The 103,885-nt window shown below is 41.5% G+C and overlaps 2 protein-coding genes across 3 annotated transcripts; one reads left to right on the plus strand and one right to left on the minus strand.

The window, feature by feature from the left end:
* Positions 1-21,431: 21,431 nt before the first annotated feature.
* LNX2 (ligand of numb-protein X 2) lies at positions 21,432-79,646 on the minus strand. 2 transcript variants are annotated; one of them, XM_064645424.1, is made up of 10 exons: positions 79,393-79,646; positions 46,216-46,740; positions 38,780-39,018; positions 37,530-37,729; positions 33,586-33,957; positions 31,931-32,077; positions 30,538-30,715; positions 28,595-28,826; positions 26,664-26,822; positions 21,432-23,811 (listed from the first exon to the last, which is right to left on the minus strand). In XM_064645424.1, the coding sequence occupies exons 2-10, from the start codon at positions 46,614-46,616 to the stop codon at positions 23,676-23,678; spliced, it is 2,064 nt and encodes a 687-aa protein (XP_064501494.1). In that variant the 5' UTR covers positions 46,617-46,740; positions 79,393-79,646; the 3' UTR covers positions 21,432-23,675. The 2 variants fall into 2 exon arrangements, with proteins under 2 accessions (XP_064501494.1, XP_064501495.1); XM_064645425.1 differs by lacking the exon at positions 79,393-79,646 and adding an exon at positions 53,890-54,236.
* A 329-nt stretch (positions 79,647-79,975) lies between these two features.
* POLR1D (RNA polymerase I and III subunit D) lies at positions 79,976-97,995 on the plus strand. Its single transcript, XM_064645428.1, has 3 exons — positions 79,976-80,214; positions 88,333-88,407; positions 96,610-97,995. Exons 1-3 carry the CDS (start codon positions 80,189-80,191, stop codon positions 96,893-96,895), a joined length of 387 nt encoding a protein of 128 aa, XP_064501498.1. The 5' UTR covers positions 79,976-80,188; the 3' UTR covers positions 96,896-97,995.
* The last annotated feature ends 5,890 nt before the right edge of the window (positions 97,996-103,885 follow it).

Genomic DNA, 103,885 nt, shown 5'->3' on the forward strand with positions numbered 1-103,885 from the left:
TGTCTGGGGAAAGTGGTTAATTTGTAATATGCTTCATAATACTATGTTGGGTTTTGGTAGTGGGGGGCTACAGGTGTGGTCTGTGAGAAGCTGCTAGGAGCTTTCCCTATGTCTGACAGAGACAATGCCAGCTGGCTCCAAGACGAACCTGCTGCTGGCCAAGGCCGAGCCCATCAGCGATGATGGCATCACCTCTGGGATAACAGACTTAAGAAAGGGGAAAGAAGTTATTGGGCAGAAGTGAATTGCAGTCAGAAAAGAGGAGAGTGAGAATATGTGAGAGGAGCAGCTCTGAAGACACCAAGGCCAGTGAAGAAGGAGCAGTAGAAGGTGCTCTAGGTGCCACAGCAAAGACTCTGCTGCAGCCCGTGGTGAAGATGATGGTGGAGCAGATATCCACCTGCAGCCCACCCACGCCAGAGCAGGCGGATGGCCAAAAGAAAGCTGTGACCCTGTGGGGACCCTGTGCTGGAGCAGGTTCCTGGTAGGACTAGTGACCCCGCAGGGGACCCATGCAGGAGCAGTTTCTGTTTCTGAAGGACTGAACCTTGTGGAAGGACCCACGCTGGAGCAGTTCCTGAAGAGCTGCAGTCTGTGAAAGGACTTAGAGAAGTTCACAGAGGACTGTCTCCTGAGAGAGGGATCCCACACTGGAGGAGTGGAAGAGTGTGAAGAGTTCTCCTGAGAAAAAAGCAGTAGCAGAGACTCATTTGTGCCTTTATGTATCTCATATCTTGTGGCAATTGTCAAATTTAAGTATTTTCTGTTCCTTTTAAAACCTGTTTTTTGAGAAACAGCAAATAGCTTTTCTCTTTTGTTTTCTCAATGTTATTAGTAATTTAACATATCAGTCTTCATTCTTTTTGTAAACTTCAGTATCCTCATATCTGTGGTCACTTCCCATAAAAGCAATTCCATACCTTTAATATCCTTATGTCATTGATTGTCAGTTCTAGCACATGCTTTTAAGGTAGTGGGACCAGAACTAATACCGTATTCAAGGTCTGAGTACATCCATGCTATGGCATAATGGTGTTTTCTAATTTTCTCTGTTTGTTTCCTAATAACTCCTGACATCATATTTACCTGCTTGACCACTACTGAGTAATGACCTGTTATTTCAGAGAGCTATTCAAAGATCTCTTCCCTGGTGATAATACCTAATTTAGAGCCCATCACTGAACATCCATAGTTAGGGTTGTTTTCCCTCATGCACATTACTTAGCATTTTTTCAGTGCTGGATTTCAGCTTCTGTTTTGTCCTCAAAGTCACTGCACAGCATAAAATCCATCTGCAGCTCTTCATACCCAGTTGTCATTGTTGCTCCCTGACAATTTTGCAACATCAGCAAACTTTGTAACCTCACTATTCACTCCTTGTCCAAATCACTTATGAAAATGTTGGCCAGCACAGGTCCCAGTGGTTATCTGCTTCATTGTGAAAAACTGTCTTATCTTTTTCACCTTTTGTTTCATGTCTTTCAACCACTTTAGATTAGTCATTAATCTTCATAGGAGGAACTTTCATGATAGCCCCATTTCTGTAAGAGTCTTCATGAGGGACCTGAGTGGGAGATTTCTGGGGGAAAAAAAAAGAAAAAAAAAGTAACAGCACAAAGTTCCTTGTGCACAGAGGAAAAAGCACTTATGAAGGTGGGTGAAGCAAAGCTCCTACTGACCTCATTGTACCTGGAGGTAAGATGCAAGCAAGTGGGAAATTAAATATCTAAGGCAACTCTTTGGATGAAAAGACTGGATGTTCTCCCAGGCAGCCAGAGAATCTCAGTCCTGGCAGAGCTGTAGAGTCTCCTGGCTGGAGAAGGCACTAAGATTTATGTTTGAAATCATACTTTTCAGTAGTCAGTGCAAGGTCCACAGCAATTGCAACTCTGAATGTTTTATTTGTCAAGTTCTCCTGTAACTGTCCTGACCAAATACAGCATTGGTCTAACCTTCTGTGGTGGTCCCCATGTGCAGCTCCAATCATATCTTTGAGCAGCACCTGTATACAAATTTGTTTCATTTTAGATAGCAAATTATCTTTCTCCCAGACAAATCTGGTATTAATTGCCATTTATTACCACAAATCATTGCAATTAGAGATGGTTTGCTACTAATGGGCTGTAAAAAAGTGAATCACTGTTTAATTCAAGCTGCCATTTCATGATTTAGTCATGACTTGCTTGTGTCCTTCAGGCCAGTGGCAAAGGTGATTTACAAACTGCTGTCTGGAGAGTGCAGTGAGCTCCCTAGGTGGAAACAGGGCCGTGGGGTGCAGTTCATCACCCTGGTACACCTGGTAATGGCGGGATTATTATTAAGGGATTTATTTCTCAACTGAAAGGGCACAGCAGTGTGAGCAGATAGGTCCACTGAAGAAAGAGCATCAGCTCTTCTCTGATTCTCTGTGGGCTGCAGGGGCATAGCTGCCTCAACATGGTCTGCACCACAGGCTGCAGGGAAATCTCAGCTCTGGCACCTGGAGTACCTCTTGCCCCTCTTTCTTCACTGACCGTGGTGTCTGCAGAATTGTTTCTCCCACATATACTCACTCCTCTCTTCTCTGGCCACAGTTATTTCTGCACAATAATGTATTTTCTTTTTTAAATATGGTATTACTGTCATGTTTGATGGGCTCAGCCTTAGCCAGCAGCAGGTCCCTCTTGGAGCTGGAAAGATTTATTTATTTATTAAGCCTTATTTATTATATTAATTTATTTATTAAGCATTTTTATTTATAGGACTTGATTTTGGGGATAAAATTCATGGACCACAATATCACAAAACAATTGATATTTCATGTTAATCTCTTCAGTCCTCATCACAGAGGAAAGTGTGACAATGTACATCACATACTTTCTTTGTTTTTATCATACCAATCTTAAAAGAAATCCAAACTCCTTTAAGGAGCCTTACATCATTAGCCATTCAGCAGATTCACTAGCTAGGCTTAAAAGGGCATGTGTGTGGGCGGGGTGGGTGTGTGTGTGCCGAAAAATGTGGTTATTGTTGTGAAGTCTTTTGTGGACCCACACATCCCACTTTGGTCCTAACTTACAGTGCTCAGTGGTGTCACTCTATGAAGCAGTCTCAGCAGCCACTGTAAATTGCATTTCTCTTGTTCCAGCTACATGCTGTGTCATACCACCCACTGAATTATATGAAAACTTACATCTGTGCTGGGAGTCACGACTGAAAGACTGATCTGGTTTAAAAATAAATATTTTGCAGACTTTTTTTAGAGGTGAGGCCAAAAGCCCTAACTTGATCCACAATGTGGCTGCAAAATGTTTGCTCCAGAGCCACGATGTAAAAGAGTATCAGGTGGGCAAAGGAGCATGCTGCAGGAGTGAGGGGGCAGAGATGCATTGCTGCTCACCACAAAGCTGCAGCCTCACGTGGAGACAGTTCTTCATCAGCCACTGCTCTCTTCTCCTTTCCCTGCCCTTTCTTTCCCACCCACCATGCTACCACCTGTGCTCTACTGGCACGATCAGTTTCATGACTGTTGAGGCAAACAGCTGAAAAATGACTTTGCAAAAATTTGTCACCAAAGTAAGTACAATGGTCCTGGTCACCCTGTGTTGCACACCCTGTGTGGCACAATTGGTTGGCAGACTAGAAGGAGAAGCAAATGCTGAAGATGGATTTGGGAGGAAATGTGGATTGACTGTCTTGTTAGTTGGCAATGTGGAAATGCGCAGAATACAAATACATTTGAAATGGAATCGGAGGCTGTGCTTTCCATGTCCCCAAGGTCCTACCACATGTCTCACGTGCAGAAACCAGGATCCCCCATGCAGCAGTGCCCCACTGTCATTCTGATAACGCCCATGCAGGGGCAGACATTCATGATCAGCAGTGGCATTGACGTTCAGTGGTGGGATAGATGACGCTGTCAGGCTCCAGCAGTATATCCCAGTACCATTCCAGTGTCACCAAGGTGTTGCAGAAGTGTCTCTGGTGGCTCTGAACAGACAGCTTGCTTTGTCTCCTGACTAACCAAGCACCTAATGGTGGAGATAGCTCCACAGAGCAGAGACCAGAGACGTCTCCTGAGAGGAATGCCTGTTCCTGAGGCTGCTGTAGCCTGAGGGCCTGATTTGTTTGATATCAGGAATGTTTGGACTCTTATACTGCCAGGCTATCAGTGTGCCCCTGTTACTACTCAGGAGCCCAAGCACACAGACAGAGCATCAGGGGCTGCCCCTGATACCTGAGAGTCTTCATGCACATGTAATTGTGTCCCTCATATAGACTCCATAGCTGTTGTGCAATAAAATGCTTAGTTCAAATACCACAGTGGCACACTGATGTGTTCATGTTAATGCCTTTCCCTCTGGTCTCCAGCTAAAAGCCATTTCCAGGATATGAGACACAAGACTATGTTGCTCAGCAGGTTTCCCTGTCAGCTTTCTGTGTGTGCATGCCCTTCCTCTCCCTCACTGTGGCCAAAATAAGTCAATGCTCCAGCCCTCCCCATATACGACAGATAAGCTGTGGAGGTTGACAGCCTGTGGGCGCCTCTGAGTCCTCTGTCTTGGTAAGGTGACTGTACCCTGCATGTATGCCCTTCGGGCTCTACAGGGGTAGGGACAAGCAGATCCCCCTGCACTCCTGAAGCAGGCAGGTCAAGGTCTCCTCTGGCATGGCAGGAGCTCTTTGTCTCCCCACATGCAGGTTAATCAGAAATCTGGATCTCTAGACAACTTTTGTGCCAGTTCCTTTCCTTAACTTGCTGAAGCAAGTCATATAATCCCCACATCACCCCACAGGTTGTGTGTTTCGTCCCCTAGACCTCTCTCAGGCCAAGAACACCCAGATGGAGAAGACATGATCCTTCTGAGAGCATCCCTATCCCTAAGGGCATCAGAGCCCCAGTGGCATCTAATGTGGGTGAATGCTGGGACCTTCTGGGCATGGCTTGGCCATCAAAGGCACAGAAGCTCCTCATTGTAACAGGGCACTGGAGGGAGGCTTAGACAGCCCATTGCTGCCTGTGCACACAGGGTGTTAAGGGAAAGGCAACTCCCTGTCATCCACCTGGCAGGAAATACTCTCCGTGGCAAGGCCCCTCCAAGGTCACCTACTCACACAGGGGCAGCAAATGTGAGCTGCAGCCACTGGACCCACCTCTGCAGCCTTCTCAGGAGGCTTCACTGGAGAAAGCAAGAAGCACTGCTGGGATTAAAAAGCTCCATCAATGCAGGGACAGTAGTTACTGTCAGGTAATCTGTTCTGGGGAGCAACTGTGTTCCCTAGGTGTAATTTTCAGTTGCTACTGTGGAAGGGAACACATTTTTCTCCATTCTAGAATGGAATGGTGGTGGATTTCTCCTGGGGGAAGGAGAGATGCTTAAAGACAATTAAGGAGACTACAGTTTTTCCTTTAGTACAGCCTGACACACCCTGTACTGTGGATCTTTCTCCTCCAAAAGAGGCTGAATCCCTGCAACCAGTCTGGAGAAAGATGTAGTAAGCAGCTATTAGCATCATGTCTGCAGGTTGCTGAGCACTGCAGTGAGCTAGTTGTCAGCTCTGCACCAGGTTCCTGCCACCTGTGCTCTTTGAGTGGAAAAGTCCTTGAAAATCCATCTGTTTCTTAAAACAGAGAGCACTGATGAAATTCACCTGACTAACTATGTAACAGGATCAGTTTGGTGCTGTTTTGTTTGCTAGTACATTAATGTATTGTCTCTGTGCTCACAAACTTCCATTTTCAGTTAACTGCACATTGATGGCTTTGGATTTTAATTTGCTGCTGCTTAAAGTACTGTGCTAGCCCACACCTTGGAGTGGCTTGTGCCAGGCTGCCTGCAGACTTGGAACACTGTCTCATTGCCTTGATCTTAGCATGCTTACATCAGGGCTTCATGATTTTGCTGTAAGCAGGGGGAAAGGAAAAATTCATGTGGGAGTGGGAGGAGGAGATTTCTTCACCACTACCCAGATTGTACTTCTGGTGTGTAGAGGGAAAACTTAAACTCTGAAAAGGTCAGAACAACATAAACCAACTACCACATGGTTTTCTGGGTTATTCAGGCTGGATCTGTTGCAAAGCATCAGCTTGATGGACAGAAAATCTGATAATTTTCTGTGCTGTACGCCATGGCAGAGGGACTCGCCAAGTGAGCTGGGACTTTTTGGGTATTGCATAAGCAAGGGCAGGAGGGAAGGGCCAGCCATGGTGATGCTGCTGCCTTATGTCTCCTGCTAAAGCATGAAGAAATGGGGAGAAGCTCTGTTCTATCTTTCTCTGTATCCTCATCAGGGCACCTGCAGCTTTTCCATTGTCTGTCTGTGTCTCTTTCCTTAACACACATACACAGATTAAAAGCAGTTTTGGCAAGAACCAGGTTGAAGGATCTAAAAAGCACATTCATTTCCCTACTTGTGCCTCTTCTTGCAGACAAAGTGTTAATTTTTATTACTATTGCATAAAGAAAATGCTAAACAGCATCCATTGAGGGAAGAGCAGAAGCCAGGCACCTGGCAGTACAGCCGAGGTGCTAGACATGGGGCTGGTTGCCTGTCGAGCATCTGACAGTTTCTGGCTGGGTCTGCTTTTCTGCACCGAGGGCGAGCACAGTGTCCGTGGCTGCCAAAGCTGGACCTGACCCCCAGCTGTCTTCATCACAGACAAAGAAGGGTGTGGGTATCTGTGGGGTTTCATCTGCCTATAGTGGAACAAGGAGAGCTGGTATTCAAGGATGTAACTGGGTCCTGTGATAAATCTCTCCTTCCTGCCTCCACCACAATCCTTTGCATGCAGAGGACCACACAAAAAATCCTGTTTTCTTGAAATTTTCCATAGTGTATTTTATTTACAGTTAAAGTCTGGAAAAATCAGCAAATGTGCTACAGTTGTGGCATTTAAGCATTTTTTCCATCATGGTCCCTTTTGCTATGTATCTTAGGTGCGTGCCCAGGTGAGTTCCCTGCTGACCTATCTCTGCAGCCTGCAGATTCTTCTCATAAATTTGCAGTATTTAAGGGCAGGACAGTACCTCAGATCACCTGGGCTGACTGCCTGTCTATCACAGGCTATTACATTTCATTTGCTTGCCTCTGTCTGGAGCCCAATTACCTGTGTGGGAATACAGGCATCTGGCCTTGAGCTGGCAAGAGGTTTTGCCTTTGGCACTAGAGTTAATGGTTAAGCACCCTGCCTGGTGGAGGTCTGCACTCCGCTATCAGGCTGAATTTGTGTGGCTGCAGCTTCATTCCTCAGATTTTGCTATGACTATATCACACAGTTCCTTTGCAACCCCTATTTTCTCTCTGAACAAAAGTTCATACAAATTGTAGCAAGGTCAGCAATCACTACCCTTTATAAGCTCTTCAGGTTTTTCACAGCAGTGTTTTTTCCAAGTCTTGAAATATTTAGTTGGGTTTTTTTTCTATAACTTCTTAAATATAGAACAGCTTCCAAAATTGCAGAGGCGAGGAGTGGATACAGTGTTAGGGTGACTAATGTGCACAGTTAAAATACCCCTTTCAGCCCCATTTGGGCACGCAAGGACCGCAAGAGCCCTGTAGGCACACAAGGGACATGTTTTTCTGCTTTTTCCCTGAATTCCTCATCCCTCCTTGGACACAGTTCCACAGTTCTGCTCCCTTCCCTACTGCCCTGAATCTGGCTCTGGGCTTCAAAAGCCTTTTCTTTGTAGGGCTCAGCAGACTGAGAAGACTAGCTTACAGTGCATGGCTGTCCTGTGCCTTTCACCTGTTCCTGGTCCACCTGGAAAAGTGCTGCTCTCCTGGTCACCAAGGAGACTGCCAGACCCTGATGTCCCCTGCTGAAGCCACCCCATCCTGCACACCCTGACTGAGAGCCTCAGTGCTGCTGACAGCTGCTGGCTGAGGGGACAGCAGCTGGATCATCACCCATTTCAGCTGTTGAATTTTAATTCCTTTTAGGATCTTTTTGAGGCGGCACAATGCAAGTATCTGCCCAGGTAATGAAAAATGCAGGGCAAAGCACAAGGGCCAAAGACAGTAACAAAACAGAAACCAAAGTGAAGGTCCCAAGGGTTTAGGCATCCGTCTGAGTGACTGAGCTCACTGGTCCCCTGCTGTGTGCTGGCTGCTTCTGAGAGAGGTTTAGGCAGTTTTTAAGCACTTTTTTTAAGCACTCACTTAGGCATTTACTGTAAAAAAAGCATTAAAAAACATCCTGGTGTGAGAGTTCACAGAACCTTTGCCTTTGCATGCCCACATAACCTGAGCATCTCCAGCCTTCAGAAGCAGCTGTGAGCAGGGTGGATGGTTTAGCCTACCCTAAAATTGGTGGATGCATAGTTCATCACAGGGACATTGAGTCAAATTTGCACTGATACAGGTAGATGCAGCTCCTGTTAAATTCAGAGCAAAACCAGTCATATAAACCAAAGCTGGATTTCTGCTGGAGTCTCTTTATTCGGTAATAAATTCTAAAATGGATTGATTGTCAGATTTAGTATTCTCTCATAAATGTCTAATTAATGAAAAAGAAAACCTCTGCTTCAAAAAATCCCTGATGGATAGTACTAATATAATGTCATAAATGCAATGAACATTGTGATAATGCTTTTATAGAATGACTTTCATTATTATCAGTACAGAACTGATAACAGCCAAACCAAGATATCGCTGTCTCATGGTGGTGTTGCCAGATGCAGGACAGGGAATGGCCAGGAGGAAGAGGAGCTGGGACAGCAGCTGAGTTTGGTGCCTCCCTCACCTGTTCCTCACCTGGAGATGACCTTGTGGCCCTGGGAACAGAGAACCCTGTCCTCACACTCTTGGGAGTTCACTGACACAGCTTGCCCCCCTGCAGAGCGTTCCCTTGTAGCAGGGAACTGAGCACAGGGATTGTGGCTTCCAACACAGCAATTTGGGGAGACTCCAGCTCAACCTCTTGCTGAGATTGAGCCATGGAGGAGGCTCCTGGGCCAACCTGCATGTCCCCAAGCAGGTATGCAGGCAGAGCTTTGCTTTGCTGTTCCCCTGGCATCACACAAATGAGCTCTCCCTGCATCTCACATTGACCCCACACCCTAGCCATACAGGGCCTTTAAAGTTGGAGATGATTCCCTGGAAATTATGTCCAAATATGCAAATTATTTCATTATGTTGCTGGCATGAAATGCCACACACAGAGCAGATAAAAGCTTGGCAGCTACAGAAATGGGGAAAGTGAAAAGGAGTTCAAAGAGGGATGCTAAGTTCCCTCATACTCTTCTTTCCCTCTGTGTGAGCAAGCTGTGGGGGTGAAAAAGCCACAAGGCTGTCCAGGAAAAGTATGACATCTCCACCTAGCTTTCCATGACTACCTCCATTGTGCTTGGTTAATGCAGCTGAACATCGGTGCTTTGGCTGGAATGTATTCACCTATCAAGTCACATCTGTGCTGTGTTTGCAGTACATGTGTATTCTTCCCAGCCTCTTCTGGTAAATTGTGAGTTGCAGAGAGAAGGAGGCACGATGAGCTTCTGTTTTCTTTATCCTCCAAAACCAAAAGGCAAGACTAGCAGTAAGAAAATATATTCTTTTTGCATAATTTTTTGTCTAGCACAGTGGTGCTGAAGATGTAGAGGGATGGGACAGTACATGTGAGACACCCGGAGACACAACGTTGAGGAAATTTTGAAAGAATACACATAAATCTTCCCACGCCATGTATTTTTTCTGGCTGTGCCTGGTGTAACACTGGCTGTTGGTTAGCTGGATGCACTGGTCCAAGCCTGGAGGCTGCCAGCACTGACCTGGCATTGCTCTTCCCTGAGCTCCTCAGCCGACCCGGGAGCTGCCTGCTCCAACATCCTAACCCCAGCTGGCTTCTGTTGGCCACAGCCAGCCTCATGCTTGGAGCCACAGCAATTAGATCATTTAATAACCATCTCAATTCGGGCTGTTTTGTGTAAAGCATTTTACCTGGCTTTATTTCTCGCATTGCTTTGTATTCCTTCAAACTCCAACCTCGCAAATCGATGCGGTGCCGCTATTGTTGCCTCTAAAATGTTTACTCCTGGCTCTCTTTAGGATCTAAAAGGCTAAAAACTGCATCATAATTGTCCAATTAGTCCTAATGCTGCGTAGTGTTGACTGTTTAGTTACCATATATTGTGTACAGAACTAATTGTGGTGAAAGTAAATGAATGTGAAGGAAACAAACAAGCTACTAGAAAATAATTACTTGGAGTGTTTCTTTTTAGTACCTGTACAGCACATTTCATTATAGTCAACAGCTTCTAAAGCTGCTTGAAATAGCGGTATTTGTCATTTTCATAGAAACTTGATAATGACATTAATTTATCTTAATGGTCTGTTCTATTGTTATAAATAGTAAAATTAGCTTAAATTGTCTTGCTTTTGCTGGTTTTGGATGGCTCCAAAGGGCCCCACAACAGCAGATGAGTAGATAATTTGGTGTGCTTGACAGATTTCCAATAATTTGTTATGTGGAACATGAGGTAATGCTAGTACCATTAATGTTCATTTTCCTCTAAATTCATTACTGCCCTTTTCCCTTTTATCTTTTTTAATGTCTGGGCCATTTTTCTATATTTCAAGTGGAGCTACAAAGCCTATTCATATTCAGCTATAGTAGCTATTAACATTCTGCACATAGAGAACATCATGTAGAAAAACAACTCTTTATGAAATGATGAGGCTGGTGGCTATTTATGCTGCAAAGTAGGCAAAATGGGTTGTTTGCTGGTATTAGGGATTGGCTGTAATTAAGTCAAATGTAATTTTAAAGAAATTTAAATGTTTTCATTTTTATAGCCAAGGTAAAACACAATTCAGGGAAATTCTAAGATGGTGTAAATGCACTAATAAAAACTATTTTCCCTGTTTTCTACCACTCCTGATTAAACTTCACTGAGGATTTTATGCATGGCTAGTTATTTGCACAATATTTTCTCCCCAATTTAAACCTAATTAGTCTTGCAAAAGTATTAACGGTTTCATGTGGGTTTGCTGATATGGCAATGATCTGAACAAACAGGAGAGCTTTCCATCAGGGAAGAATTATTTTGCCTCTGCTCCTTTTCTTTCTTTTTACTTTTGTATCTAAACAACATCAGTATACTCTTTCCCTCCAGGTGCAGAACCACGGAAGGGGAGAAAGGGGATGAGGTTTCAGTGTCCATATCTCACCAGTGTCTACATAGTGTACATGAAAATGTACAGAAGGACCAAGACATGAGGCTGGATGCCATGGGGTGACTATGGAGGGATGCCTGGCACCAAGGCCACGTCCGTCCCTATCGTGTGGCAGAGGAGCAGGGGCAGGCCAGGAGGAGAGTCTCTGCTCTGGGAGAGGATGATGCCCTGGTGCTGCTTTGTTGCTGAATGGTGGTGGTGATGATCCCCTGTCCAGCCAGGTGGGAAGAGGATGACTCTTTCTGCTGGGAAGTGCTTGGTGAGCTGTAGATCTTGGCAGGCTTCCACAAAAGCATATTTTTTTAATGAAATTTCAAACACAAAGGGCTCCTGAGTGATGAAATTATTTTCAAAAATCTCAGTTGTCCTTCAGGGAAAGCTTATTTGAGAACATTCTTAATTTCTGTATTACTTTTACATTACTTTTAGATTTCACTGAATCACAAAGGGTTTGAGGTGTGAAGGGATCTCTGGAGGTCATTTAATCCAGCAGGGCCACCTCAAGCCTGTTCTCTAAAACCATGTCCAGCCAGCTTTTGAATATCTTCAAGGTGGGAGTTGATATTTCTTCAATTTAGGTGTATCAGGCAACATGTGGCTCTGAGAAACCGTGAATTATCATGATAGTCAAACCAATGCATTATTTTAAACTTTAAAATCGGCCACTGCTTATGCCTGATATAACTGTCTACTATTTAAGTCTACATCCCAGCATTGCTGCTTGGTTGTGATGGTGTGATGATGGGACCCCCTCAGCCAGGTTTAGGGCTCAGGTAACCACCTCATCAGTCAGAGGCCATGAAAGCCTCCAGGCTTTGGCCTGGAGCTCCAGCCAAGCTCCAACCAAGATCTTGTTTGGGCAAACACCTAAGTATGTGGAGGGATCATCTTCCCAGCCTCCCTGCTGCTCATGGAGGCATGATTAGAGGGGATGATCAGCCCCTGGATGGGTGAAGTTGGCTGACATGGGCCCTCCCCACAACTGCCAACGACCTGACTGTGCATTTTACCTCCATGAAACTGAGGACCCCAAAGTTGGGTGCCCTAACAGCAGTTGGCATCACTGCCTGGCTCCCTGCAGCTGACAACAGCAGCCAGTAGGGATGCAGCCATTTGTAGGGGGTGGCTCATTCTTGAGATACCCGATGTTACCCTGAAAGAGCTCATGTCTCCCTGACAGCACCCAAACCACAAGCTTTGACCTGGGTTTTGTTTGAGATGCACGATTTCCAGCCCAGGAACACCATACAGGAGGTGGCTTAAGGTAATCACTCTCACAGCACGGACCTCTCTGAGTACCCCACTCCTTAGGACTACCTTGGGCAACCCATTTTCATTTTACCATGTGTGGTTAGCATCGTCTGATGTTGCCTGCATCCCATGAGGGGAAATTAAATGTTCTTTGTTGCTTAAATTTTGTTGACTGCTCTCAAAGCAGCCTCTGTCAGGGGCTTTACATCTGACTGATTTGGAAAACTCCTCCTCCTGTCTATGGTAGGATTTATCTCCCCGACTTTTAGACACAATTGTGCGAAAGTTGGTACATCAGCTGCTCATCCCCGCTCCCCTTCAAGACAGGGGAAAAGAAAAGCTATGCCCACAGTGTGAATCATCTGATTTATTTTAGACAACTACATTAGGATGAGATGAACAGCAGCAATTTCTCTCCATTAAGGAAAAAGGAAGCCCAAGCTCCATGATATAAACATTAGGTATCAACATGACAGATACCTGTGCCTGGGCAGAGCGCCTCTATCCTCATGCCTCACTTCCAGACCGCTGGTGGGAGAGGTGCCTGTCTGGTGAAATTCTACTCCATCCTGAAGGTCCTGTGTAGGCCAAAGATTGCACAGCTGCAGCCATGTTTTACTTCAAGGTATGCAAGTGCAATGTAATTAGACAATAACGAGTCTTTCCAGACTTCCAAAGCTTACGTTTCTTTCCAAGTTTGGGCTGAAGCTTACCTGCAGTCTCCCCAGAGGTCTATTTTGCTCTTTCTGTTTTGTATATCTGAGTTCTAATTTATTTTTTTTAAAGATGTTCTTGTCTTATTTTTAAATTTTGGGGATGTTGCTGTGGCTGCTGAATTTTAAGAAAATCCTTTTTGTCTGTTGCTGCTTCTGCACTGAGAAATGTATTGACTTGGCTGAGCATTTTTAATTAAAATACCTGATACTGAAATCTTCCAAAGACTCATGGTGTGACAGTCAGACACACCTGGCTGAAGCTGGAATCCGCACGTTTTATCTGTCATTTGCAAGTGCCTGTCACAACATGCCAGGTTTCCTCCTTGCTCCCTGCTTAGCTTTTATCTATTTGACAATGAAGAAACACAATAAACAAAGGGAAAATTTGCATCACAAACATGTATCTCTTCGCTCAGCCTTCCACCCTCCAGATAAAGTTTGTAAGTTTTCCATTTTGATTGGTAAACAAACGCTGTCAAATACTGTGAATGGGAGACAGTGGGAGAGTAACAAAGCTTCTGAAGGGTACGGCTCACAGAACATTTACCCTAAACTGAGGAAGACATCCATCTCGCTGTTCATGTGTAAAGTAACAACCGAAGGATGAGCTGTGAGCCTCAGATCTTATTCACTCTGGTTGACTTTACCTGGAGTCCCTGAGAGGAAGCTGAGGTCAGTGTCTGAGAAGAGCCTGCCACCCTGGGGCAGCTGATGGCCCCCACAAGGCCACCAACATTGGGCAGCGTCATGACGATGAGGCCAATTGTCAGAGTGGCTCTGAGTGGGAGACTGGCAGCACTGGCACTAAAACCTCTCTTTCTAGCACATATATATAAAGGTTGATTTACTTTGGAGTTCTGCACAGAGGAGTTTTTTTAGGGAGCGTCTTTTTTTGGTAATTATATCAAAAAAACAGGCATTTGAGTGCTCCAGCCATGATCACCAGCAATAACTGAGGAGCTGTAGCTTCTTGTGCCAGCAGAGCACAAATTAAGGCACAGCCATTAGAGACCTTCTGTTGATAATCCATGTGCAGCATAGTCACGTGGCCCATGAGACCATAACACACACACACACACACATATGAAGAATTGGATGTAGTTATCTATTTGGTAATAGAATTAACCAATCACAGCCACAAAAGAAGGATTTTCTAAAAGCAGACAAATACCTCAGACTTCATTAGATTGGGGCAAGTTTTCCTCTGTCTCATGGAAGGCAGGATTGCAGCAGCAGCCAGCTGCCAAAAGATGCTTCTGCGGTGCCTCTCAATTGACTCCACTCCTGATGAAAAATCTTTCCTCCCGCCTTCCATGCCAACAGAAATAATGTGACACAGACGTAAAATCAAGTCAGTGTAGACAGAAGCACTGCAGCTGGATGCCTTCAAAGCCTGCCCTGGGGTAGAAGCACCTGTCCTGGCTCTACTTGCAGCAGCGGTTCTGGCCCAGGGTGGTGGGGTCAGACCTTCCTGGGTCTTGGTCTTTTGGGAAAGGTAGACTATACAAATAGTGAGGGGAAGGTGAATCAGGAGAGAAGGAAGAACAGGGTAACTGAGTGTGAGTGGTTTTTTTAACCTAGCTAAGGCTGATTTACAGCTGCATAAGGAAGCAGAGCTTCCTTGAGGAGCTGTAAGTCTGGAAGGAGAACAACTGAAATTCAGTCTTGCCCATTGGGACATCCAAAAGCTGCATATAGGTAGTTTTAGTTAGTTATATGTGTAATTATAATATGTGGGTAATACATAATATATAGGTCATAAAGTTATATATCTATAAAACATGCTAGAAAATTACCTACAGTTTCATGTCCTGAGGTTTTGATTGATTACACACCCTCTTTCCTGACCACATCCAAACTGGCAGGGAAGCAGGATGTTGCCAAAACTTGTCCTTGTGCAAGCACTGCTGTTACAAGTAGCTCTGGGCCCAGGTCACGGGTTTTGGGTTGTTGCTGGAAATCGGTGCCTCTCATCCTCCTGGAGGGTACCTGAGGAGGCAGCTCAGTACACGTTTGTGTACAGGGCCAGTGACTGAGGGAATATTTTCCTGTGACTGTGTGAGTCCCAGGAGACTCAGTTGATGAAAAATATTTCTCTGTGATTGATGTCTCAGTGGATTTCTGGCAAATACTTTGGGGGACAGAGAGGGGGAAAAAAAAGAGCAAATCTTTCATTCAAGAAGCTCCTTGCAAAATACAGTTTCTTTAGATTGCAGTTCAGGTTGCTCTGGACAGCTGAGAAATATGCCCTGAAAATGCAACTATTTTTGATGTCAGGGAAGGTAATAAAACTCGCATAGATGATGCTATAATCCAGGGGATAGGCAGTAAAACTGGCAATACTGACAGATGAGCAGCCCTCGGCAAGATGCAGTGTGTGGGACTGAGGACCAACCCCACACCCTGTGGGGACAAGCCTGAAGAAAGGACATCTTGAGCAGGAGTGGGAATGCTCAGGGCTCTTCTTGCCTTGCTAAAGGAGCCAGGAGCAGGGAGCCAGCCCCAGTGTCAATTGCAGGGAATTGCTTGTGGCACTCAATACCCTTTCTGCTGCAGCATCACGGCACCAAAGTGATGGGACACAAACGGATGGGAGATAAAAAGGACATTTCAGTGTCCCACTGAAATGGTGTCTGCAGAGGAGTAAGAGACAGGGTCACAGGTTTCAAAAACCACTGTGCCCAGTACCAGAAAGCAGCGGCTGCACTATGACCTACGGTTATCACCCCTTCGGTGTCCAGCCCTGCAACGGCCAGTGATGCTGACGGGGGGCCAAAGATGTTGAAAGGTTTCTTGGGTGAACTGTGGCACTGCAGGAGTGGGCAGGGCTGGTGGCATGTGGGTGATGATATCGAAGAGAGACAAGGTGGCCTTATGGTACATCTGCTACATGGGAAAAATGGTCTGAATCTGCTCTGGACCTCCAGTATCCCCGGTGCAGAGGAGCAATGGGACTGGCTTCACCAGGGGAGGTGCAGAGTTGGATCCTGGTCCATCTTCTGTGCAGTTCATATGAAAAAGGTACCTGGGAAAAAGGGACCACTTGTTTTTCCACCCATGTGGAAAGTGATACACTAGATGCACCTCTACTCTGCCGGCAAGAAGCTATGAAAGGAAGCTGATGCAGCAGAAGAGGTGTGAGCTATTTTGCCCCTGCCTATTAGGGCAAGTTAACTAGGATATAGTGTGGGGCTGGCTCCTCTCTCGCTGAGATCAGTTGCAACCCATCAGCAGCACTCAAAAATTTGCTATCGGAGCTTAACTGAGCTGAGTTGGAGTAACTAAAATTCAACAAGTCTCAGAATATTTCATGTTCTGCCCTGCATGAACTCACACAAATCTATTTTTCAATGTTTATGGTAAACCCCCCTCATGCAGCTCAGGCCAGGCTGGTGCTCCTTTCTGCTTTATTAATTCCTTGACTTGTTTTTCTTTTTCCAGAGTTCTCTGCAGGTCATTCTTTCCCAGCGCACCAAGGGATGGAAGAACACATTGAAATAATTATTGATAAACAGTTACATCTCGAAGCTACATAGAGCCATTATTTCACAAAGATGTGAACACAAAATAATTTTGCATTGTGTGAATTATTTTCCTATTTGAAACACAGAATCTCTCTCAAATAGCTTTAAAACCCTTATTGTAGTGGAGCATCCAGTTTGTTCCATTAACTACTCACAGAGTCAACTGGAGAACCACTGTTATTAATTTGAATGGAAAGCTAAAATGCAGTTCATTTTCTGTAATTGCAGGCCCATCACCTAAAGACCCAGGAAAAGCTTTTAATCCAAGGCATTTTTAGAAGGGTATGATTACATCGCGTATCTTCATAAGGTGCATAATTACCAGGGCACCAATCACAAAGAAACACAAAGAGCCAAACTTCTCAGGCTGTTAAAGTGAGGTCCCCTCCCGCCAACCTGGGGCCACCAGCGTGAGGGGTGCTGGGGTGGGCACCAGAGGTGGGGGACCTTTCCAAGACCCAGTCATGATGTTTCCCCTGCAGTGGGGAGCAGAAAACCCAGCAGATGTCCCAGTGCCATGCTGCACATCCAGCACCATCAGTGCCAGCAGTGATGGAAAGCCCAAAATACCCCTTATGCCTCCCCATGCACTACCTGTCAGAGTATGATGCAGAGAGACCCTGAGGCTGGAGGAGGCATTAGTAGGCTGGAAAATGCATTGGAAAAAACAGCACTTACATGGTTGTATGGGAGCAGCTAAGCACTGCAGCAGGACAGTGGACAGGAAACATGCAAAAAGGTTGAAAAAATGATGGAAAGTTTGGGAAGAAAAATCTGAGGATAAATGCTATTTAGTTGAAGGATGAGAAAGACTCCATGAGATGTAAAATATTTAGCTGAAAAAATTTCACTCCAAGGTGAAAACAATACACAGGTTGGTGTGATTTTCATCCTGGGATGAAAATAGGATGAAATTACTGCAGCTGGACAGCTGACCCAGGATCCTTGGACCAGCTCCCCAGAATAGGATGAGGGCTGGAACAGTGTGGTGGCTCCTGGCCTGTCCTGACTGCCCTCATGGATGTCACCCCAAGCCAAGCTGCCAGCCACAGTCACACTGCAGCCAGAAGGGACTCTGTGGTTTAAATTCGAGGTCTTTGCTACCTTCACTCTACTCAATCAAAACAAACCACATTGCATCTTCAGCATGTCTGTGGGAAGAGGCAACTCCAGCTGGAGGAAAGAAGAAAGGAAAACCTTCAGTTTTGAATTACTGCTTGGCTGTTCCACTCAAGGAGGGACAGCCATGATCATTTGCTACAATTCAAAGCCATGGCAGCCTGGAGGCATCCCAGCAGGACTTGCAGCTGCAGTGTAAGACCACTGATTCCAAGCAGAGTCCTTCGTAGTTGCAAACCTGACTCACAGAGGAAACTCGGATCTATAGAAACATATAGATGCCAGAAAATCAACCCACTTAAATCTAGCATTTGAAATGCATTAACATACCCTTTCTTTCGGCTCTTGGCTTCAGTCCTCTCCGGCTTTAAGCACCAATGGATGCTGAGCCATGACTGCAGCAGTGGAGTGGCGAGAGAGCTGATGCTCTTTCTTTCCAGGGTTGTTTCACCAGTAAAGAGGAACCGTCTCTTGCTGCATCCCACAACAAGGGACACACTAACTGATTGCAAAAAGAGTTAAGTGTACTTAGCACCCGTGTAGATGAGGACTAAGGTGGGTAATAGAGGTGGCAGAAATAGCTGCTTGGGAAGCAATTTAATTAATAAAAATGTAAGAAACAAAAAGGTCAAGCCTTGCCTCTGCTGTGCTGCATTTAATCTGCACATGTACATAGGACTTCAGCCTCCCGGGTGTTGTTTTTTTTTAGCTGGCACATTTCCCCAAACACGATAACATTTCTTAACTTTAGTGGATGACATTTTGTAATATGTTTAAGGATCTGTAATATTTTATGCTTACAGCTTTTTGTGATTGTTGTTCCAATATGGCACTGATGCCAGTATTAAAGTTTAATATGATTAGAAAGCTCAACTGTATAACCAAGGGGTTATACTCTTTATCTATTCTAATCTGATTAAAAGGTTTCTCTTCAGTAGCTTTCCACAATCACTTTATAGCAAGACCTGGGAGCAAAGCCACCAGCACTTTGGTTTGTCCCAGACTGAATGAAATACCAAATGGGTTCCTTAATTGAGTACTTCATTCCTTACCATACAAAGCTGTGCCCAAACTGCAAACCCAGCTCATTTGGCTTTAGTGGAGCTGCTCATTGAGAAAGGGCTTGTGGAACCAGTCAGATGGCCAGGCCTGCCCTAAAGCTGCTTAAGGTTCAATATCTGCCCGTTTAGGGGCAGAAAAAAAAGCATTTTGGGTCTTGCTGCCTGGTGGTTTTGCACTGTCATACACTGGGAGTAAAACAGAGCTGCTAGAGATACTCCCTTCATAGCAGAGATTATTCTGTGTGCTATGGATCCATAGTGTTAGCAAACCTAGCTCCAAGACCAGAGTTAGAGAGAGTTCCCGATGTGTTTACATCAACCCTTGCATTTGCATCTTAAAAAGAAAGGGGTGGTTGTTCTACAGACCAGCTCCTCGCAAGACCCCCAAGAGTGAGTCACCACTGGGACCACTGATTCCCATGTAGCCAAAGCTACTATTCCCCACTGTGGCAGGTTGCTGTGGGATGCAAAGTGGTCTCAGTACCATTATCTCTTCTCTCTAAACCTGAGCCATGGTCTCTACAGGGTCTCTATAGCTGCTTGCTGCAGCTAAGACATGGTAGGAAAGGTCTGTGCGGGGAATTGAGGCTACTACTACTCAGGAAGGAGAGTGAAGAGGGGCAGCCCCTCTTAGATATGATATTTGTCCCCAAGAGTCACAGAAGAGACTTGTGGCCTTTCATTTCTTTCCCATTTCCTCCATGTCCTGTGATGGGAGCAGTTGGCTCTCATCTGTCCTTTGGCAAAACAAACTTGGCATTCCCTACTGAGAAGCATGCTGTTTCTGCTTGGCTGTGCTTGCAACCCACGGACTCCTCCAGCCAGCCTTTACCAGCATAGCTTAACAACAAAAACAACCCCCAAACCCAAACACATTTCTTCTCCTTCTAAAACAGCTTCAGGCACAGTGAATGCCACAGCCAATGCAGAGCAGGCTGCCTTTAACCGGACTCTTGGGCCAATTTGATTTCTGAGTTGTCTGAAGTTTTCTGCATGACTCTACAGGAGTTCATCACCATTGTGTCAACTGCAATGCGTCACTGACATAGGTGTTGCATCCATACTGCACTGCTAACATTCATGAGACCTGTTTGTTGCCGTATCACATAGCTAGAAGGACAACACCAACATTTAGTCAAGATTAAGCTTTCTTACTCATATAATGTTATTTGAATTGTCCCAAAACTATGAAGCCTAAAGCCTTCTCCATCCGCTGGGCAATAAGTCATCTAAGGATTGTTCTTCACCAGCTGGACAGATTTATGTCAGGTATGACAAGGTCACTTCTGTCTCTCTTTTTCCTATGTGTCAAGAGAGAACCACTTTTTAGGTGAGTAAGCTCGCCCAAAAGTTGCCTGAGACAATTGTGATAATGATGTTCACTGATCTTCCTTGGTGTTATAACATCTTGGGCCATGTGGCATCAGGCATATGTGGCCTTAACTCCATTTCTGCTGCCACCAGTCCTGCCCAGCTTGGCATACACATACTTTTAACTCGGCATGATCCTACCTTAGTTTGTTAATGAATTTTTATGATCCATTAAAATTGCCTCAGAAGTAAATGGTCAAGTTTCTTAACTAAAAGGAATTTGCCTTGCTTCTGTCACACTGTATCTGAGAACCAGGCTTAGATTTTGATTATACCCACCCCAAATCTATTAGGGAATTTGCAAATATATGAATTCTTAATTCTTCTGTGATGTTGATTTCCCCCCTCAGTTGCTCCTGACTCTAAACAGAAAGTTTAGAGTGGCAAATGAAGTACCTTCAAATTTCACTTCACTGGCATGCTGTGAAGCAGAATAAACCATTTTACATTCCTAACTGAGATCCCTAGGGTCGTTTGGGAAAGTTGTTCCTCCCATGAAGATCCAGCACACAGGTGACTAAGTCCACCACCTTACACAAAGCTCTGTGCACCTCCAGGTGCAAAAATGAACTCATTCATCTGTCCATAAAGCAAACCTCTGATGGTCTGGCTCTTACCTTACAGAAGTACAAGACCTCATAGCCTACTGGCAGACATGGCTGGTTTCTTCTGCATTTCTGTACATAGGCACAGTTTTGTGTTAAAGCAACTCAACTATTCATAACCCACTAACTACTGCAAGGAGTAAGAATAAAGACTCTAGGCAACTTTACTGCAATTCATTAAGAAATTGCTTTTAGACTTGTTCTAGCATTGCAGACATCTAAAGATAGAGCATACTTGCCTGCAGGAGATAGAAACTGATAACCAGGAGGCTCAAGTTTTCACTGTAAAACTGATGTTTCCAGCAGGACTATCTCCTTGCATCAAATCTCTGCTGTGAAAACATCCTCAAGCTGATCAGTACCAGCTGCCACTGAGGGGGAAAGAGGAAATGCTACTTGTGGCAAAGTACCATAAGGCACAGATCTTACCTCCACCTTAGAAACACTTCTCAGCACTGAGTTCTAGTTAAACAGCTGGTATATTGCCCTGGCAGGATGAGCATGCCCTCAGACCCTTTTGGTACATTCATTAACTGTAATCTATGATAAATCATGGCAGAAAAAAATAACCTTCAAACTGAGTCTGCATTGAGCTACCCGTATCTTTTGCAAAGAGTGAGACAATACTTCGAGTTATTACAATGTGTAGAATGAACTTTTATTTTCATTCATCCTTCATTAATACCATACAATTAGATAGCAGTATCTGGAAAAAAAATAAACTTGAAATAATTTAAAACAGAAGGCACAGAAAACCAAACCCAACTATCAGCTACAAGAGAAAGGGGAAAAATGTTTCAGGAAGCGAATTTATTCTGAAACGTTTTATCGCTAAATATTCTGATCAAAAGCTACAGCACACAGAAACAAAACTGCACAGTATAAGCTAACCCATGCTTTTGTTACATATAACATATAAAAGGAAAAAAAAATCTAAAAATATCTTTGCAGAATTTTGAATGAAAAGTGTAATTTTTAAAATAAAAAATATTAAATCTAATACATATGTCAAAAACTTCCCTAAAGTCTACACTAAGATGTACTTTACAAAAAAGTCTGCATTAAGGGCAAAGCATACAGTTAAACACCATCTGAGGATAGGAGAAAACTTGTTCTCAAATTAGTTAGAGTATCAAATAAATTTGGTGTTTGTTTCAGAAACAAGGATTCTCACTACAGTAATATACTGGAGAGGACATTCTTTTGTATTTTAGTATTATGAAATGAAACCGATAGTATACATTACAGAGAGGAATAAACCCACTTCACTTACATGAGCTTTTTACTTTACTTTTTTTTTCTTTTTCTTTTTTTGCAAAAGAGTAACTTCATTTCTTTTGAAAACAAAGCTACTGGAATTAATGACATGCGATAATATGCCCCAATATTATACCAGCTAAGTCTGAAAATAAAGTTCATGCTTCACAATTGAAATATGCTGTGACTCTCAAATACATTCTCTGGTAATTAATAATACAATACAGAGGTCATTCAGAAAATCAGTTCCGGTTGGGAACCTGGTTTATAAATGAAGCTCTTTTGCAAATACTGAGAACACTGACAACGCACAGGGTTAGCTCCAGGTCAGCACACTTTTCTGTGCTCCACCCGTCTTTTCTTACACAAATGTGTGCTTAGCCTGCAAATATCATGGAAAGGCAAAGTCTAGAAGTTACAGGTTTGTTTGTAAAAATACTAAATACAATCCAAGACAAATAGTGTTACCGACAACTTAATAGCAGGTGCTCTCTAAAAGGGAAAAAAAAATATCCTGAAATGCAAAAGAGATCGTTTCAGCATTTGATATCAAGGCATTTGCACATTTGTCAGCAGATGACAGAGTAAGAGTGAACTTTGCAGTTGGACTTGAAATCAAAAAGTCTTCCTTCTAGCCTGCCCACCTGTAAACCATAACATATGGTTTCTTAATAGCTTGCTTTTTTCCCTGGAAATAATTCTCTCATTTAGAAAGTACAAGTCAAAGTATTGTTTCCACACTTGAATAAAGACAGCTGTCAACTACAATAGAAATGGTAAAAATGATCTTCATAAAAATGTTCATCAAAATTCTCTGACATAGCAAAACATTCACTTGTGAAGTAAAGTCTAATACTGCAAGCCATTTACTCAAAGGCGACCTTGGGCACGTGTATTCTTGCCAGCATTGCAATGGTAATTACTTCCATATTTCTTGTCATTATAGGGTACAAACTCTGTAATATATTAAAGTTTCCTAACAAAGAGTCCAATTATTGCACTTTATAAAAATTCCAGTAATATCAGGCTTTTGTCCTACTTTTCTATGAACACTGATGACCTGCAAAAAAAATCTGGGGGACCAAGTAATTTCTGATGAGTAAGATGGAATACTTGAATCAGTCTGAAATATGGAATCAAAATTGGAAAGGCTTACAAAATGAAGAGATGTACCTTTGGAAACAGGTTTTGATTCATAGCAGCAGATAAATGTGTCATTCTGGAACTGACACATGTTCTCTTTGTAGGGAAGAGCGGTCACATGAATATTACATTTATATATCATATATAAGTTGAGGACTGTGCAGAGAAAGCCAAAGAACTGCTAAGTTCTTCTGCTGACTCTACAAGCCTGATGAGAAAAACTCAATGACAACCATAGTGGAGTGGGAGTTCCTCTGTGAGCTTTGTACATTTGCATTTGTGTCAGCAACAGACACAGCAAACAGAAAAGGCTGGAAAAATATACAGAGTAAGTCTGAGAGGCCTGTAAAAAAGGAAAATACAGCAGTTTTGGCCCTGCTTATAACCAGCTGTATTAATAGGGGAAAAAAAGATAAGAGGAAATTTTTGTGCCAGCTATCTAGAAGATGCTGCTTTGAACAGAAGTGATTCACACATCTATATGAGGCTTCCAGGCCAGCAAATCACAGTCAAAGTCACTTTGTTCCTCTGCTCCTTCAGCATGGGAACGAGTGCAGAATGGCTCATTCCAACCGTGGATAGTCCATTTACAGCAACAATCATATCACCACACCTAAAAAAACACAAGAAGAAAAAGAAAAAATGACATTATGCTCTGCTGTAATTAGCACACACCAACAAACAGCACTGGACTGCTGGGGTTTGCTTCAGGCTGGAATGGTAGCTAAAAAAACCCAAAGGGGTTCAAATTTTAAGTCTGTCCTACTACTGATAGATATATCTGCTTATTGCAGGAGTGTTGTACTAAATGACCTTTAAAAGGTCCCTTCCAACTTTGAAAATATTCTAGGATTCTATGAAACTCATCTGGGAAATTCCCAAACTGCTAAAATTCAATTCTAATACAAAGATAGTTCTGTATTAAGAACAGACCTAGAGGGAAACGTGAAAAGAGCGAGTTGGAAAGACCTAATGGAGTCAGGAGAAGATGAGGTAGCACGTGCATGACAGAAGCATTTCTGTTTGTTTGTGTGGATTATAGCACATTTACACCAAACATGCCTTTACTGTAGGAGGTGTAAGTAAAGATACTTATGGTTACCAACCAACTACATTCCAACCGAGAACCTTGTTTTCAGTGGCTTATGATTTTGTCAAATATAACTGTTTGGCTTGAAATCTCCCTCAGCAGATGGTTCAACTGAGAAGTTGGAGCATCTCTGTGTTTTGAAGCAGGGAAGAAAAATTTTGGAAGGTGCTGCTTGCTGGCCCTGAGAAAATTGACCTCAAAGGGTTAAGTTTTGTTTTTTTCAGACACTCAAGAGAAACTTCAAAAAGGCACCTAAGTCCTTCCAATGTTGAGCTTGTTCTATCTCCAGACATCTCTTCTTTGTGACTTGAGCGTGGTGTTTGGCATTCCCCAGAGCAGTTGAACATGACCTGGGAGATCAAACGGGACTTTTCCTGAAACTGATCTTCCCAGTTATTGGAGGCACCGAAATGGGTGGCAAAAAGATGCTTTCCTGAACTCTCCCAGTGCCCTCCACCTGGCTAGAGCAGAGGAAGAGGATGCAGTGTGACCAGTCAAATGTGCGTTCAGAAGTCCTTCTCTGTCAGAACCAAGGAACCACATCACCCAAACCACGATGCTACGGTTCACTGAGTGGCATCTCACTCACCCAGCCTTTCTGCTGAAGTCATTTCACCTTCTATAAAATCACACTAGACAGATCATGTAAGCAGAAAACTGTCTAAACTATTCAGCTGTAAAGTTATTTACTACCTTCCCTTCTAGCCTAACAAAACATTTAGATAACTTAAACAAAGCAGAACAGCTTTAAAGAGACCTGCCCCACAATAACTCAAGATGCAGATTCTAAGGAGCTCTCCCTTACTAATGGCCCATTTTTAAGTCCATATTCTCAGCGAGACAGTACATTTGAACCAAGGGTACTATATCACAATATCACATGAGCATCTTTTCCATTCTTTACAAGGGGTTAAATGTGACCATGCCGACTCTTCCCCCCCTTCTTAGGAATGATGCTTGAATTTCCATTTGTGTGAAGACTTCTAGTTATATTAAGTCCTCAACCTGAAATTATTTGAGTTGAACTGAGATCTTTACTTTAATCCAAACTGTTCCACAGTTGGAAAAAAAAAAAAGTAATTTTGTGTTCAGCCAAGTTATTTTTTCATTTATTTATTTAGTCATTGAACTGAAAAATCAATTACTGTCAAGGCTCTAAGCGTAAGCACATTTTTTCCTAAGTTACTTTGTAAGCAAATCTACATGTAAAAATCATGCCATGAAACTTCAAGTTGCATATTCTTGACTGCCACCTTCACAAAATCAAGTTTATGAACAAGAGAAACTTAAATAGGAATTTTAAGTCCTAGTTCTGAACTAATCCTACATGAGGCTAAGATCTGTATCTGGATACTAGACCTGGGGGCTGCATCCAAACATAATGTGTAAGTAAAATCATATAATTTTTAAGGTTAGAAGGGACCTCAGGAGGTCTGCAGTCCACCTTCTGCTGCAAGCAAGGTCAGCTGTAAGATCTCGCCAGGACTCTCAGAGCTTTACCCAGGTACGTCTCAGAAACCTCTAAGGGCAGAGACCACACAACTTATGCCACTACCTGACTATCCCCAGGGGAAGTAGTTTCTCCTTACAGTCTCAGCCTTATTTGTTCAGTTTGTGCCTGCTGTCTCTCATCCTCTTGCCCTGCATCACTGAAAAGCCCGGCCTCTGTCTCCTTGATAATCTCCTTCTATGTACTGGAAGAGGCTGTTGGCTGCCCCTGAAGCCCTCTCCTTGTGGGGCAAGTGCTCCAGCTCCTACCACCTCAGGGGCCTCTGCCGAACTTGCTTCATTTATCAGTGACTTTCCTGCCAACTAATGACTCTCAGGGCACTGCCATGGGGACTTGATTCCTTAACAGTCTTCTCAGAGATATTTTTCATCTACTTTCTTGCCCTTACACTAGAGCAGCAGCACCCATCTTCAGTACCAGGGTTTCCAGCAGTGGCTTCAGAAAGTCATATGAAAGGACAAAAGATTTTTCCCTACTTTACAGAGGTAAGTTCTCATTTCTAGCTGTTCTCTAGGAAGATAAAAGCTAGCTAGTTCTGCACATATACATTGCATTTCTCTTGGCCTAAAGAAGAAATCTACAGGGAGATGGAGACAGCAGGTGACATCAGCACCACAGCTGGGGAGGAGCACAGGAGAGGCAGAGATGTCAGCACAACCATCCTCTCTGACAGATATCCCTTCCCTGTTAATTCCCTGCATCACACTCATCAGGGAGGCAAAGCACTACAGGGCTGCACGATCCCCCAGCACAAGTCCTACAGTGTATTTCCTTAAACAATTAGTTGCACCAGCATGTAACTATTTAAAAGTGGTTTGTTGCTGTTATTACTATTAGTATTTCTACCACTATTATATTAGCTTACTTTAATCTTCCATCAAAGTACGCAGGAGTCCCAAGAACAATGGTTTTAATGAAGAAAGGCTGGTTTGTGTGGTTCTCCTCATAGCCACCGACGATGCTGAAGCCCCAGCTCCCTAAATTGCTCCGCCGCAGTACTACATCATGGCAGCTATGTAGGCAGCTGTGGAATGGAAGCACAGGATAGCAAGAGAAAAAGCCATGTATAATTTTACAGTAGGCACAACATCTGCTGTCTCACCATTACCACTGTGTTAAGTGTGCAAGAGAAGGGGAGGGATGGTGATTAGACTTCTGTTCCCAGAGTAATTTTGCAGTATTCAAACCAATTACCAGAAAAACCCACAATCTTGAGACAGGAAAGTGTTTTAAAAGAAATAATGCAGTGCTAGAACAATTACTTAAACACAGTTAACTCTGTAAACTGACAGTAATAGAACAGCATTTTAGAGCTTTTGCAGGTGGCAACAATGTGGGTGGAAAATTGATACCTGATGTGTTTAGTTCTAGAGTCAAAAATGCAGAGTGTTTTTCTTCCACCTCCAGTCAGTTTAGGCTTTTTCTACTTTAAGTAAAAATTAAAATTCCATACACAATCTTTTTTACCTCTGAACTGATGCATCACCAGTAATGAAAATATACACGACTAATCATTTTATTACACAGAACGTAAATAATTCAGATCACGCTTTACTAACTGTCCTGCTATATGGTATCTTCTCTAGTGAAAATTAATTCTTGCCAATGAAGTTGACAATGGCCGTAACTAAAAAAAAGAACCAAAAAACCCCTCAAAACACAGACATTAACTTTTGAGTAAAAAGAGGCCAAGTTCCTTACTATTTTTAAGAACGGCAGCACAATGCATAACATAACTTTAGGAGCCATACAGGGGCATCTGTGGTATAGAAGAAATAATCCACTGCTGAAGCATAGAAAGGAGTACTTTTACCAGAACTGAGAGTCATTTATCGAGATTAGGTAGCTTATTTATACTTGAATAAAAGAGAAATTAATTGACAGTTAAACTAAGAAAAAGTGAAATCTCTGGAGGACCAATGCATAGTTAGTTCTGTCATCTTTGGCTGCATTCTGCTACCAATCTGTCTGGTTGTTGTTTTGGTTTTACGCTTAAAGTACAGACCTGGTAACTCTATCAGAGAGAAAGGAATTAACCTGCATGCCCTGACTGAAGTTAATAACACTATCTGCTGTAGCAGAAGCTCTTCTTGATAGCAAGCAATGTCAGAATGAGTTTATAGCTGCAGCCACATGAGAGTGAAAAACGAAGAGTACAAATGAAACATGATGTCCATCAGATTACAGATTACTCGAGGGGAGGGAGCTCACTGCAAACCTTGAAGAGTTTTTGTGTTTGGAAGAGATGGTAGTGGATTCTTGAAAAAAAAAAAATAAAAAAAGGGGATTTATAACTATAGGTTCATCTGTGTGTCTATAGTTACATGGCTACAGTCTTGACAAGGGATGTGTCAAGAGTGTCAGAACGGCCAAAACCTAATCCAATATCCTGAAGTTAAATACTTGGCCTCATAAATTCAGGTAGCAGATTAGCAAAGAGACACATGGGTATATACTTTGTATTTTTATTAATGATTACTCTGGTTTTAGGTATTTTACAGAAAGTTATTATATGATTAAAGAATATAAACGATGAATTGTGTTCAATGAGAAGATTCCACATGGGTAGTCACTATGATTTGTGAAGGGACGAACCCAGTCTATTCACCTTTGAGTTTCCCAAAGAAACATTGCTCCTGCTCACAGTCTGCTTTGTAAGCACATTGCCAATGAAATATAGTCAGGCAGGCAGAAATAATGGCAGATGTGTTGCAACTAATAAGGTCTCTGCTTCGTTATCTCTCTTGGACTTAGCTTAAAACAGCTAACTAATTACTCTACTGATTCATTCCATACCTTGGAAGTCCCAGCCACATGACCCACGATGGTGACCAGCTAGCATCATATTCATTTTCACTGATGGTACTCAGTTGTTCTTCATTAGCCTGGGGCTGTTCTTCTACAATCTGGACTTCCAGGGCTTTCAGGGCAACTATGGAAGAGGCAGCACTAGCTTTCAGCATGGCCACGGCCTCGCTGTGACTCAGGTTAGTCAGATCGATGCCGTTGATGTTCAGCAGCACATCACCTGTTCAAAGGCACAAGTGAGACCACATCAGTCTGACAGTCCTTCCTACTGACAGCACCTCCCACGCCACAGTTTCATTTCATACTGTGTTTTTTGGACCTGAGACAGTCTGAACTAACAGACTGGGAATGTGAACAGCTCTGAAGCCTTACACTGAGAGTTTGAAACATTAACATATTGAACTATTAAGCTGGATTGGTATAATTTATTTCCCCCTAACACATCAAATACTGTGGTTTTTATTGTATATTGCCCTGAAAATTTGAAATAGAAATTACCTAAGCATTTCACCAGCTCGGCTGCAACTGCTACTGCAGATGCCATGACAATTGTTTCCAGTAGTGGATCTTATGTTCACTCTAACCTTAAAAGTGAAGGAAGAATGCTGGAAGGAGCAATACAGACACCTCAAAGTAACCTATTTTTGTAGATAAGCAGGGTTCCACAGAGTGTTTTAAGTTATCCGTTTTCTAACTTGTTACTTGGGAGAAGAAAATGGAATTCAAAATCTACTGGAAAGTTTGGTATAAAACCCAGTTAATTCCAAGAAACAAACTGAGCATCTCTACAAAGATAATATGGAAAGAGTCAAAGCCACTAAAAAACCTGCCAAAATTAAAATTTAACTTCATAATATTTTTTAAAAGTCTCAGGATGAAAACAAGAATGTTACTAACTATTGAAGCAGCAACAGTTTCCTTTTTTTACACAATGTCTCACCAATGAAAGTCAGAAAAAACAAAGCAAAAGTGTGAACACCTGGATCACATTTGGAATGAGATTCAGTTTTTAAAAGTTTTTTCCTCCCAGTAGCTGCTGTGGCTACTTTAATGTTACACAATGAAAGAACAATAGTACTTCTTCTATCAAGTGTGTTTTTCATCATAGTACAGAAAAAGAAAGCATACCTGCTGGTGTGTGGGTGTAAATCTCCCTCTCTCGGGAGCATATAAGGATGCTCCCACACTGTTCTTTTTAAATGTACAATCTGTGAAATTTTTTTCCTAAATTTCTTTCCTAAAACATTCTGTAATTCTGTGGACTGTGAATCGCAGATATATTACAGGCAGTCTTTGTTTCACATACAATACGTTTTAATCATCAAATGCTTTGCTATCAGTCACGCAGGACTGCTGAGTCTAACCTCCACCTCCTTGTTCCCTTCTGCAAAGCCAAGGAATAAGGGCAGGTGCTGCAACACTCCTGAAGACCAGCAAACCCAAGAGAAAGCATGTGGGAACCAGGATCAACACTGATGTGGCTTCTAAGGTAAACTTAGCATGGGTAAACTGTGGCCTGTCATCAGAGCATCTCTGCTGTTCAGATATTATACTGGGGAGCAGAGATTTCTTGGACAGAGATGTGGTCCCGCCCACTATATTAAACACAAAACCAGGATGTGTGTGCTACAGAGCAAAGCATCCCACCAGACCAGTAATCAGGGAATTACTGCCAGCTTTAAAGAATTTAACCAGACATTTCCTGGTCTTATCTGCTTCCCCTGCTATCACACTCTAAACATCCCCTTCCCAGAAAAGGTGGAAGTGCGATACTAAATACTGTATTTCTATTACTGAATCATGAAGAAAAGCATCCATAAGCATTTCCCTACATCTGTGGAAAGACTTTTTGACACCACCTGACTCCACAGAATGTAGTCATCAGAAAGCAAGGAGAGGTCACCCATGGCACCAGGGAAGTCAAACCCCACCTCGTTTAATCCTGCCGTCTCTTGCCAAACATCCGTGAGGCTGCACACTTGTCACAAAGATGGGCAGTTCGCCACTTTTGCTGCCTCTGCCTCCTGCCACTGTCATTCCCAGAGATTCATGTGGCTCTTTTTTCACAGTAATGTGCTTTTCTTGGCACGTAACACACTGGGAGAGATCCTGTTTGATAAGGATAAATAGCATTGTTAAAACTAAGGAAAAAACCCAACCAAACAAAACCCAAACTCCAGAACAAAACACAACTAAATACACCCCAGAACTACACTTTAGCACTTTAACAGAACAGTTTAAAAGGACTAAGTAGTGGAAATCAGCTTTAGCTGAATTTCCTCCAGATCAGACTACCTCTCCCTAAAAAACCCCCAAACTAAAATAAAACCCAACAAAACCCCCATGCATGTAGATACTTAAGTATAGATGGAAAGTTTATAAAGGCCTATCTTGAACATCTCAGTCTAGTTTTAATTAACATCCTACACTGGAACAGGCTCAATTTTAGGACGACACTAGAAATTTCATACGGTCAAAAGACTGCAGACAAACCAGAAACAAATCTTTTCGTGTCATGGTGAACATCAGTATGATGTTCCCAGAACTGTCCAGAACTACAAAGAAGCTCCTAAGAAATGAGCACACATGTGTTTTCATGATGACAGTAAGAGACCCTTTAAAGCCCTTATACATCATGTTTTCTTTTGCAGGTGGTATGCAGACTCTCCAGAGCACAAACAAAGGCCAATTGATGCTAATCAACTTCTTAACAGTGAGAAGTTGTATTTTTCTAACTACAAGAACATCTCAAGCAGAGGCTTTATTCCTGCAGGTCTTCCAGATAATTTGACATTAGCTTCATGACAGTCTCCTCATTTTGCCTTTCTCTTCCTGCTTGAGACAATGCAGAACTCAGCGTCTTGCAGCCAGGACTGTTGACTCACGGAGGAGATGACACATTCCTCCATCATGCTCTTTATAAGCTGGATCGTGGACACCACACCTCCTGTCCCTTCCTGGTTGAAGCTAGCACAGTGGCAACAAAAACGTAACATTCTTGAATGACAGTTCTTCCATGCAAGAATAACACATGAATCACTGTCTTAGACAAGGAAGGTCTAACAACTACAGCTGTATGAGCTCATAGAACTTGCTTCTTTCACTGCAGTCCACAAATCCCAAAACATACTGAAAAGCTGTTGTGTGTCTTTTGTTCCCAATCCAGACACGATGCAGAACCTGAATACTTGGAAGTCATCACAATTTTTTTTCATTAGGTAAAAAAGAAGATATAATCCTTTCTTCTAGTTTTGCCTTGCTACACACTTGGACCATCACATGAGTAAAATGGTATTTATACCTCCCAGAAGGAGAAACACCAACCTTATGTGAGTTAGGTCTGCTGTGAAACAGCTGCTGGGACTGGTGTTGGTGTGAGTTGCTGTTGTGAGTTCCGGTGTCTCGGATAATACTCACTGTCTGTGACTTCAGGGGTCTAGAGATGATCAAATTCACTCTCTCCCCACTAGCCTGTTGAATACATAAGACAAAGTCATCAAGTTTGATAGGATATTGATTATTAGAGAGGGAGGAAAACATGAAAAAATGTGAAACAAGACAACAGCAGAACTTATTTTCCAGTTCCTGCTTAGACTGCACTGTTCCCTACTTGCTTCTTTTTGCAATTCTCCCCAAAATGGAGGGGATATTAACACTCTTCCTTCACCTCTGATGTTACATCTACATCAAGTGGAAATCCCTTGTCAAAAGGACCATTTCTCAGTTCGTGTTACAAAGCTTCAAACCTTAAAATTCACCCCATTCCATTTGCATTCTTCATGAACTTCAGCAACACATAGCAATAAATGGAAGAAATGCCTGTGTGATGGCTCCAGATCTGCAGATTTTGGTCAAAAGCTCTGAACACCTCTGGTACTTCCCAAAGACACGTCCAAAAGAAAGACATTATACATGAGCAGACCATCAAATTCTGGAGTTTGGGGAATATCAGGAGACTCAGTTACCAGATGTTAAATAAAACATCAACTCTTTCTATTGCTGCAAAACCACACCTTAATAGATAAAAGTTACCCAATGTTAAATTTCAATCACTCTATATAAAAATTGGGAACTGAAATTACAATTCCCAAGATCATTGTTATTTTCCTTTCACTGCAAGGAAAGTTCTTAAAATTATTCCTGAAACAAATATTTACTACTCATTTGTATCAGAGTTCTCTGTGTGGTGCTGGGTTAGGCAAAGATGACTGCACTACACTGTAAGAGCCTACTACTGGTATATTCCAACTTTCCTAAAAACAGAGCAATTTTCACCAACATCCCATCAGCAGGAAGTAGCAAAGTGCTGCAGCTGTTTCCTTACAGACTGGGAGAAAGGCATAGAGTAAAGGTTTTCCTGTGGGAACAGGGAAGGGTCATATGTCACACTGCATCAAGCTTTGGATAACAGTCGTGTCCAGAGCAGAGCCAGACATGGGGAATAAACCCTTCTGAACACTCAAAAAATGAGTTTTACCACGCAGAACTCATGGAAGACCTGTATTAGACTTCCCAGCTGCCACCTGTTGACAGCAAGAAGTCTGACAATTACTTTCCTGTTTCAACTCAATTCCATGCACAGACAAATCAATACAAAATAAAGCCCACTTTTACAGAGCTTACTGGCAGATTAAAATACAATACATACATTAATAGAATAAAAATAATCCTCTTTTTTTTTTTTCTACTAAGCAATAGGCTACAATAAGCTACTCTGCTCGCTCACATGAGCCATTTTCTAACCTTCAGGCTGCATGCCAGGGAAGACTAACACACTTTTCACTTCTGAGGAGGTGATGTTCATCTGTTAGTTGCGAAAGCAGATCCTGTTCTGCACTATTATTTCCAGAACACAGATCACTGCAATTTGTACTGCCACAGGCTTTTAGGCATTACATGACTGATTTTGTCTGGGACAGACTCTACCCCAGGCTTTGCCCAAGAAATAAAGTTGAGCTCAGGTAGGGAATGCAAATTACCTGTATAACCTGAGCAGCAAGCTCTGGTGTCCCATGCTTCAAGTCATGTCCATTAATTGCAAGAACGCGGTCGTTGCTGCAGAGCCTGCCATCCTGAGCAGCCAACCCCCCTTCCAAAAGGTCGAGAATAAAAACTCCTGGCTCATCTGTTCTGCGCACGAGCTTAATGCCGAGCTGCTCGCTGGAGTCACGCTTGTGCAGCGTCACTTGGAAGCTGTCCTCCCGCAGGGAGCTGGGGGTGTCCCCGTGGTTGTGTGTGCGGCTGCCGAAGCGCCTCTCCCTCAGCACTGTGAGGTGCAGCACTGAGCAAGGCTGGGAAAGCACAGCTCGAGCATGGTTGTGAGACACGTTGCTGATGTCAAAGCTGTTGACCTGCAAAACAACAACAACAACAAAAATATATCAGAATGATATTGTTCCTGGTTATGGAAATAAAGTCCTTTCCTTTCCGAAGTAAATTCACTCACTGCAAAACCAGCCTTAGAGCAACCTACATATCTGACCCTACTAGACTTCCTCTCTTGTCCTTCCATCATCTCCTGCAAACTCATATTGGCTGCTCAATTTAAAAATTTATTTTTAGGTTGGAAAAGACCCTTAACATCATGAAGTCCAACCGTTAACCCAGCACTGCCAAGTCCACCACTAAACCATGTTCCCAAGTGCCACATCTACAAGTCTTTTAAACACCTCCAGGGATGGCGACTCCACCACCTCACTGGGCAGCCCGTTCCAGTACTTAACAACCCCTTTGTGAAGAAAGTTTTCCTATCTAATCTAAACTTGGTACACCTTTAGGCTTTTTCCCACAAAAGTGACAACATCTTTCTTGCAATGAACACCCTCTCCCATCACAGGCCAGGGGTTTTGTTCTCCTTGTTTCCTATACTTATCTTCCTTAGATCTTTAACACTGTTTGTTCTCCAGGCCAAGAACTTTGGCTTTCAGTGTCAAGCCCAGCATCACTTAAAACTGTAAAATAATAGCTATAAAAAGAATACATAAAAATCTCTGAAGCAAGCTTGTGTCTTACAATAAGCAGTACCTCCACAACATGAAAAAAACCCCCAACAAACCTCAGAATCCAGAAAAATGAAATTCGTTTATTAGAATTGTAGAAAAAGGTGGTTGTCCTAATTCTCAAGTCTTAGCGTGAACTTTGGTGATTTTCCACAGACTTTACCTAGGTCAGAGTTTAAGACTTCTAAGCTGTATCCCTCAAAATCCACTTGTAAATGAAAAATGAACTAAACTTTCCTGCCTTACAACTAAGAATTGTGTTTGTTATACGGCCCACTGATACAAAGATCAGTAATCTTCAGTCATTTCTTGCAGAATAAGGTAAGAACTGACAGTGCAATGAGATGTGGCAGAAAACAGAAACACCACAAAAAATCAGCACAAGAGCTGTGTTTGCCTTATCCTGTAAAAAGGGATTCAAAGTCAACACTAAAGCTTCACCCTCAGAACATACTATTGTGCCGTAGTGGAGGAACCCCTGCCCCGCAATTTCATCAGACAAACTAACATCAAATGATCTACACTGATCTGCCTTACCTATGCCTTCTAATGCTCCCCATTGCAACCTCAGTAAAAATATAAACTTGCAGCTTCTCACCATCTAATAGCAATATTAAAGCTTAAAATGTCTGAAGAGAAAGGACCTAGAAATCTATGTACAACAGCTGCCACATTTACATCACACATCTGAGCTGAGGGGCTCCGAGAGGTCTGTGCCAAACCATTTGGCCGTGGTAGTTTCAGAATGGTGAAGGGGCACTGTACCCTCACTGAGCCACCCCCAGCACAAAGCCCAGCACAAAGCCACTGCTGCCAGCGGCACCATGAGCTCAGATACCAAACCATGGTCACGTCCTGCTCTGCTACTGCCCTGAGATAGGCTGTAACCCTGGGCAAAGGAAAGAGGGGCATAGCTAGGAGAATTAACATTTAGAGCTGCCCCCCACAAAAACCACTATGGCTCATCCATCAGAGCACTTAAATTAAGTCCAGTTTTATTTTTAGCTGTCTCTAGTTAAAGTAAATACATAAAATACGGAAGCATTCAAAGGGCACAAAGAATACATGCAATAAAATGTAATTCTTCTTTCTACAAGGCAGTTCACAATTTCAGAATAAAACAGCCTTAGCATTTCTTGGGGAAAGAGATTCTCATTAGGACATGCTTTACGTGAATTACAGTCACAGTCAGCATAAAAAAGAGACAATTTGTAGAGCACTTTGAAAATGTTAGGCACCTATCTGTACCTTGCAGACAACATAAGCTTTTATGTAGCTGTTACAAAATGCTGTTCCCACAGATCTTAAAAGGGTAATACTTCTCATTTGACCGGGCAAGAAAATGCTGAGTTTCACCTCATAGTCCTTTCTGGCTTTCTTTTAGACCTTTACTGCTCATAAAAGTCCCTAAAGACATTTTCAGAAATATCAAACCAAAGTATGCATGGTGGGCTGCATCTAACTGTACCCAACTACAGACGCCAGAGAATGAGTCTGGTCATTTTAATATAACAGCTCAGCACACGCACAGGTAAATTCAAAGAAATAAAGGTATTGTAACTTCCAAAAAGTTCGGCTTTTAACCTCTGTACCTCTCCCTTCGAAACCCCCCTAGCATCTGACAGCCCCACTGCCAGCAAGTTGATAGGGAAGACTCACTGCAGTTTGTAAATTCCCATTTACAGTCAATGTACTGCCATTTACGGCCTTGGAAACTGTAATTGACACCTACCCAAACAGCAGGAATTTCCAAAGCTTCACTGGAGCTCAAACTCTCTATTCTGTCAACCTAGTGGAGCCCTTAGTATCAAAATAAATGAGGCAGCATTCAATCAGTGTCTGCAATTACTTGTTGAAAAGACAACATTTTGGAAACCTCTTGGGTTGTTTTCTTGGCCAGACACTATGCTAACACTCCAGGAGAGGAAAAAGGCATGTTTCTCAAAAGGGACTTTATTTTCTGAAGTGCAAACCGATTTCATTCCAAGCATAACTACCGTATTTAAGCTACTTCTATCAGCTTGATTTCAAAACAGTGAAATAAAGAAGGCTGATACTACTTTTGTACTGATCTTAGGCTGCCAGATCAAAAGCAATCATTTTTACTGAAGTACTTTTGATTGACAGTAATATATTTGTTCCAGGTGGAATGATTAAAAATACAAAAAAGCTGGAGGACTGTCCTGTTTATGCAGCACTCAGTTACCGCCATTCTTAAGTGTCCTATAAACAATCCCTTCCCCTAACATAAAACTTAAAACGTCAAAATTAAAAGAATTTGATCTTTTTATACTGTCTGTGGTAGTTACTTAAAACCATAACAAAAATACACAATCAAAACCAACTTATATTTTAATTTTACTTTTTTTTGAAAATACTTAGTGTACCTTGCTTCAAACCATGCCATTGAAGACTATCACTGACTCTTTCATACATATTGAAAGATGCAGGTCAACTGCCTAGGCTTTTGGAAGATAACAGTGAAGCTAGATTAAAATAGCAGTTTAGATGAAGCCAGCCTTACATTCCACAAATTGCTTTTTATATACAACAAGTTACGCCAACTTGTTAGCCAGAAATAACTTTGGGTTCCTTCAAAATGCATGCATAAAGTTGAGACAAGGACCAAGTCCCACAGCATTTAAAAACAGAAAAATAAACTTGTATTTTAAGCATTGATAAGAGATGCTAAGGAGGAAAAAATTCCAGGGACTGGCCCGAGAAACAACATAAAGCATGATAGCCAAAACTACTAAAACAACAGGCTTTGCTCTGAATATTAATTTGCCTTCCAACTGATAATTGCAATGCTAACACTGACACAACATAGTCTGACAAGGAAAATCTCCCATCTCATTTTAACAGCAGTTCTGCAAGGAGTGAATGGAAAGCAAGCAGATAGAATACACAATTAGGTTCCATACTTGAAGTATTTGGTCTCCAGCAAGAAGTCTTCCATCTCTGGCAATGATCCCATCTCGATAAACCTCCTGAATGACAATGTTGATCAAAGGTGTTTCATTGCCACCCACTATGCTAATTCCTAATTCGATGTAAGGATTGGACCGATGAATTTCAATAGTAGTGATCTCTCCTTCAGGCAAGGCAGGTGGCTGTTGATTTGCTGCCAATTATTTTAAAAAAGAAAGATGATTAATATCCTTTCTACTTATTCATTTTCAATAAAACAAATCACCAAAGGATAATGTAAGAGAGGCCACAAAGCAGTGGTTTAACAACAAACTAAAGCGCAAATAGATTAGTTCCACTACTTGATGAAACTCCTAGCTGGTTAGAAACAGCTCTCTAATGACTTAGCAGCATCCATGCTTCCTGAAATGGGGTCATTTGGATTGTAAAAGGATACCTGAATCCTTTGGATCCTGTTCCTTATAATAAATTTTATACATTGGGTTGCCTGCAGATTTGCATTTGGTGACGACGATAAAAATGTATTTTAGGGGTTACCTCACAGTAAGCTCTTTGTCAGCTGGTTTCACAATTGCACTAGGAGCTGCTACTGAGTTACCAGGGGAAGGGAAGAAGCCCATTTCTGAAGCAAACATGGAGACAACTAAAGAAGGAAAAGTGGAATGCCAAAGGATGGCAAATACAGAGGAGAAAGACAGGGACAGGACCACCTTCCTCTGTGGTAAGGCTCAGCACTTCCTCTCTAAAATTCCAGATGCTAGAGGCGTTACTGCTCATTCAGTACAGATGGATGCAGGAGTAACTCAGCTGCCTTTTTGCTTGAGCAGGACAGCACTCCATGTGCAGGAAGGTTGCTGATCCAGTTGGGGGCAAGGAGGAAGAGGGAAACACAAACCTCATCTTAGAAAACAACTTCTGTAATTTTACAGAAATTACACTCCTTCCATCTCACTGTGAGGCCAGTCCTACTAGTAGCTTAACATGAACTACTGCACCATGACCATGACATGATACATACCACCATGGTATCTGACACACATCAAGATATTTCTTTCCTTCCTATGACTTTATCCCAGTTGTAAACTTACACTTAACCAAAACCCAGTAACATTTCTCCAGAAATTGCAAAAGAAAAGAGCCGAAGATGAAGATGCACATTCACAGTTGATAAGTGACAAGCTCTGACACCACAAATGTTTCCACATCTGATAAAAGAGGCTTGAGAAGATAAGTGATGACATACTGTCTGCTACTGTGTTCTCCTCAAAAGGTGGATTGTCGATGCCGGACTCGTCTGTCCATGTGGGAAGGGCAGGCGAGGTAAAGCTCTGCTCAGCTGGCACTATTCCCTGATCTGCATCTGGAGATAAACTGCTGGGCTGCTCCATCCCACCGACACCACTCTCGCCCTCTGCTTCTGCTTGCAGCTTGCTCGTTTTCCTTCTCTCCAGAGCAACCCTTCGATGAGAAGCCCCAGGACACCTGTGAAGACAAGGTTTATACCATACTTCAAGGCTGCAGCCATGTTTGTAGCACAAAATCCCTGAGTACTCCACTGAACAGAATTAGCCTTCTTCAAAGCCACAGCTTTAAACTCATCATAAAAATAAATATTAAACACATTGAATTTTAAGGCCAAAATATGTTTTAGTGGACAGAACCCCAAGATAATACTGCCTTTTCCCCCAAATGTCTACTACTTTTGGCCATGAACTAAATGTGCTGTAACACCTTCTGAATGTGGACTTCATTTGTTATCATTGAATGGTTTGGGTTGGAAAGGGCGTTAAAGATCATCTAGTTCCACCCCTCTGCCATGGGCAGGGATACCTTGCACTAGAAGGTGGATTCTGTACATTTCAGTTTCTGGAAGATAACCTTGCTGAAAAGACTAAACAAGACTGGCAAAAAAAGCCACATAAGAGAAGCCCCTTTCAAAAACAGGTCTGGAGACCCACTGAAGCAATCTTTTTTCACCTTAGTAAGCATCACATTTTCCTGGGGTTGAGGGAGGAACGAGATGAAAATTTTACCCATATTGCACTAATTGTTAAAATACTAAAAAAAAAAATTACGCTTGTCTAGGAGTTTGTATGAGAAGTTCAACAAAAGTAACAGTTCTGCTCATCATCTCTTGGACCAGTAGAAGGTGTTTCATTCCCCTTCTATCTCCTGTTTTCTCTGACTTCACACAGGAGGTAAAATTTTTTGCTTTTCCTTATGTGCAATCCTCCCTCAGCATTTGATACTTTTCACTATAAACTCATTTTTGTGAATTTCCATTCTTCTTAATGCAATATTTATTTTTGCTTATGTTTAAGAAAGAAGGGCTACAATGTTGCAAATTCATGGAAAGCCTTCATTTATGGAATAGTCTTGCGTTTATGTGTAGATAATTAGATGTGGACACCAATCTTACATCTGCCTCTGTGACAGTTTTGCCAGTGTCTGATATATCACTTCTTACAGTATTTGATGTCCTTAAAGCTCCTGCTTCTGAAGCTGCTGACCACCTAAAAACACTCACATTGTAGCAGCGTCAGAAAAAAAGGAAACACGTTCTTGAAAGGACTCACTGTTTGGGAACTTGACAGATTGTTATAACAAAAGAAGCAATTATTTATTTTTGCAATGGGAGAAGAAATGAGTTAACAGAGTTAAAGGTAGCAGAAGTCTAACTTGCTAAACCAGAATATTTTGAGAATCACAATTCTGTTCTGATACTCTGTGAAGGGGATTTGATAATATATGGTTAGAATGTTTCAACATGAGGGATTTTGAAGATAACCTAATAACAAAGTTTTTAGGTCCAAATAATGTTGATAGACACCTTAGCTTTTGTGACCCCCAGTCATATTATACATACATAAAGTGATATATATATAGAGAGAGATACATAAAAATCATTAAATCATTTATATATATATATATAGTCATGATATGCACAAAATGATAGAATAGTTTGGTTTGGAAGGGACCTCAAAGATCACCTAGTTCAAAACCTCCTGCCATGGGCAGGGACACCGACACCTTCCACTAGACCAGGTTGCTCAGGGCCCCATCCAGCCTGGCTTTGAACACTTCCAGGGATGGGGAATCCACAGTTTTTCTCGGCAACCTGTTCCGAGAAAGTGCCTCACCACCCTCACAGTAAAGATTTTTTTTCCTATTATCTAAAATAAATCTACTCTCAGTTTAAAGTTATTCCTCCTTGACCTATCACTACATGCCATTGCAAAAAACCCCTCTCCAGTTTTCTTGTAGCCCTGGTAGGTATTGGAAGGTGCTATAAAGTTTTCCTGGAGCTTTTTGTTCCCCATGTTTTGAAGAATAGCAAAAGGTAACCCAAATATGCTCTGAAATATGCATAAAAACATACATTAGAGACAGTTCACATAATAACATGACGCATTTCAGAAAAAATTTCTTAGGGCTTTCCCCAGAGCAACTGCTGGTCATCTTGTTCTTCAAAGTGAAGGAAAGTGCAAGCATAAAAGATGAAAATTATTTGAAAGGTTATGCTTTGTGAAAAATTTTCTCTGATTTTAATGATTAAACACAACCCTACTTCTTGATTTTGCCCAAGCAATATTTACTGCATAAAACCATTGATATAGTGGTGATCAGCTAAGAAATCTGTTCCGTGGCCAGAGCCACGTAAAACTCAGCAGGAAATTTCTCACATTGACCATTTCACAATGCAAACCTCAAAACCAGAATCCCAAAAAAACAAGAAAAGGAGAGATGTAAATGCTTCCTTCAAAATTTCTAAAATACTTCAACTTGATGGCTTAGCCTCATGCTCCCTCAAATCTTAACTCTGGCAATAGGAAAAAAAAAAAAAAAAGGAACAATCTCCACCATCACTCACTTCTGCAGCAACACAGCAAGAGATAAATGCTCTTGCAGAGGAAATCTCTTGTCTACTGGGAGCTCTGACAGACATATTTCTCCCACACTGTTCCATAAGAATTTAGCACAAAGGCACCCCAAGCTGCACATCCTTGCTGTCCCTAAACTTCTCTGCTATATTTTTCAGCAAAGAGGGGAATGAACTATTCAAAACTGACGCTGTCAGAGGACCGCGCTTCAATCCCGCTGAGCCTAGACAGCAGTGTCCAGTGTTATAGACTGCTTCAGCAAACCACATACTCCTTTAGGTATCTTCTACCAAACCACTGTGCTGTAGGCTCTGATTGAGCCAGCTCACAAGGCCTCAGGAAACCAAAGGGCCTGGTGGAGATGGCAAAGCACACCTTCCAATTTTATTTTTTTTAAACTGTATCAAACCAGGACAGCACAAAACTCAGCCCTGGAAGTGTCCTATTTCTGTCAAAGCCTTCTAAACCACAGCCAGATCCTCCTCTACCCTCCTTCACAGAACACATTCTCCCATTTTTACCTGGCAGATGATGAAAGTCATCACACAAAATATAAATAGATTTGAGGTTTATTTTATTAATTGTCATTTCAAAGGGTAATATCAAGAAACGTAAAGAGCCTTCTGAGCACACCTACTCAGTTCAGTGGAATCCCTTTTGTGCAGTACTGTATGGGGCAAAAAAGAGGAAAACCCCTCCAGATTCTTCCCCAAATTAACCACTAATTGTAACAAACTATGACTTTCAACCTGGTATAGTGCAACTGCATTGCCAAGAAAGTAGTTGTCCAGTGGAGACATAGATTCACAGGATGCCAGTTCTTAGGTCTTTAAACACCATATGCCTCCTACCAAGCAGCAAAGCCCAGTATTCGTATTCAATCACATCTATAAGGAGATTTTTGACTTCCACTTGCAACTTAAAAAAGATTTTTATTAGCAGTAGGAATGTATTATTCACAAACAGCAGAACCATACAGCAGTTGTAACAGTTAACAAGCACCAATAAACCTCTAAAGGTGCACACCGTTACCAATACTGCTATTGTCAAATATCTGGGATAAAGAACATTTTGGACTAAATCTTGTAAAAAGTTATGTACACAGATGAGCACCTTGTGATCAAAACAAGCTTTGAAGATTGTATGGGTACAGGAATCCATTCTCATAAAACAAATTGCATAAGTAAGGGCTGAATTGAGACTGAAACATGTCTTACAGGAACTGCATTTCATATCTACCTACAACGCCAGAATATCTTAGCTAGAAGCAAGAAAGGCAGGAATGTTTTCTAAAACTTGTAAAAATTATTTCTTTCATGAATCAAGATGCTCAAGAGTAAGATTTCAACTCAAACTATTCTATGATACTAAAACAACTAGCTAAAGCTGGCTATTTAGAAACCTGAAGGGCAGTTCTCGGTATGTAAAACAAGCTTCTGCTTATATTCATCGACTTCTTCCTCTCCCCCCTTCAACATCAGTTCTGCATGGTGACGAAGCATAGCTTTTATCTTCCATTTCTCTTAATTCATATCAGACAGAACCTACGTCCTGAGGACCTCGCTGCCACCGTCCGAGCTTCACTCGGCCCTGGCAGATGAACCTTAGGATTAAAGGGTGGGCTCAGTTCAGCACACACTGTGTCTCACCTAAAAAAAAATCCACTGTGCAGGCTCGAAAGGTAATGACCTTTCCCAAATCTTCGTTCGCGAAGACTGGCCATACTATATCAGACAGAGAAGAAAAATGGTCTTTTTTGGTTTGTTTGTTTGTTTGTGGTTTTTGGTTGGTTTTTTTGTTTGTTTGGGGTTTTTGTTGTTCTGGTTTTTTTGTATTTTTTTTTTTTTTTGGCAGCCAAATCTGCTGTATTTCTCATTTAAAAGCTGACTTCTTGGAACACTAGCAGCAATCCCTCTTTGCTGATAAAAAGAGCTTTCATACAAAATTGAGATGTAGTTTACAGGGTATTTCTGTGAAATAACAGTAGGAGCTTGAAAAACATATTTGCTCACTGACTACTTACTATAAAGAAAGAATTCATTGTAACTTATGCCATCACCTTCTGCCCAGTCTAGAGGTTTGATAAAAGCAAACACACTAAATAACCTCAAACCAGTTGCACTAAATCATTTTCCAAGCAGGATGCGTATTTAAGCAAAGACTGCAGAGAAGCAACACAAATGCTTTTGCTATTGCTCATAAAACTTTGCTAGCAAAGTGACCTTAAGCAGTAATTCTGGTGGCAAGATTTACAACTGCAATTCAAAGTAAAACCTGGTGCTGCTCTGGAAAGTTAAGCGTCTGGGTCTTGGTTTGTCTTTTGCCAGAGGGAAAACAACAAAAAAAAATAAAGGGAAAAAAAAAAAAAGAAAACAAGGCACTAGGAGTTAACTAGGTTTGTGAATCAGAGAAGACTCAGAAAAATCAAAAAAGACTGGTTTTGTTGCATACTTTTCTCTCCCACCCAAGGACGTGAGAAGCTGACATGGAGTTAAGTGGCTTCAGACCAGACAAGAACCACAATTTACCTTTAATATTTAGGAAATTAAATTGGCACCTACTTTACTAAACATTAACAAATTTTCTGTACCAAGTGACTGTAAAAAATTGTACAATATTACTTCTGGGTTTTTTCTTTAAAATCAGATTATGTGTATTGTGTTTAACTTTGAAAACTACAGTTTGCAAATGAATGTAATGAAACTCAGAGTTTGAGAAATCAAGAATATTTTTTTTTGCAATGAGGTATCATGGAGTGCAATTAGTGACTGTGAAGTTTGTGTCTCATGCCTCTCATCTCCTTGTTGGAGCATCTTGCAGTAACCTTACACTCTGAGGCACCTAGTGGATATGATAACATTTTCTTCCAGCTTTTATGCTCAAATGGAGCCGATTAAAACAACACTGGAAAACCCGAGTGTGAAGGTTTTTAGGCACTGAAAAGTAACAAACCATACTACATTTCTTAGAAAAACAAACCAGTTCATGTAAAAGCTTGTTCAGACTGGTTTATATTAATCTATGCTGACAACTACAATAATACTGGATTTTATATTTCTTTCCTAAATGTAATGATCAGTAGTGGAATTTTACTGGATTCACTAATCCATACAGAATCAAATTCAAACTACGCAGTTGTTGCCATCGTTTATGGTAGCAATGATAATTTACAGGTGTTCAGATGTTTGCAAATAAACTTAATTGAAAACTGTAAATCACCATATACTCAAAATGCGTATCGGCATCCCAAGACAACAGAAGGAATTGAAAATGAGCAGCCTCCTGCAACTGAAAGCTTTTTTCCAGCCGACAAACAGGAAAAGCTAGTGATTCAGCTCACTCAGATTTCATAATAACTTTTTGCATTAAGTAAATGAATATTTCATGTATACCTAAAGATGGCACACACACTGTTCCATGTACAAAAAAATTACGTGACTCTGTTGTAAACAAACCTAATATCATTCAAAGAGATGTCAACCAAGGAAAAAGGACTGAAGAGGTGAGGGATACGACACTGGGAAACCAGAAGATGAATCAAATATTTAGCAGTAGTCTTGCTAGCATTTTGCCTTTTATTAAAATCAAATCGGTTTAATATTAGGGTTATAAATGAAACGAACAATTAGGCCTTCTCACCACTCGCAAGTAATCACATAGATCAGAAATTACTTGCCAGAAGGAAACAAGCAGGAGCCTAAGCTGACATGCAAACTTCAGGGAGAAATAAAAACAGAAAAAAACGCAGAGGGAAAGGCTCTTCATTAGCCCCCATACCTCCCTGACATGGCACTGCACTACCACAACCAACAAAACCCAGGCAGCTCCAAGGCTCATCACAGTCTAGAGCTGCTCAGTGTTCTGTATGTCCAGGGTCCTCCCAGGCTCTGAATCCCCAGAAGCCTTCAGGATGTGGGGAAGCAGGAAGACAGCATGCTGGAAATACGAATGTGAACAAACTGTTTCCAAGGCAGGTGGTGGCTGTCCTCTTTCCCTTCTCTGTGGAGCACTTGCCTGCACACACACTCACACTGCACCTGACTCTTGATCTCCCTCTGTAACGTCACCCTTCACCTAAAGATGGTCTCCAAATGGACAAAGACCAAGACTTGGAAAGAAGTTCATGGGGTAGGCCCATGCACCTCCCAGATGAACCTTTCTGCCTGGGTGGTCACCAGTGTTGCTGGACCAGACTGAGGGCAAGCAGAGGAGGCCCATCAGTCGTGAGAGGTACCCTGTCCACCTGCCTATCTCAAAGCAGAATCAATTCTGACATAACAATTCCTGATAAAGGTTAGTTTAACATGTTCATAAATGTTCTGAAAGTGGGAAATGCACAATCACCACATAAACAATCTGTGCCAGTGCTAGACCATTATAAAGCTTTTCTCCCTAAAACCTGAACTAAATCTTCTTTGTTCCTATTGCATTATTTCTGTCCTCTTTGCAGACAGACTTCGCACATCTCTAATTTTTCCCCTCCCTCAGTCTTTTTCCCCTACCATAATCAACCCTCATTTATTATTTTTTTTTGACAAATAATTTTTTTCAGACTTCTAATGAATCATGTCATTCCCCCTATGGCTGTATCCAAGCAGTCTTCACTATTTTCTGGTGTGATATACTACCAGTGCTCTAGCTGTACATAGTCACAGACTGACCATTTCCTAGGGTCTTCTACAGGGAATTTAAAAGCCATCACTAACTCTCTCACCCTCCTGCCACCAATTTCTACTGCTATACAAACTGGCATAGTAGGGTGTAAGAAACATGCAATGCAAGCACTGGCACCGCTCACCTGTTTTTAAGATGTGCCGCCAGGTCACATCGCTGCATGACTTCCTGACACGCAGAAGAGAAGGGGCACAAAACAAATAGCTTGTCTAACAGTTTATGAACAAGGATGCTGGATTTTTTGCAGAGTTTAAAATGGAGTCTTTTTCGATCCAGCGGGCAGAAATCCTTCTCCTGCAGAAAGTTCCTTAGGCACTTGTAGCAGAAAGTGTGTCCACAGGGAGTGTCCAATGGCTGCAACAAGGGCTGAAGGCAAATGTGACAGACCAAGTCATCGTCCACTTCGTTTTGGTAGTTGTAGAGATGGTTCTCCCTTGTCCAGTGTTGCTGGCCACACTCAAAGCACAGAGGGTTCAAGGAGGCATTCTGCTCCACTGCTGCCATGTCATCACCTGTAGTCCCCATTTTACAGCTAAGAAGACTGATGGATCCTCCTCCTCTTCCTCCTCATAGGAGGAGGATGCTCATGTAAAGCTCATAGGGAAGCTTCTTCCAGGGTGACTTATGCTCTTCAATCAAATGTCATTTTCTGTAACAAATAAAAAAATAAATTATTCATTTTGCACTAAATATGAAAATTCTTTTCAAAACATTTGTCTCTGGGTTTATTATAACACAACAGTTAGATAGATTAAGGGAATATTCCTGTTTTCTCTAAGTTTATCATAGAAGAGAGCAAACAAAAAAAGTACAAGTATGATTCCTTTTACAACACAAACATTTAATGTCTCCGTAACAGCTGCTGCACTGCACAGTTTTCACCTGCAAGATGACCAGTTTGTGACAGCAAGGACACCGCATTATGCAATGTCACACTACAAGCGTATAATTAGCATCTGGCACAAAAATACCCTACTGTGGAATAATAGTTATATGACCAAGTAATTAAATGTGTTCTTTAATATGAGATTATTATTTTAATCTGGTTCTACTCTCTTTTTAGGATTTTGACTATACAGAATATTACATTATTAGTAAAGTTCTAAGTAAGAGTGCATTAAAAATAATGGCAAACAGCTTACCCTGTTCCTTCCATTAGTAATATTGCATATATGTCACCACTTATTTTCAAGTTCTCTCTGTGGGTTGCTACGCAGTAAGGACAGATTCTATCCAATATGACCCACCTGATTTAGTAGAGAGGCCAGTAATACAAATATGGAATAAACTAATCATATGAAGCTGTTGGTTTCAAACAACTTAATCCTGTTTTTCTTTTTATCTAACAAAGTTACAGCAGACTCAATGTGACAATAAAGGACTGTAGGGACTTATTTTCTAAACTTTTTATGTTATTAAACTTTGCCCCTCTAGCTGCCTGGTCGGGAAATTGTGCAGCCGTCAGTCTGCAATTTCCAACACTAAATCCTTATCCCTCCCAACCTTATTTACCTTTCTCTCCCTTACGGAATCACACTGCTTGGCACTCAAAACAGGATGATTTAGAACATAAAACAAATTTTCTCACAGTCTTAAGAGACCTCTGTATTTGTTAGTTTTGGTAAATGTTCGCAGTGGTGGTGGGGGAAGCAAATTTGAGCAATGCTTACTTTGTGACTAAATTCTTAATTGCAATTCAGCAGGCAACACTCATGACAGACACTTACTGTATTCTAGCAGAGTAGCAGCAACCATACGGAGAAATGAAAACTAGTAGTCTAGGTACCAGCTCATCACCTTTATTTTTAGCTGCTGAAATGTAGTACTAAATATATATTCTGAAATTCATGTGCAATACATGCGTTTCACTATGTCTTACTGTTTAAGAGATTCCCTGTTTTGGTTTTTGCCCCTTAACCTCACACAGCCAAGCACAAGACTTAGAGCACATTTTACAAGGATTATTATATCCTTTGACGCAAAAAGGATTAAATAGTAATTTGTAATCCAGGCTTCTATTCTGCTGTGGAAATTGATGCTCATCGTTGCCCTGTCTCGTAGTAGATAATGTGCACCTTCTGGAAAGGATTTCACGAGAGAAGAGCATAACAGTTCTTTCTTGCTGGAGATCAAGAATGCAAAATGAGACCCCAAAAGAGATTAGTCAAAAAACAGTCTTAAACGTATTATGTAAGAGCTCAAAGATTGGAGAGCAGATAAGGAGAGCAGCGCACGGGGTCCACGTGCTCAAACTGCAGCTCTGCATTTGTGCTGCTGGATTAATGCAAAAGGGATGAGAACCATCTAATGGCTGTTCTTTATGTAATGCAAAATAAACCAGATAAATGCTCTAGAAAAACACTGCATTGATTTGCAACTTTACCAAATTATTTTGCTACTCAGGGCACCAGGAAAGGAACACGTGGTACGTGCCACAATTGTACTTGGGGTTACCTGCAACACCAACAGGCGGGCAGGGGAAAGGGACACGTAGACAGGTAGCAAAAGCCATTTCATGAGTGCATTGTCCAAATGGTAGACTCACTTCTACCATTGACTACGACCAGGATTCTTCCTCCTTCTCCAAGTAACCCAGGTCCCAAGAGAGGACCAAGTCTGACAGCAGCAGGGCTACAGAAAAACCCAAGGACCATTCTGTGTACTGCTATTATGGAGCTCCAGTTATGGACTCCTGACAGTGAACATCCTGAATTCACCTTCTTGAAGGCTTCTAGCACTTCTATCCTTTGAAGTCTATGTAACTCACACAGCAGTCTGTGACAGAACTCCAGGCAACGTCATACAGTAAATATACTCATGAGATACTTTGAGATGTGTGACTTGCTGTGGTCAAAGATACTTGTGGCCCCTCTTTTAGAAGGTTGTAATTAAATCATTGCATGTGTTAAAAACTCTTTTTAATAGCTTACTATAAATTTTGAACAAAAGGTAAAATCAGAAAAGTTATTGAGCAATTGGGTATTCACTGCCATATTAAAAATTATCACAAAGAGTCTTCTCTCCTAGGAAACGTATACCCAGAGACAGGCTCTGTTCACTGAAGTCACAAGAGCTTGTCCTGAGTGAAACACAGGCAGTCACTCTATGGCCCACCACTGCAGCAGGTGAGCAGACACACCTGTTCCTACGACTGACACATCCCAGTTTTGGAATGCTGTGCTTTGCTGCAGAGGTGCCACTCCAGGCCAGGGGTAGGCTGTTCCTGCTGACAGCTGACATTGCCTCTAGTCAGTCCTTGGTGCTGCCAGTGTCCTGTTAGCTTAAACTATTAAAAAATGCCATATGAAGTAACCCCACCACCTTTTCTGCAGCTGACGTCATCACCCTTCCACAACCATTCTGCCAGCAGAGTTGTGGAAGAAACAGATAGTGGATTACAACATGAAGATTCAAAAGGAAAAAAAAAAATCCCACTGCCACCACCCAAAAAACCCCCTAACCAACAATAAAAAACCAAACAAAAAACCAGACAAAAAAATAAAATACCCCTCAAAAATAAAAAAATAACGACAAAAAAATAATAATAGAAAAATCGAGATTTCTGTACTTTCACACTTCTGTCTGCTTTTTTCACTGCCGCGCTGTACTTGGGGCAAGCCCATTCCATCACTGAGGAATCACTCCCCAGGACTTGTATCGTTCATATACTGTGGTGCCTAATTATCAATTGCTCCCAGTGCAAAATATCAGCTTATTTTCAAAGTCCACAAACACAATATTTGTAGTCTGAGCAACAGCTGGGATGGCAGGCAAGGTCTAAATTTCACTGATGTAAAGCACTATACCCCTGAAATCCACAGTATTAGAGCATTGCCATTTATAATACCCTACTTCAACCCTCTTTCTGCATCCCTTATACTATTTGCTATATCTGTTATCACAGCAGATCACCAGCATCACAGGATGATAACAGCTCAGGAAAAGCTGCAAACAGGAAAAATAGCCAGAATTATAAAAAATATGAAGTGGGTAAAAGAGCCAGCTAGGCCCGTTATTCAAGTCGTATAATTCCCTAGAAAATAATTCTCCCAGGACTTTGTTAAACCAGTCAAATAGTGCAGGTGCTGCCCTGCTTTCAGTTTTAAATCACAATCCATTTGGAAACCAGGTAAGACTGGACATCTGACTGTGCAAATTTTTATTTTAGTTTTTTAAGTGGAGTGCACATGAGAACGATTTTTAGGCTGCAAAAGACAGCCTTATCCTTAGGCCTCCTCTAGTTCTGACTTATTGATTCAACTAACATTCTCTGGAGAAGCCTGACACATTTTTACAAAAGCATAAGATGTCAGGCTTTATACCTACATCAGATTTCACAATGTTTATTCCTTCTATCTGAATAGGCACTATTAAAAAAACCCCAAACAAACCACAAGCAAACTGGAATTGTAACAATAACTTGGCCTTTTTACTATGGTTGTCTTTACGTAAGTCACAAATAATTAACACTAGTTCCAGTTTGAAGTTAATGGAAATATGTATTTTGCAATTAATGCTCTCAGGATTTAAGTAATCTATTTCTAAATTATCTCAATAAAATCCTAGAGATTTAGAGCCCATTAACTGACTGGTCAAAATTTTACAAAAAAATCCGGAGTATTCTCCAGAAGCAAACAACTATATAGAACAACTGTCTTACCAACTAACCTCTTCAAAAATTACCTTCACTATACCACAATTTCTTATTTTGTTTGCAATCCCCTATGCAATTTTCTCAACCAAAAGCAAAGGTCAAAAGAGCACCCTTAGATGAATGACACCTCTGTTCCTTTGCTGGACTCTGGTGTCCCAAAATGGCTGGGATGCAAATCTCAGTTCTGTGCCTAACAACTTTCTACATCAGAATGGACATATTCACACCGAGATCTATCTCCCCATTGAATCAATGGTTAATTTCTACCGTGTAGTTTAAACCAACTGCAAGTGAAAAACCGTCCACCCGTATTTCCACTTGATTAAAGGCCACCAGGTACTGGCTGCTGCTTCTTCTCCTCCCAGAAGGCTCAAAATTTTGCTGCCTCCTGGCAGCACAGAAACGCCTCAGTATATCCCTTCCTTATCCCTCTGCATTGTGGAAAGGGAGGGTATGGAAAAAACTCTGACAGCTATGGTGAAGACTTCATGTGACCCTGAATTCAGGCAGCCCTTTCCTGGTCAGTCAGATTTGACCTTGCAAGGCAACACATAACACAAACTGATCAGTAACACTGAACAACAGTACGGTCATCAACCTGGATTTCAGGCTTAATTTTAAAATGTCACAAGATTTCCAAAGTCTGTTCTCCATGGTCAATGGCACCTGAGTACCTATGCTAGCTAGGAAGGGTCCTATGATACCCAAACTCCTGTGCTTATTCAAATGCCAGGGTTGTGAACAGCATGTCTGAGCAGTCAAGGCTGGATCAACACAAGCCCCAGGAAAGGGAAACTAGACAGTGGTTAAATCCATTCCTTAAAACCACATCATAACATTAATTAAACATTAGTTCTTAGTTCCCAGTCCAGTAGTCTTCATAGGAATTACAGTATCAGGCTGATGATTCCTAACTGTTCTCAAAGCAGACCCTAGCTTGAGTGGAAGAATAAAAAATAGAAGAAACTAATAAAAAACATAATGGGAATAAACAGCTAGCGAACAGCACTAGAAGGGAAAAGTGTTATTCCCCTTCTTCCCATAAGCGTGACCCAGCTCATTAGATACAATCTCTGCTTTAATATTAAAGCCATACAGCAAACAAGTGAAGCAGTACTAGCAACATGTATTGACTTTACAATAGCCATGTTAATTATACTGATATCTGAGGGCTGCACTGCCTTCAGACACCAAACCCCAATACAATTCTAGTCCAAGTTTATGAGACAGTAATCCTGTTAAGACTCTTTGTCTTTTGAAAATGCAAACATATGAAAGTGTTGTCAAAAAACACCACCTGTCAGCTCAAAGTCAGGAAACAAAATCTACCAGATATGGACAGGGCACAGCAATTAGCCTGGGGCAGTTTTCTGCTAAAGCTGCAGCCACACTGTCACCGCATGCCAATTACCCAATACACCTATTTTTGGTGCCAAAAAAAAAAACAAACAAGCAACCCTTTTCCATGTTTTTAAATGTTCAGCAGAGTGACTGGAAGTTTTATATTCAAAATAAATAATATTGTACCTGAATGGTGACTTTGTTCCACTGAACCAAAACCAGGCAATGCCAGGTTTGCAGTAAAACCACCTCTCCATAGATTATTTTTTTGCCTCTGTGATAGCCTTTTGGTTCCATCAAAGGAATGCCCTCACAGACAAGATGTCAACCCTACACCAGGTGATGACGCCATTATCACTGCAAAGGCAACGGGTCACAGGTGACAGTTTTCCTTCCCCACCTCAGGAGCAAGGGTTTTTACATGCAATTCCTTAAAAAAACATGCACATGCTCTCCCCTTGCTGAGTATTTTCACAGTACGGTATTTTTCAAGAATGCAAAATGAAACCCTGCTTAAATCTGAGGAATAAGTGTTTTTGGGAAAATTAACAGGACTGTAAGCTGTGTTTGATATTTGTAGAGTGCCGTGTTTCCATGGCAACTAGGGGGCTACGGGCTTTAATTACCATTGCAACGTTAAGGGTCCCCGCTGTACATCAGGGTGTGAGATGTTGCCACGCGAGCGGACCGGCAGAGGAAATGTCTGTGCTGCCCTCTCTGCCCCACGGCTGCCTACAGAGGTTTAGAGGTTCCAAGCAACCATCACACCAGGAAACGAAGTGATGTACAGAACAGGGACACCAAAGGGAAGCACAAGACTAGTTATCCTTAGGAGAGATGATGGATGATGCCCACCTCCCAAAACCACAACCTCAAACCCAGGGATGCTCGACATCCTTAACAGGAGGAAAGAGAGGGACATGGTGCCCAAAGATAAAACAAATGTCCAGAAGGTTTTGCTCAAACATGCAAAGATCATCTTGCAGCCATCTTCCGTGGCACAAATGGAATGGCTTCTATTTTGGGACCAGGAGATTAAAACAGCTTTATGTTAGTCAAATTGGTCTCGAATGAGATAGGGAAGATGAGCACTGTGACTGTACAGAGGTCCCTGCAATGAAATATCCATTCTTTGTAGCAAATACAGAGTTACATCTAATAAATCACCTCAGAATAGAAGAAAAGGAAGTAAGAGTATGAATCTTTAATGAAGATACATCTACAGATTAAATTTTCCATATTCCAACTGAACAAGATTAACACTGAAAAGGGAGGAAGTAGGACACTCAAGCCAAGCCAGATGAGAGCCACTCCTAGTCTGCAGGAAGCACGAACCCCACCAGAGAAGAATGAACTTGAGCTTGCACCCTCTCCTCTACAGGCATGGCAGCCACTGCTGCCCAACCTAAGTGAAGTATTGCTCACAAGTACTTCCCTCCTCTGCCATCCCACTTCACAAGAGAGGCAGGAACTGTCTTTATAATTTGTGAGAAGATTCCCATTCTCTAAGTAAATTAAATTTTCTGCTCAGTGGAAAGAAAAGTGCCTCTTTCTGGAGGCTATCCCTATTTGGTGTCAGAAGCCACCACACTGCAGGAATGCCTAAACATGGGACAAGCACCTGGCGACTCAAGATGCACCCAGGTATCTCAACAACCGAGCAGGTTGGCAACTTTTAGGTCTAAGCATATAAAAAGATCTGCAAGAAACCTCCTTCAAGTTTCTAAACCTGTTTCCAGTTTTTTGCAGCAGTGAAAAAATAAAAAGTAAAATGAAATGAAAGTGAAAATAATGCACTCTTACCTGCCAGGAGACCCAAAGACAAATTTCCTTCCTAGTGCAAAAATAAGGAAAGCAGTATCTAATTACACCTGCTGTAACAGGTGGGCTTTTATATCCAGTGGAAGCAAAGAGAGTACCCCAAGAGTCAAAAATCCACGATAAGGAGACAATTAGTAAAGCTTTCTTCTCACTGATGGAGCAGAGGAGAAAGGCAAGAAAGAGTAAAACATTTGCTTATCCGCCATGGATATTTTCTGCCGTGCAATCTGTCCACCAGCCCTTGCCATATGTGCCACCCTTTCTGTTCGGAGATATGAAAGCAGAGGAAAGCTGTCCATCAAGATGCTAAACCTTCTGGAAAGCCCTCCCCTGCGCACTTTGCCCTGAAAAGGGGACTTTCATGGATGAACAGAAAACACTTAACTAGATTAAATGTAGCTTGCTCCTGGAGATGTACAGAGAGAATTTGATTTGATTAATTCAGATTTTAAGGAGCAGCAGAGATCCAAAGAAACTAAAGGAATCTGAGAGCTATGTTCCCTTTTTCTGCTCTTCTGTATAACCAGCCCCCAGCCCTACGGGTGTGCATGGAAGAAATTCAGGGAGACAGCACTGAGATTAATCGCAAAATAGCTTTGATGACAGAGAGAAGCTGAGGGTGGAGGGGTGTAAAGGATAAAAGAACTTTCTGAATAGTTAAATTGCAGGACTTAACTATTTTCAAGGAGAAACGCCAGCCCATCTCTTCCTTCAGGCATATGCCACCTTGCATAACTTGTTACAGCTGGTTTCCCCCATCAACCACAACTTGAGTGATGGTGGAAAGCTATTTTCAAAGGTAAACTATGCTGTTACTAAGCAGTTTTTTTGCTTAGCCACATCACGAAAAAAAACAAAGCTACCTCCTACTAAGCTAACAAAAATCCCACAATCTCTCTCAAAACAAGCATTTCTAAGATCTGTGCGAGACAGAGCCAAGAAGACTCGGTTTAGAGACAGCTCAGATAAATGATAAGCCCCACGCTGTCCTTGTCCTGCAGGAAAGGAGGCAGAGTCCTCTGCAGGAGCGAGTGCCCATGGGCTGAAAAGAACACATGAGAACTCACGACCAGAGGAAGAAAGTTGAAAGTACAGGAGAGTAGTGCAGAGGATGGTCTAGACTTGGTCTGAAGCTTGCAGCTTCAGCCTCCAGCCTCAACCTGCCAAACCCCAGCAGCTAAGGAGCATCACTTGGAGAGCTAAGGCAATTGCCTAAACTCCTTATTTTCTCCCTAATGAAAGAAAACAAATATCATCACATTAGGACTCTCTCTCAGAAAAAGAAGAAAATAAGAGCCTTCTTTAAGCCCACAGTCAAAGGAGCATTTAACTCAGCCTACCTACACGCAGGCCAAATTAGCCAGGAGACATGACTTGCCCCTGAGCAGGGATACTGCAGGCAGTGACCGGCTCACCTCCACAACCACCCCTCTTAGTCTGCAGCCCAGCACAACCAGGGATCAGGGAAAGCTGGGCTGGCTCTGGCCACTCCTCGGCAAGCAGGCGGCTCATCCCAAAAGCACTGCCACACCTGAGCAGTCTCTATTCGTGCCTGGGAATGACATTAGGATCCCATGCACTAGCTGTCATTTGAATTAACTCCATGATAAAGGTAAGTTCTTTGATTCTTAATGCTTTAGGGAGATGGCTGTGCCTCTCCCTATTAAATCTGTTGAAGAAATTTAACTCTGCTGCTGTACATAATTTAATTTCCACCTAATTTCCAGGGAGAACTTTCTTTCTGGTATGTGTAAAAAGCTGGCTGACCCAGCTTTGGGCAGACAGAAAAGGCAGAGCATGACTTGTCCTCATGCTCTTTTATATTTGTACAAAATACCCCCATACTATTTTTTAGGATGCTTTTCAGAAAATAAAACCTTTGAATTGAGACTTTCTGCTTATGTCGCCTGTCATACCTCAACAGATGTACTCTGTAGAGATATTGAAAATGTATGGCTCCACACATTATCAGAATTTACATAACAAGAACATGTTAGATCTAGAAGTTGTAGTCTTAAAATATACAAATATCATCTTAAATAAAAACCATTTAAATACTTTGTATGTAAACAGATATTTACATGCACAGTAGACTAGTGCTTGATCTGGGGCCTCCAGACAGGATTCAGAGAGGGAAGTGGATGTTGAGTTGACTATGTAAAAATCAAGTCTGGTTATACATATTTGACAGAGACAAAAAACATGGAGCAAAGCCTGCTTTTTAGTCCCACTATAGGAATCATACATTCTCCACTTCGGCCCTTGTAATTACACAGCCACCAAGAATGAGTGGAGACAACATTTGCTGAATGAAAAAAAAAAAAATCAATTATTTTTCCTAAAACACTTCTCTATCCCCTAACCAAGTTTGCCAGCTGTTTATTTCAAATACTTTCTCCATAAGTTTGTCTAACTGCATGTTAAATACACACACAAACATATATAAATAAAAGTAGAATTTCACCACCTATTACATAGGGAAGCTTTTACAGCGCAGCTATTTATCCACCTGAGGTGCAAAGTTTGGCTGCTACAGCGTGTCCCTTGAATCCTGTTACTGCTCTCAGAAAGAAACTACTTCAGTGGGAACACTGCTGGAAAACAGTTCTTTAAGATTCAAGTGAAAATGATGGCAAAGATGCACAGCAGCACACACACAGCAGGCCAAGAGGTCCTGGTATGTATTCTCGCATGAGTGACAGGGGCTAAATATTAAGCAGCAATCTTCCAACTCACCCTTGCAGAATGAATAATGTGGAGGAGGGAGAGCTGAATTGCTGTTACAGCATTTCTGGCCACTTTCCTTGATGGCCTTGTTCTCTTTGTTTAAGAAAAAATAACATTCCTAAACAAAGGCAGGCAACTGAAAACCATTACCTTCTAAGTGAGTAGTACAAATTAAAATCAAATCAAAGAAAAAAAAATGACACTAAGGACAAGTAAAGTGGCAGCACCTATGTAAGACATCAAACTGGTAGCCATATGCAGAAATCATATATAACAGACAATATATGTAAAGAACTATAAATCAAGAAATAAACTAGAATAAAATTGCTCAATACAAGAGAGTTAAGTCCTCACAGAAGGCTACAAGCAAACAGGGGGAAAGCTCAGAAGTTTGTTAGGGTGGGGAGGCATCAGGGCTCCCAACTGCTACGCTCATCTAGCGAACAAAAAAGGAGTTGTTGAAAAAAAAAGGCCTAGAATTATGAAAGAAAAATGCATTTCGGTTCTTAGATACTAAATCATAAATTTGCAAAACATATACAAGACATTTACTCACGTCACTAGGCAATTCTGATTCACCACATTTTGGGAAGAGAGTGGGAAAGGAGCAATGCGCTAAAGAGCCCCACCAGGTAGGCCGTTCAGATTCCTAACTTTAGGCATCACTCTTCTGTATTCATGGTCAAAATGGCTGCAGCAACAGAGGCCAACAGAGGCATGCTACATTGGGAAGGAGCCAACCTTTTCCTCCTCCTCCTCCCTGTCCAATCTCTTTTCAACATGCTGAAATTTTGCATTTGAGATTCTGTGGGGGATGATACAATTTTCACTTCCTAATTTATTCCATGCATTCAACCCCTAAGAGCTAGCTTTTAAAATACCAGTCTTGCTTTGAAGGATAGTACTTCATCAGCAGTGCTTTTGAAAAAAGGTCTTTAAGAGGCAGACAACTCACCCTCTGGAGTACCCATCTTCTTTGCACTCCTTAACCACAACACCCATTTTCTCAAACGAAGCACTTCTCAACAAGTTAGGTTAGGTTCATAGACATAAAAAATTCAATTTCTCTTTTATTTCTGCACTTTTTTTACTCCCAACCTATGCTAAACACTTTCACATGTTCTATGCCAGATACTTAGATGAAACATTTTTCAAGCTTTATAAACATTTTTTTTTTAATTGCCATATTGTCCAAGAGCCAGAAACCATCAGACACAACAATCCTGCTGCACTGGGAGCTGTGTAAATGAACCCAAAGTATTATGGTGTCTCCAAGATAAGGACTCACATTCCCATGGGATATATTTCTTTTTCACAAAAAAAAGCCACAGTGCTGTGCAAAGAGACTACGAGATGCCAGAAATGCCACATGAACCAGTGCTGCTGTAGACACATGCCTACCTTTCATACAAGAAGCAGCAGCAGCTGTGTTGGTAAGGCCAGGTTAGCTCCATGCAAGGGAGTATTTGGAAATAGCATACTTCCAAGTTCCTCTGCTCCTATCAGCAACAGGGATTCAAGAAATTACTCAGAAGTTCACCTGCGAAGTCCCTGTTCATAAACTCCAGATCCTGTAAGAAGCAGCTCAAACTTACCAATCAAGTTCAGAGCAATCTAATGGCTCACAAGAACAGGGTTTAATGGGTTTAAAGACAATGCCACAAGTCATCTTCACTTAGCAGAGTCGCTAAAAAGCTAAGGAACACCCAGAAAAGAAGTGCACACTTAATCCTGAGAAGGGTCCCTTCTGTATCAACCCCACAAAAAGCAGTCTGCTCTACAGTTACCAGTTTCCAGCTAGACACAGACACTTGTGTCAGAAAACCAACCTTTTATGCTTCCATAAAGAACTGTTTAATACTGCAATAAAAAACAGCCTTGATTTTCACTGATTTTGACAGTTAAAAAGCTAATAATTTCAGTTTAGTGAACCAAGAGGAGGACAGACAGGGTAATTAAAAGCCTTTATCCTGTACTTCATGTGAAAACCAGAAATGCAGACAAGAACATGATGAGAGTCTCATTCAAAGGAGACATTTTACTTTAAAAGCAGCAACTCAACTACAAGCAACACTATCTCTTAATATCAGTCATATGGGATGAGAACACAGAAACAAGTAATATCCCAGGCAACTAGGCTGCCTCCATGTGTTGAGTGACTATAAATAAAAGACATAGGGAGGATGGAGTCATGAGAAGGCCATCCCAGCTGAAGAATTTTAAGATGGAAAAGGTAAAACCTTTCATGGAACTGAGAAGTTACACTAGAAAGCTTCTGCAATAATATAACATACTTTGGCTAAAGGGAGTAATTTGCATAATTTCCCTTTGTAAACTTTGAGACTAGAAATTTATGAACTCAGATTTACTGCTTGTCCACACGGACCGGTTTAATTGAACATTAGGTTTCAATAAAGTTAAATTCTGAACTGACACTTATTTTGCTGTTAGAGTATGTTGTGTTGCTTTAGCTTTAGTGAATCCTTATTACTAAATGGAATATAAACCAGAAAGGGTTTACAAAGAGTCTTGGTTTTTTTTCCACTGAGTACATGAAAATAAATCACTGTACCTTTCCTATATCCAATAAAAGGTGTTTTCTTTCTGGATGCTAGATTTGGAGAGCAGCACATCTGCTGAGGCACTGGCTGGCTGGAGACCCAAGTTTTCCACTGCCCTCCAGACTCCCTTCAGACTTGCAAATGTAACTGAGGAGATACTCTGGCTTAGAGATTCCCAGTACCAAAAAACTGACAGCCAGAGCATGCAATGAACTAGCTATAAAACTGTACTCCAAATAATTATTGTAAACATTGATACACAGTATGCTTAAGGTAAGAAAATACACCAACAGAACCAGTGAACCTCACCAACAATTTCAAATCTTCAGTTAAAAAACCTCCTAACAGCCAGACCTCACTTGCTTTCCCGTTTTTTTCCTCTCTCCTTCCCCTCCTCAAATCCTGGAAAAACAGCAAAATGTGAAATATTCTTTGGGATAAACACTTCCAGCTGAAAATATTAAGTGCAGTTATTTCAAAATACCTACACACCAACAAGTCCTGAAAGCAAATAGATTTAATAAATAAAGAAGGAACAAAAGTCTGAATGATCTTCAGTTTCTCATTCTGTTTTTCAGGAGTATATCATCCTCTTCTGATTTTAAAAAAATCTTAATCAAAGGACTTGTGTTACTTAAAGTTTGCATGTGTTGCACAGCACCCAGCAAAACAAGCAACCTTTTTTTGCAAGGTGGTTATGAAGGTTACCTGGAAGTTTACCAAGGTTTCTAGGATGCCCATTGGAAAACCTTATGGATAACTGTACAAACACTACTCCACACGTATCCTAGGAGACCAAAGAGCTTTCGTATTTAAGAGCTTATTTCCCAGCCACCCTCTCAATACACATCTCATGCAATTATAAATAATACAAATAGCTGCGAGAAAGGAGGACACTGGTTTAATTTCAGCCAGAACATATGCTGACCTCTGCTTGTATCTGCATAAATGTTGCATTGTATTTCACTACTTCTTTCTCACCTTCTGACTACAAGAATACTATGTAAGATACCTCATGTAATTCATGAAATGGTGTTTTTAAACTTGAATTTTTACAACCACACAAAGATATATTTTTTTTAATCTTTAAAAATTCACACACATTCATGCAAATCACCATAAAGAGCCTTTGTATTCAGCCTGCTAAAAACAACATATAATTTAGGAAAAACCCTCCAAAAGAGAAATTTAGAAAAAAAAAATTAAACAAAAGCACAAACCAGCTAATTTAAGAGACTCACTTTACACTTCATGTTTGAATAGCCTATGCAATTGAAACAAACTGAATCAAAAGCAATCCCTTCATTGCTTGTTTGTAATTCTCATCGCAAGGTCTAACCTGCAGTTAAGCACCCAGCGCCCAGACTCTCAAGAGGAGCAGCCTTAAAATGCCGAGCAGAGCCCTGGAAACACCCTGGTACAATTCCTTGGCAGCCGGCACCCAGGTTCTATTACAAAACCTGCAACGCAGACCATGACAGCTCCTTCTCTTCCTCACCTTTTTGGTCTACATTTCTTACCCTTCCATCCCAGTGGAGGTGAGAAGGGAGCACAGCACACCTGCCCAGCATAAAGGAAAAGAATATACTGTTGGCCTCCTGGAGGAGGGAATATCACATCACAGAGAACTTCAAGGAAAAAGGTTGTTGGCATATTGGTATACACAAATTAATTCACCAGTGGGTAATTAAAACAGAACCAGTTCCTCTCATAATCACCAAGCAGCTCTTGGGGTTTGATTTACTTAAAGCAGTAAATTAATCACCTAACCTCACACAAATACGAGTGAAGTCCTAATAGCTGCGGCTCAGGAAACACTAGCCAGGGCAGAAGCCAGGGTAAAGGATCTGCACTCTCTTACATTTTGTCCTTTTCAAATCCTAAACCTAATATTAAAATTAACTGCAAGCTAAAATGTCGCCAGCAATTCCTCATGAATACATAATGAAACATTGCTACTACATCTCGCACATCACAGTTTTGTAAGCACACCCGGCGAGTGTGCGTGTGCATCACACATGCAGGAATACTTACAGTAACTCCATGCATATTGTGGCTTCACAACACATACAGGAGGTTTCAAGTCTCTGTCGTGCTCTCCGTGTGCTGTATGCTATAAATATTATGTAAAGGAACACAATGTTTCCAAGAAAAACAACAAATTGGATTATATAACATTCTTTTTCTTTCTTCTACTCTTCTATTTAAGAAAATTCTGGTTTTTTGAAAAAAGGAAATGAAAGTGAAATCTTGAAACAGTTCTCAAAACTGCACATACTTTCTGAAAAAAAATCTCAATTTCTGTATAGTTTTATAATTCAGTATCTCAACACTGCAGCCGTATTCAGTAAAGAAAGTCAGTTTTACATCCTGAAATTGCTCTACTTTTGTCAATTAAAAAAGGAGGAGAAAAAAGAGTATTGTTTTTCTTTCAAATTAACTAAGATCCTAGCTTTTCGAATACTAGATACACTGCATATTTGCAGACTCACAAACTACTATCTTTCACAGCAGCTTTTATAAAGTCCAGTATTCTGGATTTCAATAACATCCCTTGCAAATTGAATACTTTAGTATTACTTTCCCCTTATATTTGACATAATACAAATGATATACAGGAGCATCTACAGCCACCGAAATGTGATAACCACCATATCCCTCCTGAGACCATCCTCTCCCTTCACTTAGTTCTATGAAGTGGATGAAAAAAACCCAACCCAAATTTACAAACACCACAGTAAATCAGCAGTAGACAAGTATGCTCCAGTGGTGAGGGCTTCAGTTTGAAGTCTCAGTGGATGCTTCAGAAGATGTCATGGTGGTCTTTATACTACTCTCCACTTGCGAAAATATGACTGCAAAGTAAATTACCCATATGAAAAACTACCAAAATTGTTTTTCTTGACTTTCTTGGCTTGGCATGGTCTTAAACAAACACACTTGGATAAAAAGTATAATGAAGAGGACTGATGTCCTTCTAGTTCATAGGAGAGCTGCATGGCCTAGATGAGACATCACTCTGGGGAGACCACCAGAACAGTTAAATAAATTGTCTACTCAGAAGTGAGGCCCATTCTGCTCCTTCCCACTAGATAAAACCTGTAATGGTATCTCAAAAACAGAGAACACTTGGAAATTTTTCACCTCTGCTAGAGACATTTCCAACAGCACTAAAACAACAATGTCAGTGATATTTACACTAGGTTAGGGGCATTTTCTTTGGGTTTTTACATTCACCTGCAATACACCATTTCAGATAAGAGAACAAATATAAACCTATCTTGGCTACAGCATTCCTCTGTCAGGGATGCTGACAGAGAGCTTCTTTTAGCATGCACGTGTCATTAACTAAAATGAAGTCATGGCTAGAAATGGCATTTGCTAAGATACCAAAATTTTTAACATGAGAATCTTAGCTGTATGAACAGCATGTGAAAAGTCACACAGCAAAGGAAGGGAGTGTAAACAGAGCCCTTACTCTGGCACATGGAAGCTGCCCCCCAGACGAGCCCTGCTGTCACACGGCTCCCTCCGAAATCTCAAACACCAGTACTGTTTCTACTACTGTGGAAGCAGAGGAGACAGCCAACAGGCTGAACCAGAACTCACTATGTGAGCCCCAAAAATGCCTTCAGGAGTCATGTCTTCAAAAGACCTCAGTGGCTAAAGGAAGAATGTTCTCCTCCTGAGTGACCAACCTATTCCCTTCAACAACATTGGGTTTAACACAGACTACAGTTTTAGTAGCACTTTGCAACAGGAAATTTAACATTTTAAGATTTCATTTCAACTAAACATGCTACATGATTGCTATGATCAGCTGAATAATGAGATTTTATGGGAAAGAAAACCTACCACAAAACCTCTTTATCATACTAACCTCAAAAAAACCCAAACGCCAAACCCAAAAATGTATTTCTGAAGGAAGCGGTAAACAACTTTTACTCTCATTAAAAAGTTGAGAAATGTGCATACCACCACTAAAATATAATTAATACACAGCCTCCAGAAGAGTCCGAAGGAGCAATTTAATTAACCACCCGCTGATTTCATAAATGACAAGAACGCACAAAGGTAATGGCACCTTATAATGGAAAATGTCCTATTTATTTAGCTGAGCAATTGTGCTGTTCTATCTTGTGCATAAATATGAGGAAACATATTTTGAACTCATGACATTTTAACTTTGTAAGGTGTGACAGAACAACGTACTGGCCATGATACAGCCACTGTATACGCCACTTATTTAATGCCTTTACCCAAGAACCTCAAAGTCACTGACAATCATAAAAGTCTTAACCTTTATGAACTCCTCTTTTTCCATGCCCTCTTCAGAAATGTGGAAGAGCTGGAAGGAAAAAAACCCAACATTTTAGTAGTATGCCACTTCAAACAAACTATTGCCTCATGTATGGACTTTGTTTATATCTGTAGTTCTTCCACTTTCATAAAAAGGGATCCTCTGTAAGCCCTATGAAATACTTCTGTTGACTATCTTCTAAACTCATTTTGCAACTTCTCACCCTTTTTCTTCACATGAGGAAAGCTTCTTTTCAGCTGCTACATCCATTATCACGGTTGAAGAGAAGCAGCTCTTACCAAAGTAGGAAAACAACATAACAAAATAAATGAAAGGCTCTTCCTTGTTTTTTTTCATTGGACTTTTCAGGGATAAAGCTGAATTGAATTAATATTCCTTCTTGCATTCATGAAACTCAAAATGCCTTTGTGTTGCAGCACTACAACCATCATAGTCTATTTCACTGAACATGAAACAAAGCAACATCTGAATTTGTGAGCTGTTCATCTCCCTATTTAATGGACACACTAGAAGCACCCCAAAAAGATGTGAAGAGGTTGGACACACTAGAAGCACCCCAAAAAGATGTGAAGAGGTTGGAGAGGGTCCAGAGAGGGGAAAGGTGATCAAAGGAGTGAAAAGCCTGCCATATGAGAGGCTGAGAGAACTGGGTTTGTTCAGCTTTGAGAAAAGAAGGCTTAGGGGAGACCTTATCACCATGTTCCAGTATTTAAAGAGTGGCTACAAAGAAGCTGGAGACTCTATTTCACAAGGAGACACGTGGAAAAGACAAGGCACACAAGTCACCTTTTGGAGATTCCGACTGAACATAAGAGGCACAATCAGCCACTGGAATAATCTCCCCACAGAAGTGGTGGATTCCCCAATTCTAGACACTTTTAAGATTCATCTGGAGGACAGGGTGCTGGACCATCTTATCTAGTTGTACTTTTGCCAATAAAGGTTGGACCAGATGATTCTTGAGGTCCCTCCCAACCTAGTATTCTGTGATTTATACTTGCTTTGGGGTATATATAATTTAAAATGACACACTGAAGAGATTCTTCAAGCATTAAAGTCTCCACTGCAAAGCTGATTGCCAGACTACAAGGCTCTCCTTACAGGATTCAACAACATACCATAAAATGATCCTCAGCAGTGCAACACTGCAGCTGCAGGGCATACAAGGATGGATCTGGCTACCTTGTGCGCTGGCCTCAGGATCTCTCATCCCACCTGTCCCCCCTATTAGTAGCTGTGGAATGACATTAATGACCTTACCTAACAGTGGTTCCCTGCCACCTACTAGAGGAAAAGCATTCCATTTGTACGATCAAGTGCAGATCCCAACAGCATCACTATACAATGTACCTTGCTGAAGTGATTAGTTTGCATGTACACATTTAAATACACATTTCTGCAGCTTTGCATCCAACAGTGAAATCTTTACCTAGTGGTATTAACTAGTCATGTTTACTGCTTCTGAGGGTTTCCCATCATTAGGTGTTTATGATATTTACTCAGTCTGTAGCAAACCATTACCAGACATCCCCAGCTGTACTAGCTGCCTGTCAGCGATGCCATCAGATATGTAAACATCTTTATAAAATGATGAAACTTCCCATTACTTTTATGCACTATGCACTGTGGTCTACTTACCAATAAGACAAGGAAAGAAGAGCTCTTGAATAAATACCACAAACCTGCCACTAATTATTTTTTTGTAAACTTCTCAGGTTTTTTTAAGTCTTTCCAGCTTTCATGTGTGAGCATGTGCATTTAAGTCAGAAACCAGTAGGTCCAAAGTACCACCTGTGCCCCATGCCCCAGCTACAGTACCTTTGGGTTCCTTGTTAATATTCCCTTCCTCGAAGGACTCTTAGGCACCTTACTGCAGGATTGAACATGGAGCTGTCTTCCTATGGTTAATTATGATAACTCTGCATGTTTCCAAGATGCATTCACCCTGTGAAAATGGCTTAGATTTTCTGCTTCTAAATGTTATAGAAAATATATTGTTTAAATTGTAATATATGATTCAATTGTCTGCAGCTTCCAAAACAAACTGACTTGTTTCTATCGTTTGTTATTGCAATAAACTTTATCAGAAATTCTTACCTTCTTCCATGCCACAAATACATTTTGAAAGAAAATCATGCTGCACAACTCTCAGCAAGAACTCCATTTACCCATCATACTCCTCCCTAACAACTGCACTCAAAGTTTCTTGACTGGTCTTACCTGCACTAAGAGCCCATCCACAGTACACAGATTTCATGTGCTAAGTTAACTAGGTAAGAAGCACTAGAAAAGAGACTGACCACAGCTAGAAAAAAACTTAATCGTACAAATTCTTGTTACAAGTGTTGTGCTCCACTGGGGAAAGCTCTCAAAGATAAACAGTGCTTTGTAACTCACCAGAAGTCACCTGGGGTGCAGGACAGAGGGAAAGAAACAGGAGCACTAGCACAGGAGAGCTCTGAATTTTTTACAAAATATCGGAACTTGCTGTTGAAGCAAGCAGAAATATCAGATCTTGAAAATTACCTTCCTCAAAACCTTCTTATATGAATTCCTGTACTGCTTGTTTCTTTTTAAGTGGATCAAATGCTGCCTATTCCCCCCCCCTATTACTAGGAAGATTCTTTTCTCCTTTATAGCAGCATTCTCCCAAGTTCTCTGCTACACAAGTTTGAAGAGCCAGAGTCAAGGTGGTTTGCAGCTTATGAACCTGGCCCTCACTAACTCCCCTGGCAGCCTGGAGGGATATGAAGTAGCTGGTAGTCCTCCCTCCTGCCTCCCAGTGATCCCTCAGCCCACTTCTATGGAGATACAGGATAGATGTGAAGAGATAAATTATTAAGTGATCAAAATACATACAGAAAAACAATTAATTTTAAGTATTACATGGGGGATATAAGTAGTTTATTAATTGCATCTTCCAGATTAATTTCTAATTCCACTAGGTCATGGCACAGTGAAATAATTTAAATCAAGGGATTTAACAGCACTTTGAATTAGTTTAATAATGCTAAAGCTTACTGTATATATTCAAGTATTTATCTCACAAGAACTACCTTTTTTCACTATTTAATAAAATTAGTTCAAAACCCAAAGTATTTCATTACCATTGCTGGTAGAGAACCTTATTTAAATTTTACAACGATAATGAAAACAGACAGTATCATTTCATGTTTAAATACAACTTAAACCTTTAAACTTAAAAGCACTCAATTAAACAAATCATACTGCTTATCACTACAAAATTAGATTCTTTCAGTGCAGTAATATTGCTCTTCTCTGTTCCTGCCCTCCCTTGCCACTGAAGGCTCATGTTTGATTTCTACCACTGAACAGCCCTTCCATTTGCTTCCACTGCACAACGTAATTTTGGAAGTGGCAGAGTCTTGCCTTGAGCTTGAATCACTGTCACCAAAAATCTCATCCTTACAAAATTGACTTTGCATTCTCAAAATTAGAAAGATTAGAAAATAAGATATTGCCCAAAGTGTTTTTTAGGTTTCTCTGCATATAAAATTTGACTACTTTAACATCGACAGGTCAGCCTCTGCACAGGACCTGCTTTCATACAACCCACACAGATTCTTCAACCTAGCAGCTCAAACAACATTTGTTATCTTTTACCAAGTACCTGCTACTGATTGCTTGCATTTCCACAGGCTTTCCCATGGCTTCTGGTTGTATGAGCAATCTTCAGGGTGGCTTTCACTAGCACTATCTCATTTCACATTTCAAGAGACCAGGAGAACACAGATGCTCAGCTTCCAGGGCTCAGCTGAAGTAACTTGCAGCTCACGAACCCACACCTTCTTCTGCCATGTCCCTACATCTCTACCAGCATGACAGCTAGAGGGTTATTTTTAAAATGTCTTATGTATGTGCATTACCCGCTTTTAATGAAATAAAATCCAGAAAAATTTATTCAAAGAAAAATATGCAGACTATCTGCCATAAAACTTTACTGGCAAACAACCTTAAAATTCCCTACGGACCCTAAAAGTCCTTCGATTAAATTTTCTGAATTGAGAGGAATCCACTCTACTGCTACATTTCCTAAGTAATTTCTTACAGAATTACATTAAAAGTTGAGGGAAAATTTAGTTCTTTCCATGCCAAGGTGTGCACTCCCTTTGTGACTTTTATAAGCTCAAGAATTGCTAAATTCATGTAAACCTCTTAAACAAATAAATAAAGAACCGAGAAAATTTTTCTTCTAGAATTACTTTGCAGTGTAACTAGAATGGTACTTCTCCTTCACTGCAATATGCTGTGGTACTAACTCAAAAGTTCACATTGTTTTCATTTCTTTACTACCAGCAGCAATCTAGGAAATGCTGCCATCAATAGTAAATCTATATGAAGTCACACTCCTCCGGTGCATTTTATGCATAGCAATCAGTTCATAACACAATCCTGTGTTGTTTAAAATTCAGTTTATTCTTCAATTACTCTGCTAGCCCGACTCTAATTTATTGTATTTTCTGGTACATTTGGTTTTGGATATTATGACATCCTGGCTCACACCATTAGAGAGGAAACATAAAATGGTGAGGCTGTCTAGGGACGGCTGAGAGTAAGATAGCAACAGCCTGGAAAATTAACAATATCACTGTCTCTGTGCTCAGCTAGACCTCTCCTGCATTAACGCTAAAAAAAATTTGGCAGTATTTCTCCAGCGTAGACTTGACATCCAGGAATAGCCTCAGAGGCACCATAAAACCCCAGCTAGTGTGGCAGGCAGCTGGGGCGGTTGGGAGGGCAGCTCAGCTGCAAAAGAAAGGAAACACTGGCCCTGCTGCTGCTTGGAGCCCACCAAAGAAAACCAACGTGGTTCTAAATGCCACCAATACTATATACACTGATTTTTTGGCTAATTATTTTTTAGCCTTGCATTTTCTCAGTCCTAGCTACCATTTCTTTCTCCCTGCACCCAGGGTGGAATGAGATGCAGGAGCCAGAAGCTTTCTCAGGGCATCTTCCTTGAGAGCCCCGGCAGAAGGGAGGGCTTTACCTCCCCCTCCAGCTTTGTGACCGACGCATTAACCTTCAGGGCATGCTGCCAGCCCCGCCTGCTTACTCAGGCTTTTGACAACCAGGGAAGCTCTGACTGCACTGATTTGCCCTTCGAAGATGCATCCTCTTTCACTTACTCCTCCCTACGACATTTGGCGTTAGAACTGAATTCAGAGGATGGAGGAGCAGTCCTGATGAGAAAACGCCACACTCTTGTATTCACATCTGACCTTTATCCGTACAACAGATTCTGACAATTTCAAACACGAAAAATGCTCATGTGCCTGCACAACTTGCTCTGTCCCAAGAAATTCCACGTTGGGTTCTTAAAAAAAAAAATGTATGTTTCCCTTCTTTTTTCTGTTTTTTAGCAAGTCTAAAGACAGCTTACTAAAAAAACATCCAAGAGTGAATGTTTTGCTGGGAGACCCAGGCAGGTAGGCTCATGAGAGGCTGCCAACATTGGAAAGAATTTGCAGCGGGGGAAACCTGGCTGGACCCAAATCCTCACTCATTATTTTGTCCTCCAGAAAGCAGATTAATTTTCTCCTATAGGATAATAAAGTTTTCCCTGTCTCTAAGTTGTCTTGTAGTTCAGGCAGTATTGCCAGCTCCTTCTAAACCTCATAAACAATAAGGATTTTACTAAAAATGAAGTTGCTGCAACTGTTGCATTAAAAAGACAGTGCCAAAAATTACATGTAGCAATGTTAAAACATGATGACTCAGGCTGCAAGCTAATTTACAAAATTAAGAAATGCCACATTTTAGCTTACCCACTGCCTTCCAGTTTTCCAGTTTCTGTTAGGTTGCTTGATCTCACACTTAGGAAACCCCACTGAAAGACAGTTACTGGTGCACGAGAAATAAGGAGTACAGTTTCAGCTTATGAAGACTGATGGAGTCAGAGTGAATCAGATCAGGCCATATTTAGGTGGGATGAAGAACTGGGACAGAGGGGCTCTCCCCTCCTGTTAAGTGCTATCCCAGGCTCCAGTGCAATGAAATACGACCACAGTGAGACACTCTCATTTTGATGTGTGGCTTCTAGGAAACGACGGAACAAATTCTTTGAAACCACATGAAAACTTTGGCTGCAACCATTTTCTCTTCTCAATCCCACATACTCATAAGCATCGTGCCTATGCTTATGTTGCAAATCAGTGCACCTGCTCTGGAGTCCCCCTGCACCCGCTCTCATTACCCTCCGTTTGAAACAAATCCTGAATTGAGATCGGAGACTTGATTTCACCTCCCAGCGGGCAGAAAGTAATCATCAATAATTGATGTCAGTTGGTTTCATTTGGGGCACTGCCTCAGGCATGCAATCGAGAGTTATGGTATGCACCAAGAAAAGGAGGATTTGTACATAAAATGATTTGATAATCTGAAAAAATCCCTTAGTAAACAAAGGAAGTTTACAGATAATTGTATTAAAGATTAGAGTTGTTTTAAAACAATGTAGAATGTATTTGAGCACATCTGGGAAGAAAGATGGCAGCATTAGAAGTAGTATCTTTGGGGAAAATATTCCCCCCCCTCAAACAGAAAACAGTAATTAATTCACTATTAAATCCTAATCCTTGTCAATTCATGTAAAAGCAAAGCACTTTTTCTAATAAAGACTGTTATCAATATATTTAAATTAATTTTTAAAATATTTAAATATGTTTTCATACAGTTCTAATATCTGATTAAATGATTGGTTATTCCACATCTTTAAATGCTTCCACTTTATTTCGAATTTGAAAAGCAGGCTTATTTTATGTCAGAAAACTGAGGACAGAACAGCCTGTGGACTATGCTTTTGCTATCATATGTTTTTCAATGTCTTTTACTGATGTCTTTTTACATATTTTACTCATCAGCTGGAAAATCAAGAAAATAACTCCGTTTATCCTATAAAGGTTACTACTTTTCCATCACACAATTACTGTGTTCCAAACTTTTGGTGTGGCGATTCAGATAAAAATCCCCTCAATGAAACCCATAAACTGTGCATGACTTTTCTATAATGAATGCTGATAATTAATAATATCTGTACAGATCTTCTACTTTAAACAACACATTATTGAAGCTCCTCACTGCTGTAACTGCTGCCAGCACTAGAAGAATAAAGTTACTTCACAATTAAAAAGGTAAAAACTACAGAACTGAACAATAATTAAACTGGTAAAAACATACTGGATCAGATTTCTATGTTTTTTACTACTGTATTTCTGCTTCATTCTTCAATAAAAAAGCTTAGATGTTAGAGATAAATTTGGAAGTAGTTCTAAGTTAAGGTCTGGGAAAAAAAAAAAGAGAGAATTGTTGAAAGAAAATAGTAAGTACAGGGCTTGTTTTTTCCCTTTCTATGCCGTTTTACTTCTTTATATAAAGAAATTAATTTTATATATATGCACAAATATTTGTAAAGGAAGATCAATGACGAGTAGAATGCTAACCAGACTGGTACAAGCAGCCCTAACAAAGAAAGGCCACAAGGGATGCTTTACTATAACCACACCATCATAGCTGTGGTGAATTGAGTGACTTCCTTGGGAGCAGAAGCCGGCAAAAGGACTCTCATGCCTACAGAATACCCCATGGAGTCACCACTGCAGTCAAGCTATAGGGATGGCTAAATAAGACTCAGCATGTCATACATCATCTGAAAAACAGTATATACAGGATAGCAACTGCTCCTAACACACGTGGGTGCATTCAAGTGAAATCCCTTCTCTCCTGTATTTCAACTTAACTTGCTTAGCAGGTTTTCAGGTATACACGGCCTCACCTATATCAACACCCCAGAACAAAACATCTTTATCCTCAAAATCAGTATTGCAGCTAAAACAGAACTCTTTCCTCTCTGACGCTGAGGCAAAAATAAATAAATCTCAGCACAAAGCTGACATCACTGTGTGAATTAAGTTGCCTTCACTAAACTTGAGACTTACTTAAAGACAAAAGATAGCTATTGTGAAATCCATATGGTTCCGATTGTTTGTAGGAGGTAACATGTCAAGCTGTACCCAAAAGTTCTTGATTAAGTATCTTCCACTTCATAGTGGCACGGCACTTCTGACCATTTCCTGGCTTCGCAGCTTTTCAAACTTTTCAAAATATGACTTAGGAAACTGTTACATTTCTACAACATTTCTCTAGTCAATGGCACATATCCCTTACTGCAGAAGAAAGGACCGTTAACGGTTTCATTTCACACTCCAGTAACCCAAAATTCTGTGTTACCACTCACTTTAGTGTTAATTTTCCCATAGATTCTCTTTTTCTGCTTACATGGCAAGACAACTCAGGTCAAGTGCTCAGACAAGATGTGCTGCTGATTCTCCTTTTCACCACCACTGAATCACCTTCACTTTTGCTTCACTGCAAAGTTATTTTCCCTGCAAAAAGCAGGAGAGCCACAGTCAATATATAAGTCAGCAGCTACCACTCAAAATGGATTTCAAAGGGGGGAAAAACGCTTCACACAAATAAACCCATAAGTATTATTTATACAGGATCATTCCGACACTGTATAAATACACAACGACAGGTATATTTTCTGTTGTACAAGCGGGGAAGCCCAATTCAGCTCATGTCACTTCCAGCTACAGAATATAAAAGTATCTAGAGCAAACAGACATGCTGAGCCATCCGCCAGGTAACAAGAATGGAGAGCGGTTATTTTGCCAGATGAAGTAGACAGATACCTTTTTTTACTGGTGATTTCAAAAAGAAATACATTTGGTGGTTGTCACTGAATTCTTATGAAGCTTTGTAATGTCTACATACTGATCTAGCTTACATGTCTTTTTAAGACATTTGCATGAAATGCATGACAGATCCACAAATACACAAAAATATTTGTGTTTTTATCATAATCGAGATTAGCTTTACCTTTAACATCTAAAAGGAATTAAAATAGTTAAGAAGCAAATCTAAAATCTGAAGGCATTCAGTACTGGTTTAATATTAGGCAGGAAACCCTGCGATTTTTACACCTTCAATCTTCATTAGAAGCAGCAATGACAGATTAGCAATGCACTAATTGCAAAAACAGTTCAGGAATTTAATTGTACTAATTTTTAATTAACATAAATGCAGGACAACTACTTTACTAATTCACTGAGTGAGCCTCCATTAGCTTCTGTTAGTAACAATAAATGGATGAGAAAATCCCTCTGAGCAAACAAGACATAAACACAGGAAAAAAGAGGCCAGACAGAAGGAAATCCTCGTCAACCTGCTCCAGAAGAAGCTTCACTGAAAAAGTTTTCTTAGAAGTTTAAAAAACAAGTTACTTCAATTCACAGTCGGGGCAGCCCAGGGGTACGACGGATTGGTGGGACTGGGGAGACCTCCAGGCCTTAGGCTGCTACCCCCATTACCTGTGAGGTGAATGCCCTTCCCCTCTACCCCCCGCACGTGCCCGCAAGGAGCACACACAGACCACCCGGGAGGGACGGACAAAAGAGGAAGTTTATTGTGGGGTTGGGGTTTATAAGGCTTTTAGGAGGGTCAAAGGGGACCAATCAGAAGTTCAGGGTCACACAGAAAAAACCATCAGGTAAAGGGTCAACAGCCAATAGGAAGGGGTTAACAAAGGACCAATGAGAAACACCTCAGGACACCTTCCCAGGACACCTTGTGTGAGACAATAGCTTCACAGGGGGTGTCGGGAAGAGGGAGACAGTGACACTGCAGAAAATACAAAAAGCCATTTTGAAACATGTTTAAACCACAGTAAAAACTTCTGTCTCCATAACGTTTGAGCTGTTTTCCTCACCAGTCCATCTCTGACAGGACTTCTTCCATCCTGCATATGGTAAATCCATTGCCACACAGGGGAGCACTGTGGGTTTGGATGACAGCTGTGGTGCACAAATACTGTGTCAAGGGTAGTTAGAGCTGTACAATCAGAATGGGGATTATAGCAAACTCTCTGAACACAACAAGAACAATTACACAACATATTAGGATCTATGAGGTCTTGTGATGCATCGATCAGCTTTCACTTACAGCTATTTCACTCTGGTTATAAACAACTGCTAACCAATTTGATTTAAAAAAAAAAAGGGAGAAAATTATACAGGGCAGGGGAACAGAACCAATAAGAAGAGGCAAGAAGACAAAGGGTGGGCTACTGGAGGTAATAATAAGCAATCCTCTTCTGCATGAAGAGGCGATAGTTTTTACTGGGTTTTTTTTCTATAACTTTTAACCTCCAAATGCACAGAGGCAACTTAACAGCCCATATTCATGTATTTAATCTCCTGCTGATATTCATTGCACTATCCATGAGGCAGACACAGACAAGAATGTCTCCAGCATCCTCCTTGAAATGTGACTTGCTCTAGATGTAGGTTATCCAGCTATAGGATGGACTTGGATGGTACCATTCTGCACAGGCCATTACTGATGGCAGCGGAAAAAAACAAGTGTGTCGAAGTAAAAATGTGGTTAGCTTAAGAGCCTTGTAAAGGTTTAGTTTTTGCAGGTAGTGATGTCAATTAGAGCAATGATTTGGATGACATGGGCATACCCCTATAGGCTCTGTTCTACTGCCGTAAGAGTATGACACAGCTCCTTTCATCTGGGGACTATGAGGTATGCAGACAAAAGCACATTCACATTACGACAAAGTAAAATGCACCAACAAAGGTGGCTCACTGATACCAGCTAAGTTGCTGTTGTTTTGTTTTGGTTTTTTTTTTTAAATTAAGACTTTTTTCAGGAATACCAACCGAAACTTGATAGCCAGAAAAATCATGACACACCAGGATTCTGAAACGTTGTTTTTTATCAGAAAAAAACCAAACCTCATGGGTTGGTCCCTTCAAAGCAAACACAACATTCCTGTGGCAGAACACGACAGCTTGTCCAAGCACAAGACTGCTACTACGAAAAATCACTTCCCACAAACTGGTTTCAGCACACAAGTCAGCCTCCATTAGCTTTGCTTGAATTTCAATTTGCTTCTGTTGTGCCAAAAACCTCTGCTGCACTAGCTTTCTTCTTCCTATCTGTGAACTCAGAAATGAGGATTAGAACCAATCTGAAGAACAAAAAAAGCCACAGGAAGGTAAGAGTTTAAAATCCTGTGTTACTGATATTGTTTGCCTTTTGGGACCAAAATTTTTGAAAATGACACTGCACTAAGAGAGGTTCTCTGTGGTAGAGAACTTGGGTTCAAGAAAAAATTGCATGCAAAGAAAATAAAAAAAAAAAATCTACACAATGAGTACAACTCCAAGAGTCATAAAAGTGCCAACATAAAGAACACTGACTGGAACCCAATAATAAACTGTGCTTATTTCAAATTGTTTGCTAACCAGCCAGCCCCTGGGAATGCACAACACTGGCATCCCGACATCTTCCACTGGACTTGTGCAACCTCTTCAGACAAGGTCATGGAAACATGCAGTGGCACTGTGATCTCAGGGGCTCGGGAACAGTCTATATCACACTCCAAAATCACTCCCACTGCAAGGAATGTACAATACAGAAGTAGGAAGCCTGTCGCTCAGTTTTCTTCACTCTGCTGAATAATATCTGACAGCTTTATACCACTCCAGGCAACCAGATCCAAAACCTGATCCCACTTTGCCCTTCTGCAGCTACTGGGTTCCTCCTTTTTGCCCAGACACGTGGGTTCTCCTTTAATGTGTACCACTTTCTATTGTGCTCTACTGCTAGAAAAAGGATAAATAACTCATAGTTCCTTCTGCTTCATTATCTAGAACTATTTATTACTACCATTTACAGCATTTTAAAACTGGATCAGTTCATACACTGGATATACGCCATCACACTGCATTTTGTTCTACAAACACGGGTTCTTCACAAAAATCCTGCACAGCCCATCAATCAGGGTTTAAGCACGTAACATCTCTCCAGTGGAATATAAAACCACTTCCTTCTCCAAGTGATAGATGGGCCAAAAGAAGAGGTGCTGTGCTGGACCTTGTTCTCACCAACAAAAGGAGCTGGTGGGGAATGTGAAGCTCCAGAGCAGCTTTGGCTCCAGTGACCTTGGAATGGCATAGGTTGAGACCTTTAGAGAAATGAGGAAGAGGCACAGCAGGGTCACTACCCTTGGCTTCAGGAGAACAGACGCTGGCCTCTTCAGGGATCTGCTTGCTTGAGCATTGTGGGATAATGCCATAGAGGGAAGAGGGGCCCAAAAAAGCTTATTAATATTCAAAGATCACCTCCTCCAAGCTCCTCCAAAATGGGAGTGAGCAACCTGATCTAGGGGAAGGTGTCCCTGCCCAGGGCATGGGAGTTGGAACTAGATGATTTGTAAGATCGTTTCCTACTCAAACCATTCTATGATGATTCAATGATTCCTCTGTGGAACGAAGGAAGAACAGCCAGGCAAAACACAACATCCATCACTCTATCCCAAAGTAAACCAACTCTTCCTGGGCAAAAATTGACTTCTATATAACACTGATCTGACTAATTTATAATTTAACAATTACTTTCTTACCCAATTTGGTCTGGTTTATTGTGATAACAGCAAGAAAATTCTAGACATTCTTAACAACATTCCAAACCCCAGAGCAACATCTACTTGCTTACTTGAAACAAAAATGAGACTACAAATATTAAGCTATGCTACCCCAGGTTTCCATTTTTAAAATGAAAGTAGTTCCCATTATTTGAGTGGGAAAATTGCAGAAATGCAAAACAACTTGAAATCTTGCATTTTCACAAATTACCTGACTTTGTATCAAATCACTGCACACTTTAGATTTTGTGTTCACTATCTACTAATGCACAGTTCAGCACAATATTCACCCCTGTTCCAGCCCACAACTGACATCAACTGAAACAAGCGTCTACAAGAACATAAAGGATTGACATCTCTGATATCACCAAAGTACTTCAGAAACGAAAGAGGTGCCTGTAGCACTGCAAAGCACATTGCAAAGATGAAGTCAGCTCGGATACAGCAGTGCTACACCGTGTAATGCAGCGGCAGGGCTGGAGGCACCTCCACACACGCTGGTTGATAAACCAGTCCCCAGCTCAGAAGCAGAAGTCAGCTACCATCATTATCTCATGCAGAATACAGAGCAATCAGTACAAAAACATATGACAGGTTTATCCCACGAACTTTGTGAACATAAATCCTGACCCTGAAAACATTTACATGCTGGCTTAACATTAAGCCTAAGAACAGACCCACTAATTCCAAAAGAAATACTTGGATGTTTAAAATTAAACATATGTAAACATAAACATCTACAGAATTGGGACCAAGAAAACAAAAAAGCACAAACTACAATATTATTACTTTTTATTGCTCTCTAGACAGAATGACCCAACAATTACATAACTTAATACTGATATTTAAAAGCATTTTCATCCTCAAAAGGCACTACAATTTCTAAACAACAAACTCCACTGACCTAATAAAACAATTAAGCAGCATGCAATTCAATGGTGTCACATAAAAATGCTTCTGCATAGCAAATCAACAAAGAATTTTCAAATATCAGAGGCAAGCCACTGCTGTATCAAATAGGCAACCAGCTTCCTCTGGTGCCTTTTACACCAGGGAGCATTTTAACACTGAATGAATGCTGTTCTCTTATTAGTTACAATTCCCAATGTCTAATAGCTCCTTAAACAAGCGTCATCTTGCTGATCCAAGGCAGTAATTTATATTAATTCAATGTCTAGTACACATCATGTCTTTACGCATTTCATTTTGATATTGTTCGTACAACTTCCTCACAGCTGCTTTCAACTATATTAACATTTTTTAAGAGTACAGAAAAATGGGATAAAAGAAGAAGGGATTATTTTGGAGTTATTTTGGAATATTTTGAAGTATAGTTTTAACTGGTAACTAACACACTTCTGCTGTTTTTCAGTGATACAGGCCCATAAATATATACCACAATTGAGGCTGACAGGCTGTTCAGTACATGTAAAGTGTTACAAAAAAAGAAAGTTTCACTGAGATGGTCAGCGTTTCCAAGAAAGAAGACTCCAAGCAAATGCTAAAGCCTGCAATGTCAAAGCCAACATTTTTGGCACGACAGCTTTTAGTAGGCTTATTTTTTAACCTGTCCCAAGAGAACAGTACTTTTCCACTTAATCACCAGCTTATATTCCTCTTGCAAAGTTTTGTCCCTAAATAGTTGCTCTTTTTTTGGTAATAGAAAATTTGAGTCCAGTGTTAGAAAGTCATACTGTATTTGCAAGTCTCAGACCTGAGTCCAAGGCCTGGGGCTCTCTCTTGCTGAAGTCACTGAAGGCGAAGGTACGGGTCAATATGTTTAAAAATTCAGTACTTAAACTCTCATTTTAAAATTATGCTGGTTTTTTTTTCCCAATATCCACACATTTCAGAATTGTAACAGTACAAGCACTTTAAAAAATAATATTACAAACTTTATTAAAAAAAGAAATCTACTTGGGCACAATGGTGTTCTTTGCAGCCTGCTGAATTTGGAGAAAATAATTTTATGTTGTACTGTGTTCAGAAAAGAGCATTCCTTACTCAGTGAGCTGATCATTAGCAAAAAAAAAAAAAAAGTAACTATGAAGGACTCTCATTAAGTCTTAATAGTTCTAGCAAGTACATTGATATAACTTATGTCCCTTTTGAGGAAACTTGTGTTAATAAAGTCAGGGCAGCATATGGTATTAACATGTTTATTTTCCAAGTGGTAGGGACACTAACCAAAACCATCTGATGTTTCTTCCTAAGCTTCCTTGATCTGCTGCTGGATTGCAGCTTACAATAAAGCATTGCAAAGCCAGAAAGAATTGGGTAGAGGAATAAAAAATGAAATCAGTAATTCAAAGTGTTTATTTAATGAGAGTCTAGCTCAGAACAGTTTCTCTCTTGAACAGATGCTCAAAAGCATTTATGATTTGAAATTTACTTCCAAAGACTATCAAACGTAGCCCAAAGCTAATCCCTAACAGACATTTTTTTAACTTCACAGTCAGAGACAAAAAACAAACCCCAATATCATGTAATTAAAAGAGGAATTAAAGGAAGCTCGGACGTACTTAACAGTGGATTTCTACAGAAGTAAACAATCAGCACTATGCATTAGGAACACGGTAAGAAAAGTCACCAGGGGCTGCTAGATCCGCCACTACCACAGCTCCAGCAACTGTTTTCTCAATTACTTGGCCAAGTACTAATGTTCCGTCAAAAGCAGTGATAATTTTAAAGTATGCCCTGTTAGGGCATAGAGGACACGAGGTTTAAAGTTTTCTAACCACGTTTTCAGCAATAAGAGCTAACAAACGAGGGAGATGAACGGGAAGTGTGGGTCGGAGCACCGAGGGCTGGAGTCGACGTTTGGAAATAGCTGCCAACCACACGGGCTCCAGCGGCATTTCGCAGCCAGCCCCGAGTTCCTCTGGCGCAGCTGTAAAACACACAACCTGAAACCCGCTCCTGCAGCAGGGGTTCGCTCGCAGCTGTTCCTCTGCCTCCCCCGCACGCAGTAATCTGACTCCTTTCCAGGCAGCAGCTTCTTTAGTAGAGCCACACGAGAGAGCAGCATAGGTGTATCGGGGGACCCCAGAACCAGGTGCTTCCCGGGCGGGTCGCCAGCCCCCGAGCCTACCACTCAGCCTCGCAGAGGGGCAGCGCCGCCAGGCTGAGAGCCCCACCGCCGAGGCGGGGGCTCCAGGGCGGGGACGCAGCTCCCGAGCTCCCACCTCAACCCCGCGCGGCGGCCCCGGGCCCTGGCCCCTCTGCCGGACTTGTTGCCCCCTTAGAGCGGCTGAGTCCGGCCCCGCCACCCCCGCGGGAACCCCCAGCGCCGCCGCCGCCGCGGCGGGGGCTGAGCGGGGCTGAGCCGCCCGGCGCCGCGGCGGGGCAAGGAAGTTACTCACCGCCGCCGGCTCCGCGCCGCGCTCTCCTCCTCAGCCGCGGCGGCCCCGCCTTACGGGAGGCAAACTCTGGGCAGCAGCACTTGGGGAGCGTGTCTCCGCCGGGCCGGGCCGAGCCGGGCCAGTGCTCTCGCCTCCGCCCCTCGCCGCGGGCAGCGGCGCGGCCCAAGTGACAGCGGCGTTCCGCCAGTCCGGCCGCGGCCCCGGGCGCGGGGCCGGGCTGCCCGCAGCCTATGGCAGCGGGGCCGGGGCGGGACGCGGCGGAGCCCGGGACCGGGGTGTCCCCGCCGCTCGCCTGATCGGCAGCGCGGCGCCGGGGGCGGCGGGGGGCGCGGGCGGGGCCGGCGCGGAGGAGGGGCCGGGCGGGGCGCTGCCCCCGCGGCGCCCGGCGCTGCCCGCGGACCTGTCCCCGCCTGCCCGAGCCCCGCGGCTGTACCCGGGGGGCAAACCCTGGGGGGGCTCCGTGACCAAGAGCCCCAGCCCTGCTCCCGCCTCCTGGCGTTCCCGCCTTCCCTACACTCAATCACGGCCCCGCCACCCCTTCCCCCGCGGCGGCAGAGGTCCGCGGGGGTCCCGCCCGCAAGCGGAGCCCACTGCCCCGCACTCCCTTTTACGGGGGGCGCGGCCGCCGGTGCCACCGGTGCCCGGGGGGTGTGGCGGGGCTCGACTCGCACCGCCCCGGCTCCTCCCGCCGGGGTCCTCGCCGGCCCCTGCTCCCGCCCCGCCCCGCCCGGCCGCCAGCGGGTGATGGCGGCGGCCTGCGCCTGAGGGTCCGCGGCGGGGGGGCGGCAGGGGAGCCATGGAAGAGGACCCGGAGCTGGAGAGGTGAGGGGCGAGCAGCGGCGGGGGCAGCGGCGGAGCGGTCCCGGGAGCGAGCGGCCTCGGCGGGGCCCGGCGGCGCCTCCCGCCCCGCGAGGCCCGGGCAGCGCCGGCCTGGGGCCGCTCGGGGCTGGCGGTGGCCCTGGGGCGGCTCGTCCCGGGCCGGGCGCTCGGGGGCGGGTGGCCCGCGGTGCAGAGGAGGGGACCCGAGCCCCGCCGGGTTCTGCCCACTCTCCCCTGACAACCCCCGGCTGTGCGGTGGGGGGGTGCCCCGAAGGGAACGCGGCCTGGAGCCGCTTCCGTGGTGTCTTCGGGACACAACTTTGGAGTTCCAGTAGAAAATAAATCTCCCTGCAGAATGAGGAAAATTCATTGCTTAACAACTCACAAACAGACAAATAAAAATAAATAAAATATTCCAAAAAAAGCCACAAGCTTGTTCTTGTACTGCGTGTTGGTGCCGTTTAGAAACAAGATTGGAAAGTCTTAGGTTGCTCATCCCTCGTCAGTTACAATTTGGTGAGTTGGTATACTTAGTAAAATAAATTAAACCCACTTCGTGTTATTACGAATTTCAGTTTTCAGTCCTGGAGATGTGCCAGTTGACGAATTGTTAAAATTGCCCTGTTGTACGCAATAATACAAAAAGCTTGGCAGTTATTTTGTCAAGAAAATAAAATTGTTTTCTACTTTGCGTTTCATTGGGACCAGTGGATTCGTCTTGCCACTCATAGTGAGTTTCAGTGTTCCCAAGCAAACATTGAAGATTAAAATACAGATTTCTATATTTAGATACTCAAAGTAGGCCTCTCTTGCTTTAGGAATACACTTTACATGTTTATACCACTAGTTGGTGTCAAAGTAGTCCTATTTGTGTGATCGGAATTGTTTCATTACTTTTTTAGCAAGTTTGTTTCTGAGTTGTTCATTTTTGTGGTGGCTGTTTAAATCAACTGTTACAGTTAAGTGATGACCAGAAGCTTTCTGAACTGTTCTCCTCCTGGATCTTTTCCTTAACTTTTAAGAAATGATGTCTGAGTGCTTACAGAAAATAACTGTTTTCTGCTTATGTCTGACACATATTTCACATGGGCCAAAAGCAATAGTACTGGGGCGGTGGAAGACTAGAGAGCATAATGCTTTCTAAGAGGCTTTTAATTCTTGGTAAGCTACTTCTGCTCTCAGATCATCAGTTTAATAATTAAAGCTTCTTTCTATGTACGCGTGAATGTTATTTTTACTAGTGCCATTCTAAACTTAAACCTTTTTTATTCATAGCAAGGTGAATCTGTGTCACTGTTCTTCCATGCTGTCTCCTGGTTGCTATCGCTGTGCTGGGAACTTGGGGTCCTCTGGCCAGTTTAGGGCACAGCTGCTTGCTCTCTGGCTATAGCTGACTGCTCCATGCTCACCTCCTGGTGCTCTCCTTCACAGGAACCATAGTCGAAATTTTATCCTTCCTTATAGGTTCAGTCTGAGTTGGGATTTGCTATTCCTTTTCTGTGGCAGCATGGTAGATAATGAGGATGAAGCTCAGTGTCACTTACTGAGTGGTACAAGATAGGGTTTAGCTGTCTGGTATCTTCAATCCATGCTGCTGCTCACCTCTGTATGTGTTTAATTGGCTCCAAACACATTATAACTACAGTATAGTGCCCTTGGCGGTTAACACTTTCTGTCCTGGATCCCACTGTCATTAGTTACTTTTTCATACCCTCAGGCTTCGTAACAGCTCACTTTGCTAGTAGCACCCTAAATTCAGTTTGTGCTGTGTGCATTTAGGTGTCATTCTTGGGTATTACTTGCCCTAAATATGCTTCCCTGTACGATCTTCAATACGAATCCCTTACTAGTCTAACACAGACCTTTATCCTTTGGGTTACAGGCATTATTCCTTAGGTTCATATTCAATAACCTGTTGCTTGTATTCTCCTGTGAGTAGTACAGCGATGGTAGTTTAGGTTTTTAGGCTTTTTATAATATGACTTTGGCATACAAATAATGACATTTCTGTTCTGTGGCCACAGTGTTAACTATTTTAGGTGGATTTTTAATGTTTAAAATGGGTTTATCTAGAATATTTTTAGTAGTCTGTCTCTTAATTCAGGCTTGCTTGCAATGAATAAGTCTTAAATAAAAACTTAATATTTTTGTACATATGGGTTTTGTTTTATTTAATTTACCATGAGAGAGAAAAGAAGTGTAACTATTTTTATACATGTTTTTTCTGGTCAGAAGCGAATTTTGTGTCCCAATATTCCAAAAAGTGATCTGTTAAGTCAGTCATCCTATTTTTTTGTTATTATCTAAGGAGAGATCTCTTCATCTTCCTTCTTTTATTTCGTCCTTATTGCCACATTTCCTGATATTATTTTTCAGCTTTACTGTGTCTTATTCTCTCTTGATCTTGCATTTGATGTTTTCCCCACTTTAATATGAAGCGAATGTGATGTTTTCCTAGAAAGCTGAATACTAACTTGCAAGTTACTGTGCGGCTGTTGGATGTTCTGGATTTTAAAACTCTAAAAGCTGTAAATACCACAGGTGTGTGAGTAAAAATTGTGTCCTCTGCTCCATCTCACCTAGTAACCTTTGATGGAAGTATGAACTGAGATTTTTTTTCCTGTGAACTTGCTGGTGCATCACTGAAGACCCAGAGTCTTGAGGTTCCATATGATTCTTCTAAGAAAATTATGAATTCTGTTAACATATAATTAATGGTATTGTGAAGTTATGACCCAAGAATAAGATGGAAAAAGTTACAAATCAGCTTAGTAGGAGCTGTTTAGTTTGTTTCCTCTGGAAGCAGTGCTTTTCTTACTTTATTTCAACTAAATATCCACTGGGATATTACAGAGGTCACCAATTTACTCCTATCTAAAAAAAATATTTCTTCATCCTCTCCTTCCAGAATTGTTTCCATGGTGTTTCTGTGTGTTTGAAGCACGTAAAAATGTCATTTCTCTGCAAATACAGAGGAAGTGGCTTTGTTATACTATGTGTCCAAATCCTTCCATAATCTGTTCTCTCTTTCAATAGCTATAAATATTTCACAACCTTGGATACCATACTTCTTTAGAAGTGCTTGGCAAGCTTGTTTGGAGCATCATTTGCTTGGAATTAACTGTTTCCTAAGGAGATGCTGCTCTGAATCACAAGGGCTCTAACAAGAGCTCTGTAGTTGAGTTGAGAATCAATAGTCTAACATTTTTGCTGCACAGGTATCCCAGTTACACTTTTTAAAGAGCAATCTTTGTGTTTTGGAGAAAACTGATAGTTCTTACTGTTGTTTTTAATAGTTAAAATCAAACTGTCAGAATTCAGTATTCCATATTCCTGGTAAAAAAAAAATGTGGTCTGCGAGCTAAAAATCAGTGTTTGAAATGGAGTATTATGTTCAGTACTACTCAAGCTGGTGAGAATATCAGCACAGAAATGTACTGCAAATAGCACTCACAGGACTGACAAATAGAATATTTAAATAAGTATGAAACCTGATTGATCAAGAATGAGAGCATTCACGTACCCAATGTAGAATGTATTTGCCTTTGAACAAACGTTAGGAAGTTTGTGGCATATTTGTGCCTTTTTCGTTCTTGCTCTTAATGTTGTGGTTTAGGCTTTATTCTTGACATTGCTTTTCATCAGTTTTCTTAATAAGGGTGAGCAGATAAGACCAGCTCACAGGAATTAATTATAAATAACACTGGCAGTCTTCAGTCCTTCACTTGACTGAAGGTCTTGATATTAATTATTCAGATGTAATCGGAATACCAACATCCACTTCTATTTCCAGTCCCATGCACAGTTAAAAATAAGTTGTATAGTTAGCATAAAAGTCCGTGGAGAAAAATGAATTCAAAAATTGATAATTTTTTTTCCTGGGCTTGCAGCTTGCTGTCATGACCTAGAGTGCCTCAGGAAGTAGGTTTAAGCATGATTTTTGTGGATTGCAGTAGCTGAGAAGCCTGGCCTTTGAGCTTGGATAGTAGGGATATAGACTGCAAACAGTTATTCATGCTTTAATGAAGATGGGTTTGATGATGTCCCTTCTCCAACTGTGGGAGGTGTTGAATAGGAATACTGCCCTCCTACTCCTGGTCTGTGTGCTTCCATAGCTGATTGTGTGCTGTGAAGCCATTCCAGTAGATATACTTTCATTAGAGTTCTCATCAGGATCTTTAATGAGATGATGGCATGGGTGGAGACAGCAGAGTTTGCTAGGTTATGTGCCGAAAGCTTCCAGAGAGCCCAGAGAGGACTAAAGAGAGAGACCATGGTGGATGAGGGGAGCCCAAATAGCACCCAGTCCTGGCCTCTCCCAGGACCATCCCAGGAGTTACCAGTCCACCAGAGCTCTGTCGCCGTGAGCCCAGAGGAGTATGGGGACACAGTGACCAGTAGTAACCCATCATAAGGTCAGAGAGGAATGGTTGTCATCTTTGGATGACCCCCCAGGGCTGATGCTGGGAGACAGCCTAGGTCTCCAGGGATGGCACCCATCAAGACAAGTCAGTGCTGGAACATCTCTGGGACTTAAGGGTGTTGCTCTGTAGGCTTGTGCGATGGGTTAAGGAATGCAGAAGAAGAGCATTTCGAGATTGCATATGGCTTATTATGGGATGCGTAGGGGAGGAACCAAAGGCAAGGAAAGCGATAAGTTCAAGTCATTTGGGGAGAAGCAAGAATGGGAAAATAGAGGAATAAGGGTGTAAAAGAGTCTGGTCATGTGCGAATAGGGTGCTGGTGGGTACTCTTGTCTAGCTGTGCCCTGTGCCTGATCATCACAGGCTGTCTTGTCTTCCTGTTAAATTCTTTTCTAACTCTCTCTTGGGTAAGGGACTCTGAGGGGAGAGGGTATACATCTCAGTGCTAGCAACTGGAGTCAAACTGTGTTCATGGTGCTAGCAACTGGAACAAATGAAGGCCTGAATGCCAGCAGTTAGGCTGAGACTCTGGGCTGGAAGACTGGGTGCCAGCTACCAAGGACACTTCATGGAGGGAGCAAATCCAGATGTCGGCCACTGGAATGGGATTGGGGACCTATTTATTTGTGTTGCAGTACTGGAGCAAGTATGGGTGTATGAGGGAGCATGTGGCTGCTGGTGAAGATGAAACTGGAATAGCTGGTGAGTGGGTGAATAAGGAGGGAGCTGAAGGGTGAGCTGGTATCTCCAAGAGCAAGACCACAGGAAGAGCTGTTGGGGGCACCAGGGAGTCCTGACCACCTGCTGGAGAGACTGTAAGGTCAAGGTGGAGACACATATGTGTGTGTGCCTGTGTGTCTCTGCAGGCAAGACTGCAGTGGGTTGGATTGGGTATTGGGGGACCAGGGAGTCCCAGCCAGCTCTGTGGGATGGCCTGTACCAGCAGTGGAGTTGGGCGGAAGACAGGGGCTCCCACACCTGGCTGGAGACAAGAGCAGGATGAAGCTGTTGGTGTGAGTACTCTGTGTGTCTGTCTGTGATTGCTGTGGCCAGCGGTGTAGGTGCACGGTGTGTGCATCTGCCTCCTGGGAGTAGATTTTCAACCTTGCTGCTGGTTGAACCTGGGCATGGAATTGTGACTGCCTGGCCCCTTGGCTGTCAGATCCTGCACTATACATCTGCTCCTAGCAGTCGTTTGTAATTACAAACATTGGGTGGTCTCTGTAATGACACGGTGTTTTCATTGCCTGTAACTGTATCAGACATACCTCTATTACCAATTATTCATTTTTTCAGTCTATCAATTTGATCTTTTGGGAAAAAAAGATGAAGCTCTTCTCCTGAGTGGTGAATAGAAAATAACTCTCATTTTGCCTGACTTGGGAGCCTTTAATATTCTCCTACTCTTTTGGCACATGCATTTGTCATACAGGTTATTAGGATTTATGCAACGGGAGCTTCGCCTGTAACCTTGTAATATAGAGAGAGGAAAAAGTCTAATACCTTAGAAATGTAAATAGGTCTTGGAGCATAGTCTTGAAGATAAAAATATCACTGCTTGTACCTTCATATTACTGTAATTCTGCAGCTTGATTGCTCAAAAAGAATTGCCACAGAAAGTTTTAAGTGGTGCTTGCTATAAAAGATGCCAGAATGATGACAGGGTTCTTAAATGTGCTCCTGTCCCTAATTTTTCCTCCTATCAATCTCCTAGTGTTCGGGTGGTTCTCATGTGAAAGTTGCATGCTGCATTCCCTTTGCTCATGCTGCTGCTCTTTGAATTGAAGCTGGCAGCCATGGGACTGTATTGTAACCAAGCTGTAAAAATGAAGATAGCAAGGAATGTGGAGTCCCACAAGGCCTCTAAAAGCAAATTTTAAAATCTTGTTTGCATAGCTTTTGGCTTACTTGTGTAGAGGATATAAGTTCAGTGAGTGGAAACACGTTATTTTGAAGAGGATCTGAGCATTGTGTTTAATTTGCCTGTGCAAGTTGAAAGGGCTTTGTAAAGGTGCAGTGAATAAGAGTGATGTTGAAAGACCATTATTAGGGAACAGTATTTGATAATGAAGGCAGGTGTGGACTTAGAAGGCTTCTAAGATGAATGCCAAGTCAGTCTGATCTTTGATACAACAAAAAAAAAAGTCTCAAATACTTAATGGCCTGTAATTCCTACCTAAGTAAATAGAATCACTGTCACCATATTAATTTACCGTGGTGTTTTCCCTAAAATTGAATTGTAGCTGTTTAAAATATATGTGTTTTATTAGTGCTTTGTAGCTCAGATACTTTTCTCTATTATTTTAGTTATGAATTGTGACAGATTTTGTAGGCTTTTTGTAGGATTTTGACAGGCTTATAATCTGCCTCCTAGTCAGGTTTCTGAAAACAGAATCACCAAGTTTGGTAATTGCTAAGTAAAATCAGGCACTTTTTTCTTCTTTCCTCACCTTTGTCTGACATTGGTGTTTGAAGGCTCAGGGCAAGCTTTTATAATGCCATATGTTCTTGCTGCCATCACTGTAAACTAGCTTAGGCTGCTCAGATAGCAGATTCAGGGTCTGGGGAAAAAATAAATTTTGCTATAATTTCATGAAAACCTGTGTATGCAAAATCTCTCACGTTCCAGTGGTAGAGCCTGATTTTGCACCCTTTTTTTTGGTGTTCTTGCAAGTAGCCATCCCACACACACTACTTCCACTACCTGGGAAGGCATCAGTAGCTGGTGAGGTCGCTGACACTGTACTTGGCATCTTGGGGCAGCAGCTCTAACAGATGGAAATTTACCTGGGTAGTCACTTGGTTTTCATGAATACCTGTGGTATGACAGGATATGCAACATGTTCTCGCAGTCAGATGTCTGCTTACAAAGGATTTGAAGTACCCCAAGCCCAGTTGCTACTGAGACCATACTAATAACCTTAGATAAGAAAGACTTCTGTGAGGAACTTTAAACCAATTTGCCATTAATAGACTACTGCACAGAGAAGCAATACTGCAATTTTTGATGCATTTCCGTACTGTTGTCTCTGTGGAAGTCTTGGACACTTTCCTCTGCAAAGCCCTTCAAATGTGAACTCTTAAGGAAAAAGTTATGACCTGTGAATATTTGAAGCCTGCCTGGCACAGATCTACAGATCTCAGTTTTTATATATATATATATACATATACATATATGTGTAGATCACAGTCACAAAGATGAGCTCTTTTCTTCCTCTGTTACACAAAGTTAGTACAGTTTGACAACTTGTAGTTGCAGTGATTTTACTGTCATCTGACTGCTTGCTATTTTACTGGTGGTGTTCAGCTGTGCTCAAAATAGGTTTGCTGTGGTTGAAAGACTTCAGGAAGAACTTAAGCGAAGTGACAGGAGGGAAGAGCATTCCCAAAGTGAAATGACAGGAACTGTGCATTTCAGGGTAATACACCAGTTTTGCATACTTTATTTCTGTTCTTCATTTAGTATGGCTGTTGTTGTATTTGCAACAACTTTAATGGTTTTTAATATTTCAAAATGTTTCTTTCAGTCTTGGTGCGTAGGAATCCAAATTATCTTAAAGTCAGGGTGATTTTGGTAGCTTCTTTAATGCTTAACTCACTGCAGTGAAGAAGCTGTCCACTTTCCCTACATATGTGCATAAAGTGGCAAGTTCTTGTGTTCCGCCAGTGGTGACTTGTTTCTTTTTCTCATATTTAGGAAGGCTGTGGAGGAGTTACTTAAAGAGGCAAAACGTGGGAGAACCAGGGCTGAAACAATGGGAGCTATGGGTTGGTAAGTTGTGCCAAGAGGAAATGAATGCTTTGACTGATGCCAAAATAAATTTTGTATTTAATGCGTGACAGAAGTCTCTACCTTTTTATGTGCTTTGTGTTTAAATAATTTGTCTTCATCCACATATTAATTTGGGAAAAAAATTGAGTCTAGGTAAGAAGTTCAAGTAAGTTCTGTCTGCATGAAATTGCTTGTCTGAATGTGTTGAAGTCAAAGCAATTGGAAAATTGAGAATATCTTTTGTAATAATATGTCCTTATAATAGATTGAATTGCAAAGCTTGGGTTGGAAGCTCGTGAATCTTTAAAATGTCAGCTATCTGAAGTGTGCATGTGCTTACATACTATCCACATATTGCTGGGTTAGATTCTGTCTTAAGTGAAAATAATCCATAGCCTAACAAAGAAACCTAAAGCCTTATATTGAAAGTAATAAACTATCCTTTAGTAGAGAATTCGTGTGTAAATTGTAGCCAAAACCAAACTCAGTGAACTCAAGTATAACCCAGTTTTGGAAGATGGCTATTTTTTAATACTAAAAAAAACCTAAAACCCAGGGGCTAGGCTAACCTTTATAGCAACTGGGAAAAGAATCACAGTATTTAAAACTTAAGTGAAATACAGTGCAGTAGTCCAGATTTTACAGCTAGATTATAATGGAATGTAATGCATGTAATTGTAATTTAAAAAGTAATAACATGCTGAGAAGAGTCATTCATCTTAAAATAATGTGTATGATTAGCTATTTGGTAAGAAGCTGTTGGATCTAGAGATGTTCATACAGGTAGTGCACCAGTTGACTGCATTAAACTTATTTGCAGATAAGGTTTGGCTTCCTCCACCAAAGTAGTAAAAGATAAGTCTGCACTGTTAATGAAGTTCTCGGCTAATTTTAGTAGCTCTGAATAGTGTCTTGTTGAAAAAAAATTATTTCTTTATGTTTTCTAAGCAAGTTTGGGTTTTTCTGTGTGTTTTACTCAGTATTTCTTCTAGGAATGCAGTTCATACCGTTTATGTTGAAATAGCTTAATTGGTTGAATCCCCTAGAGTGGCTATAACAATACTGATCCATCATGCTTTTACTCTGTCAGCCTTGCCAAAATGGCCAGGTAAAGGAGTGCAGATAATTAGCACCATGAAGTGTTATATGCATTCATTTACTGTGAATTTGCAAGTTAATTCCAGGCATGGAGACTAAAGATTTCTGCTGGGAGATAATCAACTGTCCTTGTGCAACTTCGCTGCAACTTGTGCAGCCTGGAATAGCTGCCGGGAGTGTGCCTGAGCCTCCGCTCCTGGGTCTGGCTACTTATTCCTTGTCTGTAAAACAGTAGTGGACCTGTTCAGCTGGCTGTGATGATCAGCTCGTGGCACTGGGCAGTTTGCTAAAACCTGATGCCCAAGACCTGCCAGGGGATGGGATAGCCAAGGGTGACCTGTTCTTCAGAGCAGCTGCAGATTCCACTAGAGCAAAACAGTGTCTGGCTGGGCCAGGATTGTGTTAAAGGTGAAGAGGATTGTCGAGAAGGCTTCAGGCAGATGAAGACTGTTGACATAGGGGTTGTTGTGGTGATATCCTAAACTGAGACTGTTAAGTAAGGATCCTTTTCACTCCAGAGGTACATGAGAATAGCTATACTGGATCAAACAAAGGATCCATCTCTGCAGTGCCCTGTCTCCGTCAGTGGCTGATACCCAGTGCCTAGGAAGTGCTTTGCTGAATATCTTTCTTTCTGAATACTCTCTATAGTAGCTTCAAGGTACTATCCCAGCTTCAGGCTGTCTGCAGCTCAGGATATTATGCTCTCAGAGGTGATTTCTTTGTATGTAATGCATCTTTGGGGACTTTCTCCTTTCTGAATTTATCCTTAGAGAGACTAGTAGTAATCCCAGTTGTCACAAATCTGCTGTAGAGTTTGGCATAGGGTACTGTACAGCTGGCATGTGTTGCTGTAAGGAAGGTATAAAACCCCCCATAGGCAGAATCCTGTTAAGCCTTTGCTGTCTAGTTCTGCAAGAACAATGGACAGAACAGCAGCTGCAAGCTGCCACTGCTCTCGTCCCTTTAATATTATTCATGTCCCGTTGTGCTGCTCTGGTGCTTCTGAACTGGCCCGACAAATAGGTATTGCATATAGATGTCAGAAATTATATAATCAGTAAGATATTGGAAGGAAATTTAACTATGCTAGGTTGAGTATCACACTCCAGCAAAATGCCATCAGATGTAACTGATCCTGGAACAAAGTAAATCCTAAAGGGCTTCAGAGATTACATCCAGGGCTGATATGTAACCTTCCAGGGTGTAAACTACTGAGAGGAAGGTAACTGCTGCTCAGAGCTTTGTGGATAGCAAATGAAATGAGCAGAAAAGTCGGTTCATGAAAATGTGTATTAATGGACCAGATCCTGCAAAGCATGACTGATAGAAGCAAAGATGAGGTCTTCACCAACTTGTCTAAGAGCACAGCGTTAACAGGTGAAATGCAAAAACTTCCTTCCTTGCCAAACTCGAAATGCTTACAGGTGTGTTTCATGAGGACTTCTGGGATTTCCTCAACCCTTTGTCAGAGGAGTCCTGGAGAAGAGATGCACAAACCCTGGAGACATCTAGTGTAAGGCCATCAGTCCTGCATTGGCACTGGAAAGTTGAAGCAACTCGGACTATGAAGAAAAGATATGTTCTACCATCTGTCTTTGGGTAAGGAGAAGCAGAGGCTACTACTGCTCATACTTCACTGATTCCAGCATATGTTGCTCTCCAGCAGCCGTTGAATACTGGGAAATACATTTCTGGAGTCAATGGCATTTGACAGGAGTTGGTTCAAGGGAGGTGTATGGAGAAGTGGTGTTCCTGGGGAGGGAATTACGTTGTGCATACCATTACAAAGTAATGTCTCCTAGTGGATGTTGGTGGCAGCAAAGTCTTAGCCAGCAAGCCTCTGAATGCTGTTTTGGGACTACGTTCAGGTTCAAGTTGATACTCTTTTACCATCTGGAGTGATTAATTCTTCATAGCTCAAGTGCACTGTTTGAAAAAGTTCCCCAAGCACCGCTGCCTGACTTCTTGCTATCTCATCATTTGAGATGGATAGTCAGCTGCTGCTGAAGCCTAAATTACAGGCATTCAAGCTGGCTTAGCTGACAGGTACATTAAAAGTGTACAAAGCAGTCAACCTTTAGCTCAGTCTTTCATACAAAGATTCAGCCTTCAAATATGGGACAGTGTTGCAAGTATTTTTTCCAGTTGGGGAATTTTTTGCTGCTGCTACATTGTCTTACAAGTTTAGTGTGGATGACGTGGGCAGGAGATGCAACTTGTACAGGTTAGAGGCTAGTAGAAGAAAAGCTTGTCCCTGTTTGGAACAAGCAACCAACATGGAAGTTGGCAGTGATATTGGGCAAGAGCTTGTGCGGGAAGGGAAATCATCAGAGGCTCTCTGGACATGGAGCAATTGTCAGTATTGGCAGTGGACTGCATGAACTCTTAATTGCTAAGAGTCTAAGCTCCCTGGTTTTCATACTCTCAGGACTGCTCAGATAGGCAGTATCTACATCCATGGTAAATGAATCTGAGAAATACTGGATATTCGTATTTGTAGATTTCACTCAGCAATGCAGTCTTTCTAGTTCCTAGAATGTTCCTTTTGTATGTACTCTATGGCCATGGTGACTCTTTTTGGGGGGTCTCCTACATCCTTATGATAACACATGGAGATCCTGCTGCTGATGTATCTGTCTCAAGCATTAGTACAGCTAATCACAAATAAGGAAATGTCTCAGAGAAGGGGAAGGGAAAATCCTCTTCTGAAGCTGTCTTAATCCTGGAAATCTTGAGCAGAAGAGAGCAGAAACTGTGGCTGAATCTCAGTGATGATGCTGTGATGCTGGAACTTCTGAGATAAGAAAATATATCCAAGCAGCTGTTTGGAAGCTAACATTTGAAGGACCAGCTGGATCCAGAGTGAGAAGTTGTGAACAAACAGTGTGAGAATACTTGGAATAGTTAGATAAATTTATCCTTGTTTCATCAGAAGCTATTGGATATAGATGGAATAAAGGTATATGATATTTGGGGTTTTCCACTGTATGTCTAATTAAAATAAAGCTAAAAGTTCAGCTTTCCTTAAATGTTTCTCTTGGTGCTATGTACATAATTCATAAGCTTTTCCATAGCAATGTAGTTGGGTCCCATTTTAAGCAGTTGTTGTCATTTAATTAAGAAAAGCAGTTAAAATGTAACAAAAGCTACTGTGTGAAAAAAGTTCTAGAGGCTTTTTTTTCCTCTGTTGTGTAGGTCTGATCTTCAAAGATGCTGGTAGCTAAACTGAATGTATCCTTCTTGGCTTACTTGAGAAGCTTATGTAAAATAAGAAATGGAAAACAGGATATTTTTGGATGGTTTGTTCAGCTCTGCATTATAAGAGCAGATGAAATTGCAAAAAGATAAATTTTGGAAGCATTAAATTATTTTTAACTCTATTTCTTGTAAAGCAATCCTGAAATTGCTTTCATTCCTATAGATAGCTTTCTGTTCAATACCAAATCTTTTAGAAGTATAGCAAAATACAAAATGATGATGAGGGCATCGGAACTGTGAAATGCTGTATTGCATCTTGTCTTTGAATGGGTGTTGTGTGACTGTGCAGAAACACTGCAATGTGATTCCCCTGTGTCTTTCATTTGAATGTGAGGAGAAGGAGGAGAAATAGGGCACAGTTAGAGATTGCAAAGTAACTATGTTAAAATCTTGTCACCAGAGCACATGTTCTAATCCCAAGTCAAGTTGTCATTGGAACAGGTTGCCCAGAGAAGATGTGGGTGTCTCCTCTCTGGAAGTGTTCAAGGCTAGACTGAATGGAGCTCTAAGAAGCCTGGTCTAGTGAAAGGAACCCATGACAGCAGGGTTGGAAGTAGATGATTGTTAAGGTCCCTGCCAACCCAGGCCATTCTATGGTTCTACAAAGCCCTGCCAGCTGTACCTAGTTGCCAAGACCATATTTAAAAGCTTGCAGTGTCCTCCCAGGCATCCTTTTCTGTGAGGTCCCCTGTGAAAGGGTAATAGCATAGATTAGTTGATTTGGCAAAACAACCTCTAGCTGCCTTTTTTTTTTTTTGCCTTCAGTCACTCTTCTATTAAGTTTGGTATTTTCCATGGCATTTTGGAAATGGTAGAAATGTTCTTGTCAGTTCATCCATAATAAACTTTGTTTCCTGGAAAAAATATGCTTTTACTCTGTATGATGAGCCTTGCTGTGCCAAGCCTGTTTGATATGTCCAATTACTCAGCAAAGAAAAGACTGTGGCGCATGGCACTGTGCTCTTGTGTCTTAAGTACTGTTGGCATGGTTCTGCTGTTAAGAACTTGTATAGTATATATACTTCTGTGCTGAATGTCACTGCTTCACTGGATGGCAGGTGTTGGTTGGAAATTCTGTGTTATTGCACAGAAGTTGTCTTAAAATGTCAAAAGTAGAGTTAAGATTTGACCTACGTTCATAATAACAGATTTAATTTTTCTTTTCTCAAAATACAATGCCATTGCATTTTAACATTAACATTGTATTTTGACAATACATTGCACTATTTTGGTCATTGCATAGTGGAGAGATTCTGGGGTGTGTGAGACTTACCTGTGGAGGGAGGCAAGATTCTCTTGGTAATAATAGGTTGGTTTAGCTTATTGGAGCATGTAAAGCAAAAAATGAACCTTATTGCTGAGTGAACACACTGCGACAGAACTGGAGTCTGTTTTGTAGACAAGGCTGCTCTAGCATTGTAGAGTGTGTGCTTGCTTCAGTCATGCCTGCAGCCCTGCTTGGGGCATGCTCTGGTTCAGAACTTTAATGTTCTTTAACATGTCTTGGGGTTTTTTTGTCATTTGTTATAAAGAAAAGATTCTCAAATCAGTTCTGTGGCACTATTTACTAGTCAGCAGTATTGTATTCCACCTTGCATAGGCTGAGCTTGCCTCTCAGCCCTTCAGAACTCACTTTGAGGGCAGAGCTGTCAGTGAGTTGAGCATTGCAGGATCAGACCCTACAGTGAGCCAAAGGCTTGTCTTTGGGGTACCAATTTTCTTATGATTAGAAATGCTCTCAAAGATATTGGTGGATTAATACAGTTCACTTTTAGAGTTCTATATATACACCATGGATATATGTAAACATGTGCTTGTGTGTAATGTAGCATGTGCCATACATCTCATTTCCTTTAAGACTTGAAGGCAGAATTTGCTTTGTTGAAGTCTGAGGTCAATAAAACTAAGGGCTAATGTTTTTCTTCAGTGCCATGACTTACTGCTGCTCCGTGAAAGCCTGGTGGCTCACTTTTATCACTGTATGATGGTGAACTAATGGCATCTCTTAACTGACTCTCAAGTCCTGCATTTCTCATCAGTTTTCATTCTTAGTGTAGCTCAGGCAGCACTCATAGTGTCAAAAAGAAATAAATACTTCAGCCAGATGAGTTTATTTAGGGCAGATTGTCTCCTTCTGGCACTATATATATTAGCACTTAAATCAATGCATTAGCTCTTAAGAAAAAGCAAAGGGAAGGAGAACAAATGTGAAATAGTTTTTGCCTGAATGCAGCCTAGAGAAAGCTCCATTCCTGAGTAGGAAATGTTGAGTTACAACAGTTTAATGCTCGCATAAGATACATGGAGAACTTAAATGTTGGCTGGTTTGTGTTATGTCTACAGTGTAACCTGTGCCATGGCATGTTCAGCACCATGTTCATAGGTGATGTAGCTTGAAGTAGAAACCCTGTTCTACTGACATTTATTAGCCTTGTGTTTTTACTCAGTAATACAATTAATGGATAAATATTGTCTCCCTAATTTATGAAACAGCTATACTAGATAAAGATCTAGACTTTTTATTATTATTTTGAACCAGGGTTTGAGCAAAACAGTGTAGATTTCTATGCAGAAAGTTTAGAAAATTTTAAAACTAGCTATGCTATAGGAATGTCTCAGGAAATACCTAGTGGAAATAAAACAGCATGGCTGTTCAATGTATATACTTGTACAGTTAGTCTCCTCAGTTCTTTGAGGATTTAGGACAAGAACAATTTTCAGGAATTCTTAGTGGGCAGACCTGAAGCAAAACATCATGGTAAATGCCATGTCCAGTTAAGTCATGAAGTATACTAAATAATCAGATGTGATCTTTGTTGCAATTTGCTTATTGTTCTGATACCTCTAATTGTTTAGAGGTGTCAAAGGTTTTTAAATAGGGTATGGTTTCTACACTTACACAGAACATGCAAGTAGAATAGATGATCTTAACAGTGTGGTGTTAGGATTCCTGTGTGGTTGATTCAGTAAATGGCACTGTGATCTCCAACAGCTCTGATTTTCTTAAAGTAATCCTGTAACCTCTGTCAAAAATGTTGTAAAGACAAACAGTGCAGTGTCTCCAACTATAAACAAAGTCTTCAGAGTGATTTCTGCTTTCTGTAGGAATATGTTCAAACTTGTTTTTTCTCATTCCCTTCTTTAAAAGGTGATAAACTGGGCAGGAGTACAGCTGATACCAACAAGATAAATGAAATGTACGATACTTGTTTACTGAACAAAGCTGATAAATTGTGTGCAAAAGTGTTAAGCTGTGAGAGGAGACAGTTAGAAAAAATGGAAAATAGTTGGATAAGTATTCTTTCTGTTTAAGAAAAAGAAGTAGTACACTTTGGTAGTTTCCAGATATGTTAAAATTGATATACCTCATGTATATGTTATATTGCTACAGCTGTTTGGGTTCTTCATGCATATGTATCTCACTTCCTGAATATCAGAGTTCAGTAGATAATGCGGACTTTAGAAGGTGGTCATTTTTATAAACCATTCTGATTCGACTTAGAAAATGTTACTAAATATTTGATTCCTGAATAGCTAAGTTAAGCACCATCAACCTTAAATTATATTGTCATCCTCTGTCTCCCCCTGAACACACGACCTTGTGAAAATCGTGTGGATTTTCACTATGTTGAAGTAAAATAATTTTCTTCCCATAAAGAGTAAGACAGAAGGAGAATGGAGATAACGTTGAACATGTTTTACTGTACTGAGAGTTTACACTAGGTGGCATGCAAGGAAAGCCAAAATCACAAACTTATCTTAAAAAAATCACAAGTTTAAATCTTAGACTTGTTTCAGGATGTTTTTATCTTGTCTTTTGATCACTTTTAAATGTCTTTACAGGTTGAAATGTCCTCTCGCTGGTACAAATAAAAGATTTCTTATTAATACCATCAAAAACACATTACCATCTCAAAAAGAACAAGACCAAGAACGTGAGCAAAAGGAAGACAATAAGGAGTCTGAGCCAAACAAAAGCAGAAAAGAAGAAAAACCAAAGAAACGCAGAATTCACCCATATACACCCAGCTTTCAGTCCAGAAGGAGAGTCAGCTACTCTCCTCCACGGCACCAAACCAGGAACCAGCACACAAAGGATAAGCATGAAAAGCGATCAAGCAAGCGATGAGGAGAAGACAGTGACAAATACACACTGTTACAAGTCAGGAATGTCATTAAGTGTAGGACAGCAGGGATGTCTCAGTTTTTCAGGAAGAGATGCTGTTCAAACCTGAGTTTTGAACCAAGTTGCTTGTGTGAGAAGTAACCTTGAGGTAGCTTTAGAAAACTTTTCTTTGGGACCTTTAAGAGAAAAGCAAAGTGCAGCATAAATCCTTCAGTCGTTTAAGAGCAGACATTCCTTTCCCTTTGTTCCATTGCTCTGTCCCCTTCTGACTAAGCTTAGGGTCTTGGTGATGGAGTGTGATTCGTGTGTCTCTGTCTGGTACAAATCATTTAGTCATGTCACTCTTTTGGAAATAGATTTAAATTAAGCAGAAATTTATTCATTGCGTGAAGTTTACAGAATTTCTTTGCTGCTAACCAATAAAAAAGTTTTGCTTATTTGGGTTAGTTTAGTTTTACAGAATCTTGAGGCAGGGAAAGCTGGTCAGTGCCTGGCCAAGCACATGCATTTTTTACAGAATATAAGAGATTGCTTTCTTTAGTATGAAAAGAACAAATTTAAGATGGGCAACACCAGCTTTGCTTTTCAGGAGGAACTACCAGGAAAATTTGATTTTACTTGTTATTGTATATGCACAAATCTATCATAGATAACCATAAACATTACCCCTAAAAAGCTGTACGTGCAATAATTGTCTCTGTTTAGACTTCCCTCTATAAGGAAGTAGTTTGAACAGTCTGTTGTCACGGTGCTTTCAAAACAAACCCTGAAGACAAAATTTTCGCATTCTCTGTCCACTGCTAGGAAGTTTCAAAGTAAATGTGTAATACTAGAAACGCAGAGGTGATGCTCAAAACAGTCAAATGCTCACTTTCCAAGCCTGTGTGACAATTCTGTAGTGGTACAGTTCTTAAACTTGTGACTGGGAGCACAAATAATACACATTGGCATATTCTACGTCTCACTTCTGTTTGTGTTACAGTAACAAACTTCTGTGTGAAATATTTTGTATTTCACTGTTCTCAGAAATAATTGTTTTGAACATAGGTTTATGTTTTTAAGTGTGGTGACAATAAAATCGAAAAAATGTTCGTTGCACGTGCCTTGTGGAATTAGTGCTTTAATGCGTTTCTTGACTCTGCTCCAAGGGAACCGGGGCTTCGTGGTCCTTCCGTGTTGAGTCAGGGCAAGAGTGCCACCTATAGGCGTGTGTGCACCTAGCCTTGCCGCACTTACCTGTCTCTTGGAAAGCTCCTGTTAGCTAGGGGATGGGAAGACCAAAGTGGTGATCTGCTGTGACTGAATTTTAGTGCACGAGCTGGGAATTACTCTTCTGAGTAATGGGAAGGTAGTTAAACTGGCTTTGAGCCCACCGGCAACTGCCAGGATCAGCATACCCAATGAAGTGGGATACTTGTACGTTTCCACAGAGGAGCTGTGGACAGTTCCTCTATCTCCCTGCAGGAACTATAGCACTAGAACAGAAGTCCCAGCCTTTCAGAAAATATATAATAATTCAAGTGGGATCAATGAAAGAGTAGTATCTTTAGAGAATGTAGGCCTGTCTTTGGTTTAAATAAACTGAAGTTGTTTGCAGTCCTTATTTTGCTGGGAGCTGATTGTGTACTCTTAGTAATCCTTTTTGGAAGGACGGCAGCTATAACACCAGCTGGACTCTGCTGCAGTGACGGTGCTGGATGGATGTAACTGCAGCAGAGAGTTATTCTCACCATTGGTCAGGATTTGGACTGGGGATTTTCCACAGAAAAAATTTTTGTGAATTCTTGCTGGTCTGGCTCGTGCTGATAATATGCTGTCCTGAGAGCTTTCAACAGTCAGACCTTCAAACACCTCTTTAGAATAAGGACTGTTGTTGATTCTAAAATAATTTATGCCAGACTTTCAGGTTGGGAAACTGATTAGAATATGCTTTCAAAATTAGTCTGGATTGTTGATAATGCTTGCATACTGGAAATGCTCAACTAAAGGATCTGAAATGACCAACACAGATAACTGGAGAAAGCCTGTTTTGGTGGTGATGGTGGTAGGTTCGGATCTAATTCCACATTTTTCTGACTTAAAGAATATACATGAATTATTAATATTGCATTGGTTAATTCCATCCTTTAATGCTGTCTTTAATAAGCATACTTAATAAACACAAAATCCTGTGCTGCTCATTAACTGTTCTTAAGGCAACTCTTCATAGAACCGCAGAATGGGTAAACTTAGAAGAGATCACAGTGATCATCCACTGATGAATTTTTTAATAGAAAATTGGGTGCATAAAGCCAGGTTTGTATTGTGTCTGCAGTTGTTCATATTGTGCAGCACCAGCATCATGCCTATAAGGTATCTTAAAGATAGTATTTAACCCTGAAAATTAAAACTTGACATGACTTTTCAAAATGTGTAACTAACTGCTGTAACTCAGCACTCTTGTTACTTGTGAAAGTGCCTAGTCCTTAAGTATAAATGCGTAAATAAATAATGTGTTCTTGGTCTTGGCTTCCTGTGGTAGTGCATTGCAGCCTAGTTACTCACATGGGAGGGGAATGCACCTTTAGTGTTCCTGCAGTGTCACTTCACAGGTGTTTCTTGTTTATCTATGAGCTACCAATGTTGTCTCTGTTTAGTTTCAGTGCACAGTGTGGATGACGGAGTTTATTCAGATGAAGCTATTCTCTTCCCACAGCCAGAACAACTTGCTTATTAGACTTTATTATTATGTTGGACAGAAATCTTCCAAATGTTCATTTTCATCAACCTGATACTGAATGTAGATCACAAAACAGTATGAGGAGAGGAGGAAAAAACATTTTATGTAGCCTTTATGAAATGCTTTTGTTAGTTTTGACTTTCAGAGATATAGTACCATGCAGTTCTTATGTTTATTGTACAGCCTCTCCTCCTTTGTAAATGCAGTTTGAATTATTTACAAAAAATCATGAACATCCAGGAAAAGCCCAATAGATTTCATGTATAACACCACTTAAAGGCAAAACCAGACCCTCTTTTTTAGACTTTATCAGTCTAAAACAGGAGTTTCTTGAGGTCCACTTGTAAGAACATTCTTTACTGATCATGAAATTTCTACAGAAAACTAGTTAACAAAAGAGATGTAAATGTTTGTAGATCAATGGAATAATGTAGCAGGAGGGGGTTACTTTTACTGCACAGAACTGTAGTTTTTTTGTTGTTGTGGCTGCAAGTTGATCACCAAGAAGCATGTTTCCTTTCCTGTCCTATCAGAGCTCTCATTAATAATTATGTCTTTTCAGTTAATTAAAGTGGAACAACACAAATGCAGACTTGCTTGGATAAGTAGCAAGAAAACATATCTGGATTGTGTTTGGAGAAGGATTTTATCCATTTTACCAGTGGAGTCACTGATCCACCAAATCTTTATTCATGTGAGTGATCTTTGCACTTGCAAATAATCCTGTTGTAGCTCACCATCTATGAATGAAACTCTTGTCTGCATTAATATACACTCTTTGTTTTGGTGACTGTCAATAGGAAATAATCAAGAGTAAATGTTAAGGAGGGCATAGCTCCAATTAAAAGAAAGCCTGAAAAATATATATTCACACACTGATTTTCAGTTGCAATAATCTTAAGACAAAAAAAGCTCAAATACTTTTATGCCAAATATTTAGCAGCCTCTCAAAGTCTCATATAAAGACTGTGGATGTATTTTCCTTGTTTATTTTACATTATTTCAGTATTGCTTAGACTCTAAATTTATTAAATGCGGTTTTATCATTCTCAGGCTTATAAAATGTTTCTAGAAGGCAAAATCCATATTGAATCTCAAAACATTGACTCTCTGTCTGCAGCAAAAAATAAACTTTTGTTTGTAAGAGGAAACAAAAAGAATGTGCTATATTTATGCAAAACTGCTGTTCATACAATATTCACTGCTCCCCAAAATGATGAGCCTTGTGTTACAACTGGAATGTTGAGCCAAAGAGTTTAGGCTAAGGAACGGTGCAAGTTCTGCATAGCTCTCCCAAGAGCGTCCTGTATCTTTTATATTGTGGTTGCGTAGGGTCAGCTGCACAAACATTGTGTGGGAAGTGGTGTGGTGCCCTGGGGAGGGGATACGGTCCCCTGTAGTGTTACTGTAGGTTTCTGGAGAACAGTTCAGTTCCCTATCTATGACTTCCTTATAGGCTCTTAGGTTTTCTTTGTGGATATGTCTGAACCATAAAGAATAGGATTTGCATGGTCATAAGTATTGTAGGCTGTGTTCCTCACCCATTTTCCATTCTGTTGGGCTACTCTGCAGGTGGCCATCACCTTTCCAATGTGGCCATGTTTGGTAAGGTCCCACAGGCTAGTGGAGCCCTGTCGTCTCCAGACCTGGTAGGAACCAGTGCCACGAGCTTTGGCTGTGTGTGTGGACAAGCCATGGCTAAGCGCGGCTTTGGCAGTGAGCAGGGCAGGATTAATTTAATCTCTATAGTGGGAATTTGAGATAGAGGGTTACCCAGCATAGATACAGGTGGATGCTTTGAGAAAATCATATCACAGCCTCATGTTGATAACCTTAGGCTGTCTGTATACCCATGAAGCACTGTTACAGTCTGGAGTATCACGTGACAAACAGACTCGTGTTCTATCATTTCAGTGTCATTGCAGGCTGGAACACAGTCACGGGAAGTGCCTTACAAGGGTATGACACTACAATCACAAAGGCAAAAATCAAAACTGTCAGAAGGTGAAGGCAATGGCATCTTTAATGGTGTATAATTGTAATGGTCTTTAATTCATCTTTGAATGAGAAAAGGCTGTCTAGACCACTGTAGAAAACCAGCATAACTGGAGATTTAGTTGAACTCCTAAGTCTTTAAACAACAACCCCAAAGAGCTGACAAAACAGAACAGAAATCCTGCTGCTCTCTGCCACCGTCCCACCTGCACCAGTGCGCCTTTGTGTGGGAGGAACTGTGATTACCCCATCGCACCCAGTTCCCGTTCCCTTGGGTGGCAAACACAGCATAGTGAGTCTTTCCTGCTCTCTCATCAGTTCTGACCCATCTTGGGTCTGTGCCGAGATCGCAAAGATCCATACTGTTTGTCAGCGTTAAGGCTAAGGGCACAAGCCCTGAAACTTGGTGGAGTTGATTCTGATGCTTGTCACAAACATAAGGTAATTAGAATAATACCAAAAAAGTGCCACATGATGCAGCTACTTAATCATTAATCCTTTTAAGTTGTATGTTTAGCAGTTTCAGTAAAGTTCAGTTTGTGGAGATCCTTCCTTGGTTTGTGCATCCATCCAGTTGGCCACTGCAAGGCTCTGGCTTGGGGGTGTTCAGTTTTGTCATGGAGTATCTGAAAGAGGAGCATGAACACAGGACTGTAGTATGAAGAGAGAATTCAGGGACATTACCTGTTGTTTACTTGGACAATCAGCAGCTGCAGTATTCTTAGTGTGGTTTCAGATCTCCCTCCTGCCAAGCAGGAGCACACACATTTGCCTCCAGGCGGGCATGTCCCTGGTCCTTCACTCACCATGAAACCCACGGCCCAGCCAGGCTGTCCATGCTTTCCTGGGACACACAGATGGAATGGCGAAAGCCTGCAGAAAGTGCTACAGCAGTGATATTACACTCAGCTCAATATCAATTTTGTAAATACAACCGAAGTCCGGTTTTGGGAAACATGAGAAAGGGAGAAAGAAAAATGCCAGCAAGCAGCTAATCCAACAGCAACGACCAACAGTTGCTGTAATGAGCTGTTAAGTTCAATAATAACAATATAAAGAAATAAATATAACATGTGAAGGAAACCAAGGCTCTAAGCAAGCTATTACTTCATATTAATTCTGTATATTATATTCCAATACCGTTTTCTCTCCCTACCACGTTAGCAGATACCAGAGTAATAGCAAAAGCCAAAACGAAGGTAAGCAAAATCGTTGGTGTCAATCTGGATGTCTAAACTTTGACAACTCTGCTGCAGCAGATCCCTAAATTAAAATATCACTTTTCAGCATAGTCCATGGCATTGCTAAAGCCATGGTGTTGCTGTGGTTTCATGGCATTGCTGGTTTCTGATGCTCCTCCATGCAGCAAAGGCATTTGCAAAGTCCTTGGAGAACAGAGTGTGTTTTATCTAGAAAAGAGTTTGACTCCGAGTGTTAAACTCTTCTTTCTCTCCTGGTCTCAATTTACTAAGTTGGGGGATGCCTCAAGGAGAGGCGAGTGAATTTTCCCATGGTCTGGCCCTCCACGTCCCTCCCTGAGGACTCCCGCAAGATGCTGTGTGGGGCATGGCTGCTGGGAAGACCTCCTTCGTGTCTGAGACCATTCCTGAGACCATTCCGGTTGAATGAATCTCTGTGAGAAAGCATGGGCTCCTAGAAAAGCAGATGGTACTGTGCCAATGGGTAAACCCTCATCTGGTGTGAATCATTGAAGCTGTGCTGCCGTCAGCAGAGCTGAACTGGTTGGCACACACTCAGCACCTCGCTCTGTCTCCATTGGGCCACTGACATGTAGGTTAAAGGGGGAGGGAAGCCAGAAGAACAGTGTAGGATCACCAGCAGCTCCTACTGGTCCCATTTTTCCCCTGGGACTCACGATTTGGGTGCTGCTTTCCCCAGCCTTCAAGACTGCCTGTCCAGCAGCAGAATTTCACATCACCTTTACTTGCAGGTGAAGACCGCAGGGCTCAAGGCAGGTTCTCCCTGAATTAAAAGGGAAAGGGTCTGCAAATATATTTACCGTCCCTAATACCAGGCTTAGATATAGGGTGGTTTGGTTACCTTATTGAAAATTTTGTACCTATAATGTGCTTTGCAAATACATACAAGGAATCACAGTCCTCCGTGCTGACACCTGACATTTGCAAGGTGTTAGGCTAGAGCAGGATAAAGCATCCCAGGCATAGTGCTGCATGAGCATGGCTTTTGGTCTGCCCTGAGCTCCTGCACACATCTTGCCTGCAAGAAGTGCTACAGACCTGCAGGTAGATGTGCAGTTC

This window comes from Pseudopipra pipra, chromosome 2 (assembly GCF_036250125.1).
Source record: "Pseudopipra pipra isolate bDixPip1 chromosome 2, bDixPip1.hap1, whole genome shotgun sequence".
Lineage (NCBI taxonomy): Eukaryota > Metazoa > Chordata > Aves > Passeriformes > Pipridae > Pseudopipra > Pseudopipra pipra.

What these genes read in the sequence shown, in the direction of transcription:
- LNX2 (XM_064645424.1), bottom strand. Translation starts at nt 46,616, where the DNA reads ATGGGGACTACAGGTGATGACATGGCAGCAGTGGAGCAGAATGCCTCC. An exon ending in GCGGCACATCTTAAAAACAG is followed by an intron (nt 39,019 to 46,215) that starts GTGAGCGGTGCC and finishes TTGTCTTCACAG; the next exon opens with GTGTCCTGGGGCTTCTCATC. An exon ending in AGACGGCAGGATTAAACGAG is followed by an intron (nt 28,827 to 30,537) that starts GTGGGGTTTGAC and finishes GCCTTTGAACAG; the next exon opens with GTGATGTGCTGCTGAACATC.
- POLR1D (XM_064645428.1), top strand. Translation starts at nt 80,189, where the DNA reads ATGGAAGAGGACCCGGAGCTGGAGAG. An exon ending in GAGGACCCGGAGCTGGAGAG is followed by an intron (nt 80,215 to 88,332) that starts GTGAGGGGCGAG and finishes TCTCATATTTAG; the next exon opens with GAAGGCTGTGGAGGAGTTAC. An exon ending in ACAATGGGAGCTATGGGTTG is followed by an intron (nt 88,408 to 96,609) that starts GTAAGTTGTGCC and finishes ATGTCTTTACAG; the next exon opens with GTTGAAATGTCCTCTCGCTG.